Source organism: Solanum verrucosum, unplaced genomic scaffold (genome assembly GCF_900185275.1).
Source record: "Solanum verrucosum unplaced genomic scaffold, falcon-dt-bn FXZP01000218.1, whole genome shotgun sequence".
NCBI classification, from domain to species: Eukaryota; Viridiplantae; Streptophyta; class Magnoliopsida; order Solanales; family Solanaceae; genus Solanum; species Solanum verrucosum.
In genome coordinates, this window is record NW_026020464.1 from 1,284,079 (window position 1) to 1,419,572 (window position 135,494).

General features: G+C 33.2%; 13 protein-coding genes across 13 annotated transcripts in view; 3 read left to right on the forward strand and 10 right to left on the reverse strand.

The window, feature by feature from the left end:
* LOC125808727 (26S proteasome non-ATPase regulatory subunit 1 homolog A-like) overlaps nt 1-2,330 on the reverse strand; it is a 9,450-nt gene extending 7,120 nt beyond the window's left edge. The window contains exon 1 of the mRNA XM_049488383.1: nt 2,048-2,330. Within this exon, the coding sequence (XP_049344340.1) occupies nt 2,048-2,199 (152 nt within the window). The 5' untranslated portion in view covers nt 2,200-2,330. The remainder of the gene's footprint in view (nt 1-2,047) is intronic.
* A 2,317-nt stretch (nt 2,331-4,647) lies between these two features.
* Nucleotides 4,648-7,267, forward strand: LOC125808775 (60S ribosomal protein L13a-4-like). The gene is made up of 4 exons (XM_049488438.1): nt 4,648-5,006; nt 6,543-6,659; nt 6,743-6,830; nt 7,011-7,267. The coding sequence occupies exons 1-4, from the start codon at nt 4,735-4,737 to the stop codon at nt 7,152-7,154; spliced, it is 621 nt and encodes a 206-aa protein (XP_049344395.1). The 5' UTR covers nt 4,648-4,734; the 3' UTR covers nt 7,155-7,267.
* Nucleotides 7,268-8,969: 1,702 nt separating this feature from the next.
* LOC125808791 (probable pectinesterase 55) lies at nt 8,970-12,566 on the forward strand. The gene is made up of 5 exons (XM_049488454.1): nt 8,970-9,202; nt 10,293-10,452; nt 10,538-10,750; nt 11,630-11,877; nt 12,356-12,566. The coding sequence occupies exons 1-5, from the start codon at nt 8,970-8,972 to the stop codon at nt 12,525-12,527; spliced, it is 1,026 nt and encodes a 341-aa protein (XP_049344411.1). The 3' UTR covers nt 12,528-12,566.
* A 16,748-nt stretch (nt 12,567-29,314) lies between these two features.
* Nucleotides 29,315-32,385, reverse strand: LOC125808757 (probable indole-3-pyruvate monooxygenase YUCCA10). The gene is made up of 4 exons (XM_049488416.1): nt 31,759-32,385; nt 30,181-30,414; nt 29,673-29,795; nt 29,315-29,476 (listed from the first exon to the last, which is right to left on the reverse strand). The coding sequence occupies exons 1-4, from the start codon at nt 32,383-32,385 to the stop codon at nt 29,315-29,317; spliced, it is 1,146 nt and encodes a 381-aa protein (XP_049344373.1).
* Nucleotides 32,386-39,576: 7,191 nt separating this feature from the next.
* LOC125808699 (probable indole-3-pyruvate monooxygenase YUCCA10) lies at nt 39,577-47,187 on the reverse strand. The gene is made up of 2 exons (XM_049488356.1): nt 46,504-47,187; nt 39,577-39,651 (listed from the first exon to the last, which is right to left on the reverse strand). The coding sequence occupies exons 1-2, from the start codon at nt 47,185-47,187 to the stop codon at nt 39,577-39,579; spliced, it is 759 nt and encodes a 252-aa protein (XP_049344313.1).
* A 10,773-nt stretch (nt 47,188-57,960) lies between these two features.
* LOC125808701 (F-box/kelch-repeat protein At3g23880-like) lies at nt 57,961-59,334 on the reverse strand. Its single transcript, XM_049488357.1, has 2 exons — nt 58,438-59,334; nt 57,961-58,005 (listed from the first exon to the last, which is right to left on the reverse strand). Exons 1-2 carry the CDS (start codon nt 59,332-59,334, stop codon nt 57,961-57,963), a joined length of 942 nt encoding a protein of 313 aa, XP_049344314.1.
* A 12,578-nt stretch (nt 59,335-71,912) lies between these two features.
* LOC125808747 (F-box/kelch-repeat protein At3g23880-like) lies at nt 71,913-73,216 on the forward strand. The gene has a single exon (XM_049488409.1). It carries the CDS (start codon nt 71,979-71,981, stop codon nt 73,185-73,187), a length of 1,209 nt encoding a protein of 402 aa, XP_049344366.1. The 5' UTR covers nt 71,913-71,978; the 3' UTR covers nt 73,188-73,216.
* Nucleotides 73,217-75,402: 2,186 nt separating this feature from the next.
* LOC125808763 (NADP-dependent alkenal double bond reductase P2-like) lies at nt 75,403-76,782 on the reverse strand. The gene has a single exon (XM_049488425.1). It carries the CDS (start codon nt 76,780-76,782, stop codon nt 75,733-75,735), a length of 1,050 nt encoding a protein of 349 aa, XP_049344382.1. The 3' UTR covers nt 75,403-75,732.
* A 6,096-nt stretch (nt 76,783-82,878) lies between these two features.
* On the reverse strand, nt 82,879-84,279 carry LOC125808752 (F-box/kelch-repeat protein At3g23880-like). Its single transcript, XM_049488413.1, has one exon. It carries the CDS (start codon nt 84,221-84,223, stop codon nt 83,057-83,059), a length of 1,167 nt encoding a protein of 388 aa, XP_049344370.1. The 5' UTR covers nt 84,224-84,279; the 3' UTR covers nt 82,879-83,056.
* A 5,619-nt stretch (nt 84,280-89,898) lies between these two features.
* On the reverse strand, nt 89,899-90,822 carry LOC125808702 (F-box/kelch-repeat protein At3g23880-like). Its single transcript, XM_049488358.1, has one exon. The coding sequence runs from the start codon at nt 90,820-90,822 to the stop codon at nt 89,899-89,901; it is 924 nt and encodes a 307-aa protein (XP_049344315.1).
* Nucleotides 90,823-97,150: 6,328 nt separating this feature from the next.
* Nucleotides 97,151-98,426, reverse strand: LOC125808703 (F-box protein At2g02240-like). The gene is made up of 3 exons (XM_049488359.1): nt 98,166-98,426; nt 97,746-97,864; nt 97,151-97,559 (listed from the first exon to the last, which is right to left on the reverse strand). The coding sequence occupies exons 1-3, from the start codon at nt 98,424-98,426 to the stop codon at nt 97,151-97,153; spliced, it is 789 nt and encodes a 262-aa protein (XP_049344316.1).
* A 1,953-nt stretch (nt 98,427-100,379) lies between these two features.
* On the reverse strand, nt 100,380-107,451 carry LOC125808789 (pleiotropic drug resistance protein 1). Its single transcript, XM_049488452.1, has 20 exons — nt 107,099-107,451; nt 106,314-106,434; nt 105,586-105,759; nt 105,347-105,506; nt 105,182-105,258; nt 105,035-105,088; nt 104,549-104,941; nt 104,172-104,453; nt 103,763-104,079; nt 103,510-103,670; nt 103,325-103,428; nt 103,089-103,245; nt 102,811-103,007; nt 102,389-102,721; nt 102,014-102,304; nt 101,839-101,922; nt 101,378-101,739; nt 101,102-101,273; nt 100,759-101,013; nt 100,380-100,660 (listed from the first exon to the last, which is right to left on the reverse strand). Exons 1-20 carry the CDS (start codon nt 107,449-107,451, stop codon nt 100,406-100,408), a joined length of 4,302 nt encoding a protein of 1,433 aa, XP_049344409.1. The 3' UTR covers nt 100,380-100,405.
* Nucleotides 107,452-113,084: 5,633 nt separating this feature from the next.
* On the reverse strand, nt 113,085-121,511 carry LOC125808721 (pleiotropic drug resistance protein 1). The gene is made up of 20 exons (XM_049488375.1): nt 121,110-121,511; nt 120,321-120,441; nt 120,043-120,216; nt 119,282-119,441; nt 119,120-119,196; nt 118,029-118,082; nt 117,439-117,831; nt 117,062-117,343; nt 116,644-116,960; nt 116,401-116,561; nt 116,213-116,316; nt 115,974-116,130; nt 115,692-115,888; nt 115,255-115,587; nt 114,856-115,146; nt 114,683-114,766; nt 114,234-114,595; nt 113,977-114,148; nt 113,628-113,882; nt 113,085-113,536 (listed from the first exon to the last, which is right to left on the reverse strand). Exons 1-20 carry the CDS (start codon nt 121,478-121,480, stop codon nt 113,282-113,284), a joined length of 4,320 nt encoding a protein of 1,439 aa, XP_049344332.1. The 5' UTR covers nt 121,481-121,511; the 3' UTR covers nt 113,085-113,281.
* Between the last annotated feature and the right edge of the window lie 13,983 nt (nt 121,512-135,494).

Consider the following 135,494-nt stretch of genomic DNA (forward strand, 5'->3'; position numbering starts at 1 on the left):
GCTACTATAGGGGTGATTATGACGAGGAGAATCTTGAGAAAAAGAAGGTGGTGTTTCCTATGTAAGAAGGTTGGTGAGGACATGGAGAGCATATTTTGTTACATTGCCAATTAGCCACGAGGTTATGGGGAGACATCTTAGGTGGTTTGGCATTTCTTGAGCAGTGCCAAAATCTGTGAAGGAGTTGGTATTCAGCTGGAGAGTGGAGCTAGGACAAGAAAGCACAGGACTTGGAATGTTATTCCTTTTGCCTTAATGTGGGTCATTTGGAAAGAGAGAAATAGGAGAGCTTTTGAAGGGGTGAAAATGAACTTAGTTCAATTGAGGAGTAGTATTCTACATTTTCTGACAAACAAATCAGCAATTTAATTCCTAGAATTCCTAATGCATCTTTTTTATACCAACAGTGTCATGACCAGTTTGCGCACACTTAGACTAATCTACCAGGCAAATTGTCCAGCACACTAGCATGGTAACTAGGATTCAAACTTTGAATCTCCATTCTTCAAGTTGTTACTCTAGTACCCCAAAAACACTAAGCCATCTCGTTGGGGCTTGGAAACGCTATTGCATTATTCCAACCACTACTCACATTCAAGTTTCATATGCCCGTCTCCATCATGTTCCCAGAAGTGCAACAGAAGGGAACATCTCCATAATTTTAAGGAGCCCATGCTTCAGTCAAATCATAGAGGAAAATGCTAGTAGTTTACAACAGGTACAAGTCTACATGAGCCACATCAGCTTAAGAGGTACCTTTGATTGGATTATTCTGATTGTTATTAATAATGGCTTCATACAGACTTGTTTTCTCTTTGCCTATTCTATGACGTTTTGACAAGCTTATGCGGCAATTAGCTCAACCTAATCCAGTTATACAAGGGACCTCACTTATAGTTGTCAAGTAGATTGTTCAAAATTTTTAAAGTGTAAAGAAAGATAATTCTACATCTACACTAGAATGACATCTTAAGAGACATAGCAGCACCATAACTACACCAATGTCAGTGTTACTCATCTCACAATGCCGACCAACAATGGGGTAAATTATGAACAGTCACATAAGCATGCTGATTTTCAGAACTCAATAAAGAAACAGAGAGAAAGTTGAAATCTCCCTTTAAAAACTAAAACAAACCATTTAAAGTCATTTATTTGGTACAGTAAGATCAACAATTACTCCAAAACATACAATCTCAAGCCAAGCTTGTGAAATTCAGGAAGTTCAACATATTTCGTCCCTAAATTGTGACTCATTCTCTCCAAAGTCGAGAAATTAATTAATAAGAACTACAAATAAAACCATAAGTACTCAAATACAGGCAATCTATCCCTGCAACCTACACTCTACCACTGTTCAGAGACAGTGGATAAAAACTATCATTGCTCAAAATTTCCAATTCACACCAGAATCCAAACATAGCAAGTCCACTAATCCTAATACTTAGAAATTCCTCCACGTTTCCCAGCTTTATGTTCTCCTCACAAAATTTCCCCTCAAATTTTCATCTTTAGGGCGAAAACCTTTTCTCTCTAAAATATCCAAATTACCATCCACTACCTACTTTCCTCAGAAACCCCACAAAGTTCAAATACTTCTAAAACTCAAAACCTGTCATACTAATGCAGTAAAAAACCAATTATGTACAAAGATGAACAAATACACAAGTACTTACCACAACAAAAACACTAATTCAAGCTGAAAAGTAACAAAATTTCTGCTCAACAGTCCCTTTTTAAGCAGACCATTAATCTACCCCCTCTTCAATCTTTCCCGTAAAGCCACAATATTTCATGAGCTCAATTCACCACCAAAAAAGACTGTTAATTTCCTCTACTACTCAAATATCAACTGTCCACACTTCAGATCACAAACAGAAAACAAAAGAATTCACCAAAATAGGAAAATAAACACAAAAGATAACGACTTTCCTCTATACACAGCTTAGAAGTTCCAATTCCACATAATCTCAATCAATCACATCAACTAACAAAAAAAGAAACTTCAATTCAAACTGAAAGTACAGAAATGAAGCAGAAGAATTACATGACAGGGACAGAGGTAGAGATCTCAGGCCAAAAGTAATCAACAAAGGTGTTGAGATTGGAGAGAGCGTGTAGCTTCAACTGCGGATGGCTCTCATTCAGCATCGCCAATAAACCACCCGCCGAACTCACCATCGTCGCCGCCGTGACCATTGCCGCCGTTAATTGTTCTATATAACTGGTGGAATTCGCGTTCGGATCTGTGAGAAGGGAGGAGATAGCTAGGGTTTTTACGATGGACAGAACAACCGGAGACCTGAGGAAGCAGGGGAGAGGAAATATAGAGATTTGAAAGGTGAGATTTCTTGTTAACGGGGAAATAAAAGGTTCTTTTGAATTAGCTCACTCTCCTAGCTTATTTTGGAGTCCTATTGTTGGGGGTGGGGGTGAATGAAATGGAGCCGAGCCTCGGGAATATTTTAAGATGAATTTTATAGAGTGATGATTAGTCCGATTCAAGTTGTCGTGTTTAAAAGATGCAAGTTGTGTAAATAAGGATGTTGAGGTCGATATATGGGTATGTCTTAAGAGATGAGACAAGATTAGGAATGAAAATATATGGGATCAAGTAGGAGTGGCTTATGTGATGGACAAGCAGGGGCGGACCCACGTGTAGAGTTTTTGGTGCTCAAGCACCCATTGACCCCAACGGGAACTTTATATATGTATATAGAAAATACTGAAAAATTTATATAAGGTTTATTTCAGCACCCATTAAACAGAGTGTTCCATGGGCGCTGTGGTTCTGAAGTCGAATTCTAGGAGCGCTGGTGCCCTTCATCGAGGGTTTGAGCCCCTGCGAATCTTTTTGTTGAAAAAAGGCCAACAGAAACCTCTTGACTTCTTTTTCAAATTTTTGCTTATATTTCTTTTTGTTTTTTCACTTTTCTATTTTTTGTATTTCATTTATTAATTAAATTATAAAAATATTAGTAGTAAACTTCTAGAAAGAATTTTTTTTTGGCTTGTTAAAAGAATTGAGCACCAACGAATCACGATCATCGAATCCTGGATCTGCCACTGTGGACAAGTTGAGGAAGGTGAGGTTGAGATAATTTGAGTATGTGAAGAAGAGATATGTGGATGTCCCAGCGAGAAGTTGCGAGAGATTTGACCCTTACCCGAAGGATATAGGACTTAGGACACAAACTAAGTGACCGAACTGGTGAATTTTTGTATAGGTGGAGTTTACCAACACATAGGTAGTTTAAGTTCTTGGGAGTATCTGACTTTCACTTAACTATTTTCTGAGTTTGTTTTCGGGTCTATCTTCAAAAGTAGAGATGTTTTAGCGGTTAATAAGAAACTCTTATAGATTCCAAAACCTGGTAAGGAAAAACGATTCTATTCCAATTACATGCATTAGTTGGATGAGAGTGATAATAGAAAGAAAGACGGGAGAAAGTTGCATATGGTGGGGATGAAGAAAGGTAAAAGTATGTGAAAAAGTATCGAAGGAGGTGATTAAATAGGACATGCTGCAATTGTAGCTCATCGAGAATATGACCTTAGATAAGAGGATGTGGAGGTCGTGGATAGGTAGACGATCAGTACATTGTTGAGTGTTGTCGTGCTTTTTAGTGGAAGTAGGTTTAGTGATAGTATGGAGTATCGTGTATGTCGTAGTATCAGTCTTATTCGTTTAGTTTCTTGTTTTTTGATATTTATTGTCATATGATGTTGTTAATATTTCTTTTATGTTTTGTATTACTTTTCTTACTAATTATCATGTTTTATTCATTGCCATATTTTGTCATTGGTAGTTATTTTGATTTCATGTACAATCAAGGATCTTCTGAAATAATCTATTTATCTCTAGGTAGATCAAATTTATGCGCACTCTACTCTCTCAAGACTTTGCACGCTCTATTCTCTCAAGATTCCACTTATGAGATTAGACGTAGACAAAATGAAAAGAGGAGACTGGTCTTTTGTCTCTCCCACGTACAAGTACGACAACACTAACACTTGATTATCTATTAATCTTCTAACATTGTCTTTAACTTACATTTTTTTTAATCTACAATCATGCCCTAAATAAGCTAAACTAACAAATGTAATTTTTACAAGCTAAACTAGTAAATGTAATTACCCTTATGTCATGGGTAACTAAGTTTCGCGATCAATTTACAATCTTAATCTGTGAGTCATCTTTTTGAGTCAAATTTTGATACGATATTTTATAAAGTACTATGAATATCAATAGGCTCATATATTCACATTATTACATCCTTGATAGATAAGAAGTCAAATTTTGACACGAATTTTATAATGTACGATGAATATCAATAGACTCGCATATTCACATAAAATACATCTTTGTGAAGACAATTTTCGTGAAAGTTCATGGCGCGTTTGCTCAACATTCGATGTAGGTTACATATTATAACCATGATCTAATTTTTTTTTCATAAAATATTAATTTATTAAAAATATTTTTTCCAAAATCATGATCTAAAAGGTCCATAAACTATAGGATAAGTGAAAAAAGGCATTTATTGGGCCAAAAAAGTTATAAACCGAAAAAACATGTACAGATCCACAGCCCATTTACATTCCTTTCTTCTTCTTCTTCATCATCATCATATAAATTGAACGGAAAAACGACTGCTGAAAAAACCCTAGCAGCAGCTCGATTCCTCAGAGCTCTAGAGAGAGAGAGAGAGAGAGAGTAGAGAGAGAGGAAAAATGGTGTCTGGTTCGGGAATCTCAGCAAAGAGGATAGTGGTGGACGCCCGCCACCATATGCTGGGAAGATTATCTTCGATCTTAGCCAAAGAATTGCTTAATGGACAGAGAGTAGTGGTTGTTAGGTGTGAGGAGATTTGCTTATCCGGTGGACTTGTTCGTCAGAAAATGAAGTACCTTAGGTTCCTTCGTAAGAGAATGAACACAAAACCTTCTCATGGTCCAATCCATTTTCGTGCTCCTTCGAAAATCCTCTGGCGTACCATTCGTGGGTATGCTTCTGTTTTTGAATATAATTGTATAGATATATATTTGAATATTGTTTATTTAGAGCAGAATTAAGAGGTAGATCTAGTATTTTGAGTTAATTGCTTTGTTGTTTATTTAATGTATATGGTAGTCTATGTTGGAGCATCCGACATGCACCCGTCGCCATTTTAAATGAGTATGAGTAACATAATGATAATTTGGTTTACATAATCCTTCTAATTGAGATAATTATGCTGTGGATTGTAATGGGAGATTCATTTTAGGATAAGATTAGGTGAGAATATGTTAGTAGTTTGATTGAAAGGGAGCCTTGGTGCAACGTTAAGTTGTTTCGAGCTGATGCTTGTGTTAGTTTAAGCTTCGTACATTACACTCATTTGGGGTGTGTCTCTTTGCCTTTTTCCTGTTCCAGTATGCACAGTGCTTCGTGTATCAAACTGTCTTTTTTATGTTAATTAAGTATGTGTGAGCTAGTTTTAAAAGTGCAGATACTCCTTGAGTTCATTATAAGATGTGCAGCTAGGTTCTAAATTTTTATTTTGCAATCGAATTATCTTGGAAGAACTTTGGATAAATAGCCAAGGCACATTCATCTTTTTACTTTAGAGCTTTGCCAACTTAGTCAACATCAAGCCAAGAATGGTCTCTGTAGTAGAAAAAAACTGAACTTGATCTTGTTTTCAGTACTTACATTCAGAAAGTGAAGAACTTTAATTTGTAGTGACAAAGCTGAAGTAGTTGACACATTACTCAGTTAGTAAACTTACAAAGTGAAGTGGAATTTTGTATTCATTTTGATGTATATTTGAAGTTATAAGTATTACAGTGGTGCAAAAAACTTTTGGCTAGTCTTTTGGGCTGTAACATCTATTTTTGACTAGAACAGATACAGAACAGTTGATGTTGTTGGAGTAAAATTTAGGGGTATCTGTGTAATGCTTGGGATCCTGTTGATAGTTTGTGCAGTACTGTATTTATCTGTAGGTAATAAATGTCTGCCTCAATGTTGATTTTGGTTTGTGTGTTAGTGGGTTCACTAATTTGTCAAGAAAGTTGTTTCTACTAGTATATATGACCTTTCCTTCTAGCATATATCAGCATGACTGTCCAAGTGATGCAACATTGTTTAATTTTATGTTGATGGCTATGGCGTTTCTCCCAAGTTTTATTTAGTTTAGTTAGAGTGTATGATGTACTATAGAAGTGTGAATTAAGATAAACTCTAGTTTTGAAAAACCATTTGCATTGGAAGGTAACTGCTTTGTATTGGAATGTTATCGAGTTGAAAAGAGAGTCGATTGTAGATGGTTTTTGATTAATTTGGGATTGAGGCATAGTTGATGTGTTTTATAGACTACAACTCAGTTTCTCAGTCTAAATATTTTGTTTTCCCTTTCCTTTAATGAATTTTTCAGTTGGGATTAGTACCTTTAGAACTACTGTATCGTGAACAATATATTTGATGATTAGGCCAGTATTGCAAGCTCCTTCTACTTCTACAATTGTGAATGATAGTGTCTGTCTTCATTTTATACTAGGATGATTCCCCACAAAACTAAGCGTGGAGCTGCTGCACTTGCCCGTTTGAAGGTTTATGAGGGTGTTCCACCCCCATATGACAAGATCAAGAGGATGGTCATTCCCGATGCACTTAAGTGAGTTGCACTGCAGCAGTCATAGCTTATTACTGTTTAGTGTTTCTTGTAGTACTGAGGTTTTTACCTTATTTTGTAACTAGGGTATTGAGGCTCCGTGCTGGACATAAATACTGTCTCTTGGGCAAGCTTTCATCAGAGGTCGGATGGAACCATTATGATACTATCAGGGTTAGTTTCTTCTCTTCTACCCTACATCGATTCTCTCAAAGTAGCAACTAGTGTTATTCCTCTTTTTTGCTTTGCCCTTGTTCATCTAAGCTACAGGCCCTGGCTAATTATGTGTTGAGCTTTCATTCTTGTAATTTGCATCGATGGTGACACTTCTCCATTGTTTATGATTTACCGCAGGATCTTGAGAACAAGAGAAAGGAGAGAGCTCAAGTAACATATGAGAGGAGAAAGCAGTTAGCAAAACTTAGGGTCAAGGCCGAGAAAGCTGCTGAGGAGAAACTTGGTCCTCAACTCGCGGTTATTGCTCCAATCAAGTACTGAAGTTGAAATATAGTTTGTTTTGAAGTACAATTTTGATGAAGATTGATGTTTTGACATTAGTTTGTTCCTTGTTAGGGGATACAGTTTGCATTTTTAGCAATATTTTCATCATTTGATCAGACTCTTCCCTGTTTTTTCGTGTATTTTTTTGCTAGAACATATGGAAAGTTTTTCTTAAATGAATCTTAACAATGAAACAACATATATAATTGGTAAATACTTATGCACAATGGATATTTATGTCGAACCATAAACTGAAAAATCATATTTATATGGTAGCTTATTCATGATTTGAAGTTTTATTTGTTGAATTTGAATCTCTACTATAACTAGTTTCAAAGCATGATTGAAAAGAGACAGTCAACACTAATTTATTTTACATTCTTTTTAATAATTTAGCCCAATTTTACATCATTTTACCCTAATTACCTATTTGGATAAATAATTTTTTATTTGATCTTGCAATTATTGGGCCTCAAAGGAAGCTTTCACAAGTATCAATAGTGGTTATTAGTTAATCATCAATTAATGCACTAACCCACGCCTTCGTTTTTTGCTTAAAACCATTAATTGCATTTAATAATATTAATTAATTCAATAGTGAAATCAACCAACAATAAACTGCCATTATTTTTTTCGATGCAAGATTTGTCCATTTTGACTAGAAAGCACTATGTAATTATCAGGTGTAATTATATAATTTGATAATTATACCGTATATTAATTATCATGACCTGTTTGTTTGTTAGAATGTAATTGCAATGTAATTTTCTTTGTCGTGTTTGATTGGACAAATATAATTACAAATTTAACAAAAAAATTAGACTAATACATAGATATGTTTTATTGTGTGACAAATATATATATATATATATATATACTAAATTAATTGTGAGGTATTTTAATTAAAATTTGATATAATAATAAATAATAAACAAAAAATTTAAAACATTGGAAGATTGCATTTGCAAATTTTGGGAAGGAGACAAGGAGAGGGAGGTATGTGGGTGATAAAATGGAAAGTTTAATCGATATGGATTGTGTTAGAATGATTGAGATATTGTCATTTTTAATTACAAATCTAAGATTTAAGTCTTTGGGAATCAGAAAAATCTAGTCTAAAGTAATGCCCCCGAGACCTGTGATGCGTGAATTCAAATTTTGGTCAAGCATGTTTTAATGTGCGAACTTAAAGTCTAACCAAGGTATTCTCAAGTCAAACAAACAAGTCAAACTGTATAATCATATTCAATTACACTCAAATTCAATTATCATGTGACTTCCAAACACACTTTTAATAATTTAAAAAACACTCTTAAAATATTTCTTCAAAAAATTACAAAATCTTTTTGAAAAATACTTGAACAAACACTTAATTATTTTTTTTGAAATACATATTTCAGGAAAAATTATATCACATCTATACAGATTACAAAATTATACCTTTTATTTTTATTTACGACTAATTACCACAAATAAAACATAATATTATGAAAGAGAGAGAAGAGTAATAAATTATTTTAACTTTATACCAAAATAATTAGTTGGGATAGTTAATTAAATTTGTAATTATTATTACTACCCCACTACTATCTACTAATTACTTATTAACTAGCAACTCTTGACTTTTCATTTGTCTGAAAAAAACATAAAAACCATTTCTCATGAATTTTAATGTGACTTTTCTTTTACCCCATTTTTCAATTTGACTTTTCATTTCATAACTTTTTTTTTTCTTCAAACTATATATATATATATATCCTAAGGTTCCTTCTTGATTTTCTTACAAAAAAATATATTTTCAAGTTTCAAGAAATGGCACTACATTTTTTTAAAAGTGTAGTGTTTTTGTTTTTGTTCTATGGTTTAGCAAGTGGAAGAGTTTTACTATGGCCATCAATTGGAATAAGTATTTTTGGATTTATTCCAACAATTTATGTTGATCAATCTGGTTTTGCTCAATTTCAGAAAATTCAAGCTGCTATTGATTCAATTCCTTCTAATAATTCTCATTGGGTTTGTATCTTCATCAGACCTGGCTTGTACAAGTAACTTCTCTATGCTCTACACTCTTCTTTTCCTATTTTATTTACGTGTGAATTCAGAATTCAGAGTCGATATCTATTCTTTTTGGTATATGTGCTATAGTTCTCTTCCTATTTTATTTATGTGTGAATTCAGAATTTAGAGTCACTATATGTTTTATTTAGTATATGTGCTATAGTTCTCTTGCACACATATAAATTGAGCTAGACATAATAAATTCTGTTGATCATTTTTTATTTTGATCGAGGGATTTGTATGATGTGCTTGGTGGAAAATGATTTATTCATGTATGTTGTAAACAAAATGAGTCTAGAGGCAAATTCAAGATTGAGAGTCATTGGATTCTGTTCTTTTTTGGTATACGTGTTAGAACTCTTACACTCAAGATTGAGCTAGATATAATTAATTCTGTCAAAAGCGTTTTTTTCGAGGGATTTGTATGAATTACGCTTGGTGGAAATCATTTTTTATAGAAAGTAATCATGAGAACTTCCATAAAAATACACGTGTCTCTAATAGCGTGAACTCGTATGGTAAATATCGAGTATATAAACAGTAATTTCAACTCAAATCTATTCTAGCTTCTAGGGATACAATTGACATAGTTTAATTCAATTGGGAAGATGATAGTAGAGTAGTTGATACATATATTACTTCTACTATTACTTTACCGAACTATACATGCGATTTTCACATCATATCTCTAATAACAGTTCAAATCTAGCGAAGAATCCAAGATTTAGAATCATTGGATTCCGTTTGATCTTTTTGTATATATATGCTAGTTATGTTCTCTTACACACACATAATTTGAGCTAAACTTCTATCCAACGTTTTTTTGTCAAGTAATAGATATGAAATGTGCTGTCAAAAATCCCAGCTTTTCAATGGATTTACGGGGATCCCCATGCCCATGGAAAAAAAAACGTGTCTCTTATAGCATAAACTTATCGAGTCTAATTTAAATATCCATCTTCAATCTATATATATACGTCATACATATATATATTTTTTCAAAATTCTTGTTTCAATATTTGGTATTAATTAAAGACTAATTTTTTTTTTTTTTTTTTTTTGCATTTAATCATGAAGGGAACAGGTGACAATTCCACTTGATAAACCTTTTATTTATTTAAAAGGTTCAGATGTGAAAAATACTATTGTGATATGGGATGGTCATGACTCACTTGTTACAAGCCCAACTTTTTCCTCTTTTGCTGAAAATATTGTTGTGGAAAAGTTAAATTTTACAGTAAGAAACCTTAAATCCTAATATTAAGTTTTTTTTTCTTTCAAAAATATAGTTTCTAATATTTTTTTTAATAAATTTTTTGTAGAATTCTTACAATTATCCACCTATGAATAAAAAAAATCCAATGAAACCAGCATTAGCAACATTGGTTTCTGGGGATAGAACATCATTTTATGATTGTGCTTTTTCTGGTTTACAAGATACTTTATTGGATGATAATGGCAAACATTATTTCAAGCAATGTACAATTGAAGGAGCCATGGATTTCATTTTTGGTAGTGGTCAATCAATTTATGAGGTAATCTTTTTTATTGTTATGTTACGTTACGATATCTGGTTGGTACGTCTTTTGAATGTTTAATAGTTTTAATGAGTATTTAGTGGTAAATACTTGTACACACATGGTATTTATATCAAATTAAGAAATTTAATTTAATTGTAGCAACTAAAACAGAAGGGGTAAACAACTTCTTAATTATTTTTTTAAGATGATAAATATTTTGAGATATATTCAATTTTTTTTAAAAAATAATTGATGCTTTAGCTAATCCCTAATTAATGTAATTTTTTTCTTTAGATATGTATGAACACATTAAGATTTTTGTCTTCTTTATTAATGGAGTTGAGGACAATTTTATAGTCAAATGATTTATAAATACAAATTAAAAAAGTAGGAAAGACAAAGTTTACTAGTTAATTATAGTCTTTACCTTTCATTGGACAATTAATGAATTAAAATCCATACATAGGCCTTGGATACCTTTAGTTATTCAGTAAGGTAATGTGAGGTTAAGAACTATGTTGATTTTTTGTTTCACTTGGTGTTTGATATCTGTGTTAGGCGTAATTAAATTTTATTTCGTGCCAATAAATCCTACATTGAGGATAAAAAACCTTCCTCTATTACTATGACTACACATAATGTTCTTGTAAATTATGGTCAATACTGAGTATATAATCGGTAATTTTAAAACATAGTTTCATTCATTTGGGATGATAGTAGAGAAGTCGATAGATAAGTTACCTTTACTATTACTTTATATGAAATTTTCACATTATATATCTAATTTGTTTAAACGACATGTATCTATAGGATTGAATACATAACCCCGTACATGAATTTTCATATCACACGTCTGATCTGATTATTCAAATGACATGTATATTGTTTTAATAGGATTGTACAATATTGGTGAATGCTGGATCAATATCACAAAATTATGGAGGATTTATAACAGCACAAGGAAGATCACATCCAAATGATGCAAGTGCATTTGTGTTCAAAAATTGTAAAGTTATTGGGACAGGCAAGGCATTCTTAGGAAGGGCATGGAGGGCTTATGCTAGAGTTCTATTTTATAAAACCTCCCTCTCCAACATCATTGATCCTATAGGTTGGGATGCTTGGAGTTACAAAGGCCATGAGTAAGTCCCTCCCCCCCCCCCCCCCCCCCCCAACATATATATATATATATTTGGAATATTCGTGGTGTTGGCATCAACTTGCAAGCACCACGAGGAAATTTTGAGGGGTATCAACTACTTCTCATCAACACAGGTACCTGGTAAATCTGTCTAAAGACTTGGACAGATATAAAGAAAATCACCTAGTGTTTGTGTCAGCTAGAAAATAAATTTGAGATTTATATATATATATATATATATATATTTTGGAATATTCGTGGTGTCTGCATCAACTTGCAAGCACCACGACTAAATTTTGAGGGGTATCGACTACCTCCACCAGCACATGTACTTGGTAAATTTGTCTAACAAGGCTTGAACAGCTATGAAGAAATCACCTAGTGTTTGTGACAACTAGATTCCCTCGACCGAATTTTTGTATTTTAAGATTTTTTTTTAAAACTCTTTTTAAAACTTTTTTTTTTTTGGTTTGTTTTAGGAAGCAATTGTCTTTCTCAGAAGCAGAGTGTGATGGATCAGGAGCAGACACATCAAAGAGAGTTAAATGGGAGAAAAAGCTAAGCACAGATATGGTGGAGTCATTGACAGATTTGTCCTTCATTAATACTGATAATTGGATTAATGATCAACCTATTATCTTATTAAATTAGAGAATTAACACTGCATAAAAAATGATCTTTAGCGGCTATTAATTAACGACAATAGCTTGATTGCCGCTAAATAAGTTGTTTTTTTGGGGCAATTATTAGTGATAAACACTCTTTGTAAAAGTTCCTAAAGCCTATAGCGACATTGAATCTAATGACAATTAGCTAATGCCGGTAAAGGCTTTAGCACTCTTTGTTAATGTGCAAGTATGTGTTTCTCTTTCTTGTTCTTTAGTTTTTCTTTCTTTGTATGAATCTTTTACTCCACAGGCTTGTGTGTGCTTATAAATCCCAATTCAATGTTAATAATTGTTGTCTTAGGTATTTACTTAGGGGTCGTTTAGTAGGGAGTATTAGGAGAAACAGTCCATGTATTATGTATTGTGTTATTTAGTACTCCCTCCATTTCATATTAATTGAATTGTTGAGTCATTTTTCATTTTCCAAATTAACTTAATTGTTCAATTTTCAAGACTACTTTTATAATGTTTTCCAATTTTACCCTTCATTAGTTAGTATTGGAATTAGTTATTAACTAATGTTTAGTTATTTTAATCATAATTTTGATAATAATTAATAAGGATAAAAATGGAAAGTTAAGCCTAATTTATGTCTTAATCTTCTTTTCTTAAAGGGTGTGAAACACCTCAACAATTCAAGTAATGTGAAATGGAGGGAGTACTATGTCTCTGTGACTGAGAAATATGACTTGGATTATCCCATGAATGGCGCCCGTGAATTTCCATGACATTAAGGTATCAAACATCTACATTGAAAGCCTAGTTTGCCCCCTTTCACAAAACGTGAAAATGAAGCACACAACAAGAATGAAGGTTTCAAGCTATATATGCCAGGTGGACGAAGATTTTATGACCATTTAAAGCTCTTAAAGTTAAAATCATGGCTTCGCCTTTTGATTGTGATTCGTTACAAAAGGTTGAACAAGATTCCGCTGAACTTCATGCATCTTCCCTTTGCTACACACACACACACACATGCACACAATGTTAATGCAACTTCCCTCTTTGTTAGAAAATTAATGAATTCATTCAACTCACATCAGCTCACCAAGAGAGCCGGTTTATATGTGAGGTGGAAGATTTTATGGCCAAACGCGCCTAGAAGCATTTGTAGACAAACATTTGGTCTAGTCAATGTCTAGATGTGTTTCGCTAACTATTGAGCGATAGTTCAGGTATGAAATTCAAAAGATTGGGATAGTTTAGATGTAATTTTTGAATATTAATAATTGGTGTAAATAACCCGATTTAGCGGCAATTATGTCCTACATGAGACTCTGAGTTGAAAAGCGCCATAAAATGCGCTAGTTTGTTTGTGTTGCTGCACAGATTCATGTTGCTTTGATTCAAAATCTTTATTTTCACCGTTCACTGTCTCTAACTCAGAAATTTGTTAATCTTTATTAACAATAAATATTTGTACGTTGTGAATTGAATTTTCAATAACTGCACGAAGCGCGGCAAAGTTCCCTAATTTATAAAATATTTAGTAGCAAAGGCATTAAATGATATCGGAACTAGAATCAGGGAAGTAATCAATGAATTCACGGAAATTTACATAAGAACCCGTTTTAAGAAATTGACACAACATAATCATATTTTTTTCAACTAAAATAGCCGCATGTGTATGTAATGTATTAATATATATAAATAATTAAGTATAACCATGCATATATGACATGTAACTATGTATCGGAGATATACATCCATATACAATGACACTGTTATATAATATTAATACATTGTAGCAATTCATCTTCGTCACGAGCTGGATTTTTTTTTTCCAATTCCAACCAATTCAAGTCTCCTATATACCGTCATAGATTTTACATATGAGCTCCTCTCGATGCTTTGATTACATATTATCCACTCGAAACAATTCACCTTTGCTGCCGGTCGAATTTCAAATTTGAGCTTCAAAGCTCTTTAATGGCGGATTTTAATAGACATCCAACTCAAATCTCTTCTAAACAATCCTAAAATTTTCACATTAGCTCCTCTCGATGTTGTGATTATATATTATCCACTCGAAAACGTTTCACGTTTGCGGCATATTGAATTTTAAATTTGAGCTTCAAAGCTCTTTAATGACGGATTGTAACGGACATCCAACTCAAATCTTGTCTAAACTTGTCCTGAAATTCCGATATGATCTCCTATCGATATTTTCAATTCTTTTGATATATTACTTACTCGAAAATTTTTAGACATTTGCGGCAAATCAAAATTTTAACATTTCAGCTTTCCAGTGTTTCCAAGTGAAGCAACAACAAGGTCAAGATTTAAGTATAGACACATACAAAATTCTACCGATTTCGTAACAATAACAGTTAAATTGTTCCCCATGATAATGAACATGTATTTTTACTCTTCTTCATTAAGTACTACTACTAGGTTCTTGGAAGTAATCAAATTTGAACTCGTGATGTGCGCCTAACCATACATCACATGTTGTACTTTTACAATAAGACCAAAACCCTCGGAGAAACTAAAGCCATCTGTTTTTCACATATTATTTTTCAAAATAGAATGAAATAAAATAAAGATAGTATCATACCTTAATCTGTCCAAGTTTAATCTTGTCAATAGCACCAACATCAATTATTGGGGATCTACCTTTTGATACTTTAAAGGAAAATGGGCCTTCTTCTGGTTGGGGTATTCCTAATTCTGCTAAATTTCCGAACTTAAATTTTGCGTACTTTGCAATTAAAGTATCAACCAAAGATATTGGTAAATATTTTAGTAATAACATTGCAGTGTACACCATCTCCCTTGTTAGAACATGAATCTGCAAAAACATTAGGAAAAAATATATTAAAACTTTTAGAATTAACAATCATATTTATCAAAAAATAATAATTGATTGTGCATGTGAAAAACTTGCATCATCTAACTATAGAAAAGTTATAGCACTTTGGGAAAACACCATGAACTATAATGTACATATTTATGAGTGTAAGTTTCATATTTTGACGATATATTAAAAAAGAAGTATAAAATCAGATCAATTATAATGTAATTGTATATACCTTGTAGTATTCAAAAACATAGATCAAAGTTGGTAACTGGAATTATCAAGGGTTCTAAAAAAAGAAATATATATGAGTAATGCATGAAAGATTAAATTAGAAGAGAAATCAAAATTTCATATACAGTTAGTGCAAATAATTTTTTGTGCTATCATTTATCAAGTCATCTAACTGATATCTATAGATATGTTTCTTCAAAATTATGAGATTCAAAATCTTAAAAAGTAAAATATGTTATCTGTGCATTAATACTATATAAATAATTAAGTATAACCATGCATATATGACATGTAACTATGTATCGGAGATATACATCCATATACAATGACACTGTTATACAATATTAATACATTGTAGCAATTCATCTTCGTTACGAGCTGAATTTTTTTTTTTCCAATTCCAACCAATTCAATTCTCCTATATACCGTCATAGATTTTACATATGAGCTCCTCTCGATGCTTTGATTACATATTATCCACTCGAAACAATTCACCTTTGCTGCCGGTCGAATTTCAAATTTGAGCTTCAAAGCTCTTTAATGGCGGATTTTAATAGACATCCAACTCAAATCTCTTCTAAACAATCCTAAAATTTTCACATTAGCTCCTCTCGATGTTGTGATTATATATTATCCACTCGAAAACGTTTCACGTTTGCGGCATATTGAATTTTAAATTTGAGCTTCAAAGCTCTTTAATGACGGATTGTAACGGACATCCAACTCAAATCTCGTCTAAACTTGTCCTGAAATTCCGATATGAGCTCCTATCGATATTTTCAATTCTTTTGATATATTACTTACTCGAAAATTTTTAGACATTTGCGGCAAATCAAATTTTAACATTTCAGCTTTCCAGTATTTCCAAGTGAAGCAACAACAAGGTCAAGATTTAAGTATAGACACATACATGATTAGTTAATGACCAAATAGATAATTAGCTGAAACTTGGGCTATTTTTTTGGTTAGAAACAAAAACATAATTAATGTCATTTTTCCTAATTAAAAAAGAAGAAAAACAACTAGAATTCAGGGCCCAAAATATTATTGTCTCCCCTTAGGTTTGTGGAAAAATAGTTGCCTCCACAACAGAACTCCAAAATGTAGTTTGAAAAAGATGAAGTCTTCAAAGGCGAAACCATTGTTCATTCAATCCGTACTCTGCCATCAGAACTCGTCACTAAAATCCTGTTAAGGCTTCCAGTGGAATCCCTCTGGAAATTCAGGTCTGTATCGAAATCTTGGCTTTCTTTAATATCGAGCCTGAATTTATCAAGAATCATGTTAAGAAATATTGAATCTTGGCTGATAACAAAGATACACACAACATAGCCTTGTGTTGACCTATAGGCACCTCCCTATTAAGGGATATCAATACTTTCTTAAGAATTACTCCATTAGTTCGTTACTTAATGACTCTGTGATTGAGGATTGTAACTTGGATTATCTAATGGATGACGCGGGAAAACATGTTTGGGTTGTTGGTTCAATTAATGGATTGTTTGTCTTGTGATTGCGGAAGCTGAAATGTTTATGTGGAATCCGTCAATTAGGAAGTTCAAGCAGTTTCCTAATTATAGACTTCATACTAGTTAGATATATCGTTTTGGATATGACGAATTTCGTGATGATTATAATGTAGTGTCTGTTAACAAATCTGAGAGTCCACTTCAAGGTGAGGTTAACTTATACAGTCTAAAAGCTGATTCTTGGAAAAGTGTTGATGATTGCCCAGGTACGGGGATATTAAATGTTTTTGGTCAGTTTTTGAACGGGAAGCTATATTGGCCCGCTAATGTTGCTGGACTAGATACATCGGTTGATTGGTACGTAGTTTCTTTTGATTTGGCTGATGAAAAGTGGGGAAAGGTGGAGAAGCCTTGCTCTTAAGATGGGGGTAGTACTCTTCCGTCGGTGGGAGTGTTGGGAAATGATCTTTTTGTGTTTTCTTTTAGGGAAAGTCATGCATATGTGTGGGTTATGAAAGAGTTTGGGTCATTGAAAAAAATGTATGCCATCAAATATCCTGCTGATTTTGAGAAACGCTTCTTTACTTCTGGTTTTCCTCCTGTTATTTCTCCGACACTATGTATGTCAAACAAAGGTGAAATATTGATTCTGTCTAAATCAGCTTACATGATATACAATCCGAAGGATGAATCGGTCAGATATACAAAGGTTGCATATGATACTCGCACCTTTACATCTCATATGCTTGGAGATTTTGTTTGTCTTTTTCCTTTTTTCATATTTTCATGAGACAACTACTTGGTTGTAATGTTTGGTGTCTTCAACTCTCAAAAGTAAATGCCATGGACATTTTAGCTCTTTTCGAGCATTGTTTTAAGGAGAAATTGTGCCTCTAGACAGAATTAGAATATAGAGCGCGAGGTAAATGGAAATCATGACATGTAATAAACACGCCAATAACACTAAGCATATCCTTTGGTAGGATTTTATTGTTTGATAAAAGGCCTTTATTAATAATCCTCTTTAAATTAAAACTTAATTAATAAGGAAACAAGAACATTAATGTTATTCGAGTAAGGTCTAATAAAAAGATGATGGTCCAAACCAATAACAGCCTGACATCTCTAGTGGTGGCTTGGGAGTGTGCGCGGACTAGTCTTTGACAACATCAGACTAGCCGCGTATTAATATCTTATTGCTCTCACTTGGGTTACAATTAGCTCACGCTACTGAGATCAGGGATATACAATGTCTGTTGATTTCTTATTAAATGTCTGTTCGTCTTCTGCCACCGGTGTGGGACAAGACACACTAAATCCTACATTGTATGTTTTAGCATATATGCGAATTTGACTTGCTAGGCATATCATCGTAAATGCTAAAATATTTAATGTAGAATTTAGTGTGTCTTTGTCCCACACCGGTGGCAGAAGATGAATACAAACATTTAATAAGAACTCAACAGACACTGTATATCGCTGAGCTCAGTAGCATGAGCTTGTAACCCAAGTGCGAGCAATAAGATGATTGGGACAAATCAAATCTTCAAGCCTCGACATAAATAGAGGGTTCATTTGGGATTATGCGATACTGGTATAGTATGAAGTATTGTTATTCCAACACTAATAATACTTTGACATAGCAGTGTGAGTAGATGGGGTAACTCTCCCATCATTGGCTGGCTTAACAGAGCAGAACTCTCGCATAATCACAAATCCTCGCTAGATATGCCAAGTTGTTATTAGTCTGGACCATCATCTTTTTATTTGTCAATTGTTCAGTTTAATCGGTTGTTTTTTATAATATTTTTACCAATACCAATTTTCGGTTATTTTATTTTGTATTGGCACCCATGTTAATACTTGGATCCGTACCCCTGAATCTTAAAATTTAGATCAGGATGGATCCGACTTCTAGATCTTCATCCTTATCAAACACTTGCACCCCATCACGGGCAACTTGGGTACTATTTGGTTTTGCTGGTTTTCCTTGTTGCTCACATATAAATTGTTTTTACTAGTCATCATGTGAAATATCAAGAAGGTGCTTTGTTAGCTGTTATGTACTTTTGATATTTCCGGAGGTGGAAAGCTGATGTTGAAGAGCAATTATTCCATCCTCTGCACGAATCAAGACGATGCTTCCCTATTCTCCATGTTTGCTGAATTTAGTATTACCTATGTTGTCGCTGCGATAAAAGTTGAAAAAAGCTTCTCCTTCCCTTGAATATCTGTTACGTGTAGTATCTTGAGATTGTTGTAACAAAGGATTGAACAAGTTTCTCCTTCCTTTGAATATCTGTTGTAGCTGTATCTTGAGATTATCGCGATAAATTTCTTTTATATATGTGAGTAATTCCCAGCTTAGTACATCTCAGATGGAATTTGAAGCTCTTTTCTTGCTTAAGTCCATTTAGACATATCGGTACAGTTTGGTTAATCTTTTGATATTTCTTAAAATAATAGTATATAAGAGTCGTCACTTGTAGAAGTTAGAACGCGATAAGATGAGAAGTCATATTGTACTTTGGTGAAACTCTGTAAACATCAAACTAATATTAGACCTTTCAAAATTATTCCAATCATATTGGTACTATTTGGTTAATCTTTGATCTTTATTTAAAAACGTAATGAAAGAGTACTCACATTGGACTTTGGCGAGACACTCTAGACATTTTTTGTGTTACATGTTAAAAAATATTATTATCTTATTGTAGTCATGTTTTGATATTCAAAATAGATTCCATCTGGCTCAACTTTCCATTTTCATTGGGTAGTATATTTTGGAACAAAATCAATTGCTTCGTCAATACAATAGATTGGATTGGATTGTTAAATACATCAAGTACACTTTCTTTATCATCTCACCAAAAGTGACAAAAGAATGAAGTCTTAACACACACTTTAAATTGCTAATCGAAATGCTTTCCCACTTCAGGGAAACGATATCCAAGATCATCGTCTCCAGATGCACAATAAACTTCTAGCTGAGTAGAAGGTTCAGGAGGACAAATGTCACGCCCCGAGCCTACACCCTGGGCGGGACCGGCACCCGGAGACCATTTCTGGCCCCAAGCGAACCCTTGGCCTGGCTTTCTTAACTCAGCGGAAACCTCAACAGAAAACTCAATGCAATGCAACATTTCAAAACAACTTAACTTATAAAATATGGCCATAAAGGCAACTCGAATCTCAAAATAGAATATTTACATATATATATAGATGAGAGACTCAAAACTAACTGACTGACGGTCTATCTATGAAGCCTCTAAAAATAATATTGAGATGGATGTTAGGACAGACCCCGCAACATCCCAATAAAAACAAAGAACACCAAAATAATCGAGTCCTCCGGAATGCAAGGAGGCTCACCACTGACTCTGGAGTGCTCAGCTGGATCAACGACGTGCAAGATGCTGATCTGGGGTACCTGAATCTGCATCATCAAACGATGCAGGCCAACTGGCATCAGTACATGGAATGTACGAGTATGCGAGCTGGAAAACTAAGCAACAAAGGCTAGAAGGAAAATCTGGAAGAAACTGAATAGCTTACCTGGCTCAACTCAATTCAACCTGACTGACTTCTTTCAATATAAGGCAATTTTAAAACAGGTGCGATATAAAGAAAGACTGTTTAAAACATGCTATAAACTCTGTATGTATACAAAGATACAATAAGCCTGAAATGTATATAGAAATACAATGAACTGATGTATATAAAAATACAATAATCTCTGCATATGAAAATATAATAGCTGCTGTGGGGGCCTCTCTAACTGACAACCATCACATAAGAGCTATAGTGATGATACAGCGATCAACCTCACGCTGCCAGAGCATCTCATACCCGGCCAAAAGTATAAGACCTAAACTGCCTAATAGATCCACTAGTCTAATATGAAAAGGATTCATCTAAAAAGTATGATCCTTTTCTTCCCATAGTGGCTAACATGGTTCTATGGGGGCTGTGGGTTCTTTGAACGCTCCCCCAATTCGGTGCTCGATACTACTCCCAAAAATGTACTGGCTCTTATGTTTTTAAAACATATTTATTCCTGCTGATATGAGATACTTACTCAAAACTAGCCCGAAGGCCCCTTTGGAAATCTCAGTTTCCAACCTTATTCAAATGTAAAGACATTTCTTTAAAACTTCTTTGGGAATACATAGTTCCCTAATAACTTTGAGAAATGAACTCAACTTCAAACTCCTAACATAACTTGAAACTGAGACTCTTACTCGACTTGAAACTCTATACTCTTTTTCTTGACTTCTAACTTCACTTGACTTGGAGCTATCTTTCCTTGAATCGGAATTATGAACTCAAGGTGTTCGATCACATGTTATGGAGGGATTCTTGAACGCTTATGCGTACCTTGGAGTGTCGGAAACAACTGTAAAACATAGGTATAATACTTTGAAACATGCATGAGAAAGTGAGAAAAGAAATGGGAAAATTTGACTGAGACTTCAGATTTCTGGTGACACAGATGGCACCTACGGACGCCATCGACGGACCGTGGATGGACTTACGGTCCGTCCTGCAGGTCCGTAGATCGCGTCAGAAACTTCCCCAGAATTCATTTAAAAAAAAAATGACTAAGTGTTGACCTACGGTCCGGACTTACGGTCCGTAGGTCAGGTTACGGACCGTAGGTCGTGCCCGTAGATCGATGCCCAAGAACCCATCTTCTGTCCCGATTGACGGTTGACCAGTACGGACCGTCAATCGATCTACGGTCCGTAGGTCACGTCCGTAGATCGGGATCGACAGCCAAAACTTTCTGGGAATTGATGGTGATTCAACTTCAAAAGGGTCACAACTCTTAGAATCATAATTCCCTCAATCATACAATAGGTTTCAACTTAAATGCACAACCTAATCTTGTCTCACAACGAACAATAACTTCAACAACACCACCAACAACATCAACGACAACTAACAACTTCAACACTTCTACAACAATTCCAATCTTTTCTCAAATCATAGAATAAACTTAGTGTGTGGGAGGGAAAGGATCAACCCACACGAAAACTCACATACCTTGATAGGGATCACCCCCGACGAAAACCCACAATGATCTTGTTGATCTCCTCTTTCTTCTCTTCTTCTCCTTCTTCTCTTCTTCAATCTCAAGAACCCTAACTCTTTTTCTTTCAAAATGGGGCAAAATGGTCCAAAGGTCAGCCTAATACAACATTATGAGCTCAAAAGAAATGATTTGTGAAAAGACCAAAATGCCCTTAATTTTCCGGACGGATTTCCCTTCCAACTGCCCAACTTCTAAAGGGCATAACTCCCTCATACGAACTCGGAATCGAGAAACTCGGTGGCGTTGGAAATATCGTTCCACGAGCTTCGCAACCATAACTGGAACTACTCCTAACTCATCCTGAGCTAGGAGTTACGACTACTCAAAGTTGGCCAAAACTCACTGATTTCCACACTTAGCCAAATTTCCAGATTATATATATATTTTTTTTTCAAATTTTTCCAAAAAAAAAATGACTATTTCCAAATTTCAAGCTCCTTCAAAGCCACTTAAATTGTCGGATGTTACAACAAAGAAGGTTGTATATTCACACCTTGTGCTTCTCTCCATAGACCGGCCCACGTGACGCCCTCACAATTCAGGAAAGACATTTATCTTTTCCCACCTCCGATTGCGATTTGTTTCCTTCACTTCCTCTGTTTACTCTGCTATTTTTCCCTTTGCTTCCTTTGTTTACTTTGCCACTTGCTTGTTTGGTATAAGCATCGAAAGACAAACTCTATCTTTTTCTAACCCTTTTCATTCCCTTTAATTTCTCATAAACGTAGCTAAAAAAATTGTAATTACTTGGACAAATATCCAGAAACTGATGTCAACAAAGTTTCATTGGTATACAAAATCAAAAAGGTAAATGCATATTATCGCATAATCTTTAATCATTAACCACAAATAATTGTACGTGGTGAATTGAATTTACAAAACCGCACAAAGCGCAGGTAACTTACCTAATTTATAAAATATCAAGAATCATCTTAGTGTATCTGCTGATAGAAAAGATTACACACACCACATCCTTGTGTTGTCCCAATTCAGGTACCTACCTGCTAATGGATATTGATTCGTTTCACAAACTGTTCTGTTACTTCCTTACTTAGTGACTCTGTTGTGATTGAGGAATATAACTTGGATTATAACCCCTGCGAAAATGTTTTTGTTCTGGATTTAGTTAATGGATTGATTTGATTTACCCTTGGGTTCACTGACATGTTTATATGGAATCCATCGATTAGGAAGATAAAGAAATTTTCTAATCCTAGACCTACATCAACAAGGCCTGAGTATCGGCACATTGATGGTTTTGGATATGATGAATTTCAGGATGATTATAAGGTAGTCTGTATTTTCAAAACTATAAATTCAGATCAAGTTGAGGCCAGCTTATAGAGTTTAAACACGGATTCTTGGAAAAGCATTGATGGTTGCCCGAGGGAGGGGCTATCAAATGTTTCAGGTAAGCTTGTGAACGGGAAACTCTATTGGGCTGCTACTACTGCTGGTCTTAATGCATATGAGGGTGGGTACATCATTACTTTTGATTTGGCTAATGAGAAATGGGGAAAGGTGGAGAAGCCCAGCTGTGCAGAAGGAGGTAGGATTCCGTCGATGGGAGTGTTGGGAAATGATCATATTGCTTGCTAGGCATATCTTCTCATATGCTAAAACATTCGATATAGAATTTAGTTTGTCTTGTCCCACACCAGTGGCAGAAGACGAATACAAACATTTAATAAGAGCTCAACTGACACTGTATATCGCTAAGCCCAGTAGCACGAGTTTGGAACCCAAGTTGTGGCGGCAAGATGATTGGGACAAGCCAAATCTTCAGCTTTGACACAAATAGTGCTGAGGATTTGACTTTTTCCAATCATCTTGTTGCTCCAACTTGGGTCACAATCTTACACTACTGAGCTCTGTGATATACAGTGTCTGTTGAGTTCTTATAAAATATATGTATTCGTCATCTGCCACCGGTGTGGGACAAGACACACACTAAATTCTACATTGAATATTTTAGAAATTATCACTCAGGTGCTTGTTAACTGTTATGTACTTTTGATATTTCAGGAGGTGGAAAGCTGATGTTGAAGAGCAATTATTCCATCTCTGCCGATCTGCACGAATCAAGACGATGCTTCCCTATTCTTCATGTTTGCTGAATTTAGTATTACCTATGTTGTCGCTGCGATAAAAATTGAAAATGCTTCTCCTTCCCTTGAATATCTGTTATATGTAGTATCTTGAGATTGTTGTATCAAAGGGTTGAACAAGTTTCTCCTTCCTTTGAATATCTGTTGTATGCTGTATCTTGAGATTATTGTGATAAATTTCTTTTATATCTATGACAATGTTAGTGCTTGATTTGTTCAGCTTGTAATGAATTTCCAGAGTACAAGCTTTAAAGGGACAAGTTTTTGATGTCAATTGTGTAGGTGTGCTTCTTCTTTCCAATGTAAATTTTTGATTCCATGTACACTCAAACATCTCTGCAACGACATCATTTGCTTAATTCTTCTTCCTTCCGTATCTCAATAGAAAATCCTCTCAATGTGACCTGATTGTTTTCCTTACAGAGAATCCATAAGAGTTAGATGGAGACTTTGTTATCCACTGATTCAGAATCCCAAACTTGGTTTCTATGACTTTTCTCCGTAGAGCTTGATCCTCCCTTGTGAATATCGATCTCCATAACCATTTACGAAGGAGACTGTCATTTTGAACTTTTAAGTTTGTTACTTCGAAACCACCAGCTTTTTGCCTGAGGTACCCCTCCAAAGTATACTGAACTTTTCCGTTTGTTAGCCTTTAATCAAGAAGTCATATAATACATGTTAAAACAGTGTTGGATATGAGTAGCAGAAGGCGAATTACCTCTTGCAAACCTGAGGTGAGTAATTCCCAGCTTAGTACATCTCGGATGGAATTTGAAGCTCTTTTTTCTTGCTTAAGTCCATTTAGACACCTACTTAGGTACTCCATGACAATAGAAAACAGGTAAGGATACATGAGATCTCCTCGTCTATCTCTCTTAGCAGCTGGAAAGGGAGGAGCTTGTGCTTCACAGATGATGCTGGAAATCACCTTCGGTAATCTGGCTGCAGGGATCTGAGATATGATTTTGTAGAGCATAGAGCAACAAGCTATAGGCCTAAAATCCTTTGCAGTACAGTTTATAAGACTACATTCAATTACATCCTTTTTTATCAGGCATCAAGATTGACGGTGGCCAGTGGCGTTATTCAATTGAATATCTGTTGTATGTTGTATCTTGAGATTGTTGAGACAAAAGGTTGAACAAGCTTCTCCTATGCGTAATTTCTTCATACCTATGACATTGTTAGTATTGGTAATGAATTTCCAAATGATACATGCTTTAAAGGGAAGAAACTTGAAAAATGATTATTCAGTAGTATACTTGTGGTGTTTTTTTGAGAATTTTTCTCTAAGCTGACAAAATTCCTATATATAAGGTTCTAGTTTTCGAGTTGTTTGTCCTCGTTTTACAATAACAGAGAAGTTAGAAAATTAATGTATTTATTCAACTCACTTTGGAAATGAGCATATAAGGAAAAAGCATTTGCTTGCTTGGCATATCATCGCATATGCTAAAACCTTAGTGCGTCTTGTCCCACACCGGTGACAGAAGACGTATACATATAATTTATAAGAACTCAACAGACACTGTATATCGCTGAGCTCAGTAGCATGTGCTTGTAACCCAAGTGGGAGCAATAAGATGATCGGGACAAACCAAATCTTCAGCCTTTGACACAAATAGTGCGTTGGTTTGGGTTTATAATTAATAATAAGCGGTTCTTGGTAATAGTATGAAGTATTATTATTCCGACACTAATAAATAAATAATAATAGTACTTTGACATGGCAGTAAGCTGTGGGAGTTGATGGGGTAACTCGCCCCTCATTGGCTGGCTTAACAGAGCAGCGCTCTCACTGTCTCACATTACATGACAGCTTCTGATGGCTGTCAAAGACCAGTTCACGCACACTCCCGACTCACCACTAGAAATGTCAGGCAGTTATCGGTTTGGACCATCATCTTTTTATTTGACCAAAAATTAGACTTCAAAGTCCATTCCAATCATATAGGTTTCTCATGAACCGAAACAGTTTTGGATCAGAGTCGACTCCTACGTACTTGAAAGGCAGTTCTCCACAGTAAGTTCAATAAATATTGAACTTACTGTGGAGAACTGCCTTTCAAGTATGTAGGAGTCGACTCTGATCCAAAACTGTTTCGGTTCCGCTAAGAGAAAAATTCTCAAACAAAGCACCACAAGTATACTACTGAATAATCATTTCTCAAGTTTCTTCCCTTTAAAGCATTTATCAACTGGCAACAAATCAAGCACTAACAATGTCACATATCTGAAAGAAATTCACGCATAGGAGAAGCTTGTTCAATCTTTTGTCTCAACAATCTCAAGATTCAACATACAACAGATATTCAATAGAATAACGCCACTGGCCACAGTCAATCTTGATGCGTGATCAAAAAAGATGTAATTGATTACCGAAGGTGATTTCCAGCATCATCTGTGAAGCACAAGCTCCTATCCCTTTCCAGCTGCTGAGAGACATAGACGAGGAGATCTCATGTATCCTTACCTGTTTTCTATTGTGATGGAGTACCTATGTAGGTGTCTAAATGGACTTCAAATTTCATCCTAGATGTCCTAAGCTGGGAATTACTCACCTCAGCTTTGCTAGCTGATGACTTGCTATTGATTGTAAGAGGTGATTTACCTTCTGTTACTCATATCCAACATTGTTTTAACATGTTCTATATGGCTTCTGGATTAAAGGCTAACCTAACGAAAAGTTCAGTATACTTTGCAAGGAAGTGTGTACTCCAAAATGCATTGGTGGACTTCAACTTGTGTAATATTAACTTCATCTCAATTTCCCCCCTCATGGCCTTAGCTTATTCAGAATGACTTTCAATGTTTCTGCATGCCTTATTGCATGTTTGTTTTGTATGTGTATATTTTCTTTCTAGAGGGATATTAATGTAGTTGTTTAGTTAATAATCTGTTTTTTTCTTTCATTTGGGGTCATGTGGACTTCACAGACACGAAATCCTCCAATACTGCCGCCATTTTCTTCCATATTAGAAGGTAACTATGAACCTTTACTTTTTCAGTTATCGAACGCCTTTTGGAAGGGATGTACTAATTTTAGTATCAATACAGAGTGTTGTGAAGTACTGTAGTAGAAAAGAAAAATTCCCACGAATCAGGATGCGTATGAAAAATCTTTCATTTGTGAGGCTGTAATTCTTTTTTATTATACATAACTTGGAAGTTCTGGTTTTAGCACTTGTTTCCTTGTTTGAGTTTTGGCACTTTTCTCGTTGCTTTAGTTTTTTCATGAGAGTTTTTGTTTTGAGTAGCTTGGTAATATTTCTTGGCTTGTAAATGTTCTAGATGGCACTGATCCAGATGCGGTGGCAAAGTCATTGCATAAGTTTGTGAACTATGGGAAGAGAAACAAAGAGTCAGTGGCTGAGTTGCTAGTTACACTGTTAGTCAAGGTACTGGGAATCCAGTAAATCTGGCTCATTATGGTTTCGTTTCATTGCAGTTATTGTCGGTTGAGAAGCTATGGGCCAAAGGACTATGTTCAAGTACCTACGAAGCATCTTGGCTATCTAAAACATGGGACTCCAAAGTTTGCTGCATCAGTGCAGTTATCTTTCACTTATTGATGTCCTTTGTGCTAAGTAATCTTTCAAAGTGCTGTATTAATGGATTATCGTGATCTTTACAGGTTGGGGATTTCACTGATCGGTCTCAAAATGCTGCAAGAGTTGTTGGGAAAGTAGAAGTGATATGCATATACAAGTGTATCCAGCGTACTAGCGAATACATTTTTGCTTTTATGGATGGCCTTGTCGAAATACCCACATTAAAATATCAGTTGCTTGGACGTGCTGCTCCCTTTCAAGACGGTTCTGAGACAAGGAAAATTATAGAAGATGGAAATACAACCACTCTTCCTTGTACGGATATCAAGAAGCAGGATCAAAGTAAAGAAAGCCAGAAAGGAATTCAGTAAGCTATACCTTCTGAACCTATCACGTCAAAAAGAAAATGGTCTACTGAAGGTTGAGAAGGATTAACTTTAATGAGCTGTGGACAATCAAGAGGAAATAGTCTACCGAAGGTTGGGAAGAAGTACGTTCAGCGAGTTGGGGACAGCCTAAGGAGGATGGTGGACCACCCGACTCTCCTTGGTCAAAAGGAAAATGGTCTACCAAAGGTTGGGGAAAAGCATCTTCAGCGAACTGGGGACAATCAAATGGGGACAATATACCACTAGACTCTATCTGGACAAAAAGGAAAAGATCAGGTGAAACCCGGGGAGGAACTTCTTCTTCTCAATGGTTGGGAAAATCAGACACAAAAAGTTGGCCCAAAAGAAAGCACAACAATAAGCATGCACCTAAGGCTAAGTGGTCGAAAATGCAGACAAGAGGTTTGAGAGGAAGCTAAATTAACCATTTGGTTCTGAATTAAGTAGGTTGCGTGTATCTAGTTGAATCATCTGCAACAACTTTTACATTCTTGCTAGGACGTAGGGAGTATTTCTTATGAGCTAGGTGATGTATCCGTCGTCATCCTCTTGTTTTTGTACTGGTCCGTTAGGACATTTTGTACAGATCGACCTAGCAATGACCTTAGCAAGATGGAATGTTAACTGCTCAATGCACATTTAATTTTATGTACCTTATGAACATCAAGGAATTGAAGGAAAAATAGATTCTCAAGAAGTCAATTCTCTCTCTCTCGAGATCTACTTTACTATGAAAAACAGAGGAAATAGTAGATTTCATTCATGTTGTCAATAAATGTCTCAAATAAAAATTACCCAATTTGATGCGTAGAGTTATTCGATACTCGTACTGGCAAGAGATAGCAAGTGTTCGATATAATAGTTGAAATGTGTGCGATATGAACCCCACACCATCATTATAAAAATAAAAAAATCAACAAAGAAAGACAATCAATCAGAAAAGTTTCATCAAATTTCTATTACAGTAGAAACTTGATTCCAATAAAAAACACACTAAAAGAAACAAAGTTTTTAAGTTCTAGCTGAACTTAACAAGTTAAGCCCGATGCAGAAAGCATCCCGCATTCACGCAGGGTTTAGAAAATTTATTTAACAACATAGTCTAATATAATAATAATAAAAATCTAAATTTTGTTGCCTCTAACAGTCTTAATATCATTGGCAATAGCTATAGCATCCATTGAAATACCAGCAATCCCTCTTTTTGAAAATCCAGCACAGTAGAGCCCATTCTCTCCTTTCCAATTTATCATTGTGCCATCTTCAAGGAATATTGAGCTATAATCCTACATACAAAAGAAAAAAATTGTACATTCTTTGAGACAATGATGGTAAAATTAATAGTTAGTGAAATTAGTAATCAGGAAAACTTATCGAGAAAAATTTATCCGCACACAATATTTATAGCCATGTGGAAAATTTCAAGACTCAAATTTAGAATTAAAAAAAGAAAAGAACATAGTGATAATTTGCAAAATGTACCTTTAGCCACTTGGTAGCAATATTCTTGTATCCAGTAGCAAAAATGATTGCATCAAATTGATGTTCATCTCCATTGTCAAACACTACTGTATGTTCCTTTATGTCCGATATTCCAGGAAGTACCTAATTAACAATTCACCAAAAGTTATTTCACAAAAAAAAACCAAGTATTATTTCCTTTTTTTATGATAGATTATTAATGCATATTAAATGAACTATTTACACAAATTTACTGTATTGGCCAAAATTACTAAATTCTACCGATTTCGTAACTTTAACAGTTAAATTGTTGCCCATGATAATGAACATGTATTTTTACTCTTCTTCATTAAGTACTACTACTAGGTTCTTGGAAGTAATCAAATTTGAACTCGTGATGTGCGCTTAACCATACATCACATGTTGTACTTTTACTATAAGACCAAAACCCTCGGAGAAACTAAAGCCATCTGTTTTTCACATATTATTTTTCAAAATAGAATGAAATAAAATAAAGATAGTATCATACCTTAATCTGTCCAAGTTTAACCTTGTCAATAGCACCAACATCAATTACTGGGGATCTACCTTTTGATATTTTAACGGAAAATGGGCCTTCTTCTGGTTGTGGTATTCCTAATTCTGCTAAATTTCCAAACTTAAATTTTGCGTACTTTGCAATTACAGTATCAACCAAAGATATTGGTAAATATTTTAGTAATAACATTGCAGTGTACACCATCTCCCTTGTTAGAACATGAATCTGCAAAAACATTAGGACAAAATATATTAAAACTTTTAGAATTAACAATCATATTTATCAAAAAATAATAATTGATTGTGCATGTGAAAAACTTGCATCATCTAACTATAGAAAAGTTATAGCACTTTGGGAGAGCATCATGAACTATAATGTACATATTTACGAGTGTAAGTTTCATATTTTGACGATATATTAAAAAAGAAGTATAAAATCAGATCAATTATAACGTAATTGTATATAACTTGTAGTATTCAAAAACATAGATCAAAGTTGGTAACTGGAATTATCAAGGGTTCTAAAAAAGAAATATATATGAGTAATGCACGAAAGATTAAATTAAAAGAGAAATCAAAATTTCATATACAGTTAGTGCAAATAATTTTTTGTGCTATCATTTATCAAGTCATCTAACTGATATCTATAGATATGTTTCTTCAAAATTATGAGATTCAAAATCTTAAAAAGTAAAATATGTTATCTGTGCAACATGTAAAAATGACAATGTATAAAAGTGTTAATAAGACAAACTTAGCAAAAATCAAGATTCTACTTATAAGAAAAAGAAACCCTAGTTCCTTTTCTTCGAATTCAGTTCCTCAAAGTAAAAAATATATGAGTTGTTTATACTTATACTAAACAACTTGTCACCTCCCCAAATCCTACTCTTCTTTTTCTCACGATATAATATATCCAATGAGACCTGCATTTAAAATTTCTAATTTTGTGTGATTTTGAAATGGAATAATGAGTTATTTCTATGTTTTTAGGATATTTAAATATCTATCCCAAATTTTTGTATTTACGATAATCCAACACCATATTCCTTAATCGCTTTCTAGTCAATCAGTATTCCCTTTTTTAAGAACAAATGATTTCATTAAATCAACTTTGAATTCAGAATCGAGGTTGTTTTTAAAATTTTGTATAGTGCTTGGAGAGTATGTTTGTGAAATTTAACACAAATGACGAATCGGTGGAAATTATTGGAGGTTAGGCTAATTCAAAAATAATTTTTTAGATAAGAAATACCACAAGGGTATATATGACTGGGTGGTCAATAAAGTAGAATGAAAATCATGAGAAATCATGTTCATATTTCGACCCTTTCACATAAGGGTATGACCTGGTGTTGATGGTCAAGAAACCCATATCCAATCTCTTGATGAATCGAGTTACAACATTACAGATGCTAGTAAAAAGTAACAGGTACCATGTAAAATAGTTGATGTACAACTAAACTAATCGAACACAACCATTTTTTTTTATAACAAACACAAACCTACTCACATGCAAACAAATAACGATAAAAGTAAAGATAAAGCATAAATAGATAGAGAGACTTACTGGACTTCTCACAACAATTGATGTGTGACTTTCATAATTTGAAAGATCAAAAGCTATTTCCATCCCAGAATTTCCTGATCCAATGACTAATACCTTTTTATCTTTATATTTTTCACCAGATCTATAATCACTTGAATGGATTATTTCTCCTTTGAAATTTTCTATTCCTACCATTTTTGGAATATAACCTTCGTTATTTTCTCCAGTAGCCAAAATCAAGAAATCACTAGCATATAATTCGATTTCTCCACTAGTCAAATTTCTTGATTTGACATTCCATTTCTTTTCCGAACTGTTGTAAAAGGCCGATTCAACACAAGTTTGGAATTTTGGCTTGATGTTGAAATGCTCAACATACTCATCTAAGTATTGAATAAATTCTTTTTTGGGCATATACTTAGGTGATGAAGTTGCATGTGGCATAAATGGCAATGAACAAAAGTCCTTTGATAGATGCAAATGAAGTCTATCATAAGTCTTGTTCTTCCACAAATAAGCACAACAATCTTGTTTTTCTAAAACAACATTGTTTATGCCCAATTTGTTTAGACAAGCTGAAACAGCCATACCGGATGGTCCAGCTCCAACCACAACAATGTCAATTTCTTCCTTTGTGAAATTAGCCATTGCAAAATTTTCAGGAAATTAAAGAGAAGATTTCTTTTTGAGAATGTTGAAAAGAAAATTGCAACAAGATTTCAAGAAAGGAATTTAGATGATGAGGTATGTATATATGGTCTTCAAATAGGATAAAGATGATATTTATTAAATATTTTTCCTTTTTTAAAGTGTAATAGAAAACAACAGTTACAAGTAAATGCAGAATTTTTATTATTGAAACAAAATATGAGTTTTTTCTCAATTCTTTTGTAGATGTGAAAACATTTAATTGAAAGTTATCATTAGCTTAAACTAAAATGTGTCATATGCATTTTTCTATAAATGAATTTTGCAGTTTCAAAAAGAGACAAGTTTTTTGACTGACTAAATACAAAGTATAATTATTTTGTCTTTTTATATGTGTCTTAGATTTTCAGATAAACACTCAACTAATTAAATTTTATTAATTAATTTATTAGCAAATTATTTTCTTTATTAAAAAAATTAGAATTAAGAAGAAAGATGGTTTTCTGATATATTAAATAGGCAAAAAGCTTAAATATGCCATCGAATTTTGATAAAAGGCTCATCTTAATATAGTTTATTTATGCATTAGCAGCTATTTGTTCCTCTTTGGAATTGATCTTAAGTTTATTCAATGATTTTGATATTATGTATGTTCATATATTCAAGGAAACAATAAAGAGGCTCTTAGAGAAATATGGTTTTTTTATTTTGGACATTTGGACGTTTAATATTGATTCGAGTTTAATTGTATAAATCTAAATACATATAGCTTAAATTCAGAATTTCGTTCTTGAGATAAAATAGTTTCATCATAAAAATGACCCGCGCACATACTAAATCCAGTCATTGCATATATACATAGCATATCAATAAATGGTTGCATGAACTGAAGATGAATGCCAAAGAGGAAAGGTTTGAGTAATAAATAGCTGCTAAAATTCATTAACAAGTGACGATCATTTTCTGAAAACGCACAATATAGAGTGGCCCAATGCAACTGCGATAAACATAGTACTTTCTAATATTATGAGACAATTGGTTTAGGTAAAGAGAGTACGATACAAAAATTAGTGAACAATTTGTTTTAAAACCATTCAAGAACAAAAGTTTTCTCGTTTCAAAAATTCGACAACATTGATTTTCTAATTATGTAGTTGCTCTAAAAAGATGAACATTGAATAACTTTAAATAACTGTTCCGAGCATTGTAATAGAAATATTCAGTTGACATAAATTTTATCTCAACCAAATCCAAAAGGTACCGACAAAATGTGATATGCAATCAACGAGCACATGCAAATCTTGTTTTAACACACAAGAAAATAACATTAGTACAGTACAACGAATAGTAAAAACAGAAAGCCATCCTACTTCATTGCAACTCGTGCCGTCAGCAAGGAGTAGATTCGTTGTTCCAAACATCAACATTCACTTCCTGAAAGTTTAGTAAAACATAGCAGTTAACAAAACACTATTTACTTTATCAAGAAACATAACTTAGTAGCTGTTGAGAAAAATGTATAGAGAACTCTTACTAATTATTTAGCACACGATTGCCGTCTTCATCTGAGCTTTTGGTGCCTGTGATGTTGTTTCATTCCTGGTACGTTTCGCAAAAGGGCCAAACAAGGCTTTCAATGTAGAGTTGTGCCTCTTGAAGGTGATCATAGTTGGACTTTCTTGGAAATCTCTTTGAGTCATCATGTGGATTGTAAATCATGAAAAATGATGTGTTCTTAAACAAAATTTCACCTTCAATTGACATGCAAAAGGACAGACCAAATAAATAATACACCCCACCGCTAATGTTAAACATCTTTGTCCAAGATTCCTTAACTCCGTACTCCTTCATAACCCATACATCTACCTGACTCATTGTAGATTAACAAATCATAGAAAGTTCATTTCCTTATACACTGAGGTACGTGTTAGAACTCTTACACTCAAGATTGAGCTAGATATAATTAATTCTGTCAAAAGCATTTTTTTCGAGGGATCTGTATGAATTAAGCTTGGTGGAAATCATTTTTTTTATAGAAAGTAATCATGAGAACTTCCATAAAAATACACGTGTCTCTAATAGCGTGAACTCGTATGGTAAATACCGAGTATATAAACAGTAATTTCAACTCAAATCTATTCTAGCTTCTAGGGATACAATTGACATAGTTTAATTCATTTGGGAAGATGATAGTAGAGTAGTTGATACATATATTACTTCTACTATTATTTTACCGAACTATACATGAGATTTTCACATCATATCTCTAATAACAGTCCAAATCTAGCGAAGAATCCAAGATTTAGAATCATTGTATTCCGTTTGATCTTTTTGTATATATATGCTAGTTATGTTCTCTTACACATACATAATTTGAGCTAAACTTCTATCCAACGTTTTTTATAGTAATAGGTATGAAATGTGTTGTCAGAAATCTCAGCTTTTCAATGGATTTATGGGGATCCCCATGCCCATGGAAAAAAAACGTGTCTCTTATAGCATAAACTTATCGAGTCTAATTTAAATATTCATCTCAATCTATATATATACATCATACATATATTATTATTTTTTTCAAAATTCTTGTTTCTGAATCAGTGGATAACAAAATCTGGAAATTCACTACAAGCTGAACAAATCAAGCACTAACATTGTCATATATATAAAAGAAATTTATCATGAGAATCTCAAGATATAGCATACAACAGATATTCAAAGGAAGGAGAAGACTGTTCAACCGTTTGTCACAACAATCTCAAGATACTACATACAACAGATATTCAAGGGAAGGAGAAGCATTTTTCAACTTTTATCACAGTAACAACATACGTAATACTACATCTAGCTAACATGGAGAATAGGGAAGCATTGTCTTGATTCGTGCAGTTGGCAGAGGTTGGATAAATTGTTCTCTAACATCAGCTTTTCACCTCCTGAAATAGCAAAAGTACATCACAGTTAATAAAGCACCTTCGTGATATTTCACATGACAACTAAAAACAGTTTATATTCAAACAACAATGAAAACCAGCAAAAACAAATAGTACCCAAGTTGCCCGCACTGGGATGCAAGTGCTTGATAAGGATGAAGATCTAGAAGTCGGATCCTTCCTGATTTTTGCAGATTGAACAACAACGGTGTGTGTTATCTTTGCTATCAAATAATGGCATGGATGAGCCTTTTCTCAAATGGAAATGGCACAGACACTACAACAAAAATGATCCTTAGTGGCAACTAATTAACGACAATAGCTTAATTGCCACTAAAGATGTATTTTTAGAGCTAATCAGCACTCTTTGTATATGTCCCTAAAGTCTTTAGCAACATTGGATTTAATGACACTAAACTAATGCCGGTAAAGACTCTTTATTAATGTGTGTATATTTATTGCCGCTAAAATTTATTTTTGTTGTAGTGAGATGAGCCAAACTTTTAACGGATTGCATAAATGAGCCTTTTCTCAAAGTTCGATGACATATTTGAGCCTTTTCTCATATATTTATTGGTTTGTATATGACAAGTTGATATTTTACCACCTTATCACTTCTTTAATTTTAAATGTTTTTCATGTTTAATTGAGAAAACAATGCATCTAATATCGTTTACTGTCAATATACATGTTAATGTGATGGGGAAGAAATCAAGTGAAAAAGAAGGCAAAAAGGAGCTAAAATGGAAGAAGTTGAAAACTGGCAAAAAATGGTCTTTGTGATCTTGAAAGTCAACCAGATCAACTCTTCTTCGCAATCGTGAAGCATCTGCCGCGATCACGGGTCATACAAAGTCAACATATCGCGATTGCAAAGCCTTTAGGACAAACAGCTCTAATACTAGCTAGTTGGCTTATATAAAGGAACTTTGCCAGCTTAGAGAAAAATTCTCAAACAAAGGCACAAGAAATTTACCAACAAGTATACTATTGAATGATCATTTTTGAAGTTTCTTCCCTTTTATGCTCGAAACTCATTACAAGCTGAAAAAATCAAACACTAACATTTTCATATATATATATATATATGAAGGGATTTTACGCGTAGGAGAAGCATGTTCAACCTTTTGTCGCGACAATTTCAAGATACTACATACAAATCTGTTTTAACATTTCTATATGGCTTCTGGATTAAAGGCTAACTTAAGGAAATATTGAGCTTACTGTGGAGAACTGCCTTTCAACTACGTAGGAGTCGACTTTGATCCAAAACTGTTTCGGTTCATGAGAAACCTTTATGATTGGAATGGCTTTCGAAGTCTGATTTTTGGTCAAATAAAAAGATGATGGTCCAAACCGATAACAGCCTGACATTTCTAGTGGTGAGTCGGGAGTGTGCGCGAACTGGTCTTTGACAGCATCAGACTAACTGTCATGTAATGTGAGACAGTGAGAGCGCTGCTCTGTTAAGCCAGCCAATGAGGGGGGCGAGTTACCCCATCAACTCCCACAGCTTACTGCCATGTCAAAGTACTATTATTATTTATTTATTAGTGTCGGAATAACAATACTTCATACTATTACCAAGAACCGCTTATTATTATAAACCCAAACCAACGCACTATTTGTGTCAAGGGCTGAAGATTTGGTTTGTCCCGATCATCTTATTGCTCCCACTTGGGTCACAAGCTCACGCCACTAAGCTCAGCGATATACAGTGTCTGTTGAGGTCTTATAAAATATATGTATACGTCTTCTGCCACCGGTGTGGGACAAGACGCAAGGTTTTAGCATATGCGATGATATGCCTAGCAAGCAAATGATTTTTCCATATATGCTCATCTCCAAAGTGAGTTGAATAAATACATTAATTTTCTAACTTTTTCTGTTATTGTAAAACGAGGACAAACAGCTCGAAAACTAGAACCTTATTGTACGACTCTTATATACTATTTTTTTAAAAGAAATATCAAAAAATTAACCAAATTGTACTGATATGTCTAAATGGACTTAAGCAAGAAAAGAGCTTCAAATTCCATCTGAGATGTACTAAGCTGGGAATTACTCACATTTATAAAAGAAATTTATCGCGATAGTCTCAAGATACAGCATACAACAGATATTCAAAGGAAGGAGAAAATTGTTCAACCCTTTGTTACAACAATCTCAAGATACTACATATAACAGATATTCAAGGGAAGGAGAAGCTTTTTTCAACTTTTATCGCAGCGACAACATAGGTAATACTACATTCAGCAAACATGGAGAATAGGGAAGCATCGTATTGATTCGTGCAGAGGATGGAATAATTTCTCTTCAACATCAACTTTCCACCTTCGGAAATATCAAAAGTACATAACAATTAACAAAGCACCTTCTTGATATTTCACATGATGACTAGTAAAAACAGTTTATATGTGAGCAACAAGGAAAACCAAAAAAACCAAATAGTACCCAAGTTGCCCGCGCTAGGGTGCGAGTGTTCGATAAGGATGAAGATCTAGAAGTCGGATCCATCCTGATCTAAATTTTAAGATTGGGGGGTATGGATCCAAGTATGAACATGGGTAACAATACAAAATAAAATAACCGAAAATTGATATTGGTATAAATATTATAAAAAATAACCGATTAAACTGAACAATTGACAAATAAAAAGGTGATGGTCCAGACTAATATCTGCTTGACATATCTAGCGAGGATTTGTGATCTTGCGAGAGAGCTGCTCAGTTAAGCCAGCCAATGATGGGAGAGTTACCCCATCTACACCTACTTAGGTACTCCATTTTGACACCTACTTAGGTACTCCATGACAATAGAAAACAGGTAAGGAGACATGAGATCTCCTCATCTATGTCTCTTAGCAGCTGGAAAGGGATAGGAGCTTGTGCTTCACAGATGATGCTGCAAATCACCTTCGGTAATCAATTACATCATTTTTTATCACGCATCAAGATTGACTGTGGCCAGTGGTGTTATTCTATTGAATATCTGTTGTATGTTGTATCTTGAGACAAAAGGTTGAACAAGCTTCTCCTATGCGTAAATTTCTTTCATATATGTGACATTGTTAGTGCTTGATATGTTTCCAGTTGATACATTCTTTAAAAGGAAGAAACTTGAAGAATGATTATTCAGTAGTATACTTGTGGTGTTTTGTTTGAGAATTTTTCTCTAAGCTGACAAAATTCCTATATATAAGGTTCTAGTTTTCGAGCTGTTTGTCCTCGTTTTACAATAACAGAGAAGTTAGAAAATTAATGTATTTATTCAACTCACTTTGGAAATGAGCATATATGGAAAAAGCATTTGCTTGCTAGGCATATCATCGCATATGCTAAAACCTTAGTGCATCTTGTCCCACACCGGTGACAGAAGACGTATACATATATTTTATAAGAATTCAACAGACACTGTATATCGCTGAGCTCAGTAACATGAGCTTGTAACCCAAGTGGGAGCAATAAGATGATCGGGACAAACCAAATCTTCAGCCTTTGACACAAATAGTGCGTTGGTTTGGGTTTATAATTAATAATAAGCGGTTCGTGGTAATAGTATGAAGTATTATTATTCCAACACTAGTAAATAAATAATAATAGTACTTTGACATGGCAGTAAGCAGTGGGAGTTGATGGGGTAACTCGCCCCTCATTGGCTGGCTTAACAGAGCAGCGCTCTAACTGTGTCACATTACATGACAGCTAGTCTGATGCTGTCAAAGACCAGTTCGCACACACTCCCGACTCACCACGAGAAATGTCAGGCAGTTATCGGTTTGGACCATCATCTTTTATTTGACCAAAAATTAGACTTCGAAATTCATTCCAATCATATAGGTTTCTCATGAACCAAAACAGTTTTGGATCAGAGTCGACTCCTACGTACTTGAAAGGCAGTTCTCCACAGTAATACCCTGTGCAAACATCTAGTTTTCCGGCTCATTATGTTCTCATTTCATTGCAGTTGTTGTCAGTTGAGAAGCTATGGGCCAAAGGATTATGTACAAGTACCTACGAAGCATCTTGGCTATCTAAAACATGGGACTCCAAAGTTTGCTGCATCAGTGTAGTTATCTTTCACTTATTGATGTCCTTTGTGCTTAGTAATCTTTCAAAGTGCTGTATTAATGGATTATCGTGATCTTTACAGGTTGAGGATTTCACTGATTGGTCTCAAAATGCTGCAAGAGCTTTTGGGAAAGCATAAGTGATACGCATATACAAGTGTATCCAGCGTAATGGCGAATACATTTCTGCTTTTATGGATGGCCTTGTCGAAATACCCACATTAAAATATCAGTTGTTTGGACGTGCTGCTCCCTTTCAAGACAGTTCTGAGACAAGGAACATTATAAAAGATGGAAATACAACCACTCTTCCTTGTACGGATATCAAGAAGCAGGATCAAAGTAAAGAAAGCCAGAAAGGATGTCACGCCCCGAGCCTACACCCTGGGCGGGACCGGCACCTGGAGACCATTGCTGGCCCCAGGCAAACCCTTGGCCTGGCTTTCTTAACTCAGCGGAAACCTAACTCAACAGAATAACTCAACGTCATACAAAGACATGAACAACTTAACTAATAAAATATGGCCCAAAGGGCAACTCGAGCCTCAAAATAGAATATTTACATATATATATATATATACATATACATGGATGAGAGACTCAAAAATAACTGACTGACTGACTGTCTGACTGTCAATTGAAGCCTCTAATATACTGAGATGGATGTGGGGACAGACCCCGCAACATCCTAATAGAACAGAGCAAAGTACACAAAATAATTGAGTCCTCCGGAACGCAAGGAGGCTCACCACAGACTCTGGAGTGCTCAGCTGGATCAACGACGTGCAGGATGCTGATCCGGGGTACCTGTATCTGCATCATAAGACGATGCAGGCCAACTGGCATCAGTACATGGAATGTACGAATATGTGAGCTGGAAAAGCGGAACCACAACTTAAGCTTGAAAGGAGAACAAGAGATCACTTACCTTGACTCTGAACGACTCATATACATAACTGGACTCAAAGTAAAGCAATAAGACACGAGCCACACATATAAAGCTTGTAAAAGAATGTAAACGACTTAGATCGTTAAGGATAAAATGACAACAAACTCCACTTTTCTTTTATAAATATAATACAGCTTTTGTGGGAGGTTCTTTAACCGACAATCACCACTACGAGCCTTAGTGATGATACAACGTTTTACCTCACGTTGCCAAAGGACCATCCTATACCTTGCCATCGATATAGGACCTTACTTTTGCTTAGTGGATCCACTAGCCTAATCTTACGTGATCATCTAAAAAGAATGATACGACAAGTCCCATGTTGGCGCATGGTTCTTATGGGGAGTTGAGTTAATATGAACTCGTGTCCCCAATTCGGTGCTCAATACTACTCCCAAAAATACTTTGGCTCATGCTTTTAAAATAACTTCTTTCTTTGATTGAGATAATTACTCAAAACTTTAGCCCAAAGGCTCCTTTGGGGAAAGAAAACATGATTCCCTTCTTATTCAAATATAATAGCATTTACAACCTCCTTTGGGAATACTTAGTTCCCTAATAGCTTTCTCTTTTTCTTTTTTTTTTAAAAAGAGAACTCAACTTTAAACTCATGACTTAGCTTGAAACTAAGACTCTTACTCGACTTGAAACTTCACTTGACTTGGAACTATCTTTCCTTGAATCGGAATTATGAATTCAAGGTGTTCGATCACATGTTATGGAAGGATTCTTGAACGCTTAGACGCACTTTGGAACGTCGAAAACAACTATAAAACATAGGTGAATTACTTTGGAACATGCATGAGAAAGTGAGAAAAGAAGAGGGGAAACTTGGCTAAGACTTCAGATTTCTGGTGACACAGATAGGACTTACGGACGCCATCGACGGACCGTAGATGGACTTACGGTCCGTACTGCAGGTCCGTAGATTGCGTCAGAGATTTTCCCCAGAATTCATTTAAGAAAAAGACTAAGTGTTGACCTACGGTCCTGACTTACGGTCCGTAGGTCAGGCCACGGACCGTAGGTCGTGACCGTAGATCGATGCCCCAAAAACCAACTTCTGTTCCGATTGACGGTTGACCAGTACGGACCGTCGATCGATCTACGGTCCGTAGGTCAGTCCCGTAGATGGGGATCGACAGCCCAGAAATTTATGCAAATCGATGGTGGATCAATCCTTTAAAGGGTCATAGCTCTTAGAATCATAATCCCCTCAACATACAATAGGTTTCAACTTAATGCACAACCCAATCAAGCCTCACAACGAACAATAACTTCAACAACCTCAACAACAATATCAACAACAACTAACAACTTCGACACTTCAACAACAATTCCCAATCTTTTCTCAAAGCATAGAATAAACTTGGTGTGTGTGAGGGAAAGGATCAACCCACACGAAAAACTCACATACCTTGGTAGGGATCACCCCCGACGAAAATCCACAATGGTCTTGACAAATCTCCTCTTTCTTCTCTTCTTCTTCTTCTCCTTCTTCTCTTCTTCAATCTCAAGAACCCTAACTCTTTCTCTTTCAAAAAAAATGGGACAAAATGATCCAAAGATCATCCTAATACAACAATATGAGCTCAAAAGAATTGGCTAGGGAAAAGACTAAAATGCCCTTAATGATTCCCGGACGGATTTCCTTGTCAACTGCCCAACTTTCAAAGGTCATAACTCCCTCATACGAACTCGAAATCGAGCAAAATCGGTGGCGTTGGAAAGGTCGTTCCACGAACTTTGCAACCATAACTGGAATTCCACCTAACTCATCCTGAGCTAGAATTTATGGCTGTTCAAAGTTGGCCAAAATTTCACATTTTCCATACTTAGCCAAAATTTCCAAAACTTTAAATTCTTTCCAAAAATGAAAATTTCCAATTCTAAGCCTCTTCAATTATTTCATATTGCTGGATGTTACAATATCTCCCCCTTGGGAACATTCGTCCTCGAATGAGGTTGCTCTTACAAAACTAAGGGTGTAACATCTAACTCAAACACTCAACAAGCAATTATGCAAACAACAACAACTACAACAACAACGACAACATGCCCATAATATTTTAAAGAGCACTAAGAAGGAAATTAATACCTTAATCCGCATTCCCTCCGGATTCAAAAAGATGCGGATATCTCTTCTTCATGTCCTCTTCGGCTTCCCAAGTGGCTTCCTCAACAAATTGGTTCCTCCAAAGGACCTTGACTGACGCCACATCTTTCGTTCTCAACCTACGAACTTGGCGATCTAAAATCTGAACCGGCACTTCCTCATAAGATAAGTTATCCTTGATCTTAACACTTTCAGTCGGTAGGATCAATGAAGGATCACCTATGCACTTTTTCAACATAGAGATGTGAAATACCGGATGAACCGCTGCTAGCTCTTGGGATAACTCCAACTCATAAGCAACATTGCCAATCCTCTTGGCTATGCGGTAAGGTCCAATATACCGGGGACTGAGTTTCCCCTTCTTACCGAACCTCATAACACCTTTCATGGGTGAAACCTTCAAATATACCCAATCGTCTACTTCAAACTCTAATGCCCTTCTCCTAACATCAGTGTAGGATTTCTGACGACTCTGTGCCATCTTCAACCTCTCTTGAATCACTTTCACCTTCTCCATAGCTTGGTGAACTAAATCTGGTCCTATCAACTGTGCTTCACCGACTTCAAACCATCCAATAGGAGATCTACATCTTCTCCCATAAAGAGCTTCATATGGAGCCATCTGGATGCTAGAGTGATAACTGTTGTTGTAGGCAAATTCAATTAGAGGTAGGTGATCATCCCAACTACCTTTGAAATCGATCACACAAGCCCTCAACATATCCTCTAAGGTCTGAATAGTGCGTTCTGCTTGCCCATCAGTCTGAGGATGAAAGGCAGTACTTAAGTTCACTTTCGAACCCAAGCCTTTCTGAAAGGATTTCCAGAACTGTGCAGTAAACTGTGCACCTCTATCTGAAATAATGGAGATTGGGACTCCATGAAGTCTCACTATCTCTTGAACGTACAACTTGGCATAGTCTTCGGCTGTATTGGTAGTCTTTACCGGTAGAAAATGAGCTGACTTTGTCATTCTGTCGACAATCACCCAAATAGAATCATGTTGTCTGCGAGATCTTGGCAACCCTGTGATGAAATCCATATTGACCATCTCCCACTTCCACTCTGGAAGTTCTATCCTCTGGGCCAAACCACCAGGCCTTTGGTGTTCAACTTTCACTTGTTGGCAATTTGGACACTTAGCAACAAACTCAGCAATGCCCTTTTTCATGCCATTCCACCAATAAACTTCACGCAAATCACGATACATCTTGGTGGAACCTGGATGAACGGAATATCTGGAGTTATGAGCTTCCTCCATAATCTTCTCTTGGAGTCCACCTACCATAGGTAAACACAATCTACCTTGATATCTCAATACACCGTCTCCCCCTTGTTCAAAAGCTAATACTCTTTGCTTCTGAACATTTGCCTTCAACTCAAGCAAAATGGGATCTTGATCTTGCTTTTCTTTCACTTCTGACATTAATGATGACTCGGCCTTGCTCGTCACCGCTATTCCTCCTTCTGCAGAATCTGTAAATCTGACTCCCAGGCATGCCAGTCTGTGCACATCTTTTGCTAACTCTCTCCTTCCTTCTTCAATATGGGTGGTGCTACCCATAGACAGCCTGCTCAAAGAATCAACAACAACATTGGCCTTACCTGGGTGGTAAAGAATACTCAGGTCATAATCCTTGAGTAACTCTAACCACCTCCTCTGTCTGAGATTAAGCTCTTTCTGAGTAAGCACATATTGAAGGCTTTTGTGATCAGTGAATATGTCGACATGCACACCATACAAGTAGTGACGCCATAACTTCAAAGCAAATACTACAGCAGCTAGCTCTAAGTCATGGGTTGGGTAGTTCTTCTCATGAACCTTCAACTGTCTGGAGGCATAAGCGATAATTTTGTCATTCTGCATTAAGACACAACCCAAACCAACTCTAGATGCATCACAATACACCATAAAACCTTGAGTACCTTCTGGTAGCGTCAAAACTGGAGCTATAATCAATCTCTTCTTCAATTCCTGAAAGCTTTTCTCACAAGCTTCAGACCATTGAAATTTCGCGGCCTTCTGAGTCAACTTTGTCAAAGGAGATGCAATAGACGAGAACCCCTCAACAAACCTTCTATAATAACCAGCTAAACCCAAGAAACTCCTAATTTCAGTTGGAGATGTGGGTCTAGGCCAATTCTGCACTGCCTCAATTTTCCGAGTATCAACTTTAATTCCATCACCGGACACAATATGACCTAGGAACGCCACAGACTTAAGCCAAAACTCACACTTAGAGAACTTGGCATACAACTCCTTGTCTTTCAAAGTCTGAAGAACTATTCTATGATGGTTAGCATGATCTTCTTCATTCCTTGAATAGATTAGTATGTCATCAATAAAGATAATAACAAACATATCTAAATAAGGTTTGAAGACTCTATTCATCAGGTCCATGAAAGCAGCCGGCGCATTGGTCAAACCAAAAGACATGACTAAAAACTCATAATGACCGTATCTGGTTCTGAAAGCTGTCTTTGGAATATCACGTTCCCTTACTCTTAACTGGTGATAACCTAATCTGAGGTCAATCTTCGAAAAACAAGTGGCACCCTGAAGCTGATCGAAAAGATCATCAATCCTCGGAAGAGGGTACTTATTCTTGATGGTAACCTTATTCAACTGGCGGTAATCTATACACATCCTAAGGGAACCATCTTTCTTTCTCACAAACAAAACCGGAGCACCCCAAGGTGAGACACTCGGTCGAATGAAACCCTTCTCTAGAAGATCTTTCAACTGCTCTTTCAACTCTTTCAACTTTGCCGGTGCCATTCTATAAGGCGGAATAGAGATAGGACGAGTATCTGGAATGAGATCTATGCCGAAATCTATTTCTCTCTCGGGAGGAATTCCGGGTAGATCATCAGGAAAAACTTCTGGAAACTCTCTTACTATAGGAACTGACTGAAAATAAGGTATCTCAACATTAGAGTCATGAACTCGGACTAAGTGATAGATACAACCCTTTGAAACTAACTTTCTTGCCTTAAGGTACGAAATAAAACGACCCTTGGGCACTGCTGAACTACTACTCCACTCTAAGATTGGCTCACTCGGAAACTGAAACTTGACCACTCGAGTTCTACAATCTATCGATGCATAACAAGCATAAAGCCAATTCATACCTAGAATGACATCAAAATCTACCATATCTAACTCAATCAAATCAACCATGGTGCTCTTGTGATTGATAGAAACAGGACAATCACGATAAATTCTTTCAGCTAGTATAAATTCCCCAACCGGTGTAGAGACACAAAAGGGTTCACAAAGTCTTTCAGGAAGAACATCAAACTTATTCGCAACATAAGGAGTTACAAAAGATAAACTTGCTCCTGGATCTAACAAAGCATATACATCAAAGTAAAAAATATTGAGTTGTTTATACTTATACTAAACAACTTTTCACTCTCCAAATCCTACTCTTCTTTTTCTCGCGATATAAAATACCCGATGAGACTGAATTTAAAATTTCTAATTTTGTGCGATTTAGAAATGGAATAATGAGATCTTTCTATGTTTTTAGGATATTTATATATCTATCCCAAATATTTGTATTTACAATAATCCAACACCATATTCCTTAATCACTTTCTAGTCAACCAATATTTCCATTTTAAAGAACAACTGATTTCATTAAATCAACTTTGAATTCAGAATCGAGGTTGCTTTTGCAATTTTGTATAGTGCTTGGAGAGTATGTTTGTGAAATTTAACACAAATGATGAATCGGTGAAAATTATTGGAGGTGAAACTAATTCAAAAATTATTTTTAGATAAGAAATACCACAAGGGTATATATGACTGGGTGGTCAATAAAGTAGAATGAAAATCATGAGAAATCATGTTCATATTTCGGCCCTTTCACATAAGGGTATGACCTGGGGTTGATCAAGAAACTCATACCCAATCTCTTGATGAATCGAGTTACAACAATACAAATGCTAGTAAAAAGTAACAGGTACAATGTAAAATAGTTGATGTACAACAAAACTGATCAAACACCACAATTTAATTTTTTTTTATAACAAACACAAACCTACTCACATGCAAACAAATAACGATAAAAGTAAAGATAAGGCATAAAGAGATAGAGAGACTTATTGGACTTCTAACAACAATTGATGTGTGACTTTCATAATTTGAAAGATTAAAAGCTATTTCCATCCCAGAATTTCCTGATCCAATGACTACTACCTTTTTATTCTTATATTTTTCACCAGATCTATAATCACTTGAATGGATTATTTCGCCTTTGAAATTTTTTATTCCTACCATTTTTGGAATATAACCTTCGTTATTTTCTCTAGTAGCCAAAATCAAGAAATCACTAGCATACAATTCAATTTCTCCGCTAGTCAAATTTCTTGATTTGACATTCCATTTCTTTTCCCCATTGTTGTAAAAGGCCGATTCAACACAAGTTTGGAATTTTGGCTTGATGTTGAAATGCTCAACATACTCATCTAAGTATTGAATAAATTCTTTTTTGGGCATATACTTAGGTGATGAAGTTGCATGTGGCATAAACGGCAATGAACAAAAGTCCTTTGATAGATGCAAATGAAGTCTATCATAAGTCTTTTTCTTCCACAAATAAGCACAACAATCTTGTTTTTCTAAAACAACAGTGTTTATACCCACTTTGTTTAAACATGCTGAAACAACTATACCGAATGGTCCAACTCCAACCACAACAATGTCAATTTCTTCCTTTGTGAAATTAGCCATTGCAAAATTTTCAGGAAATTAAAGAGAAGTTCTTTCTTTGAGAATGTTGAAAGAAAATTGCAACAAGATTTCAAGAAAGGAATTTAAACAATGAGGTATCTATATATGGTCTTCAAACAAGGATAAAGATGATATTTATTATTTTTTTTCCTTTTTTAAAATTTAATAGAAAACAACAGTTACAAGTAAATGCAGAATTTTTATTTTTGAAACAAAATCTGAGTTTTTTCTCAATTCTTTGGTATGTATGAAAACATTTAATTGAAAGTTATCTTTAGCTTAAGCTAAAAAGTATCATATGTATTTTTCTGTAAATGAATTTTGCAGTTTTAAAAAGAGACAAATTACAAAAATTAAATTGAATTTGACTGAAGTTTATTGACTAGCTAATTTCAAAGTATATTTTTTTTTGTCCTTTTATCTGTGTCTTGGATTTTCAGATAAACACTCAACTAATTAAATTTTATTAGTTAATTTATATTAGCAAATTATTTTCTTTGTTAAAAAAATTAGAATTAAGAAGAAAGATGATTTTCTGATATATTAAATAGGAAAAAAACTTAAATATTCCATCAAATTTTGAGAAAAAGGCTCATCTATGCCATTCATTTGAGCTATTTCTCAAACGAAAATGACATATATGAGCCAAACTTTTAACGGATGACACAAATGAGCATTTTCTCAAAGTTTGATGACATATTTGAGTCTTTTCCCTTTTTATTTTAAACCAAATTTTTAAGAAATAAAAAGGTACTTATTTTAACCAATTCATTGACGAACCTCGCTAATATTGGCAAATATATTTTCCATCAAGTATCTTGAGGATCAAGTCGAATATGAGAATCTCGGGCAAAAATATTTACATATTGAAACTTTTATTGTGGTTGCATCAACTTTCATGATATACAATACAAAGGGTGGTTCACTCAGATATTCAAAGGTTATTAACCCTGATATATAGCTTGTCACGCCCCAAGCTACCCCCAAGACGCGGACACGGGACCTAGGACCACAAGTGATCCCAAGCTAACCCTACTGGCATGATCATGAGCATACTAAAGATAATAAACTGATGCGGAAGCTAATTCATAAATAAATCTGAAAAGATGGGGAATACCCATATACTATAACTGAATGTAGCGAATCTGAGAGTTTAATACAAAAGATATATCAAACTCAAATACTAAGCTGAATCTAACTATGTCTGAAATAAGCCTCTAAACTGACTAGAAATGTTGGGACATGCCCCAACTAGATCTAGCAAAAACTAAAACTAAAGACTAAAAATACTGAAAAGAAACTCATGACTATTGTCCCCGAAGAATGAGGACTCACCAACTGATTCTGCTGAACTGAAGATCGGGAATCGATCTAAGCGTGATCTGGATGCTGAGAACCTGAACCTACATCACGAGAAGATGTAGCGCACGTATGCGTCAGTACTTGAAAGGTACTGAGCATGCAGGATAGAGTAAAGCTGAAATAACATATAACTGAACAAAGCAATAAAGCAATGAAATAATCTGGACATGATATAGATACTGAATGCTGAGCTAACTGAATGCAATGACCAATTTATAACATGCTGAAACTGAATACTGAATATACTGATAAATGGTCAATGCAATAGAATCTGACTGAACTGTGGGAGCTACTAATAACCGACATAAAACCACATGAGCTAAATGTGGAGTCCGATGTATACGCCCCATCGAGAGGACCCAATATACCCTGCCAGAGGTATAGAGGCATGCTGGCGTGATCACTAAACTGATGTTGCCCACAGAGGGGACTTACACCTACGTGGCTCGTAGTTCTGGGACTATATGGGTACGCTGAAACCCTAGTCCAACTCGGTATTATGCTACTCCCAATAGATTAAATGGTTAACACATTATGACTGAGTTTTCTGTAAATACTGGATAGCTCGAACTGAACATGCAAACTGAGAATGCAACCATTAATCTGATAATGATGCATTCATAAACTGAGGCATGTAAAACTGAATACTGAAATATCTGACCTAGCATGTGTAATTCAAGAACTAAAGAAATACATAGCTAGGGTTCTGAAATTAATGCGATAAACTGAGCACTAACATGACAATCTGATTTGGAACATTTAAATAATTAATTCATGATGATCTGTTCAAATTCTAGAAACCCTAGGTCTGTTCATAATCATGGAATCAAGAATCTGACTGAATTCTAGGGACCTAATGGGCGAAAGGAACCCACTAGTGAAATCCCACATACCTGGTGACGAATTCCACGGAGAAATCTTTCGATTTTGGGGCTGGAACTGAAGAAACCTCGCTGCGTTCTTGAACTAGGGTTCTTGACCTTTTTCTCCTCTCTTGCTTCTAATTCTTCTAAGTTTGATTAATGATTTGACTTAGGTAAGTTCTAGTTATGTTTCTAGGCTTAAACTAATTAAAATCTCATGATTTAGGGTCTAAACGACGTATCTTAGGGGTTAAACGAAATAGGAAAAGACCAAAAGACCCCTGAATTAACTGCTGTCGGAGTGACCGACGGTTTGGACCTACGGGCCGTAGGTCAATCTACGGTCCGTAGATTGGGTCCGTAGTTCGAGTCTGCCCGACAGGGCTTCACTAAAATGGGCATAAATTTTTACTCGGAGGTCGGAATTTAGCAAACTCGGTGGCGTTGGAAAGATAATTCAATTATCTATCTAACCATAGGTCATGGGACACATAATTCATTTTGTGCTAAAAGTTATGACCATCTGAAGTTGACCCATCAGAATTTTCAGCTAACTGGCTGCTATCCTTCGATCTACGGTCAGACCTACGGACCGTGGATCGAACGACGGTCCGTGCTGGTCAACCGTAGTTCATGTTTGAGGCTGGGTAAAGGAGGTCTTGATCCACGGACACAGACCACGGACCGTGGTCTGATCTACGGACCGTGGGTCTGTCCGTGAGTCGAGACTTAACCAATTTTCTGAGCTGACTGGGGAGGGGTTGCAGTGGCGAACCACGGACCACCAGCACGGGCCGTGGTCTGACCTACGGTCCGTGGATGGTGACCGTAAGTTGTACCTGCAACTTCTCAAAATCTGCATTTTCGTCTGTTTCGAATACGGGGTGTTACATTATCTCCCCCTTGGGACCATTCGTCCTCGAATGAAGACTAATCTAGCTGAAATGTAGGGAAAGGGCTGCAATCCCTACCACTAAACACTGAGAACTGAATTTCTGACTGAACTGAGTTCCAAGAACATGCAAATACGCTGAAAATGCAAGTATAAACTGAAGAAACATGATTCTAAGACTGAATTTTCGCATGAATGACTGAAATACTGAAGAGGAACTATTACCTCAAGCTGGAATGGGATCGGAAGGAAAGAGGTGAGGATACTTGGACTTCATGGCTGCTTCTGCTTCCCAAGTAGCTCCCTCTACTGACTAGCTCCTCCACAAAACCTTGACTAAAGCGACTTCTTTATTTCTCAACCTTCTAACCTGACGATCGAGAATCTCAACTGGTACATCCTCATATGAAAGGCTATCTTTCACGGCCACACTCTCTAATGGTACTATGGATGCCGGATCACCCACACACTTCTTCAGAAGAGAAATGTGAAAGGCTGGGTGCACTGCTGCTAAGTCCGCTGGCAACTCTAACTCATAGGCCACTTTACCAATCCTTTTCAAGATTCGGTAAGGGCCTACATATCTGGGACTGAGCTTCCCTTTTTTGCCAAATCTCATCACTCCCTTCATGGGTGACACTTTCAGGAAAACCTAATCATCAACTTGGAACTCTAGTTCCCTTCTTCTCACATCTGCATAAGACTTCTGGCGACTTTGAGCAGTCTTAAGTCTATCTCTAATGAGTTGTACTTTCTCCATAGCATCAAGGACCGAATCTGGTCCTATCAAGGCTGCTTCACCTACTTCAAACCAACCAACTGGAGATCTACATCTACGCCCATATAATGGCTCATAAGGGGCCATCTGAATGCTGGAATGGTAACTATTGTTGTAGGCGAACTCAATCAGAGGAAGGTGATCATCCCAACTACCCTTGAAGTCGATCACACAAGCTCTCAACATGTCCTCTAAGGTCTGAATGGTACGCTCTGCCTGACCATCCGTCTGTGGATGAAATGCTGTGCTAAGATTAACCTGAGTACCAAGACCTTTCTGAAATGACTTCCAGAAATGAGATGTAAACTGAGGACCTCTATCTGAGATGATAGACAAAGGAACTCCATGCAACCTCACAATCTCATTTATGTAAAGCTTGGCGTAATCCTCCGCCGAATCTGTAGTCTTGACCGCCAAAAAGCGAGAAGACTTAGTAACCTTATCAACAATCACCCAAATGGAGTCATGTTGTCTGCGAGTACGAGGTAAACCTGTGATGAAGTCCATGTTGATCACTTCCCACTTCCAAGTAGGAATGTCAATCTCTTGAGTCATACCTCCTGGTTTCTGATGTTCTATCTTGACTTGCTGGCAATTGGGGCACTTAGCCACAAAATCTGCTATATCTCTTTTCATACCATTCCACCAATAGACTTCCCGTAGATCACGGTACATCTTAGTGGCGCCTGGATGAATAGAGTATCTGGAATTGTGGGCTTCTGCGAGAATATGCTGTCTCAATTCACCCACATCAGGAACACACAATCTACCTTGATAGCGAAGTACACCATCTCCCCCTTGGGAGAAAACCTCCACTCTCTGATTGTGGACTGCACCCTTAAGTTCAAGCAAGATTGGATCACTATCTTGCTTTTCCTTAACCTCTACTACCAAAGAAGATTCTGCCCCATTCTGAACCGTTACACCACTATCTGATATGCTCATAAGACGAACTCCTAGGCGAGCAAGTCTGTGAACATCCTTTGCTAGCTCTCTTCTTTCTTCCTCAACATGTGCTACACTACCCATGGATAGTCTGCTAAGGGCATCTGCTACTACATTTGCCTTACCCGGATGGTAATGCATGCTCATATCATAATCTTTGAGGAACTCAAGCCACCTTCTCTGGCGAAGATTCAACTCTTTCTGGGTGAATACATATTGAAGGCTCTTATGGTCTGTGAACACATCTACATGAACACCATGCAAGTAATGTCTCCAAATCTTAAGTGCAAACACCACTGCTGCTAGCTCGAGGTCATGAGTTGGGTAATTCTTCTCATGCACCTTAAGTTGTCTAGAAGCATAAGCTATAACCTTACCTCGCTGCATCAACACACAACCTAGGCCGACTCTGGATGCATCACAATAGATCACATAACCATCTGAACCCTCTGGTAGAGTCAAGACAGGAGCTGTAGTTAACCCAGTTTTCAGTTCTGCAAAGCTTTTCTCACAATCATCTGACCATTGGAACTTAACCTTTTTCTGAGTTAACTTAGTCAATGGAGAGGCTATAGATGAAAATCCTTCCACAAACCGTCTGTAATAGCCTGCTAGACCCAAGAAACTTCTGATATCTGTAGCAGAGGTAGGTCTGGGCCATTGTTTCACTGCTTCTATCTTCTGGGAATCTACTTGAATTCCTTCACTAGACACAATATGCCTAAGGAAGGCAACTGATTGTAACCAAAACTCACACTTACTAAATTTTGCAAATAACTGGCGATCTTTGAGAGTTTGCAGAACAACTCTCAAATGGCTCACATGTTCTTCCTCATTCCTAGAGTAAATGAGGATATCATCAATAAAGACGATAACGAACAAGTCTAAGTACTGCTTGAACACTCTGTTCATCAAATCCATGAAAGCTGCAGGAGCATTGGTTAGTCCAAATGACATAACTACAAATTCATAATGACCATACCGAGTTCTGAAGGCTGTCTTCGGAATGTCACTATCTCTGACTCTAAGCTGATGATAACCTGATCTGAGGTCTATCTTTGAGAAATGACTAGCACCCTGAAGTTGGTCAAACAAGTCATCAATCCTAGGGATGGGATACTTATTCTTGATTGTGACCTTGTTCAACTGCCTATAGTCAATGCACATTCTGAGAGAACCATCTTTCTTCTTCACGAACAACACTGGTGCACCCCATGGCGAAATACTGGGTCTGATGAAGCCCTTATCTAGAAGGTCTTTCAACTGCTCTTTCAATTCCTTAAGCTCAGCTGGAGCCATTCTATAAGGAGGGATAGAGATAGGCTGGGTATCTGGAAGGAGATCAATTCCAAAGTCTATTTCCCTTTCGGGAGGTACTCCAGGAAGATCTTCTGGGAACACTTCTGGAAACTCATTAACCACTGGAACTGACTCAAGAGTTGGGGTTTCAGAACTAGAATCCTTAACCCGAACTAGATGATAGAGATAACCCTTAGAGATCATCTTTCTGGCCTTAAGGTAAGAAATGAATCGACCCATAGGCGCTAAGCTACTACCCTTCCATTCTAAGATTGGTTCGTCTGGAAACTGAAAACGAACAATCCTAGTTCTACAATCAACTGAGGCATAACATGAATGTAACCAATCCATGCCTAGAATGACATCGAAGTCTACCATTTCTAACTCTACAAGATCTGCTGAGGTGACTTTCTGAGAGACTGTGACAGGGCAATTTCTGTATACCCGTCTAGCTATAACTGGGTCACCGACTGGAGTAGAGACTAAGAAGGGTTCTGAAAGAGTTTCTGGACTAACACTGAATTGGACTGCTATATAAGGAGTTACAAAAGACAAAGTAGCCCCTGGATCTAACAATGCATAAACATCAAGATCAAAGACTCGTAACGTACCAGTGACTACATCAGGAGAATCTTCCTGATCTTGACGAGCCTGAAGAGCATAAAGCCTGTTTTGGCGCTGTCCGCCACCAGTACCAGAAGAGTTACCCTACTGAGTCGGGCGACCTGCTGGTGCTGCTGAAGTTGTTGACTGAGCTCTACCATTATTTCCTCCTTGACCTTGTCTTGAAGGACAAGTTTGTCACGCCCCAAGCTACCCCCAAGACGCGGACACGGGACCTAGGACCACAAGTGATCCCAAGCTAACCCTACTGGCATGATCATGAGCATACTAAAGATAATAAACTGATGCGGAAGCTAATTCATAAATAAATCTGAAAAGATGGGGAATACCCATATACTATAACTGAATGTAGCGAATCTGAGAGTTTAATACAAAAGATATATCAAACTCAAATACTAAGCTGAATCTAACTATGTCTGAAATAAGCCTCTAAACTGACTAGAAATGTTGGGACATGCCCCAACTAGATCTAGCAAAAACTAAAACTAAAGACTAAAAATACTGAAAAGAAACTCATGACTATTGTCCCCGAAGAATGAGGACTCACCAACTGATTCTGCTGAACTGAAGATCGGGAATCGATCTAAGCGTGATCTGGATGCTGAGAACCTGAACCTACATCACGAGAAGATGTAGCGCACGTATGCGTCAGTACTTGAAAGGTACTGAGCATGCAGGATAGAGTAAAGCTGAAATAACATATAACTGAACAAAGCAATAAAGCAATGAAATAATCTGGACATGATATAGATACTGAATGCTGAGCTAACTGAATGCAATGACCAATTTATAACATGCTGAAACTGAATACTGAATATACTGATAAATGGTCAATGCAATAGAATCTGACTGAACTGTGGGAGCTACTAATAACCGACATAAAACCACATGAGCTAAATGTGGAGTCCGATGTATACGCCCCATCGAGAGGACCCAATATACCCTGCCAGAGGTATAGAGGCATGCTGGCGTGATCACTAAACTGATGTTGCCCACAGAGGGGACTTACACCTACGTGGCTCGTAGTTCTGGGACTATATGGGTACGCTGAAACCCTAGTCCAACTCGGTATTATGCTACTCCCAATAGATTAAATGGTTAACACATTATGACTGAGTTTTCTGTAAATACTGGATAGCTCGAACTGAACATGCAAACTGAGAATGCAACCATTAATCTGATAATGATGCATTCATAAACTGAGGCATGTAAAACTGAATACTGAAATATCTGACCTAGCATGTGTAATTCAAGAACTAAAGAAATACATAGCTAGGGTTCTGAAATTAATGCGATAAACTGAGCACTAACATGACAATCTGATTTGGAACATTTAAATAATTAATTCATGATGATCTGTTCAAATTCTAGAAACCCTAGGTCTGTTCATAATCATGGAATCAAGAATCTGACTGAATTCTAGGGACCTAATGGGCGAAAGGAACCCACTAGTGAAATCCCACATACCTGGTGACGAATTCCACGGAGAAATCTTTCGATTTTGGGGCTGGAACTGAAGAAACCTCGCTGCGTTCTTGAACTAGGGTTCTTGACCTTTTTCTCCTCTCTTGCTTCTAATTCTTCTAAGTTTGATTAATGATTTGACTTAGGTAAGTTCTAGTTATGTTTCTAGGCTTAAACTAATTAAAATCTCATGATTTAGGGTCTAAACGACGTATCTTAGGGGTTAAACGAAATAGGAAAAGACCAAAAGACCCCTGAATTAACTGCTGTCGGAGTGACCGACGGTTTGGACCTACGGGCCGTAGGTCAATCTACGGTCCGTAGATTGGGTCCGTAGTTCGAGTCTGCCCGACAGGGCTTCACTAAAATGGGCATAAATTTTTACTCGGAGGTCGGAATTTAGTAAACTCGGTGGCGTTGGAAAGATAATTCAATTATCTATCTAACCATAGGTCATGGGACACATAATTCATTTTGTGCTAAAAGTTATGACCATCTGAAGTTGACCCATCAGAATTTTCAGCTAACTGGCTGCTATCCTTCGATCTACGGTCAGACCTACGGACCGTGGATCGAACGACGGTCCGTGCTGGTCAACCGTAGTTCATGTCAGAGGCTGGGTAAAGGAGGTCTTGATCCACGGACACAGACCACGGACCGTGGTCTGATCTACGGACCGTGGGTCTGTCCGTGAGTCGAGACTTAACCAATTTTCTGAGCTGACTGGGGAGGGGTTGCAGTGGCGAACCACGGACCACCAGCACGGGCCGTGGTCTGACCTACGGTCCGTGGATGGTGACCGTAAGTTGCACCTGCAACTTCTCAAAATCTGCATTTTCGTCTATTTCGAATACGGGGTGTTACATAGCTGGGGTGAGATACAAATCTATGTCGAAAACATAGTTTGTACAGGAGGGATTGATAAATTATATTTGTTATTTGAAACATAGAACAACCAATTCATATGTAAAGTACACATTCTATAAAGGCAATTATATTGTCAGGGGATCTTGTTAGTCATTTTCCTTTATGCTCTAATTTTTCTCTTATGAGCAGTGCTTCAAGAGGATGTTATGCCTCCAGAAAATATAAAACAAAAAAGAAGCGTGAAATCTTCGCTCAGGTCCTTCTTAGACTTCTGATTAATGTTTTCCACGGAAAAAAATTAGTTGGGGAAAAAAGAGGGAACTCGGCATAAGTATTGTATGATCAAGATTTTATATAATAAAAATCACTTTCCAATATTATAAGACAATTAATGAAAGTTATTTGAATGAAAAACTGTGAACAAAAGTTTTCCAATTTAGAGCATATCAAATGACACTGATTTTCTAACTATGTAGTTGCTCTAAAAAGATGAACATTGAATAACTCTTAAGTAACTGTTTCAAGCTGAAGTTGATTTGAAATAGGAGATACATTTTCTTTTTTGAACTAGAAGTTGTGTTCAATTTGCTACTTATATTTATGATAATCTTAGTCAAACCGTTTGTCTGTCACTCCGACAAATTACCGTTGATTCATCTTTTTCATCATTGTGTTCTTAGATATCAGAGAACATTTATTGTTCAATACAGAATAAACGAATAAAACAAATGCTCGTAGTTCATTTGGTACTATTTTCCCCTTTAAAATGATCGTGTTCCCAATGTCTTATGGTTTTGACAAATTTCAGCTTCAAAATAGCATCCTTGATGTGGAACACGTACGTAACACACACAAAAACTTAATATAGTTTATTAATGCATTAGCAGTTGTTTGTTCCTCTTTGGAATTGATCTTAAGTTCATTCAACGATTTTAATATTTTGTATGTTCATTCAAGGAAACAATTAAAAGGCTCTTAGAAAATATGGTTTTTCTTATTTTGGACATTTGGACGTTTAATATTGATTCAAGTTTAATTGTATAAATCTAAAACATATAGTTTAAATTCAGATTTCGCTCTTGAGATAAAATAGTTTCATCATAAAAATGACCCGTGCACATACTAAATCCAGTCATTGCATATATAACATATCAATAAATTATTGCATGAACTGAAGATAAATGTTAAAGAGGAAAGGTTTGAGTAATAAATAGTTGATAGAATGTATTAATAAGTGACGATCATTTTCTGAAAACGCACAATATAGAGTAGCCCAATGCAAATGCGATAAATATAGTACTTTCTAATATTATGAGACAATTGGTTTAGGTAAAGAGAGTACGATACAAAAACAATGAACAATTTATTTTTATAAAACCAATCAAGAGCAAAAGTTTTCTCGTTTCAAAAATCAGATAGCATTGATTTTCTAACTATGTAGTTGCTCTAAAAAGATGAACATTGAATAGCTCTTAAATAACTATTCCGAGCCTTGTAATAGAAATATTCAGTTGACATAAATTTTATCTCGACCAAATTAAAAGGTACCGACAAAATGTGATATGCAATCAACGAGCATATGTAAATCTTGTTTTAACTCACAAGGAAATAACATTAGTACATTACAACGAATAGTAAAAACAGAGAAAGCCCATCCTTCTTCATTGCAACCCGTGTAGTCAACAAGGAGTAGATTCGTTGTTCCAAATATCAGCATTCACTTCCTGAAAGTTTTGTAGAACATAACAGTTAACAAAACACTATTTTCGTTATTAAGAAACAAAATTTAGTAGTTGTTGAGAAAAATGTATAGAGAACTCTTACTAATTATTTAGCACACGATTGTCGTCTTCATCTGAACTTTTGCTGCGTATGATGTTGTTGCATTCCTGGTACGTTTCGCAAAAGGGCCAAACAAGGCTATCAATGTAGAGTTGTGCCTCTTGAAGGTGGTCATAGTTGGACTTTCTTGGAAATCTCTTTGAGTCATCATGTGGATTGTAAATCATGAAAAATGATGTGTTCTTACACAAAAATTCACCTTCACTTGACATGCAAAAGGACGGACCAAATAAATAATACACCCCAATGCTAATGTTAAACATTTTTGTCCAAGATTCCTTAACTCCCTACTCATTCATAACCCATACATCTACCTGATTCATGGTATATTGACAAATCATAGAAAGTTCATTTTCTAATACACCGAGGTACGGAATAGAATAAAACGGTCCTTCTCCATAGCGTGGGTTCTCTATTTCTTTCCATCTCCCATCAACCAAGTCAACAACAAGGATGACCCAATCATAATAATTAATAGAAAGCTTATTAGTAATTGCCCAATGAAGCTTCCCATTCACAAGCATACCTGATTTATAAATTTGAATCGCACTTCGTATATCATCCAAACGTTTCCAAGAATTACTATTTAGACTATATATTTTGCCCACATTATAGCCTGAATTGTCATCATCCACAATTCTGGTGGTTACCATTACCTTATGATCATCATGAAGCTCATCGTATCCAAAACCATACATGTAAAATGAATCGGTTCCAGAACTAAGCAATTTCTTGAGCTTCCTAATTGACGGATTCCAGAGAAACACATCTTTTTCCTCAATGACAACACAAATCAACCCATTGACAGAACCCACAAACTTAATAGATTCATAGAATATTTTTGGAAGATAATCAACGTCAATTGTCTTAGTAACATAGTCATAAAATAAAGAATTAACGAAACAGTCCTTAAGATTTTTTTTAGGTGAATCAAACGTCAACATAAGCCTATGGCAGGTCTTGTCATTAGCAGATCTACGGAGATGGATCTTGACAAATTCAGGGCTACAAATTAAACCAAGCCAGAATTTTGAAACACACTTGAATTTTAAGAGGTGTTTCACCTGAAGCCTTAAGAGAATTTCAGTGATGAGCTCTCCTGGCAAAACACCAGATTCAAAATTTGAATCTTGAACTGAAGAAGACGGAAGTGGAGTATGGGTGGTGTGTTTTCTCCTCTTTTGGTGTAGATTGGAGGCTTCAAATTCCATTTGAGAAGACAACAAGGTTTTTGATGTTTTTCTCTGTGCTCTGAAAATATTTGCTTATTGTACCATCTTCAAAAGATATTTTATATAATTCATTTCCCAAAAAATGGTCATTCTGTTTTTGGTAATAGATTTAAACTTGTTCATTAAGTATCACTTGATTAAATTTTCTTCCTTTTAAATTTGCCAAAAATGAGTCTGCATTTATATTGTTGCTTGAAATTTTGCTCAAAAGAATCTCTTAAATTTCTCATTCCAAAAAATCAGTCAAAAAAAATCTTTATTGTACTATTTCCAAAAGATATTTTATATAATTCTTTTTCCAAAAAATGGTCATTTTTTTGGTAATAGATTTAAAAAAATTTCATTAAGTATAACTTGATCATTTATTTTCCTTTTAAATTCGCCAAATATGAGCGTGCATTTAAGTTGTTGCTTGAACTTCACACTCAAAAGAATCTCATAAATTTCATATTCCTAAATATCAGTAAAAAAAATATAGTGTTGGATTAAGATGATTCACGATTATTGAATTTTGTAATTGTTTAAATATTAAGATCTCAGATAAAAAATATTTCTCTAGAATTATATTTAGAATCTTTGAGTATGAGAATAAAAAGATTAGAAATTGAGAACTTATTGTATACAAATAGTTATAATCACAATTAATAATTGGGCGCAGTAAATTAAATTTATTGTGAACATTAAAAATAAAGAAGCCTGTTTCTCACTTATTAGTTGTAATAACATGAACAATATTATGGTATTCAACGCGATTAAATGTCTTCACAATATACTATCTATGTCTATCTATGTTAAATTAAAAGGACGAAGATGAAGAGTCTTAGCGAAAGTGGTTTTTTTTTTTTTGCGAAAGTAGTTTGTTTTTTACTCTTTAAAATTTTATTTCACACTAGACAAAATTTTATTTCACACTAACAAAGTATGTATGCATTTTCATCATTTGTTGGTTCATAAATTATATTATCTATTTCATCACCCAATCGAACAACATTTTTCTCATTAGCGCTTAAATCTTGATCATTAGTGCCTCCATATATTGTTCATTAGCACCTCGATCATGTCATTAGCACCTACACCTTGTTCATTGACTCCCAAATCTTGATCAACATTGTTCATTTGTGCCTCCAACTTGTTCCTTGTAATGTTGAAGCAACGTTACATCATTCCAGTAAATTGGCATATATCCTTGCAACACTATACTCATTTAATCAACACCTTACAAGTCATACAAGTCTCAATTTACAAATTCGTAAATTAGTACCTTACAATTTCATAAAAAATTAATCGTCCTACTTTATATTGTTTGTTCTGTCTGAGGGCTGTAATCTGGAGAAATCACAGACTCTGTATTTTAAAAAAAAACAGAACAAAAATTGTCTTGTTCATAAAAGAATCAAATATTATTTTCTTACAATTTTCATCCCCAGCAGCACTCCACATAAGCATTGACTAGGATACGGTCACCTACAACTTGATGATATATTTCGTCATGTGGTGCATGAACATTAAACCTACATACGTAAAATCACAAGAAATCATCTATAAAACTCAATTTCTAAACGTATATGAACTTACGCGTCAATAAAAAGAGGGATAAGGCATAAGTACCCCCTAGACTATGACCGAAATCCAAAGACACACCTAAACTTAACTAAGGTCCTATTACCCCCTGAACTCATTTTTTTCGTATTTTTGTGCACCTTTTGTGTTGATGTAGCACCTTCAACCACCTAAGTTGGTTGTGTTTGTACACACTCGTCCGCTACGTGTGTAAATATTTTTTTAATAAAAAGTTAATTTTTAAAAAAAATTAAATTTTATTTTTTAAAAAAAGAATATCCTTATTTTCTTTAGCTTGTATTTAAATTAAGTTAATACACATTCATTGTTTTTTCTCTTTTATTTTTCTATTGATTTTATTTTCTTTGTCTTTCATTTTGATTTGATTTCAAATTTAATTCCAAATGTCTTGTATTTAAAATAAGTTAATTTTGAATGGATATCAAAATAAGTGAAGAAAATCAAATAAAACATAAAAAAAATTAAAACGTTAAAATTAAAGGACACTTTCAAATTTATTTTTTTTTTAAAAATACGCATAATTTTTTTTAAATAATTAAAAGTGAAAAGATAATAAATTAATTAAAAAAATTTTAAAGTGAAAAGAAACTAAAATAAATATTTTACAAAAAAAATAAAAAATAATATATATATATATATATATATATATAAGTTTTAATATCAATAAAAATATGTACTAACTAATTATAAAGTTACCAAATCAAAAAATGACATGTGTCTAATTGTACACAGTGCACTCATGACTTTCCTTCAAGAGAGTGTGCACACTCTCTATGCCATGTCAGCGTTTGTGGGGTATTTATTTCATATTAAATTAGTTTAGGGGGTAATAGGACCCTAATTAAGTTTAGGTGTGTCTCTTAGATTTCGGTCATATTCTAGGGGTACTTGTGTCTTATCCAATAAAAAGACCTTCCTGAATGTTTGGCTCATGCAAGATGTACAAGACATAAAAATTAAGTATACAGATTTCGGAATATAACTAGTTTTCTGAAAAATATAAGCAGAGGGTGAGAATCCATACAAGGCTAATATAATCCTCGACGAATGCAACTCGAGTTTTGTAGACACAACAACGGATCAATAGTGAACAGGGAGGTCACTGTATTCAGTTTAAAAGGATTTTTCATTGTACCAACTTTGTTGATTGAATCAAGAAGCTGTTGTTCGGTTTGAAAAAGGCCGGTGTGAATGAAAAATGATGTGACTTTTTTGAAAGATCGTGATTTTTTGGATGAGTTGTGACCGTTTGGACTTTATCCAAGGTAATGACCGAAGGGTTGTGATTTTACCACATTACCCCTAGTAACTATAGTAAGTATGTTCTTTAATTATCATTTTTATTTTAGTTTATTGAATTTAGAAAAGAAGAAGAAGAAGATGTAGTCTATTAGAGAAAAGAAAACAAAGTAACTAGTAAATAAATAGAATATATTAAAATATAAATTACAGAGAAATAAATAAATGAATATTAGGGTTTTTCAATATTGTAAGGAACTCTCAAAATAAATATAAAAAAAAACACTTTTGTTACGTTTTCAAGTAACTCTTCTCAATAAATATTTGTAACCCACAATATCAAATAAGCAGTCGCCTCTCTCATGCAAAAATGATACTAAAAAAAAAAATTGCAAACTCAAATTCCCAAAATATTCTCAATTTGTATCAAATTCAATGAAAGAATCAATGTTGACGATTCCTATTCTGCCAGCAGAACACGTCATTAAAATCCTCTTAAGGCTTTCGGTGAAATTTCTCTTGAATAATACTTTATAGGGTGTATAACTAATCCATTGATTACATATTCATAGGCTCAAATTCCTATCAAACATAGTACTAAATAATATTATAATACCATACATAATACATGAACTATTTTAGAATTATCAATATCTACATGGACTTTAAAATTTGATGGGCTTATTCGGACCGAACTAAAAACCCAAAGAGTATTCTATTGATAATAGGTACTAGGTTATAAAGAGAGACCTTTATAATACCAAAGTCGTCGCAGTCATATATTCTCCCCATGCAGAAGTGAAACTCTAAAAATATAATATTGCAACCCAAATGGAATCTGAACCCTCCCTTCAACGCACCAAACTCACAAAACATTCTCAACTTCCATCAACTTCAATGCAAGACTCGAGTTCGACCTGAAATCTTCTTAAGGATTCCGGTGAAATCGCTCTTGCAATACAGGTCGGTTTCAAAATATTGGCTTGATTTAATATCTAGCCCTAGATTTATCAAGTCTCATCTCAGTTTATCGACTAGTAACAAGGAAAACACTCACCATAAGTGGCTTATGGTGATGTTTAATAAGAACCCGTACACTCGTATTTGTTCTCTTAGATCTTTATTTAATGATTCTGTTACAGAAACATCTTACTTGAATATTCCCATGAAGGAACCTTATGAATCTTATCATATTTTGAGTTCTGTGAATGGATTGATTTGTCTAAGTTGTCGTGCTGGTGAGAAAGAAGACTTAATTCTATGGAATCCATCGATTAGAAAGTGCAGGAAATTGCCTAGTTTTGAATCTGAACTAATAAATGTTAACTGTTATTATCATTGTGGTTTAATATATGATGAGTTTCATGATGATTATAAGGTAGTAGTCATTCTCTTTGAACATAACAGATCAAATCGAGTTGAGGTCAAAATATATAGTCTAAGGAGTAATTCTTGGAGAAGTGTTGATCATAGTTGTCCTCCAAGTGGTTATTTTTTAAATGATTGTGGCAAGTTTGTGAATGGGAAACTTCATTGGACTACTCTTACTTCTGGTCATATAATACCAAGGAAATCAGTCGGAACATTGTTTCTTTTGATTTGACTGATGAGAAATGGGGAAAGGCAGAGAAGCCCTCCTTTGGGGAAGGAGATATTGATTCACGGCTAGAAGTGTTGGGTAGTAATCTTTCTGTCTTTTGTTATAACAAGCGAAGGTATGTATCTGTTTGGGTTATGAAAGAGTAGGGGGTTAAAGAATCTTGGAAAAAGATGTTTACCATCAATTATTTTGATATGCCATTTGTGCATGAACAACCCTATTTCATGTCAAATAAAGGTGAAGTTTTGGTTGGGTTTTCACGAAGTTTCAAGATCTACAATCCAAAAGATAACTCGTTCAGTCCAAAAATTATTAACTATGATCGAGAAGCTGCGGAAATCTACATTGAAAGCCTAGTTTCTCCTTTTCCATCGGAGGACCAGACTAGTGATGCAACAAAAATAGAGGCGAAGAAAAGCTCAGATCAAGTAAGAGTTTCACTATGTCCATTTTCCTCAAATTGTTTTAATTATATTTGTTATCTCAACTACATAAACTCCCGTGTTTTAATATAGTGGTAAGAGTTCGTCTTGTGATGTGTTGATGGTTAGGCACATGTCATATATATGTTTAAACCCGCCTGCTGACAAATCTTTGGTATTATACACTGAGTTTCAAACAATGTGCAATTGGCCCTCGAATTAATCGTTTCACACTAATAGTAGATGGATTTTAGGATTTACATCTTCTACTTCAATTACAATGTTCTTCAAGCTGAATTACTTGCTCTCTTACTTGGATTGACTATAGCTTTTCCGCATAATTTGTAGCCCCTGGAAGTTAATATTGATGCACAACTCTTCAATTTTGGATGATTGCAGATGCTTCCTCCGGAGGCTGAGTATTCCAAAGGCGATCCATATCGCTGATAGCTTAGCAGCACTGAATGAAGCTCCTCTCTAAGGCTTTTTTGGGGATAGTCCTGCATCCTTGGAAGATATTTTGGGTGTTGACAGAAATCGAGTTATGTTTGTTAGGACGGTTAATGCTCTGACATTCTGCCCATATTCGCAGAATTGGAAGCGCAGCCACGAATGGGTAACTCATTACCCATTTTTGGCAGCATAATATGTTGGACGTGGATTAGTACGATTATGCTACTACTGCTCATATATATATTCTGTTCTATATTTCGAATAGGATGTGTTTCACCGAGGGAAAGATGAAAAACATTGTTTAATGCCATTTTAATTGTCACTCTATAATCATAATGCTATCTTTTGTGATATTCTGAAAATTTGACATAAGTGATGGCTTGTGTGCATCCACCATGGGACCAAGTCGGTGACTGAGAACTACTAAGAACAATACACGATATTTATGTGGAAACATCCTTGCTTAAGGGAGTAAATTGTAATCCTTAACTATCAACCACTGTACTGAACAGTGAAACGGAAAAAAAAAAAAGTAGCTGATACACTTTGTATGAAGAAGAAACTCACTTAGAGGCTCAAAATGCGAAATCCAAAATAATCATACTGATTAATCTGAAATCGAACTTTAATAAAATCAATCCAGTCCGAACAAATCCAAAATTTAAACAGAAGTTCTCAAATCTAATCTGAATATGAACAATGTGTATATTTAATTGACCATTTTCATAATTTTATCTAGAGCTGTCAATATCCACACGAACTTTGAAATTTGATGGGCCAGCGGGCTTATTTGGGCCAAATTAACTACTAGGTTTTCTAATATAAAAGTTAAGACTTTTATAATACCACAGTTGCAGTCATATTCTTCTCATGAAAAAGTGGAACTTCTAAAAAAATTCACATTCCACGCACCAAACTCACAAATTATTCTCAGTTTTCATCAACTTCAATGCAAGACTCGAATTCGACATTCGCTAACCTTCCATCAGAACTCATCACTGAAATCTTCTTAAGGCTTCCTGTGAAATCTCTCTTGCAATACAAGTCGGTTTCAAAATACTGGTTTGATTTAATATCTAGCCCTAAATTTATCAAATCTCATTTCAGTTTATCGAATACTAACAAGGAAAACACCCATCATAGGCTTATGGTGAGAATTTTTGGGCCCCGGAACAATCATCTTATGGATTGTTCTTTTAGATCTTTACTCTATGATTTTGTTATAGAGACATCTGACTTGAATATTCCCATTAAAGAACCTTATGAATTTTATCATATTTTGGGTTCGGTGAATGGATTGATTTTTTTGACTTATCTTGTCGACGACATTAAAAGAGACTTGTTTCTATGGAATCCATCGATTAGAAAGTACATGAAATTGCCTAGTTATGAAACTGGAGTAAAAGATGTTATCCATTATCAGTATGGTTTTATATATGACGAGTTTCATGATGATTATAAGGTACTAGTAATTCTCTTTAATGTCGGTTTAATTCTAGTTGAGGTCAAAATATATAGTCTAATGAGTAATTCTTGGACAAGTGTTGATAATAGTTGTCCTCCAAGTGGGTTATCTTCCAATATTTGTGGTAAGTTTGTGAACGGGAAATTTCATTGGGCTACTACTCCTTTTGGTTTTGAATATAACCCCATGAATCGCGATCGGAACATCATTTCTTTTGATTTGGCTGATGAGAAATGGGGAAAGGTAGAGAATCCCTCCTACGGGGAAGGAGATATGGTTCCACGGCTACAAATGTTGGGTAGTAATCTTTCTATCTTTTGTTATAACAAGGAAAAGTATGTATCTATTTGGGTTATGAAAGAATACGGGGTTAAAGAATCTTGGACAAAGATGTTTATCATCAATTGTGTTGATAATCCATATGTGTGTAATCTACCCTATTTCACGTCAAATAAAGGTGAAATTTTGGTTGCGTTTGCACAAAGATTCAAGATATACAATTCAAAGGATGTCTCGTTCAGTCCAAAAGTTATTAACTTTGATCATATCCTAGAGAATGTGGAAATCTATGTTGAGAATGTGGAAATGTATGTTGAAAGCCTAGTTTCTCCTTTTCCATCGGAGGAGGGCCGGACTAGTGATGCAACAAAAATATAGGCGAAAAAAGCTCAGATCAAGACGATCAAATAACAAATAGTAACTAGAAAGAGTTTCACTATGTCCATTTTCCTCGAGGTGATTTACTTATATTTGTTATTTCAACTACAAGCATTGCATATGTAAACGACTTTTTTAGATCATATTACTTTGGATTTTGTTAGTCATTTTCCCTTATATGTACTGGATTCATAAGCCATTGTTATATGCAAAATGTTTAGAAAATCGCGAATCTAACCTCATTAGCTCATATGAGAAATAGGTTTCTGTAACCTTGAAAACAGAGATGGCTGCCCAACAGCAGGGATTTTGTTTAAACAGAGGGGCAGATGTAACATTGCAGAGTACCGGGATGATTTGAACTCAATACTTTTGATGTCGAGCATGAATTTATGTGTAAAAATCTTCTGTGTAATATTAGCAGAAATGTTGGCACAGGCACAAATGGGTGGGCAGCATAATATGTTGGACGTGGATCAGTACGTGCACTGCTCATTTATATTATGTTTTACATTTCAAATATTAAATGTTAAAATCTTTAGGTGCAACGATTTTGTTTCACTGAGGGAGAGATGAAAACCGTTGTTTAATGCATTTCAAGTGTTGATCTATTTGTCATGATATCAACTATTGATTGTAATATTCTGAAAAAGTGACTGTAGCCAAGAAATGGAAACACGAAAAGGTAGCTAATCTTGGATGGCAGGTCAAGATTAGCCTCGTGAAAACCTTAGCAATGTCAATAGTTTGACACTCAGCCATTGATTGATATTTGTGGTTTTACTGTTGATATGCATATAACTATAGCCTATACAATTGTGGAAGCAAGGGAAGGAAGCCAAAGGGGTGCGCGCGCTATGTTGCGTATCAGATCCTCACTCTGATACGCAACCTTGGACAATTTTTAAGTCCGAGCAACATAGAGGTGTGTTCGGGAAATTCTTGTGAGTTTATCTGTTTGAGCAAGAAAGGGTCATGGTTTCTATGTAAAACAAAATTAAAACTTAGTAAAACTTGAGCGAGTTGAGTTATGATTCCCTTTTAGTTCATTTCAGCCTAATCCATTTTGGCCTAAGTAACTCTTTGAGCGGCTCATTTTGACCTGCCTAATTTAAGCTCAACCCGTTCAATTTGACACCCCTATTCACATGTGATGTGATTCTGGGAAGTGATATGTTGCTTCTTCAGTATCAAAATGCCTCATTGTATGATACTGATTTCTCCACCTAATTCAAATAGCAAAAACACAGACCAAATAATACCCATCAGAATATATAAAAAAATAAAAAAGAAGCTTCAGATACATTATTAATTTGCATCTGAAGTGAATTCAAATCCGACCAAATGAATTCATTACAGAAAAGACTCCTAACAACATAAGCATCCTATAGCCAGCCGCTTCTTTCCTAAACAATCTCTAATAAAATCTACAAAAAATTGATACTAGAATAGTTTTGGCATGAAATTAAAATTATATTATCCTGAATTTGCTGACATAGAATAAGTGAAATCTCATGCAAGCAAGGAATCAAACATAGGTACTTTGAATTACAAAGCAAATCAATTACTCACGAATGTATATTTTTCGAGTTTCTCTCAATTTCAATCTTTGAATCCGGTTATTTAGTTCACACATTGTATATGAAATGCCTGTGTTAGCACGAGGTTGTGGCCACCCGTTGTTGACTGTTTTAGCTATACTATCTAAAAGTAATCGTGAAAACAATTTATTGAAACTCAACATGTTGGGCCCGTGCTCGAGCACGGGACATCTCCCATCTAATATATTTATGTAAAAACTATACAAAGCACATAGTATAATAAACAAATTAGTTTCTATCCCAACTCTTTCATAAATTATAAAATTCCCTTTATTTTATTGTTTTGCGGATACTTTAATATGCTGGCGGATACTTAATTTAGAAGCTGTAATTATCAGTTCAATGAGTTAAAAAAGGGATTTTATCAGTTTAGTGCGTTAAATAAGGGATTTAAAACAAAAATAAAAATTGACTGCCACAATTCATGCATACGTTTCTTTCATCTACAAATCAGTCATTCATAAAACGATTACTGAACTAAAATTTCAAATTTCAAATTTTGAAATTCGCTCTTCCTATTTTGCGAAAGCTCTGGAAGGCTAATTCAAAAAAAATTGCAGCGCATTTTTTGGTGAAGATTTGTAATGAATATTTCGATCTTGTTAAGGCATTCAGGAATATGGGAAAGTAATGTTAAATTCAAGCGATACAGAAGTGATGGCATAGTGGTTAGGGAAAATATTTCGTTCGTTAATCTTAATTCAGCAATTGCAGTAGAATTGAATGTTGATGAATCAAAAAAAAACATGGAGATCAGATACGTCGTAGAAGGTAATTCATCTCCATTGTGTATTCGGAATGATATGGGGGTGAAATTGTACATAGAAGTGAAGAAACATAAGGTAGGATTCGGTGTGTATCCACTATGCATTGATACATCGGATTAAAGTGATGAAGAGATACAAAATTTTGATGCAACAACAGGTGCAATTGTGTGTGTTGAAAGTGGAAAAAGGGACGCAAAGGCTCTAAGCATTGTTGAAACGAAAATTTGTGATTCCTACTTCATGATGCAATAAATGAAAAATGTTGTGTTTTGAATTCTGGCTACATTTTTTTATTGTTTAATTTATGATAAAGTTAGTTTGGTATGCATTGTTGTGTGTCTGATACTTAATTGTTTGTAAATTTTGTATGGGATAGAATAGATGTGATGTGTGCCAAAGTTAAAAGAGACAACATGTAAAAGAGATTTGAAGCAATTATATATCATATACATAATATCTTCTTCTAAATTCTGTATCTACTAATAATAGAGTATCGGAAGTTGTATTTTTTATCAATATTATATATCATATACATATAATTTTGATATTTGTGAACGCAATTGTGTTTCATGTACATAATAATTTTTTAGAAATTTAATATCAGCTTAAAAAAAGTTTGAGTAATTTTAGTATCAATTTTGTGTACTTGATACTTAATATCTTTGTAACGATGTTTGCCAAAGTTAAAAGAGACAACATATAAAAAAGGTATCATTTGAAGCAATGATATATCATATACATATATCTTCTTCTAAATTTTGTATCTACTAATAATAGAGTATCGAAAGTTGTATTTTTTACCAATATTATATATCATATACATACAATTTTAATATTTGTGGATGCAATTGTGTTTCATGTACATAATAATTTTCTGGAAATTTAATATCAGCTTAAAAAAAGTTATAGTAATTTTAGTACCAATTTTGTGTATTTGATACTTAATATCTTTGTAACGATGTGTGCCAAAGTTAAAAGAGACAACATGTAAAAAAGGGTATCATTTGAATCAATGATATATTATATACATAATATCTTCTTCTAAAATTTGTATCTACTAATAATAAAGTATCGGATGTAGTATTTTTTACCAATATTATATATCATATACATACAATTTTGATATTTGTGGACGCAATTGTGTTTCATGTAGATAATAATTTTCTAGAAATTTAATATCAGCTTAAAAAAAGTTAGAGTAATTTTGGTATCAATTTTGTGTATTTGATACTTAATATCTTCGTAACTTTGGCATGAAATAATAAAATCGTATCAATTTGAGATGTTTGAAGCACCTAAGTTTCATATACATAATATTATGTAAATGATAATGATTTAGTAGCATCTGTTGTGATTTGTACCAATCTTATAAGTACCATGTTATATGAAGAATAAAATTTTGTTATTTGTGAAAATAATTTTGTATCATATACTTGATAATTTTGTGATTCACTGTAGTAGAAGCTGTAGTGATATGTATAATACTTATAATATACAAAAATTTAATAAGGTATTAAAATGTATTGAAAACGAATTTAAAAGTGACATAAAAATTATGGACATAAAAACTCTTCAAAGTTAGAAGTATGAATTACTTAGCAATATAATGTTGACCTGGGGAGGAATACTCCAAAATACTTAATGTATCTTCAAAACAATAAAACTTTATATCTTGATTGTAAGTCAGTAAATAAATTAACTACTATTCTACATTTATCAGTTCATCATCTGTCAATGGAATGAAGACACTCTTTAGCCTTGTAGGATCATCATTCTCGCTAACGTACTCCGTCTTGGCTTTGTCGGTATCATATTTCCATAACAGTGTTGCATATCTTGAGCGAAGATAGTCACTTCGAAAAGGAATCGATGGGACCTTCATTTCGTCGCTCAGAAATTCAGCAAAAGCAGCTACATACGTTTTGCAGTACTCACTGCAAACAGAAAGAAGATACATTATAAATTGAATGAAATGTGTAAGTAAAGTTGGGTGGATACAATACTGACAGGTCTAAATTAAAAGCAAAAGAAATGCATATCATGGGTAGTGTTGGTCGAGAAATGGGAGGGGCAACCTTTCTACTCCTTTTCTTTTGAGTTTTTGCATCTTTGCTTTGGATGATGCCCCCACTTCCTTTTTCGATTTTCTCTTCATAGAAGCTTGATTTGCCATTAATGTCGGTGCATGCAAACTTTTAGACCTCTGTTCTTCCCAGTTGAGGTCTTCTGAATCAAAAATTTGATCATTATTAGGTGTTATTATTTGGGAAATTCCAATATTAAAAGATGAATGATCCATTTTGACAACTGATCCAAAATCGATTGAAACACAAAAATTGATTTTGAAAGAAAAATGAAGAAGATGATAATACCTATTTTGAACTTTGGACCGTTGAATAGAGATAGAATCGTTTGAAAATCAAATTGCTTTGAATTCGGTAACTGATTTGGTAGTGGGGAAAGATTAGAGGCGAGATTTTGGGGATGAGAAAGGTGGGTTTTGGGTTCTTTCAAAATAAAGTATCCGGAATAGAGGGTTTGGGGGAAAATAGGGATTTTTGAATTTTTATGAAAGAGTAGGGATTAAACGAGAATATGTAAACATATGTAGTGTAGTTTGGTAATTTTGCCTATATTATATATATAAAAGATCAGAAATAACTATTTTAAAAACAGAAAAAGAAAAAGTCAAAAATACCCTTACTTTGACAAAAATGTCCTCGGGAGACTAAACATTCCACAGTACAATTTGGGGGAAATTCACTGAACAGTACTGAGAATCTTCCATAATTGCAGAGCAAAACAATCGTTTCATTTCTCAAATTTCTGCTACCAAAAATGGAATCTGAAGAAGATGAAAGCACCCATCAAAACTCAAAACGGAGCAAACCCATTAACCAGTCTCAATTTCCATCAACTTCGATGCAAGATTCAACCTTTACAACCCCCAATTTACCCGAAGAACTCATCACTGAAATCCTCAAAAGGGTTCCAGTGAAATCCCTTTTGCAGTTCAGGTGTGTTTCGAAGTCTTGGCTTGGTATAATCTCTAGCTCAGATTTTGTTAAAACCCATCTTAGTTTGTCTGCTAATGACAAGGAATACAAACACCATAGGCTTATGTTGAGTTTTGTTCAACCTGAATACAATCTTAAGGATTGTTCTCTTGGTTCTTTGTTATATGGGTCTGTTACTGAGGCGTTTGATTTGGATTACCCTATGAAAAATCCAGTTAAATCTGTTTGGATTGTGGGTTCTGTTAATGGGTTGATTTGTGTTGCTATTGAGGAAAATGATTTGTTTATATGGAACCCGTCGATTAGGAAGTTCAAGAGATTGCCGGATTCTAGGCCGACATTGAGGTGTGGTTACTATTTTATGTATGGTTTTGGATATGACGAGGTTCATGATGATTATAAGGTAGTGGGTATTTTCTGTATTTTTGGTGCTGGTGGTTCGTATGATGTTGAGGTGAAGATATATGGTTTAAAGAGTGATTCTTGGAGAAACGTTGATGATTTTCAGGGTGGGGTGTTGTTGAATGATTCGGGTAAGTTTGTGAAGGGGAAGCTTCATTGGGCTACTACTGCTCGTCTTGGTGAGTATAATGGCTGGGATATCATTTCTATTAATTTGAAGGATGAGAAATGGGGAAAGATAGAGCAGCCCTGCTATGAAAAAGGGAATTTTGATTTTGTGTTGGGAGTGTTGGAAGATAATCTTTCTGTGCTTTGTAATTATAACAAAACTCGGGCAGACGTGTGGGTCATGAAGGATTACGGGGTTAAAGATTCTTGGGAAAAAATGTATACCATCAGTTGTCCTAATGACCCTGGGAAGTATATGTTCTCTCCACCCCTTTGCATGTCAAAAAAAGGTGAAATTTTGCTCGTGTTTGGGTCAATTTTCATGATATACAATCCCAGTGATGATTCGATCAGATATCCGGAGGTGACCAACTTTGATGCCTGTCTTGAGGCGGAAATCTACACTGAAAGCCTAATATCTCCCATTTTACAAAATGAGCCAATTCCACAACAACAATGAAGGCTGCAAAAGCTCAGATGAATGACAATCCCGACTTATGACATGTAAGAGCTCTGCATAATACATTTTTCAACTTGTGTTGTTCTATTTGTTTCTTTTGTCAACTATTGAATAAGATATTGCATATGCAACATCATTACAATTGTGGTTCATAGATATCTTGTTTGTTCTTTCTCCTTTTTGCATAGTTCCATGAAACAGCTTGTCGCAACAACAATTATTTGGTTATAGTTTTTAGTGTTTACCACTTAATAGGACTTTGTTTTTCTCTTCTTGAGAAGTTCTGTAAGGTTTTTTTTACATCTAGTCAAGACAAACTAAGCATAAAGACCATCAGCGACACAGAAATCATGGCAGAGGAATCTGTGTAAACCTTGACAGGGGTATATTTTTTTTGATCCAGGGCCTACTTTTACTAGTCTTTAGGTGAAACTTAATATGGATAAAAGAAAGTACGGGAATTATGGAATAAGAGTTAAAGTAGGATATACTATCCAGTTTTGGTGTTCCTCCCTGCTCCTCATAGCGTACTGCTAATTTTCTATTGTCTTCTCATTCTGTTACATATTTGTTCAATCAATGGCTGAATCTTCTTTTGGTTGATTTGAACAAAAGTGAGTTGGAAGGAGAAAGCAGTTGAGGAAACATATTTAGCTGTTATGATCAGTCACTAGCGTAGATTGGAGATACCAATGAACAGGAGAATGTTGAGAAATAAATTGGGATTTAAAGCTTTGTTTAAGATGGTTCTGTCTTCAAAGTTACTAATGTACAAAAACTTTTCATCTTCATTTTTTTGGATAAGAAGTTTCCCTGCTATAAAGAACTCTTTTATCTTTGTTTCTAAATAGAACGGCTGATGTATATGCAACTGGACCTTTTTCAGAATTCTTTGGTTCTATGGTTACGTATCACCAAGTGAGACATGAATAGCCTTTTTCGATGCATCATTTCAAGGGAAACTCTTATTTCGTTACGGTATCAACTATTAGTTGTGACTTTGAAATCTGACCAAAGTTAATGTAGCCAAGCATGTGGAAACAAGGAAACATATCTAATCCTTGTAGTAAAACAGTTTCAAGAATTTGAAACATGGGTTTAGTTATTGTTGTGGTTCTATTTCTTGATTTGCATCCTCTGTTAGACACTAAACAGAGGTAAGAGGGGAGAAATGAGACGTAGCCAAGGTAACTTAATTGTACATTTTAGTGGAAATAATACGAAGGAAAAAGATTAAAACTCCCACAGGTTTGCATTTGGAAATTCTTGCGAGTAAAATTTGGAGGAGCTAGGCAGGGCTATGCCTTTTGTGAAGTGCTCCAGCTCTGAATCAAATAACCTTTTGGGAAGGTCAATATGTTGCATCCACAACATGAGTATATCTTGTGACCCTTTCTTAGTTTTTATTTTCTTTTGGTATTTATAGACTACGTGTACCATTTGTGCACCGCTTTCATGCAGTCTAGACTTGAAATTACTTAACTACCTTATATTTGTTCATCTTCACTGTTTAGAACGTGAACTGAAGCACCTTTGACATTTCTTAAATTTTGGGAAATGGAGCTAGTCTTTTTTGCTCAAATAAGACCAGCAGCTCGTGTTTAGTGCATGTTAAATGTAAAATGTGCCAGAGCTAGCTCTTCATGTGTTGCTTTCTAGATCTACCTTGCTTTTTTCTTTTGTCATATGAGATGTCAATGAGGTTTTTGGTTAATTTTTCTGTATTTTGAACTTTCAGGAAGTGAAAAAGCTATGTATGGAACAACCAAACAACTAATCCACCACCTGTAACTGCGTGGAGCGCAATGAAGAAACGCGGGCTTTCCCTGTTTTTACAGTTCATTTGTGATGTACTAATGTTATTACTGTGTGCAATGTATAGAGCGAGACTTACCTACATCTACTAATTGTATCTCACATTGTTGGTAGTTTTAAGCTTCTCCTTCCGTTGAACGTCTGTTGTATGTATATTGATCTGTATTAGAAGATGATATGTAATGTTCATCTTCCTAAGATTCGTATTTTACTCCAATTTTTAGTTATCTTGCTATTTTGTGGTCTGTATTTTACTCTCTACCCCTCGAAAGGTAAGGGTATGGTTTGTGTACATCAGGTTCTACTTATGGAATTACATTGGAAATATTGTTGTTACAATGTTCATCTTTTTCTCAAAAACCACATAGTTAGAAAGCCATGCTATCAGATTATCTAATTTGAGGAACACGAATCTAAATTGATCTTCAAGACTTCAACCATACACATATTTAAGAATTAATACTAGTGAGTTTTCATCTCTGCTTTACATAGCCAACCTAACTACTACTAATTTTGCAGGTGGCTATGACTTGCCTCCAACTCTATGCCGAGTTGGCTCTACAGACTTCTCGAGCACTTGAATTACCAGAAAGCTTACACATATCGAATAAGAGCATCAAAATGGATTACAACTTGAAAGTTGAAAGAAGCACAGATAAGATATTGTTCGCTAATATAACAGAAGTAAGTTCGTTCTTGACTTATTTATTCATGAATCTTCATGTTTTTTTCACTCATCTGCAACTTTGACAATCTTTTTGCCCATATTTTCGCCATTGAACAGTCCAATGAAAGCAGAGGGAATGCTTTCAACGCCTCGTGAGATATCTTCAATGGTCTTGAGTTTTCCACCTTTGAGGTACTCAACTGTTTTCGACAGGAACTCAGCATACACATTCATGAGATCAGATGCTAGGAATCCTTTGATGGTAATCCTTTTGTAGACTATATCCAACATCTCTGGAGCAGCTCGTGTTGTAGCATTCGTGTACTCAGAAATAACCCCACAGACAGCTACCCTGCCGAATGAGTTCATGTTTGCTACTGCTGCTTCTAACATCCTGCCTCCCACGTTGTCGAAGTAGACATCAATCCCTTGAGGGAAACACCTTTTCAGAGCTGATTTAAGGTCAGTTTCTTGTTTATAATTGAATGCATCGTCGAATCCAAGCCTCTCCTTAAGAAAATTTACCTTTTCTTGACTACCAGCAGAGCCAACAACATAACATCCAAGTAATTTAGCATACTGTCCTACTAAATGCCCTATCGAACCTGAAGCAGCAGACACGAAAACTTTCTCCCCTGGCTTCGGTTTACACACTTCGAAGAATCCACCATAGGCAGTTAGTCCACTGAATCCTAAAACTCCGACATGGTAAGACAACGGAAAGCCCGTGTTAGGATCCAACTTATTCAACAACGAACCTTCCTTTACTATACTATACTCTCCCCAGGTAAGTAACCCTGCTACCAAATCACCTTTCTTGAAATCAGGTCGATGAGAGAACAAAACTCTTCCTACACCATAACTGTCAATGGAGTCACCAGGACTAATGGCAGTTGCAAAACTTATGGTTCCTTGTGACGAACTTTGGCTCTTCATTCGATTTATCTGATACGGATCAATTGACACAAACATGTTCTTGACAACAACATCCTTAAACTCAGACTCAGACTCAATGATAAGTGAGACGTTTTCGACTTTTATCTCAAAGTCTGACTCTTTTGGTGCACCATTTATGTTGGTTTTTATTGTTACATACTTGTTCTTTATTTCCATGGTAACTTTGGGATTGGCAAAATGTTAACAAAGGGGAAGAAAAAAGTTGAGAAGAATGTAATGTGAAATGCTCATATGGCTCAATAATTTTAGGTGCTTATATTTAAGTTTTTTTTAGAAAAATGACAAAGTGCATAGATGCTTTTATGCCGTCTATAACAACTAAGTTTTTCACAAGCATCAAGATTGTCAGTTTACGGCCAGAGGCGGAGCTATAACTTTTTCGTAGACCCTGTATTTGTACTAGAAAACTAATTAAATATATATGTATATTAACCTGTGAACCCCTAACAAAAATTAATTGACGGTTCAGTAAACTCCTAAACTCTTAATCATGATTCCGCCTTTGTTTACGACAAGAAACTCTTCTTCAACATACCTACTTGCCGACCAAGGGGAAAATTCGGTATTATCAAACATAATCACTGTAACTGACTGACTTGTACCAACTGCTATCATGATTATTTTATTGCTCTGATTTGCAACACATATTTATGTATTTATTCATCTGTCCTTTGTCAAAATATACTATATTACTTTGACTTATGGACCCCACTATCTGCTTTTTTACAAAGTGTGGCCCTTGAATGTGTACTACATTCGTTTTTTATGCAACTTTTTAAATTGATTCATCCAATAAATTGGGGCTATTAAAATTTTATTTGATAGATATTACTTTTTTTTTTTTTTTTTTTACCGTGGTTTCCGGGCGTCGCTTTGCGAACCCGACTAGCTATACCCACCGGGTCCCGCTGTTTCAAGGCGGGTCCACCACGGTTAGTTCCACGGGGCCCTGGAGACACGGCCGGTTTGTAATGCCTCCAGTGGCCCTGCTGGGGCTCGAACCGGCGACCTGAAGGACTTTGTCCCAGGCCTTTACCAGCTGAGCTACCCCTCAGGGTTATTTGATAGATATTACTCTAGCATATCTAAAGTATTTCAATTTTTTGAGTTTCATACTTGAATTACAAAGTATGTGAACTCAACAATCAATTATTATTTTTTTCTACCTGAATGACGGAGGTGATAATAGGAAAAGAAAACATTTGATAATTAAGATATGTTTGATGTATAGTTAGTGAATTTTCAAATGTGAAACTCAATAAAATAAGATATTTAAGTGGATTTTAATGGTTGTTTGTTTTGTTTTAAACATGTCCTTGAGATTAACGAATGGCAAAATCTAAGAGTTTTAATTGCCACGTGGCATCATCATTTAAATATTCCACTTGCAATCTTTTAATATTAATGAAACCCACTCATTTTCAATACGCTGGAATTTTTTTTACCCTTTTCAGTTGTAATTATAATTATTTTTTCAATATTTTTCGAGGAAGAGAATTAATATATGACCTCTTCGAAGCTACCACCGCTACATGGTATAATATATAGTTATTTTCATACTCAAAAAATTATTCTCTTCCGTTTGATATGATGAAAGTCAGTTTTTATGGAAAAAAATTTCCTATCATAATTATCTTCACATGCAAGAAGTTAGAAGTCCTTTTCAATGCTGAAATGACTTCCCTTGCTATATGGGTGTCATTTTCCCAATTATTAATCTTTAGCACTCCAAATTTCATCAAAACACCCTCTGATTTGATATTGTTATTATTTTTGTAATATACATATTTTTGAAAAGTATTTTTCACTCACCAACAAACACCGGAAAATGACTTTTTTCACTCACCAACAAACACCGGAAAATGACATCAATGTCCCAAAAGTATGACGGAGGGTATTTGCATACCATTTACGATAGTTCAGGGTATATTTGTCTTTTTTCCCTTTATTTAAAATATATAATAGAGTAGAGCGGGTAACGGGTTGTTTTCGGTTTTCTCGCTAATACAAAAGAGTAGAGGTATTTCTGAAATTTGGCAAGCCAAAAGTATAGCTTTTGGAATATATTCCAATGCAGCAAATATCAAAGTCAGTACGCTATGAAACTGTTTGGTATGTTTTGAATTATGAGTCTATTTTGATATACTGTAATTAATTATGACCAGCAAATAAAGTTTTTGGTGAAAAATAATAATCTTAGCAGATATATGTAAAACAATTGCAGTACTAGTGTTAAAATTTTTATCAAAAGAAGTTGAATGAAAATTCATTCTTCAAAGTAAAAAATATATAAGAAAATGGAAAATAACATAAATGGGGCGAGGCAGGTCTTAGCGGGGCGGGTTAGGGCAGGGCAAATTTTTGAAGGAAAAATTGTAGAAATCTCACATTTTAGTTTACTTATTATCATTATCTCCTATAAGTTTTACAAATCTCCAAAATTCCTCATTTTCGCGCATCAGATAGTGTATCATGTATAAAATGTACATCAGATTAGTGTATCTCGCGCATCAGATAGTGTATCATGTATAAAATGTACATCAGATTAGTGTATCATATATAAAATGTAATGTATCTTACTTAACGATTAATGTATCTCGCGCATCAAATTAATATATCAGCGCTTATATTATTGTATCCGTTTTGAGGGATTTTTGTAATTATAAACTTTTAAGGGATAGATTGTAATTTTGCCTTAAAAGTATGTGATTTCTGTAATTTGCCCTTTTTAAAATAATGTTAAACGGGGCAGGGTAGGGCGGGTCAAAATCTTGGTAGGTCAAGATCTGCCTTGCCCCAATCCGCCCTAACCCTCCCTATTTGCCATTCCTATGGCACTAGGGGTGTAGTGACGGTGTACATAGGTCGATTTGGTTAGGTTTTTCATAAAAAAAAAATCTAAACCAACTATGTCGGTTTATTAAATCTAAAAACCAAATCAAACCACATAAAGTCGGTTTTTTTGGTTTCGGCTTTAGTCGATTCTTTCGTTTTTTTATTTTTTACAACTATACGGTATTTGAAAAATAGATCAAATATTTTTTCACTTACCTGTGTGATAAGCTAAACTTAAAAAAAATGTTAAATGAATAGAAATTTTCGAAAAGATGGTAAAATTCGCATGAGTACAAAATAATTTTTTTGAAATATCAACGTTCATTATGTTAAATTAATAGGATTAAAGGCTAGAGGCAAACTGAATACAAAACAAAATATTTACAAAGTAAATTGTTAACTTCGAATTTGAAAAACTATAACAATATAATTGTAACTTCGGATCTTAATACAAAATAAAATATTTACAATTTTTACAAGCCCAAATTTGAAATAAAATATATAAACATTGAAAATTATAAACTAACTAAAAATATATTAACAAAGTAGATTATAAATAATATTTTTTATCTATAAATAAAATAAAATTATATATATATAATATTTACAAAATTTTACAAGCCCAAATTTGAAATAAAATGTATAAACGTTGAAAACCATAAACTAACTAAAAATATATCAACAAAGTAGATTATAAATAAAAATTTTTATCTATAAATAAAATAAATAAATATAAATATATATATATTATGTCGGTTTGACTTTTTTTCTTTTAATACCAAACCAAACCAAGAGTGGTCGGGTTTTTTTTTCAACCGCCAAACCAAACCACAAATTGATTTTTGTCGGTTTGATTTGATTCGTCGATTTGGTTTGACTTTACGGTTTGGCTTGTACACCCCTACCTTTCACTATCTGCTTTTTTTTACAAAGTGTGGTCCTTAAATGTTTACTACATATGCTTTTTATGCAACTTTTTAAATTGACTTATCCAATTTGTGTAGCTATAAATAATTTCATTAAGGGTAAAATGAACATTTTAAAGTTAAATTATTACTCCCTTCGTTCCATTTTATGTGAGGTAGTTTGACTCAGCACGGAGTTTAAGAAATAAAGAAAGGTTTTTAAAATTTGTGGTCCAAAATGAATGATAGAAATTTGTGTAGCTGTAAATCATTTCAGTAAGGGTAAAACAGACATTTTATACTTAAATTGTTACTTAATATAGAAATGTTTCATTTTTTTGAGTTTGACTAAAAAAGAAAATAAGTCACATAAATTGAGACGGATGGAGTACTTAATATGAAAATATGTTAGACTAAAAAAGAAAGTAAATTATATAAATTGAGAATGGAGAGGCATTGATAAAGATCCACTATTTTGACTATTACTTCTTTCAGTTCGAAATCTTCAATTTGTAACTAATCAAATCTTATGATAAATATATATATATATATATATATATATATAAATATAATAACGAATAATGACTTTAGAAACAAGTATTAGTAGGTAGCATCACACATAGTAATTTTGTGATCAAATTACTTAAATATTAAGACCAAGGAAATAAATTACGCTCATATTTATTATAATTTTTAATATTAAAGAAGATAAGTATTATATTATCACAATATTTTTTTTCATGTATTATCACTTTCCTTTTAATTTGTTATATATTTAAAAATTATATGAAAATTATTATAAATCACAACAATTAACTATTTAAAATATCAAATACATATACATCAAAATTAACTATTATGTAAAAATTATTATAAATCAAAATAACAACTTAAAATGAAAAACATTTCTATTTTATTGTCTTTCTAAATTTTATCAGTGTCATATAAATTAAGACAACAAATAATAGATATTGAGCCCGTGCTGGCACAAGTTATCATATCTAATAGTTATTGAAATGAGAAAGAAGACAATGTAAGTGGCATCCTTGCCGCTCCAAATCTAGTACTAATTTGGTTATAGATTCACGTGAATTGATACCTTTTGTTCAAATTCGTTATATATACATATCAATAAATTAAAAGATTACTAAATATATTTCTGAGTTTAAGTAATAAAATATACAACTTCAGTATAAATAATTTTTACATCATTAAGTCATTTTTATCTGCGGTAAAAAATAACATATTTTATTTTTAATATTTTGGCGAGTGAATAGTTAAAAACATCTAAAGTATCTCAATTTTGTGAGGTTCATACTTGAACTACAATCTAGTGTGAGTATCTTATATGAACTCAACAATCAAATGTTTCCTTTTCCTACCTGAATGACGGAGGTGATAATAGGAAAGGAAAACAACTGATAATTAAGGTATGTTTGATAAATAATTAGTGATTTTTTAGGTGGAAAACTTGCACACCTAATAAGTTGAAACTCAATAAAATAAGATATTTAAGTGGTTTTTAATGTTTGTTTGTTTTGTTTTAAAATGGCAAAATCTATGACTCTAATTGGCAATTGCCACGTGGCATCATTATTTAAATATGCCACTTGTAATCTTTTAATATTAATGAAACCCACTCATTTTCAATACATTGGAATTATTTTTTACCCTTTTCCGTTGTAATTATAATTCATTTTTTCTCTATATTTTTTCAGAAAGAGAATTAATATATGACCTCTTCGATGCTACCACCGATACATGGTATGATATATAGTTATTTTCATACTCAAGAAATCACTCTTATGTTTGATATGATATGATGAAAGTCATTTTATTTGAAAAAAAATTTCCTATCATAATTATCTTCACATGCAAGAAGTTAGAAGTCCTTTTCAATGCTGAAATGACTTCCCTTGCTTTATGGGTATCATTTTCCCAATTATTAATCTTTAGCACTCCAAATTTCATCAAAACACCCTCTGATTTGATATTGTTATTATTTTTGTAATATACATTTTTTCGGAAAGTATTTTTCACTCACCAACAAACACAGGAAAATGACTTTTTTCACTCACCAACAAACACCGGAAAATGACTTGCATCATATCAAACACATGGTTCTTATATCTGATCAACCAAAAACATATAGTACCTTGATTTTGAAAGAAGATTGAGACATGTAGTTTCACAAGAACCTTACATTGATAATACATGTGACAATAGTTTAACTAGACGAAGCGCGAAAGTACAACATAGAATGCAACATAACTAGTAAATCTCCAGAAAGAACAACACAAGCATAGTAAGCTAAATTACTTATCACCAACACGAGGCGTAGGTAGGGTCTCGATGTTAGTAACTACTTGCATGAGTATCTGAGGATCTGTATGAAGCGTTCCTCGTGTTGTGAAAACTTGTATCTGTACCAACCTTCACTAAACCTTCATCACCATTCTCTTGACACAAACAAAGACGAGACATAACCCATATGACCATAGGGAGACCGGAGAAGAGAGACTATTCTTCACACCGTTCTCCTTCATCACCCATATATCCTTCCTATCCGGATAATAGTTGCAACATGCAACTATTATCCAACGGAAGTTTCCATTTCCACAACTAAGCAACGCCACTATCCCATTATACATCTTAGTAACCAAACTCAAAGTCATAATCTCCTGAGCTAACTACGTATCACCAACATTAGGCGAAGCTAGACTCTCATTGTAAGTAATCGCTTGTACTTGAAGACAATAACCCAATGAATGAATGTCCAATGATTCATGTGAAGCATTCCTCGCGTTGTACAAACTTATATTAGTACCAAGCCTCACTAAAACTTCACCACCATTCTCCGACACAGACAAAGGCGAGACATAACCTAAACGACCAGGGGGAGCCGTGAGATTAGAAACCAACTTAGTCCACGACTCCTCCACACCATACTCCTTCATCACCCACATATCCGTCCTATCCGGCTCATAGTTGCAACAAGCAACTAAACATCCATTTAAAACACTCAACGACCAACTAGTACTCCCATTTCCACAACTAGGCAATGCCATTACCCCATATGTCTCCATAGCCAAATCCAAAGTCATAATCTCCGAACAAGCACCAGAACCACCACCACCACCAGAGTCGTGACAATGGTTTACCTCCCAATGAAGATATCCATTCAAACACATCCCGGTTTGTGCATTAACATAACCACTACCAAACCCCTCACCCATTTTCCAAGAATCATCCTTTAAGCTATAAATCTTAACCTTATTCTCATATTTCCCCTCATTTCGCGGAAAACTAAAGATCTTAACCATCTTATAATCATCATTAACATGATCATAACCAAACCCATATCTAATATAACAATTTACAGCACATTGAACAAATGAATCTTGAAATTCCTTGTGTTTTCCAGTAACAGGGTTCCATATCATAAGTTTAAATGACATTGGGGTTAAACAGATCAACCCATTACAAGAACCCAAAAATTTTGCAGATCTAAAAGGGGTTTTTAATGGGTAATCAATTTTATCAACATTTACAGAGGAATTTTCATAATCTAGAGAGTAAACAGAACACATTTTACCCATTAAACCAGATACTGAAGCTACTATAACAAGTCTAAGATTCACATTTTTGGATTTTTTAACAGAAAATTTGATCTGGGTATTGATGAAATATGGAGTTGAGAGTAAAGAAAGCCAAGATTTTGAAACACACCTGAATTTCAAGAGAGATTTTACTGGTAACCTCAAGAGTATTTCAATGATGATTTCATCTGGTAGACATGAAAATTGAAGCAATTCTTGAGGAATTTTTGTTTCAGCTAATTGGTTTTGAGTTTCCATTGAAGCAAAAACACTTCTAGATTGGAGATGTGGAAGAGGTGATAAGAAAGAGAGATATGGGGAAGTGTTTGGATAGTGAACTTTTTGGAGCTCAATGCAAGTTGGAAAGTTAGTTGATCTAGAAGTTGTCGTGGATGATTCGGAATCGATTTTTTTCAGAACTTTCTGAGTCGAGTTTATCATATTGGGTTTATCTGATGTAATTTTCATCCTTATATAGTTTGAAGGTTATTACATAATAAGAAGTTTACCTAATACGTATAAAATATTCATCATAGAGTGCTCATTGAAAATACTGAGGTTATAGTGGTGTGCACGTTATCCTCTCAAGTTTCCGAAAAAAAAAGTGGAATGGAAATGTAAAATCTCAGCCATAAAGTTTTTTAGTACTAGTATGAGTAGGGTTCGAAAAAAGTAACATATACATTATCTCGTTCTTACTATTTTGAAAAGAATAGTAAGACTATCTCTGATAGATTCTTAGGAAGCGTTTGATAAGATGGATTAAAAAAATAACATTATGCGTTAGCTTTGTGTAGCTATACTCTATTTTGATATTATGTTAGGTATAACTAATACATGAGAAATTATTAGTCATGCAAGAGGTTTTACTGCATATTTAGCATGGATGTAGACATAATTACCACTCAAACGTTTTCTATATCCTTTTCATTGTATTTGTGGACGGTGTTTTTTAGTAAACAAATCATTTTAAAAAAAATTATGTAATACATATTATTTTTAATATGTCTAATCAAACGATATTTATGTAGACATAATTTATCACTCAAACGTTTTCTATATCCTTTTCACTGTATTTGTGGACGGTGTTTTTTAGTAAACAAATAATTTTAAAAAAAATTATGTAATACATATTATTTTTAATATATCTAATCAAACGATAGTTGATAGCCATATTAAATTTAGATTCACTCTTTGTCAAATTCATTTTTAAAAACAATATTTAATAAGATTATTTTTTCTTAGCTCAAATTTAAAATTATTAATTAAAAATAGAGGGGTGTGGAGTAGGTGAGGAGAGAGAAATGGTGGAAGTCTTTGGATAATTGACTTTGGAATTTCCTCCAATTTTTTTGGTAAATAGTTGTAAAAGACAAGTTCTTTTTGGCCATTATAATAAAGTTTAAATTTATTTGAGTCACTCAATTTTTTTCTTCTCCTTTTAATTTAATTAATTCTTTAAAAATATTATATTTATATTCTATAATAATTTTAATTTTAATTTTTGATTATTTTACGTTTAATGAAAACGATTTTTTATATTTATAACTATATATAAATATTAAGATACTCCTAACTTTTTGTGCTATTTTTAAAAAGTAAACGTGACAGCAACCATCCAACTACCCCTTTTATTATTTAAATACTTACTTAAATAAAAGGTGCTATTTAATATACGAGTGGTTGAATTGTGTGAACGCATTTAAAATAGAGAAAATTATGCGGTTAACCAAACGTGTACTATTTAATTACTCATCATAGTTATAGTTTGCTATAATTATCACTCGCGATTAACATTATACATTAATTACGTGGGCTAACTTCGAATTTGTATAATTAACCATGGTTGTATATATATAATTCGCTAGAATATACAAATACATATGTATAATATATAATTATCAAACCGATATATATATACAATTCACTTCTCTCCCACTCTCTGCCCTCTCTCCCTCGCCTCTCTTCTCCCTCTCCCAATCTCGCTCACCTCTCTCCTCCCTCTCCCAATCTCGCTTGTCATATATACAAATGCATATGTATAATATACAATTATCTAACCGATATACATATACAATTCACATTTCTCCCACTCTCTACTCGCCTCTCTCCTCCCTCTCCCAATCTCGCTTGCCATATACACAAATACATATGTATAATATACAGTTATCTAACCGATATACATATACAATTCACCTCTCTCCCACTATTTGCCCTCTCTCGCTCGCCTCTCTCCTCTCTATAACATGTAGCTATGAATTATAATTATCAAACTATAGCCATGGAGAGTAATTAGGCTATTTTCTATAGGTGAAAGTTTCTCTTTAAAATATTAGTAAAAGTATGACATCTTTATTAAAAATATTGGCAATTTGTCATCTTATTTTAATTTTTTTGAGTTAATTAATAATCAAATATTCATATTTAAATACCTAACACTTTTTTGTGAGGTTAGTTGATAAAATATTATTATCAATTTACAACATGCGCGTGTATATTAATTTAATATCGAGGTGTGTTTTAATATAAAAAAAAAGTGATAATTTGAATAATAACGAATAATCGAGGTATGAAATTTAAATTACATAATTATAAATTATATGTCATGAATTAGATCGCTTTTTTTTTCTTCAAAGGTCCAGCATAGCCCTACATTGCACAGTTCACAATTTCTTAAATTGTTTTTTTAGCCTAACTTTCTTATTGTAGGCATAAGCTGATATTAACTAAATTAAATATACTTAAAGTCAAACTTAATTAATGAAGTTTCAACATTTGGCTAAACTTTCAAGATTTGAAATGTCAAAATAGCTAAACACTCCATCTGTTTCATATTAATTGTCCACGTTATTATAAATAGTTGTTCCAAATTACTTGTAACCCTATAATTAATAACTTTTTAAATTACTTAGAAGTGATCAAGATAATCTTTCGTCTCAGTTTATGAGATCGAAATATTAGAAATATTAGGTTTACTTTTCTTCGGACTTATAGTTAAGAAAGTGACTTCTATTCTCTAGTAATATTGTCTTTCAATTTTCATTAATTTAATATCGAGGTGTGTTTTAATATAAATAAAAAGTGATAATTTGAATAATAACGAATAATCGAGGTATGAAATTTAAATTAAATAATTATAAATCATAAATCATGAATTAGATCTCTTTTTTTTCTTCAAAGGTCCAGCATAGCCCTACATTGCACAGTTCACAATTTCTTAAATTGTTTTTTAGCCTAACTTTATTATTATAGGCATAAGCTGATATTAACTAAATTAAATATACTAAAAGTCAAACTTAATTAATGGAAGTTTCAACATTTGGCTAAACTTTCAAGATTTTAAATGTCAAAATAGCAAAACACTCCATTTGTTTCATATTAATTGTCCACATTATTATAAACAGTTGTTCCAAATTACTTGTAACCCTATAATTAATAACTTTTTAAATTACTTAGAAGTGATCAAGATAATCTTTCGTCTCAGTTTATGAGATCGAAATATTATAAATATTAGGTTTACTTTTCTTCGGCCTTATAGTTAAGATAGTGATTACTATTCTCTAGTAATATTGTCTTTCAATATCGAGGTGTGTTTTAATATAAAATAAAAGTGATAATTTGAATAATAACGAATAATCGAGGTGTGAAATTTAAATTACATAATTATAAATTATAAGTCATGAATTAGATCTCTTTTTTTTTCTTCAAAGGTCCAGTATAGCCCTACATTGCACAGTTCACAATTTCTTAAATTGTTTTTTTAGCCTAACTTTCTTATTATAGGCATAAGCTGATATTAACTAAATTAAATATACTTAAAGTCAAACTTAATTGATGAAGTTTCAACAATTGGCTAAACTTTCAAGATTTGAAATGTCAAAATAGCTAAATACTCCATCTGTGTTTCCTATTAATTGTCCACGTTATTATAAACAGTTGTTTCAAATTACTTGTAACCCTATAATTAATAACTTTTTAAATTACTTAAAAGTGATCAAGATAATCTTTCGTCTCAGTTTATGAGATCGAAATATTAGGTTTACTTTTCTTCGGCCTTATAGTTAAGATAGTGATTTCTATTCTCTAGTAATATTGTCTTTCAATTTTCATTAATTTAATATCGAGGTGTGTTTTAATATAAAAAAAAGTGATAATTTGAATAATAACGAATAATCGAGGTATGAAATTTAAATTACATAATTATAAATTATAAGTCATGAATTAGATCTCTTTTTTTTCTTCAAAGGTCCAGCATAGCCCTACATTGCACAGTTCACAATTTCTTAAATTGTTTTTTTAGCCTAACTGTCTTATTATAGGCATAAGCTGATATTAACTAAATTAAATATACTTAAAGTCAAACTGATGAAGTTTCAACATTTGACTAAACTTTAAAGATTTTAAATGTCAAAATAGCTAAACACTCCATTTGTTTCATATTAATTGTCCACGTTATTATAAACAGTTGTTCCAAATTACTTGTAACCCTATAATTAATAACTTTTTAAATTACTTAGAAGTGATCAAGATAATATTTCATCTCAGTTTATGAGATCGAAATACTGCCAAATTATCTCAATATGAATTTTATTCTTGGTAAGTTAGCAGGTAGTCAAGCATTATTTTCCTTGTATTTCAGTAGTACGTATTAGTATTAATTTCGTAGTTGCTTGCCTTTCGATTTCTGTTGATACATCTTGTTTAGTTAACACATTATTTTATTTATTTATTGGTTTTCTACTGTCCGGTACCCACATTGAAGCCTAACTAAATCTGGATTTGCGTTGGAAAATCCCACATTGGGGGTAAACTCTCCCTAACAAACTCGACCCCGTACCCAAGGGATTAACACATTATTTTGATGTTGTTACTGCTCTTCTTTTCTGAATGCTATGTAATGATTTCGTTATTATTTGATATATCTGCTTTGCGTTTGTATGTTACTTTTAAAGATTGCTTTGTTACGACTTACGAGTTACTTGAGCCAAAGATTTTTCGAAAACCTTCACCCACAATACAGAATCCTCAAGACCTTCATGGAAACTGACTTGGTCTTTTGACGATTCAACAACCCCAAACGACACATGAAGATTAAAGAGACAATCAATAGACAACTATTAAATTTTCGTCTGAAGCATGTTTTCGTCTAAACTTACATAAGATAGAGATCACACTTACTCAGAACCAATTCTCTTAACCATTTTGTTGCCAATATTTTGACAATAAGTAATGGAAAGTAAGGAACTCTAAAGACGAGATCTTTTACACTGTTCTGAAGCGCAATGTCAAACTACTTATCGATCATAGGGGAGACTTTTTGAGAATCTCCTCAGAAAAGAGAATCATCACACCCTCAAAAAGGACGGATACTTCTCAAATAACTACGCGATTATTGATTCAGTCATCAATTGAGCATAAAATTCGTGAAACTCTCATCACTCGTTCGAGCTGTACCATTACCTAACAACGAGCTGTTCGTGGAGAAAAATGGTGGAAATTGAAGAACAGGGGACTCTGTTCCTTGGGCACGAACGATTTTTTGAATTTTCAGGAGGGATAAGAATGAATGTGTAGTTTATAATTCAAAAAACTCGAGTTGAATGAAGTTACTGATGGGAAAATAGAATCAATTGTCACTTTTCATCAATCGAACATATCAATGAGGTGATCCAAATCGAATCCTACAAGACAGTCGAAATCAAAGCCAAGGAGATAACATGTAATGATAAAATCGAAGAATAAGATAGCACGAGAGATAAGTAATGATAACAATAATAAAGAGTCATGTTTTCCCTTTTAATATCGAAAATAAGCTTATATACTTTTCCAACAAATATACCCATAAAAACCACATATTATCATAAATATAAGGTATAATACAGTTTGATGGTCAAAATTTCTAGTTACAACGAAGATAAACTTTTCGTGAACTTCTAGTCCCACGGAATTCTCAAGTTAGCTAAACTTCCTGCGAACAAGATGGATGAATCAGTAGCAGGCGAAATTTGATTCAACGTAAACTCATTCACTTCTTGTTTCCATACATTGTACTCCAAAAAATCACCATTTGTTTTCCTCCACAAGATATTCTTGTTTTCCTTCAAACATATTATATCATCCAAGTACCATTCTTTGTTCTCCCCAATTCCAAAGAATGAGGGTAAAATTGGAATTTTCATGACATTAGTCCATGTCCATCGTTCTCCATCTTTCTCGAGGGAACACACCAAAAAATCCATCTCAACAAACATGGAAAGATAGAGACGATTAGCAAAATTATACAATTTCATACGATTCCCATGATATTGCAATGGGACGGACGTTACAACAAATTTCTCATCAGCCACGAACAAAGAAATAATCACAAACTTATTAAATTCACTATTTTCTTGAACTGATCTAGTCGCCATCATGTTAATCGTACCATCTAATGAAACTGGATTCTCGTCAAACAAACGATAACCAGTAGGAACAGAGTCAATCTTTTTCCAAGACTCATTATTCACAGAGTATATTCCAACAATATAATGACTATCTTTTGCATTAATCTCAAATATAGCGATTATCTTATAATCATCACAACTAGAATCATACACGAACCCATACAACGTTGATTCGTACCCATATAGCATTGATACGTAATGATCAGGCTTTTGAACAGTTTTGTATTTTCGAACAGCTGGATTCCATATAAATATCGTAAAACTATACACCATACATAACAAGCCGTTACATGAACTCACCAATGGATACGAAATATCTCGAGACATAAAATAGTTTGGTGGAATAAGAGAAACAACTTGAGAATTAACACTAAGTGATGATGCACATGTTGTACCAATATTGAACGCTAACATGTTATATTTTAAACAAGGAGACGGAGTTATTTTCGATGAAATTAAGAGGATTTTTTGACGATTAATATCGGACGATGAATCGTCTATATGCAACTTGATGAAATTGGGATCGTTGATAATTGAACACCATGATTTTTGTACAATTTTGAAACGTTGAAGAGATTCAACAGGGAGTTTTGAGAGGATGCAAGTAATTACATCATCTCCCAAATTAAGACTCATTGGACTTTATGTTTACTTAGGGTTTTAGTTTTTTTTTTTTTTTAAATATATATATAGGGCTCATGAGTCATGACGACTTATAAAATTAATTTAAATTTGGAAAATTTTAAAGTTGTAAAGTGTTCTAGTTAATATCAATAATGTTATTCTTTCCATATAGTATTTTCTATTTTTGTATAGTTTTCAAAGTATTATATTTAATTGTATTTCGAGTTGAATGACAAGGTCTTATGTGTAGTAATACAGCTTCCATGTAATACAAAGTATCCACGTTACATTGTTGAAATATTTTCAGTTAAAAATCAATCTTGGAAAACAATTCAAGATATTTTTCCCCTTCCTAGTGATTTTCCGTTGTACGTAAACGATGATCCAGTTTCATTAAACGGTGTCATTCACATGAATACTGCAGTTTCATCTAAATCTGAACAAATGGCTATATCTTTCCACCTAGCAGATGAAAAATTTATTGTAACACTCGTGCCAAGTAAATGTGGGATACTTATGAAATTATGTGTATGGGGTGATCGCGTATGTGTTATGACGATTATTAATGTTAAATTAGGTCTTAGACCTAACTCACACCCCAAAAGCTAGCTCAAAAGGAGGAGGATTGTCTAAGCCTTATAAAGAGTCCACCCATCTCATTAACCACCGATGTAGGACTTTTGTCATTCTTTTAACACCCCACCTCACGCCCAGTGCTTAGCATCTGGTGCGTAGGCAATTTTGATTTTGGGGGCTCCAACATTGGGTGAGACGGGCCCTGCTCTGATACCATGTTAAATTAGGTCTTAGACCTAACTCACACCCCAACATCTGGTGCTTAGCATCTTGTGTTAAGGAGAACGGAAACATATTATGGAGAATGGGTGATGGTCGATTTATTGAGTATAATGTGCGGAATATGAATACACTGAATTTAAAGTGAAAAAAGTTCCATTGGGGGTTGAAATAGGACCTTTATATGTTGAAAGTTTAGTTTCTTTGAAGATTCCGTGGGATTAATTAGAAATATTAGGTTTACTTTTCTTCGGCCTTTGATTTCTATTTTCTAGTATTATTAGCTTTCAATTTTCATTCATCTATTATGTAGTAGTTGTTTCCAATCTTATATTTGGATGAATATATATATATAGACGACTTTATTGATGTGTTATTGTTTAAACGTACAAGTAAGAAAATTAACAAATGTCACGTAATTACAAGTATTGAGTATGATTTGCGGAAAGTATAACAAAGTCATGAAATTTGCACTATATTAACATGTTCGAAATGAATATAGAATGTATTACATTGTTTAAGCGAATTCAATGTTTTTTGCTCAAATTGTCGGAAAATTGTTTTAGATTAAAAACACGTTCATGTATTTTTTTTTTAGAGGGATGAGATTTGGTTTGATCTATTCTTTAATATATTATGTTTCCATTAATAACAATATTGGAAAATAGAAAAGTTAGAAGTTAGCTATACAGTTTAATTGTAATTTCTTGATATTGAGTTTGGTTTTGTTGTCCAACATATATATTTTTTTATATGCTTATTTTTATTATATGTTGGTACAGTACGAAGAATTGATCATTTTTTTTTGTTATTAACTTATATGTGAGATTTCTTAAATAATTTATGTGTAAAATATTTTTTACTGTAAGAAAAAATGGTTATTTTTTTATTTAGTATATGAAAAACTTATTGTAAGACCAATACCAAGGAAATATGAAATAAGAATGGTAAATAATTCTATTTTCGATAAATAAAAAACAGAATCCTAAACTAAGTTGGTAAAATAAATGTAGAGTCCTAATAGTCTTATACTATTACATTTAATAATTATATTTTATAAAATACAAATAATTGAGAACTCTTGTGACCTAGCGCAGCATTCAATAATGCGGAATTTGCCTATTGATATTGTCAATTCCATTCTCTTATATCTTCCTGTCAAATCTCTTTTACGGTTCAAAATTACCTGCAAATCATGGTGTTGTTTCATCGATGATAGTTACTTCATCAATTCTCATTCATCTATTATGTAATAGTTGTTTCTCATCTTATATATATATACGACTTTATTGATGCTAATTAATGAATGTCATGGAAAAAGTATTGGATTCGGCTCAACTCCATTTTCCCCAAGTTCTAGTCTGGATTAATAACATATGGCATAGATTAGAATATATCCCTAACCATGGTTTAGATAATAAATATATTATTATATCAATTAAAAATAGTCCTATTATTTCTCCCATTTTCTCCTTATTCCCTCCGAATCCGATCGTTTCTTTCTTTTCTCCCTATTCCATCCAAAATTTTCTTTGCTGCCGACATAGCTCTAAAAATTACATTAAAAAGCCATGCAAATGCTTCAGCTGTTTCTTCATATAAAAAGGCAACACCAAATACAACCATCTCCCTATGATTGTTTAATCCAACAAACAATGCCAATGGACGATACTCCTTATTTGTTCTATATGTTGTGTAAAACGATACAATGATACAAGTTAGCAAAAGGAGAACTAATCAATAACTAATCGCTGATGTGACAAATTCTGTTAACAAGTCCAGAAGTTAGTTAGAACAGTTAGCACCGTTAGATGGTTAAATTCTGTTACTACTGTACCTGTGGATTTTAACTGTTTTAGCAATCTCCAGGAGCCTAAAAAGGATTGTATTAGATCATTGACATTCATTCATTCATTGATAATAATATTGTTTTCTTCTCTCTACAGTTTTCTCTCTAGCTGAATTCTCGGGTTTAATCCCTGAACTAGCTGTTCATATTCCTCGAGATTACTCCTGGAATTTGTTTCTTCTCTGTAATTCTCTGTAATTGTAGCATACAACTTCTCCATAAATCTAAAAATTCCTTATCGTTTTAGCATCAACCCAGAAAATATTTGTTATCAAATCACCGGCATCTAAATGTAAAGAAAATCGAAAAGAGAGAAACAATCGGACTTGGAAGGAATAAGGAGAAAAGGGGAGAAATAATAAGACTATTTTTAATTGATATATTACTATATTTATTATCTAAATCATGGTTAGGGATATATTTTAATTAATTGAATCTTGGCTAAGGAGAAAATGAGAGAAATAATAGGATTACTTTTAATTGATATAATAATATATTTATTATCTAAACCATGGTTAGGGATATATTTTAATTAATTAAATTTTAGCCATTAAATTTAATATATGCCATATGTCATTAATCAAGGCTAGAACTTGGGGAAAATGGAGACAAGGAAAATGGAGAAGAGCCGGATCCATCCCTAAGTATAATTTAAATGACAAATTAATATCAAGTTGCTTGACTCATGCTTCTATAATAGTAGAAAAGAAAAGAAAAAAAAGAAAGGTTCAAACAATTGATCGTCTTTTTTTTTTTTAATTTATTAACTTACATGTGAGATTTCTCAAATAATTTGTGTGTAAAATCTTTTTTTACAGAAATTTGGTTGTCTGTAAAACTAACATGATGAAACAAGAATAGTAAATAATTCTATTTTCGGTAAATCAGAAAACAGAATCCTAAACTAAGTTGGTAAAATAAATGTAGAGTCCTAATAGTCTTATACTATTACATTTAATAATTATATTTTATAAAATACAAATAATTGAGAACTCTTGTGAGTGGGTGAACCTAAACTTTCAACATATAAAGGTCCTATTTTAACCCCTAATGGAATTATTTTCATTTTAAATTCAGTGTATTCATTTTTCTGCACATTGTACTCAATAAATCGACCATCACCGAAAAATTTTATGGTTGAGACCCAACCAACAATAGTTGTATGAGGCTCTATTCAATTTTTGACACTTGAATTTATGGGCCCTATTTTAACACAACACACTCTCTCAACTTATTTTTACCCAAATTTCCCCCTTTTCCCTCCAAAACATTTTAGCTCCTTGTTCAATATTCCTCTCTTTTTCACAATTTTTTTTAAAAATTCCTTGTGCTCTTTATTAATTAGTAACTTGATTAGCTCTTTCTTTCCCATTAATCATTTATGTCCCTCAACTAAATCAATTTAAAAAATTGTCACCTCTCAACCAATTCAACTAAAATATAATTATTCCTCGTAGCCTTAGAAAAAACAATCTTTTAAATTTTTTATTTTACATCTCAAAAAATTGAATCAAATTCCTAGGATATCTTTAAAAGATAAATTTTGAATGAGAAATTCACACACACTTTATATTTGTATTAAGAAGTATTCACTGAATATCGAAAATCAAACTAAATAAAAATTTAGTCAAATTGAATATTTCTTTTACTTCAATTTATTTTCTTTTTATTTTTAAAAAATTTGACATAATCAGTTTTGGTTTCAAAGTAAAAATAAATCGAAAAATCACCAAACAGATTATAAAATTATCTCCCTCTTTAAATATATATATATATATATAGAGAGAGAGAGAGAGAGTATGTTGTGTAAAATTAAATTTTTACTCTTTTTATTTGTAATCTAGTTACCTTTTTATAAATTTAATTCTATTTTTTCACTTTCTAGTTTGATTTGTAATTTTATTATGATGATTTTAAAAATTGATTTTATGTTTAAAATCACTTGTTTTTAGTCCTTTAATTATTCATTATTAGTTAATTCAACTGTCATCAATCAAAACTAATTTTTTTAAAAAATTATACCCAAAAAAAGTTCACCAATGAGTAAGTGAGAGCATACCGATAAGTATTCTAAAATCACTCGTTTTTCAATTTTTTTTAGAAATATTTTGTACTTGGTGTTGTACTTATGATTGAAATTTAAGTTAAAAGTCTAAAAAAAAATCAACCAAAAAAATATATAAATCAAGAAAAGAAGACTATAATTCTAATGAAGTTTAATTTTTTAATCATATTAGCAATCACGGGAAAAAAGGCTAAAACTTGAATTGATATTAATTTACATGTTTCTATTTGACTTTTGGAAAATAAAAATTTAAGACTATTAAAAAAAAAAGAGAGAGGTAAAATACTTATTATGAGGAAAAGGGAGGAATTTGAAAAAATGAAGGTGAGAGAGTGTGTGGTGTTAAAATGGGGCCACAAATCCAAGTGTCAAAAATTGAATGGAGTCTCACACAACTATTGTTGTTGGGCCTCAACCATATTAAATTTTTTCGAAAGATATAACCATTTGTTCAGATTTAGATGAAACTGCAGTATTCATGTGAATGACACCGTTTAATGAAACTGGATCATCGTTTACGTACAACGAAAAATCACTAGGAAGGGGAAAAATATCGTGAATTGTTTTCCACGATTGATTTTTAACAGAATATATTTCAACATGGAAGCTGTATTACTACACATAAGACCTTGTAATCCTCCGCCACAAAATCATAAGCAAAACCATATATGGGCTTCATGAAATAAGTCATAGATTGCAACATATAAGGCATTGGAATCCGTTTGTATTTTCGAATGACAGGATTCTATAATATTATACCAATGTAAGAATGATTAATAAAGAACAAATCACTGCATGAACACACTTTTAATTAATAAATGTTTCTACAAAATATGGGGATATTCGGCTGCTACATCAACACAACTTCGGAATCAGCACTAATTGATCCTTCCATTCCATCGTTGGGATCGCTTGAATTTACTTATTTTTGGTGATCGTGTTTGTATTATCGGAGACATATTATGTAGAATAGATGGTGGTCGATTTTATTGAGTACAATGTGTCGAAAAATGAGTATACTAAATTTGAAGTGAAAGAATTTCCAAGTTCAGTCAAAATAGGACCTTTGTATGTTGAGAGTATAGTTTCTTTGAAGATTCCGTGGGATTAATTAGAAATTTCAAGCTGACTTTTCTTCGGCCTTATAGTTAAGATAGTGATTTCTAGTATTATTGCCTTTCAATTTTCATTCATCTATTATGTAATAGTTGTTTATCATCTTTATTGATGCTAATGAATGTCATGGAAAAAGTATTGAGTATGATTTGCAGAAAGTATAACAGAGTCATGAAATTTGCACTATACTAACATGTTCGTGAGCATAATGTGACGACAAACTCAATTACTATTGTACTATTGACTTGTGAGTTTGTGGTAGAACTGATAAACTCTAAATCCTGAATCCTTTATCATATTGGACGAAACTCAATGCCTTCGATTATAAGACCAACTTTAGCATGAAAAGGCCTAGTATCCAACAATCTTGCTTCAACATCACCATTATCATCACCATTGTAAAACTTTCCAATTTCTACTTCAAGCCATCCATTAGTTCTTTTTTCTGGTAACCTTCCTTTTAAATTCCTTGGTGTTCTTGCTGCTAGTATAACAATAGTACCTCGTTCTTCAGCCTCGTCCTCGTTCTCTTGATTAACGAATCTAACCATTGCATTTGTCGATTCAAGGCCATGGTACCTCTCCGATACTTTGAACACAAAATAAGCTGCATAATTTGTTCCTGGTGATAACTCTCGAGTTCCAATCATACCTCGGATATCTAGTAAATCAACGTTATTGAGTAATGCTACCTCTGGAAATCTATAGGCAAATACAAAAAAAATCACCTCAAAAAAACTCCGGATTTTTGTATACTATACTCCCTTCATTTCAACCTATGTGATGGTGTTTAATTGACAACATAAAAGTGTACGACATAATTCATCTTAATACAAAACTCATTTTGATTTGCCCAAATTTATCGTAACAAAACAGAGTAATTAATACCTTGAATCTGCATCAAATGTGTGTTCCCAAAATAACTCAGTGTCTGAAAAAGAAATTGTCAATTGCCTTGAAGAGAGTAGATAACATTTCTTCCCATTTGTTTTGTCAAGCCAAAAACTCTGATAGTTAAAAAAATAAGTAGAAGTCAAATGGATATTTTCCGTCGTGTCTAGGTAAACACCGTCAAATAAATTGAGAAAGAGGGAGTAAGCATCTTATGATATACTTCAATTTTGCGATTTAGAGCTGATATACCTCTTGTTACAATAGTGGCTCACATGCCCCCCTACTGTTATAACGAGAGGTATATTAGTTCTAAATTACAAAACTGAGGGTATATCAGGTCTTTTTCCGTTATTTCTATACAAAGAAGTATGATATTCTCATTGTAAGAAGTAAAAAATTCAACTAGAAAATTACCATTTTACCCTCATCGAGAAGGATAGGAGACTCAGAGAGTCTAAAGTAAAGGTCCTTTTTGTTGTCAAAAAGTATTGGAGAAACTGATCTGGAAACTATATTTTGATAATCGGGCGGTAGAAATTTATCCCATACGACATCAGATTCTGCTGCAGCTTTGAATCCTCTCGATATAACCGATGATCTAATGGTGTCTACGGGAGTGGTGAATGAAATTATCTCCGATATGCAGCCCTCCGGCAAGATTGTAAAAGGATTCATTGCCTATATTGCGTTGTTAAAGAAGATGAAGATGAAGATGAAGATGAAGACGAAGACGAAGAAATAATAATGTGAGGCTGATAAGTGATGAATTCTGGTTAGGATAAGTGAGTTGATAAGTGATCACTCTAACATGGTCCACTTTTAGTCAATAACATTATTTAGACTCTTTTTTTCCCTCTTCTGGTCAGGTATTTTGTAACAAATTCAATTCCAACCGAAGCACTCTTATATATATTAATTACTGAATACAAGTTACAAGGTAGGATACGCACAACAAAGTAATAACACACTAATTACGAATAGCTTAACATAGACGAAGGTAACTAGAAGGGGATGAGATACTAGACCATAGAAAGGAGATGAGGGGATCAGAAAGCCAAAGCTTTACATAATTTTCCATCCCCTTCTTCTAACTTCTAGTCCTTTTTAATAGAGACACTAATTGGGCCTGGATCCCCAAATAAAAGTATCTAATAGCCCATAGGCCCTTACCAAGTCACGTCGGGTTCACAACATATTTGATATCAGTATTGAGGCTCGACTAGTTCAAATTCACATTACGTAAGGCCTATTAAAGAAGAAAGTTGTACTCTCGTTTGGAATTTTTAGCCAATCTCACAAAGTGATAATCATGAGCCTTTTTTTCTCCGAGTTTAAATTATATACACTATTAATTAGTGTTTGGCCATAGGTTAATCCAAATATTCTTCATTTTGTTTGAATTCGTAGATATAGAGTTGTATTTGGTTATAGTTCTTGCAAAGAATATTTAGAATAATATTCATGTTTGAATGTACTTTTTCTTTAAAAAAAAACAAAATATTCTCTAATAGACTTATAATATCACATAATGGATAGTCGCATATTGTCATAGATTAGATTACATATACGAGTTACTACATAGTCTTACGCTTGTCAATTTTTATAGGAAAAATTGTATAAAATAGCAAATTATTAATTCAAATTAAATGTTATAACCACAGTTTGATTTAATTGTAACCCGTAGCAAACAATTGTCATTCGCCTCTCTTCCTAGGTTTCTCGCTTGCCAGTCTCTCCCTTGCCTCTCTCGCTTTTATACAAACACAAATGTATAAAATGCATTTGTGTTTGTATAAAGCGAGAGAAAACTGTATATACAAATACGGATACATATATTTTCGTCTTTTGCCTTTCTCTCTTTCTCGCTTTATACAAACACAGATTAAACAAATTACAATGTATAATTTGTGTTGTATAAAGCGAGAGAGAGAGATTTGATATACAAATGTTTTATTTCGATTCAATTGTATACAAATTCAAATTTTATGCAGATATACAAACACATAAAATTGAATTGAGAGGCTGCCACCGATTTATACAAACGAGAGGCTGCCACCGATTTATACAAATGGTCTGCCAGCGAAATTATACAAATTTGAAACTCTTGCCAACGAGTTATACAATCTGATGATCCATAGCAAACATTATGTTTGCTATGGAGCGCAATTATACAAACTATGGCTATAACATACAAATATGATTTTTATGATTGTTATATGTGAAAGTTGCTCTTTTTTAAATACTATTACAAAGATATATTACTACAAAAAAATCAACAACACTAATACTGGTCGTTCTTTACGAGAAGATGAAGCAGCATTGTTAATCCCCTTGTTGGTTGGTAGCTAATATAACCAACCGTCAAAAGTGAATTGAAAAACAGGTTATAAGTTGTTTACTAAAATTTGAAGTACAACTTCAAGTTAAATTTGAAATTTTCAAATAAAGTGCTCCCAACATAGACAATACTTTGAAGCAACCATTAAATAAAATTGTATATATATTTCCACAAAAAAATTATGAATATAACAATTACAACATCTTATACAACAAAACTGGGAATTCAGAAAGATTAATACGACAACATATTCAGTAATCTAAAAGTTCATAACCTTATTCAAGTATATTAACACAAACTATATAAACACACTTTTCTATCTTTTCTGGAAATTGAATGCCTTGATACCCAAAGCAAATGTGAAGGCGAAAACAACAGCAAATGCAACGATCACACCAGCAACAACTCCGAGAAAATCATGTTTAATTCCGTAGTCATTTCTCAAGTATTCTTCCACAGTTTGACCATTAACAGTATCTTGGAGGTCTGCAAATTGCGATGCAACCAAACCATACAACGTCCATGCAACAGGGCAAGCCCAGTAGTACCATCTCCACCATATCGGAATACGCTGTTTTTAGTCCAAAAGAAAGGGGCAAATGATCAATTTTATTTATTGAATGTTTTTTGTACTTGAAGAAAAAAGTTGAAATATGTTTAAGAACTTACAGGTCGTGGAACGATGAATCCTGAGAAGAGATTCCATACTGTATAGAAGAATCCAGCAACAATTGAAGCAACGTTTTGATTCGGGGTAATAGCCACGGTCATCATGCCAAAGAAGGTGAAGTATAGGAAAGTGAAGAACATGAAGAAGAAGTACCAAAAGAATTTTGCTACGGTCCATTCAAATCCAATCATAGAATAGACAATGAGACCATAGACAACAGCTTGGACAAATACATATGGAATTTCAATAAAAACCTGCACGAAACACATCAAAAGTTTCGTAAATAATGTGAATGATTTGAACTTTTAAGACGAAAAATTGCCACTGTGTCTAGCTACTTACTTGTGCAAAGGCATATGGTATGGCAGAGTACATCCCGGCAGCTTTTTCTCTGTAGAATACAGTACGTTCAACCGATACAACAGGCTGAACTGATGATGCATTTTGTACACCGAGGAAGAGAACAGCAGCGTACATAGATCCCATCGCGTTGGTTAGATCTTGAGGCCTACTCCTGTAATCGAAACAAAAAAACAAAATGAGACATTTTAGCATTTGTTAAAGTTACAAGTTGGAAGTTTGTCTTCTTATTTCATTTTTTCGTGTTATAGTACTTACACTTTGGTACCGAGATCCCAGAACATTGACCCGAATATGAGTGCTATAAAGGTAGTGAAGAGAAATCTGACTGCAGTGTAAGCCGGATTACGCCAATATGACCAGTGTTGCTTCCACAAACAAGCCATACATTGGACCCAAAATGGCTGTGAGAATTGGTTTTCAAAATGCAGGTCACTTGTACCAGGTCGTGGCACACTTAGTTCCGTAATCAAGGCTTTGTTCCTCCTGCAGAGGTCTGAGTTCTTGTATAAGTCAGTGAAATCGACCCCTAATGACATTTCTTGAGATGAGGATGTGACTTCTAACATCCAAGTTGCTGGATTGTAACCTTCCTCTATTTTTCCAACACCGGGCATGGACTGAATTCACGGTGAAAATAAGCTCGATCAGTACTTGATTATATAAAATGATCAGTAAAAGGAACATACTTTTCCAATTTCCAAAGAAAACTAACTTACCTCGAAATATTTTATCAAATGACATGATTCGCGACCTAATGGACCAACGTATATCTCTTGTCCTCCTCGTTTCATAAGAAACAACTGTAATGACATGTTTGTATTAGTATGTTTAGATCTAAAGGGAAGGCATAAGACGAATTAGAAATAGACGTAAAAAGGTGTTATATTTTACCTCATCAAAAGCCTCGAAAATGTCAATGCTAGGCTGATGAATGGTACAAACAACGGTTCTTCCTGTATCGACAGTGTTCCTAACAGCTCTCATCACAATTGCAGCAGCTCTTGCATCCAACCCTGAAGTTGGTTCATCCATAAAAATGATCGAGGGGTTTGCTACTAGTTCAACAGCAATCGTCAACCTTTTACGTTGCTCAGTTGACAGACCATTGACTCCTGGCAACCCGACTAAGGCTGATCTTAGTGGTGTAAGCTCAACAAGATCCATAACTTCCTCAACAAACATCTGAAATGGGATAACCGGTATAAGATGATCAGTAGGATAAATTCTCATTATGGAAGGAAACGGAATGATGTAAGGGGAACTTACCATTCTTTTGTGTTCATCGACGTCTTGAGGTAAACGCAGCCAAGCCGAGTAAACCAAAGACTCGTAAACTGTAACATAAGGTGAATGGATGTCATTCTGTTCACAGTATCCAGAAATACGTGCAAAGGTTTCTTGCTTCTTGGGATATCCAGAAATCTTGATGCTCCCGTCAATGTAACCTCCGGTTTTCCTTCCAGCCAATACATCCATCAACGTTGTTTTACCGGCCCCACTAACTCCCATCAAAGCTGTGAGAACACCTGGCCTGAAAGCTCCACTCACACCCTTCAAAAGTACTAATCTATTGTCACTGCTACCTTGCTCTCTCATTTCCTGCAAATTGTCAAAAAATCAAGTCACATTTCGATTAAAGGAAAGTTGCAGCACCGGTTTTTAATGACTATAAATTCTTTGTTGCTCACCGGAGGCATGTCAACGGAGTATACAACTTCATCAAAGGTGATGGACTGGGGTTCAAATGGAAGAACCATGCCCTTCTTCTTATTCTGATTCTCACTGACAGAATCTCCTTCTGTTGTGCTAGTTATCTGGGGCGATGATCCACTACTTTGGTTGTTCTCACCCTCTTCTGAAATCGTAGCTTGTGGCTTTCCGAATGCTGCAGATATACTCATTCCATGTTAGTACATGTCATCTTTTTATTTATGGATATATCGACGAAGAAACTCAAGATACTCACGGTTAAGATAAGCGAGAGCAAGACTGTAGGCGATGTTAAACAGAATTGTGAATCCAGCAAGTGCCCCTATACCAATCCAGTACCAATATGCATCGGGAAAGAACCCTCGAGATCTCACCACCAAAGGTCCAAGTGGCTCAGTTCCACTTGGGGCAGTCTGTTTAAGTGAGAGTTCATTTCAGCATTCGTAGGTGAATCAAAAAACATTACAGGCCGCGTTATGTACACAAACTTACATGTTTCCACTTTTCTCCATCAAATTCATTCACAAGAATTGCATTCACCGAGAACATGAGTGGTGACGTCCAGTATCCCCAAATCCACCAGTCCTTCACGTCAGCTACACCGTTCGGAGAAAAGAGAAAAGTAAGCATTTGGACAACACATGAGCTACCATAAACACTTAAAGCACGAAACTTACTTCGTGCAAGGGAGAAACCACCCAATGCAAATTGTAAAAGCAGAGCACATGCTCCAAATGTGCTAGCAACTCCCATGGTCCTTCCAACTGCTGCAATAAATCGGAACAATCCTGATGCCATCTGGTTTACTAGTACGAGTAGCAAAAATTGTTTGAAAAATCTGCACAAATAATAGCAGATCAATAACCATGGGAGAAATGATATTTGTGACGATATGACAACGATTACACCATCTAGTCTTTCTCCCTGTACCTTCCAACATTAGGATCAAATCCGATGACATAATAGGTGAGGACCGTCCACATCCCAACTTCAAGAAGAGTTACTGGGATTTTTAGGATCCATGAAGGAATTGCATAAGCCCATGAAGGATAGAAGAGAAAGTCCCTTTGCTTATAGAAGACCGGAAGCTTGTAGAGTGTCAAAGGGAGCTCAGACAAACCATTAAACATAAGCATAACAACCGTAAAAAAGAGAGCACCAGTATATATTCCTCCATCTGTCTCAGTATCCCGAGGCATCTCAGTTCGAAAAAATATGGTCATTGTCATAAGTGCAATGACCATGAGCTGAAAAAAAACAAAGAGAGGATTAGTAATTTCACATGGATATGACAAGACTATGACATATATCGATATAACGAATAGACCAAGTAGTTCACCTGAAAGAATTTGAAGATGTAAACAAACGAGTTCCGCTGCATTAGCAGGAATTCTCTTTCAGTGCAAACCTTCAAAAGCTGTTTCTTTCCGATACCGTACTTTTCAGTAGTCAAAGCAGCAGGGTGGCTTTTGCTCTTGTCAAATGCAGTTGAAAGCTCATTGCTTACTTTTCTCCCAACATGGAAAGACTGATAAGCCTCAGCAAATTCTTTCGATGTGATAAATCTGTAAGGCTCATCCCTCCTTACCCAATATTGCTGTTGATCCTTCTTAGATGTCACCTGCAAGAAATTCGAAACATTCCACGTTAGAACTTAGAACCGACACTGCATCAACGCTTCAAAAACTTTACATCCTTGTTTCTTATAAAACATACTTCTTGCAAGAAATCAGCCACGCCTTTTCTGTCAGGGCATTTGAATCCCATGGATTCAAAGAACTCGAGCACGTCCTCTCGTGGACCCTGATAAACAATGTAGCCATCTGATAGCAGAATGATATCATCAAACAAGTTGTAAGTCTCGGGAGCAGGCTGCAAGAGAGAAATCAGAGCTGTTCCTTTCAAGATTTTAACAGATTGCTTTAGGGAATTCACAATGGAGTAAGTTGTGGAACTGTCAAGTCCAGTTGAAATTTCATCCATGAAAAGGGCTTTAGACGGTCCGACAATCATTTCACCAGTAGTGACACGCTTCTTCTGTCCTCCCGAAATACCCCTTATCATTTGATCTCCCACCATAGTATCCGCGCAAATATCAAGTCCCAGAATCTGAAAAATGGAATTTACAGACAAATGAATAACTTATCTATCGACCTTTGAATAGCTCGAACATATGAAAAATGATTGGGAAATAAAAGTTGCCTTAAGAACATAATCTGTAATCACTTTGGATTCTTGTCCTTCTGTTGATACAGCCTACATTTCCATTCAACAATAGTAATATTAATTATTCGATTATAGCTCAAACATATATCAGTTAAAAGAAATCGAATTCGTTTCCAGTCTTACCTTCATGAACATGTCAATATCAACATCCGGTTTGATATTAGCTGCTTTCTCTCTTCTCGATAGTTCAGCCAACATTTCTAAAACATAATTCAAGAAAAATAGTCAATAATTGATCAATAACGCGAACAAAAACTAATTAAACAAAACTAGAAAAATGGAACTAACCATAACGCGAACCAACTCCTTGACATCTTGCGGAGAACTCCAACGTTTCTCTGACAGTCATTTCTCCAATATGCAAATCATGCTGGCTAATATAGGCTGCTGTTCTTTCTGGCACAAATTCATTTAATTCATATCCGTTATACGTCACCTTTCCAGTAACCTGATTTCATCATAACATTATAAACTTTAGTCTTACATATATTCAAATCTAAAATTATAAGTTGTTTCAAAATTCTTACCCTTAGATCAGAATCAAGTTTTCCAGCCAAAGCAAGTAACAAAGTTGTTTTTCCAGAACCAGGAGGTCCTAAAAGCAGAGTCATTCGACAGGGCTTGACGTAGCCACTAACATCCTTGAGAATTGTAACTGAACGTTTTTTCGATGGAAAGATGTGAATTGAATCCAATAAGCTCTTTATAAGCCAACAAAGAACAAAAAAAAATGTTAGCTTTTCAGAGCACCTTATAAATCACACTATAATCACTGTTATCATTTCCCTTTTCAACTAATGGAAACGATTAGCACCACAAATCGCCTGATTTTAATCGAAAAAAGGATACAAATGACCTATTCACATTGTTCTTGAGGTATATTTGAACTTATATTTCACCTTCATCAATAATTCTACCATACTAAGAAATCATCAGGTGAAAGTAGACAACTTTAAAGATTGTAAGAGTAACCAACAATTCAGGCTGATTTCTCAGATGGTCACTCAACTAATAGTTATTAACTCAGAAAGTCACCTAAGTTATTTTATGAAACATCTATAAGTTGAGTGAGTATCTGAGAAATCAACTCCATCAAATCAAGAATCATACAATTCTTGAATCAAACTATCATTTTTTTCATTTGAGCAAACACTAAAACATGAGTACTTATTCTATAGGTGATAATATATAGTTATACCATACTTTTTTAGTCATAAACACACAATATAAATCAAATATTTTTGGGAATTGTTACCTCAATGAAGTTAGAAATGAAGTTTGTAAATGTAGGCAAAGCTCTGCTTCCAACATATGCATCTGCCTCAATATTCAAATGCTCAAATCTCACTTCTATTGATGGAAAATCAATTCCAACCCTGTTTTTTTTTATCAAAATAAATAAAAAAATTAGAAAACTTAGCACCAAACTAGATAAGCAAGAAAAACCAACTCAGCTATATAAGTTTTTGTATCGACAGTATAAAGAATCTTTTACATTATTTGTGTATTTTAACATGTTAAATACTCTTTGTGTCTCAATTTATACGACGACCTTTAACTGAATACGTAGTTAAGAAAGAAAATTAAAAAAAATAATTCTGAAATTTGTAAGTTAAATTAAATCATAAATATATGTGTGACTATAAACTATCACATAACTTTTTCTAAAATATTAAAAAAAAATATCATTGTTTCTTAAACATATTAAAAAGAAAATATATCACATTAATTAAAATTTAAAAAAATACTACTTTCATTTCATTTTACTTGTACAATATATTTTCCCTTTATACTTGTCCATTTTAGCAAACCACTATAATCAAATTTCAATTTTTAAACCATAGTTAATTAAGTGCAATTTAGCAAAAAGAAACTCTTAACTAATCAATACTTTCTTAATCAGAATACAAAATGCAAACTGGACAAGTAAAACCAAACATCAAGTATCTATAACTATTTTTTACCTAATCTGATCGTGTAAAAATTCTTTATACTGTCAGCGTATATAAAAGTTTTAAATTCAAATTGAAAAACAAATACCTGTCAATCCTATTCTTGAGTTTCAACAAGAATTTTTCATTATCTTCATCAGCAACTTTAACAAGTCTTTCAAGTAAATTCTTTCTTTGTTGAACACCAAGATCATCAACATCAACTTCAGCAGCAACACCTTGTGATCCAAATAATATACCTTTTCTTAATCTATCATAAGTTGGTAATTTTTCAAGTGCTGCCCATTTTAATGCCTCTTCATCGTCTTCGTCTCGATTTGATCTTGAAAATACTTCAACTCCATTATTTCTCCATATTGAATTACTATTTTCTCTCATACTACCTCTCATGCTTCCTCTTATACTGCGACCGCGTAAATTACTTAAATCTGATGGCTCCATATTGGAACAAAATTAAAAAAGATTGAAATTACACCAATTGATATAGTTGTTATGTATGTTATAAAATGGAGTTTTTTTTTTTCTTTAAAAGAATGAGAATAAAAAATGAATTGAGTTTGGAGTTTTGATGTTAAATGTAAAGGTGTTATATAGAAGCAAGAAAAAAGGAAGATGAGGATTTTAATGTTGATTTTTTTAGGTACATGTATTGGTCCATTGTATTTTTTTGGATTTATTGACTACTTGAGAATTATTTGATGAAATTATTATTTGACGTAAATAGTACTATACTTCTAGAGGAATTTTTAAGATTTACTGTTTATTTGCAGCCGTAACATGTTTATAGATTTTTGGAGGAATTTTATGTTATCTTCCTAGAACCTAGGCTATCATGTGAGAGCAAAGGGTGTGTCCGGTACGGAGAAAAATATTTTTGAATTTTTTATTTATGTCTGGTTGATAATTTTGGAATTTTTTTTAAGAAAAATTAGGTTTTTTAATAAATGAGGAAAATTACTTTTTTAATTGTAGGGAAAATAATTAAGTTCCATAAATAAACTATGTGATGATCATAAAATAGTTAGTTCTCTCTAGTTTTTATTTTATGCATGTTGATTAATTAGTAGAGGTTTGTTACTTGTTAGGATTGATAAGGTAAATGTCTAGCTCTCTTGCTTGTATTTATTTCGATTGAAATCTTTATTATTGTTATTAATAAAATATCGCTAAACTGTCTAATGATATAAATTCAATTAAAAATAAAATGTTGATTATGTTCTCTCCAAACTCCAACACACCTTATCTTCACTTTATCACCATAGCCCGCATCCCCTCCCCCTCACGACCACACCATTTATTCAAATTATATAAAAATGTTTTAAGATAATGTTTTTAATTTATATTTAATTACGTATTAAACACAAAAAAGAATCTACTTATTATTCTAAATTCTAAAATATTTTCTGCAACCCAAAATCAGAAAATATTTTGCATTTAAGCTTGGTGGCAAAGTTAACGTGGAGAATAATATAATTAAAATAGAAGCTTATAATTTGTGAGTCAAAAGCAGCCAAAAAAGGCCACCAGCGTCTAGAAGCACACGAGAGTCAACAACATATAGTCATTCCTTCCTCAACTAATCATGTATGGGCTTATTTGAGATATCGTTTGTTCGGATATTTTTTGAATGATGCATCAAATGTTATTATAGAAATATATAATATGATATAATATAAGATATTAAATATTGAAAATCTATTTGAAGCATTTGATCTTTTGAATTTTCTATCTGAACTATTAGATATGTGAATTTATTCCTACCTAAATTATTAGCAAATGTTTATCGCAACGCACTTCGATTATCAGTTGTTTGGTTTTTGTACCGAAAATATCACCACCAAATCAGGTAGGCAAAGTGAGCAACTAATAGTTGAGGTGTGTATCAATAAACATTTGATAATAGTTCAGGTCGAAAACGCATACACTTGATATATATATATATATATATATATATATATATATAATATATATACACGCACGCATGTAGTAGTTCGGGTAAACTCGAAAAATCAGAATATGTTAGGTGTTTTTGACTTTTCATCAGTATATATACATCTAGACACTTCAACTTGATCTTAACTAACAACTAAGCATTTCAATTCGGCTCAGATGTGTCTCGTGAGCATTCAATATTGACATGCATGAAAGATACATTTCAGAGGTATCTAGATATGTAAGTGCTTATTTGTCAGCTAAAGTCAACTTTGCATGTTCTTTTTATGTGTTATGCTTATTTTTTACCTTGTGCTTATGGAGAGCTACTTTTATTTTCTTAAGAATTTTTCATATTCTTCATTAAATTAGGAAAATTTAACTTTTCCTTTATTTTTTTGGCAATAAATATTTGTTAGGTTTTACTGGAAAGTTTACATGTAATAAAATACTTGAAGTCATATGGAAAACTTTCTTCCTTTTTTTCTTCATTTTTTATTGCATGTGGACTATTGTGGAGACGATGAAAATTGAAAGTGTACACATAGAAAAATATAAATTTTAAATTTCTCTAAGTCATAGTCCTTTTTTTAGTCTTTAGTGATGAAAATTCAAAATTACCAAATCCAAATAGCTCTCAAACTTGACTGTTCTCAAATATCTAGAAATTCAGATTTTCTTTCTTGCTTAGAAGTTGCCAAATATATTAAATGACAAATATAAATATAAATATTTATCTATACTGGGTTTTTACATCAAATTGATGCAACTTTGAGTTTACGAATTTTAGAATTTTTAAAAAATAAAAATTTTAAATTCTTGATAAATTATTTATACCTATAAAGTGATTTTTTAAAAAATAAATATAAAATCTACGCCAAAGCTACTTCATTTTGCGAAACTTATAGACTGAACGTTAGCTCCGCACCTAGATATACTCTTTATAATTTCAGATATCAAACACTTACCCCTTTATATTATAGAGACATAAATATAATGATACAATGTAATTATACATATACCCCTCTATTTTTTAAATTAAACTTTTACACCTCCTATACAATATAAATGCAACACAAATATAATAACTTACATTACAATAAAAACAACTTTTAGCAGCAATAAATAGACACATTAATAAATTTTACCGGCATTAGTTAAGTGTCATTAGATCCAATGTTGCTAAAAGTTTTAGGGAAATATAAAGAGTGCTAATTGCCGCTAAAAATACATATTTAGCGGCAATTGAGCTATTGCCACTAAAGATCACTTTTGATATAGTGTTAGTTACAAATAACAAAAAAAAAGGTTGTGGTGGAGTGGTAACTATTCTTTCATCATTAATCAAGAGGTTTTGGATTCGAGTCTCCTTGAGTACAGAGTTGTCTTTATTAGGGAGTGTTTTACCCCCAAATATGGGATTTCCCGTGCAAATCTAAATTTAATCGGACTCCAATGTAAATACCAAACACAAGATGGAAAAAAAAAACTCAGTTACAACTACACACGATATATACCAAAGAGTAAATTGAACAATTTTGAATAGTAGATATGCAAATTATAAATCTGGACCTTTTGAAAAAAAAAATTCAAAACGTTTTCCACTTGATGCCAAATTAAAAAGGTGATTAACATAGACAAAAGTAATTAACAGACTTTGATTGACAATTAAGAGACCTTCTGGAATGGCCTACTAATCCATTTTCCATTTGGCCACAAGTTTGACAAATTTCTCTTGCAACAACTCACAAATCTAGAATTTCAACAAATACTATTTGGGATGATATAACCACAAAAAAATCAAATCAATCTTGTAATTAACACTCAATTCCCCATGAGTTTAATCCTATCAAGATTATGTGGTTGTTTTATATTTTACCTGCATTAGTGAAGTTCGACTAAATTCAGATTCACATATTGTAAGGTCCATTTCTGAGGCCGGCGCCCCCAATAGAATTGTTTTCACTTTCGAAGGCTTGAATTCCTGAGAGCTCTGATTAAAGATGGAGGAATAATATTATAAGTGGTTGCTAATAAGTTTAGCCATCTTTGAAAAAATAGTTTAGTGATCAAAGTTACATTTGTGCAATATATTTTGAAAATGAAAAAACATACAATGTTACATGCATTAAATCAAACAATTAAACCATAAAAGCCACAAATTAAAGTTAGAATACAAATTTAATCATGGCTAAATGGTACCATAAAAAAAAACAGTTTTGAGCAGCAATATAGATATTTAGAGAGTGTTAAAGTTTTTACTGGTATTAGTAATTGTTATTGGATCCAATGTCACTATGTCACTATACATTTTAGATACATTTACAAAGAGTGTTAATTGTTTCTAAAGAAATATATTTAACAGCGCTAAATATAATTTGGTATAGTATAAAAATATGTATAGATTCAATATACACATATTTTACATACATTTATTAGTTTGATTTAAACACCTGACATGAATAAAAAATTTTTATATATACGTGTTCAAATCGACTTAAGTTCTTAGTATTTTAATAGCCATAATGTGAAAATATGCCTTAAAGTTGAGTTTTCAAAGTTTTGAACAACATTCATGTATGTGTGTCTATTATATAAACCCTTAAATTGATGCAGTTTTGTTACGTTGTTACACCCTACACATTTATTTTTCTTCTAGAGATGTATGTGAAATTTTATTTTATATTATCCAAATTTAATTTAGTCTTCTTTTTCATGCCCTTAACTAGTCTCATAAACTTTATTATTAGAAACTACCATTTTTTTCATGTCTCATTATTTTAATATATGGATCAAAAAATTCTCATCTTCCTTTCTTCTTCCTAAAGGAATTTTTTTCATATATATAATATGAATGTTAGTTTGATACATAAGAAGATTTTGAAGGATTACAACAAAGTGCAAAAGGTGAACATCTTCTTTATTACCATCTCCAAATTTATATGTTTAGGTGAAACTATGATATATGTCTTTTTAGTAACAATGCTAATTAGGTAGGTGATAGTCAGATGTGGATTCAGAATATAAAGTTAGTAAGTAAAAATGAGTATGATTTTATAATATTCTCTCATTTCTTTATCTTTTCTTTTGTGTTCGATTTCAGATATTTATCCAACTCCTCAAACTTGAGATTCAAGAAGCAACCAATTCTTGATGGAACCACTTTATACAACATGTTTGAAGTGTAAGCTTCACTAAATTAACGCGCATGGCTTCATCTACGAAGCAATAACCCCTCCCTTGGCTTTCAATATCGCGTGTTTTTTTTTTAAATATCAGGATTGCTTTAGTGATCTTATGATTGAAATGGCTCTGCCTTTGTTCCCTTATATGATGTGTTATATGGTTGCTCACTTGTTTAAAAAAAATTATTGTATCTTTTTTGGTTACTTCAATGTGTATACACTTGTTCTACTATCTAGCATATTGAGCCATATTATATCAATATTCTCATCAATGTAAATTTCCACATGTTGCTTCCCTTTGTGTTAGTATCTTACTTTAACAAAGCCTTGATATAATATATATTATCAATATAGGTTGTATCCGTGTCGAATCCTCTAAAAATACATTACTTTTAGTTTTGGAGAATCCACCTCACATCTGCGAAAATTTTTGAAGAGTCGAAACAAGTTACTTTTAGGTAATTATAGATAGGGTAAGTGTTCAATTAAGTAGGGCTTTTTTGTTTCCCATCCGGTGTGGTGTCTTTGAGACTTGCTTTGGATCTGACTAATCTAGATTTACGCTTGGGAAATCCACTTTGGAGGGTAAAGTGTTCCTTACCAAAGACGATTTTATTCCTAAGACTCGAACCCACGACCTTAATGCAATTATTTAACTTATTTTGATGTATTGATTCATCAACAATGACTTTTCTTATATCTATAATCATTCCTAATTAGTTTCTTTCTTTCTTTCTTTTTTCCAGGTTTTTAAGAAGAATTAAAGCCATGAAATTTCAACCTGTCCCTACTATCTATGCTCATATATTATTTTGTTTCGTAAAATCCCACAAGTGGAGTCTAAGAGGGTAACATGTACGCACACCTTACCCCCTAGGGAGGGTAGCTCAATCATAGCGTACCGAAAAAATAAAAATTATTTGGAAGGGAATGGTAAAACTAAAATGAAGACAAACCTTGGAACAGAACTCTTGTTATATTTTCATTGTACACTGACAAATAAACATAAGAGTTCAAATGAATATTACAAGAAATTATACCTAGTAATCATCAAAAAGTTGAAAATATGAACTTTCTTAAGTAGTTACCAATCCCTATATACTAATTTTGTACCCACTGTTTCTTCAAAAGTTCTTCATTTGGTTACATTTCACTTATCTCCTCTGGAAATTGAATGCCTTGATAGCAAAAGCAAATGTGAAGGCAAAAACAACTACGTATGCAACGAGCACACCAGCAACGACTGGAAGAAAATCGTGTCTGAATCCAAAGTAACGTCTCAAGAATTTCTCCACGGTTTCATTACCTAGTGGAGTTTGGATGTCTCCGAATTGTGATGCAACCAAACCATACAAGGTCCAGGCAACAGGGCAACACCAGTAGTACCATCTCCACCATATAGGCATGCGCTGTAAGAAAAGAAAATGTCATTTTTCCGAGCTATAGATCATTTGAAGATGTGTATCTTGGGACAAGAATATAAAAGGTATAGGATCTTACAGGTCGTGGAACGATGAATCCTGAGAAGAGGTTCCATATAGCATAGAAGAAGGCAGCAACGATAGAAGCAACGTTTTGATTTGGTGTGACAGCCACACTCATCATACCGTAGAATGTAAAGTACAAGAGAGTGGTATACATGATGAACAAGTACCAAAAGAACTTGCCAACTTCCCATTCGAATCCAATCATAGCATAGACGATGATACCATATACTATAGCTTGTACGAATACATAAGGGATTTCAATGAAAACCTGCAATATATAGGAAAGTTTCCATGAATACTATGAACTTCTATTTTGACATTAAAGTTGTTATTGCTACCAGAAATCGAACTTGTCTATTCACCTGTCCAAAGGCATAAGGTATGGCAGAGTACATTCCAGCAGCTCTTTCTCTGTAAAACACTGTACGCTCAACGTCTACGACTGGTTGCACTGATGATGCATTTTGTACACCAAGGAAGAGAACAGCAGCATACATCGATCCCATAGCGTTGAAAAGATCTTGGCTCTGGCTCCTGTAACAAATAAAGAGCAAGTTAAGTAATGTATGAAGGCTTTTAATAAGTATACTTTTGCAAGCTTTCATGTTTCGGTACTTACACTTTGGTACCGATATCCCAGAACATTGTTCCAAAGACTAGTGCTATGAACATTGTGAAGATGAATCTGACTGCAGTGTAAGCAGGATTACGCCAGTACGACCAGTTTTGCTTCCACAGGCAAGCCATACACTGTATCCATAATGACTGTGAGTATTGAGTTTCGAAATACAGGTCTTTTGAACCAGGGCGAGGGACGCTTAATTCAGTAATCAAGGCTTTGTTCCTTCTGTACAGGTCAGAATTCTTGTATAAGTCGGTGAAATCAACGCCTAACATCATTTCTTGAGCCGAGGCAGTGACTTCCAACATCCAGGTAGCTGGATTGTAACCCTCCTTGATTTTAGCTACCCCAGGAATCGACTGCATTCAACGCAAAACAGAGGTCGGTATTTTCTCGTATAATATTGGAAATGGAAAAGTTGTCATTTTCTCTTTAGTACAACTTACCTCAAAGTATTTGATCAAATGGCAAGAATGGCGACCCAATGGACCAACGTATATCTCTTGTCCTCCTCGTTTCATTAGAAATAGCTGCAAAGCCATTTTGATTTTAGTACTCAATGTTATAAGAAGATGAAATAAATACTAGCTAGATTTTGCTTAAAAGATAATAAATCCACCTCATCAAAGGCTTCAAAAATGTCGATGCTTGGCTGATGGATAGTACAAACAACGGTTCTTCCTGTATCGACAGTGTTCCTAACAGTTCTCATAACAATAGCAGCAGCTCTTGCATCCAGCCCTGAAGTTGGTTCATCCATGAATATAATAGAGGGGTTCGCGACCAGTTCTACCGCTATGGTCAACCTTTTGCGTTGCTCAGTTGAAAGACCATTAACTCCTGGCAACCCGACTAAGGCTGATCTTAAGGGTTCAAGCTCAACAAGTTCCATAACTTCATCAACAAACATCTGTAAAAGAAATAAGCAATAGAAAATGTTATGAGGCTGCTACTTTTTCTTTGAGGTTTGCAAGAGATAAGTCTTATTAATGGATGACGAAACTTCAGCAGAACAGACCTTTCTAGTTTTTTCGTCAACATCCTTGGGTAAACGCAGCCATGCTGAGTAAACCAGGGACTCATACACTGTAACGTAAGGTGAATGGATGTCATTCTGCTCGCAGTATCCAGAAATACGAGCAAACGTCTCTTGCTTCTTGGGATAGCCAGAAATCTTGATGTCACCATCGATATATCCTCCTGTTTTTCTGCCGGCTAAAACATCCATTAATGTTGTTTTACCAGCACCACTAACGCCCATCAAAGCTGTGAGAACACCAGGCCTGAAAGCTCCACTCACACCCTTTAGAAGTACCAATCTATCTTCACCGGCACCTTGTTCTTTCATTTCCTGCAAGTCATCCGAAATCAGTTTTAGTATTAGTCAGAGGACAAGGGTGTTGCTAACGCCTGACAGCTCCAATTTTTCGTTTACTAAAACATTTGGCATGTTACCTGAGGCATGTCAACTGAGTATACAACATCGTCGAAGGTGATAGAATGGGGTTCAAATGGAAGAACCATTCCCTTCTTCTTACTCTGACCCGCACTGACGATATCTCCTCCGTCTGTGCTAGTCATCTGGGATGCAGCTTGACCATTTTCAGCATTCTCACTGTCTTCTGGTCTCACTGTTTGTGACTTACCATATGCTGCAAATAATTATACTATGTTAGTAAATTATTTTTTTGTTTCTCCTGGTGAAACATTAAATGGAAATAATTCACGGAAACTCACGTTTGAGATACGCCAGTGCAAGACTGTAGAAGAAGTTGAAGACAATTGTAAATCCAAAAAGTGCCGCGAAACCAATCCAGTACCAGTATGCATCTGGAAAGAACCCTCGAGATTTCACTACTGCAACTCCAAGGGGCTCGGTTCCATTTGGCGTAATCTGTTTTAGTGTGAGTTGATGTCAGCATTCATGGAAGAAGAAAATAGACCATTGCAAGTGGCTTTATGTAATACTAACTTACGTGTTTCCACTTGTTCCCGTCAAATTCATTCACAAGGATTGAGTTCACGGAATACATCAACGGTGAGATCCAGTACCCCCAAATCCACCAGCCCTTCACATCCTCTGCAGCATTAGGCAAAATTACAAAATATTAGTATGTTTGAACAAAAAAAGAGTTTCTGCAAACACCTATATCATCAAACATACCTCGTGAAAGGACGAAACCACACAATGCAAACTGTAAAAGAAGAGCAAATGCTCCAAATGTACTTGCAACTCCCATGGTCCTTCCAACTGCACCCATGAATCTAAACAATCCTGATGCCATCTGGTTTACTAATACGAGCAGCAAGAATTGTTTCAGAAATCTGCAAAAACATTAGTGATTAACAATCATGGGAGAAAAATAATATCTTCGTCATTACTTTGTATAGCCTATTCTTTCCATACCTTGTAATGTTAGGATCAAATCCAATGACGTAGTACGTAAGGATCACCCAAAGACCGACTTCAACAAGTGTTACAGGGATTTTGAGGATCCATGACGGAATTGCATAAGCCCATGAAGGGAAAAAAAGAAGGTCTCTTTGCTTGTAGAAGACCGGAAGCTTGAAAATTGTCATGGCCATCTCAGACATCCCGTTAAACATAATCATAACCACCACGAAAAAGAGAGCACCAGCGTATATTCCTCCATCATCTACTGTATCTCGTGGCATCTCAGTTCGGAAAAAGAGGGTCATTGTCATAAGAGCCATTATTGTAAGCTGAAAAAGAAATGAAAACAAGGCAAGCATTATAATGTGCACGTGGATATGACAAGATCAAGACTTAAATCAACATTTCTAATATAGATCAAGTAAGTCACCTGAAAGAACTTGAACACGTAAACAAATGAGTTCCTCTTCATTAGTAGATATTCTCTTTCAGTGCAAACCTTCAAGAGCTCTTTCTTTCCTATACCGTACTTTTCGTTAGTCAAAGCAGCAGGATGGCATTTAGTCCTATCAAATGGGATTGCAAGCTCATCGCCAAGTTTCCTCCCAACATGGAAAGACTGAAACGTGTCAGAAAATTCTTTCGATGAGATAAACCTATAATGCTCATTCCTCCTTGACCAATATTGTGGTTGATCCTTCTTCGATGTCACCTGCAAAAAATTCCAACTTTCCACATTAGAACCAAAATTGCATCAGCACTTCTAAACTTTTAAGTACCATTCTTGTTTCTTATAATGAAACATACTTCTTGCAAGAAGTCGGCCACTCCTTTCCTCTCTGGGCATTTGAATCCCATGGATTCAAAGAACTCAAGCACATCATCACGAGGGCCTTGATAGACAATGTACCCATCCGATATCAGAATGATATCATCAAACAAGTTGTAGGTCTCGGGGGCAGGCTGCAACAGAGAAATCACAGCAGTTCCCTTCAAGATTTGAACAGATTGCCTTAGGGAATTCACAATGGAATATGTTGTGGAACTGTCCAATCCAGTTGATATTTCATCCATGAAAAGTGCCTTTGATGGTCCAACAAGCATTTCACCGGTCGTCACACGCTTCTTTTGTCCACCTGAAATACCCCTTAACATTTCATCTCCCACCATAGTATCCGCACAAATGTCTAGTCCCAAAATCTGCAACACCATATTCATTATTAGAATTCAACGACAACAATATACCCAATGAAATCCCATATGTAGGGTCTAGGGAGGGTAGAATGTACGCAGACCTTATCACTACCTCGTGGAGGTAGAGAGGCTGTTTCCGAAAACCCCTCAACTTATTTGGTCATAATTCAAATATAAGACTAATTGTATATTCTAAACGTTACCTTAAGAACATAATCTGTAACAACATTGGCTTCTTGTCCTTCTGTGGCTGAAGCCTAAATTCCACAAAAAAAAAGTAAAAGTTATGATTACTTTCCAATAAAGGAACCAAAAAAAAAATTACTTTGCTCAATTATCACTGAAAATGGATTGACAAACATGTACTCTCTCCGTTTCATGTTACTTGACCTCTGTTGACTTGGCACATTCCTTTAGAAAACTTTAATTAGAGGTGTATTTTACTGAAGTAACCTTATTAACGATGTTTTGTAACTTCAACAACTACTATATGTAGTAATTTAATTCAAAGGGTAATATCGGAAAAAGTAATAAAATTCTCTAGATTTGTTAAGACGGACAAGTAAAATGTATTTTAAAATTTTTACTTAAACTATAAAATGTATTTTAATATACAAACATATGGAACTACAAATTATTTCCACAATATGAAAGGATTTAATTTTTATTTTTATTTTACTGAATAATTTAAGCTATATGCACATTAATGTAATTTTTTTATAAACTATCAGTGTAGTTTAATCTATTAATAATAGGTTAGTTACCATACTATCAAGTATCAATAACCTTTTTCACATGTGCGAATCCATATTAATCGGGCTCACCAAGCGATACCAAACATCAAGTGAGAAATTAAGAAAAAAATGCTGCATACATTTAAAAGCAATCGAAAAAGAGTAAACTATAAGTATCAACTTTGAATTTTCTAATAATTTTTTTTACTTTTCAATTCTTTTTTGTTTTTTCTTGATTTCTTTGTCTCCTATCTAGGATTTTTTTAGAGTGGGGGGGTCAAAATATACCACCATTAATTAATTAATTAGCCCACCCTTTTAGACCACAAAAGAATACTTTTTAATATTTTTTCCAAAAGATCTGCCCAATAATTTCTAATAATAAAATCAGTTATTTCTGTGGGGTTCTATTAATTGATCAATAGTTTTCAACTTTCTTTCATTTTTATTTTATTAACATATTTAATGAATATATTAACACATCGATCGAACTAGCATGTGGGCTATTAACTCCGCCCCTGATGTTCACACATGTAAACATAGTATAGGTCCAGTCTAACCTTCATATAAATGTCAATATCAGGATCTGGTTTTATATTAGCTGCTTTCTCTCTTCTTGATAGTTCAGCTAACATTTCTGCAGAAAATTTTCAACAAAAAAAATAATTAATATATTTGTAGAAAATTATATTTTTTTTAAAAAATGATAAATTGGTACTAACCGTAACGAGAGCCAACTCCTTGACATCTTGCAGAGAATTCCAAAGTTTCTCTTACAGTCATTTCTCCAATGTGTAAATCATGTTGGCTAATATAAGCTGCTGTTCTTTGTGGTACAAATTCATGTAGTTCATGTCCATTATATGACACTTTCCCAGTTACCTGATTTTTTCCAAGAAAAAAATTAGTTTTTTTCCTCGGGATATTAGCATTTTTAGTCCCTCAAATATCAACAAATAGTAGTTTTGATTTCTCGCGATTTCTGGTTAAGAACATGTGATCCTTCAAATTGTGAACCTTCACAAATTTAAGGGGGGAGGGGGGGATAGTTTTCTTTTGGTGTGTGTGGGGAGGGGGAGGGGGAATATTAGCATTTTTAGACCCTCAAATATCAATAAATAGTAGTTTTGGTTCCTCGTGATTTCTAATTAAGATTCATTTATTTGATATATATGCAGTTTTGATTCTTCAAACGATGAATCTTCAAAAATTTAATGATTTGTTATGGTCAATTTATGGGTGATATATTCTAAAACTCACATATTTCTTATATAAATGTACCAAAAACACATGTTTTAGTCATCTAAAGGTTAAATATACTTAACTAAATAGGTCAAGGACCAAACTAGAATTAATCAATAATCAAGGGACCAAAATGCAATAATTACTTTTGGAGAAAAAAATAAAAAACACCACCCTTTTTAATCGAAATTCATATTAGTCAGACCAGTAAATTTCGAATACGTTAGAAAAAAAATTATACCTTAAGAGAAGAATCAAGCTTTCCAGCCAAAGCTAACAACAAAGTTGTTTTCCCAGAACTTGGAGGTCCCAAAAGCAAAGTCATTCTGCAGGGTTTAATTATTCCGCTAATATCCTTAAGAATAGTGATTTGCCTCTTACTGCTTGGGAGAATATGCAGAGTATTCAACAATGTCTTCATAACAAAAAATAAAATAAAAAAAATTGTTAGATTCGACGATTCTTTTAGTCAAAAATTGTAAAAGTGAATAATTAAAAATCGATTTTTTTTAATAATACCTCAAGAAAATTAGTCATGAAGTTGAGAAATGTGGGTAATCCTCTGCTTCCCACATATGCATCTGCTTCAATATTCAAATTTTCATATCTTACTTCTATTGTTGGCAAATCAATCCCAACTCTGCAAATAAAGATCAAAAATCAATTTTTAACCACTTATAATTAACAAGTGTTGTAGCGGGATTGTTAGGATCTCTCGAGTTATAGTTCTGAATATGAAAAATCCTAGTATGAAGACCTTCCCACCCATCTCACCACCAAGTGTTGTGGTAGGATTTGTTAGGATGTTTCTATTGTTAATCAGAAGTCTCGAATTATAGCTCTGGATATGAAAACATTACGAAGACCTTTCCACCCATCTCACCACCACCAAGTGTTGTAGTGGGATTGTTAGGATGTCTCTGTTCTTAATCAAAGGTCTCGAATATGAAAAAAATCCTAGTATGAAGACTTTTCCACCCATCTCACCACCAAGTGTTGTAGTAGGATTGTTAGTATGTCTCTGTTCTTAATTAGAGGTCTCAAATTCCAGTTTCGTATATGAAAAAATCCTAATCTAAAGACCTTTCCGTCTTATACTATGTGAATCCAAATAAGTCGGACTCAATATGAATAGTAGACAACATATATGGAAAACATTAAAAAAAAAAATCTCACTTCCCACCCAACAACAACAACTGAACTTCAGTGTACTTTCACAAAGTGGGGTCGGGAGAAAATAGTACACAGACTTTATATCCAGGACTCAAACACGAGATTTGATTAAAACAAAGATGAACATATACATACCTATCAATCCTGTTTTTGAGTTTCAACAAGAACTTTTCATTATCTTCCTCAGCAACTTTAACAAGTCTTTCAAGTAAATTCTTTCTTTCTTGATAACCAATATCATTAATATCAATTTCAGCAGCAGCACCTTGTGATCCAAACAATAAACCTTTTCTCAATCTATCAAAAGTTGGTAATTTTTCAAGTGCTGCCCATTTTAATGCTTCTTCATCATCTTCATCTCTAGCTGATCTTGAAAATATTTCAACACCAGTATTTCTCCATATGGAATTACTATTTGCTCTTAAACTTGCACTTCCTCTTCTACTTCCACTTATACTTCCTCTTAAACTACTCCCTCTCAAATTACCCAAATTTGCAGGCTCCATTTCTGAAACCCCCAAATTTAAAAAAAAAAAAAAAAAAAAAAAACAATGTTCACTATTTTTTTTCACAAATTAAGTAGGAAAAAACTTCAAATCATCACAAATTAGAAAATGGGGTTGTCAAAAAAAAAAAAGGTATGAAAAATGGTGTGAAAATGAAGAAGAAAATGAAGAAGAGTTGTTAAAGCTATTTAGAGAAGAGGGGATTTATATAGTTAGCTATTTCAGAAAAGGCGGCTCTAGAAATTTGATATATTCAAAAGACTACCAAAAGGAAATGGAAATTTGTGTTTTGAGTCCTGCAAAATTGAAAAACTCTACTTTTGGTTCTTGTAATTTTTTATTAAGCATCTTTCGAGCCAAAACAAACCTCTCTATCAACAAGAATCGTGGTGGAGTGATAAGTATTTGTTCATCATTAACTAAAAGTTTTGAGGTTGAATTTTTCTGGGTACGAAGTCGTCTTTATTAGGAAGTATTTTATGTCTTATGTGAAATTTTTCAGCGTGAATTTGAATTTAATCGAATCCTAATATATTTTATCATTTTTGAATCCCACTTATGGGTTCGTATTGGGTATGTTATTATTGTTTAATTTAAATATCAAATGTTCCTTGTACAAAAAAAAGGACCAAATATACATATTTTTGGTAATTCAAGATAAATGTTTTTACTTAGATATTATGATGGTCGATGTTAAAATTTATTAATAATCGAGAGACCTAAAGTGCAACCATCTTAAACATATGTATGTATAATATATATATTCATTGAACTTCAAGTACTTGTAGTTAAATAGTAATATCTTTAGGCACACATGTGGGAGAATAATGATATCAAATTTGGAAACCCCATATGTAACTTTCTATGAATCTTCATAAGAAAATACCACTTGTTTGCTTAGAAAAAGAAGTTGCCTAAATAAAATTAAAAAAATAAAAATAAAAAAGTTAAATAAGTGTGTAATATAAATAGAAAATGAAATATTTTGTATGGGGCATATAGGATCAATGCTGACCATATGTATGGCCACAACTTCAAACCGTATGATACTACTAACCTAACTTTGTCTTTTAAGTGATAATTAAATTCGTCAGTAAATTTTATCTCAAAAAATAATGTATATAGTAATTTATTTCAAATTTTGAAAAAAAGAATGTACATATTGTCAAATAGCTATTACGTAGCTTAGAGCCCGTTTGGATTGACTTAAAAAAAGTAACTTTTAAAAAGTAATTTTTTAAAGTGCTGGAACTTATTTTTAAAATAAGTAGTTATGTGTTTGGATAAAAGTGCTGCAGTTGAAAAAAAAGTTGTTGATGTGTTTGGCAAATAAGTGCTGGTAAACACTTTTTTTTATCAAAATGTCTGAAATACCCTTTAAGTTGTTAACATGATAAAAAGTTGATTAATTTAAGGTTTTTATACTTAAAAAAAAAATTAAAACAAAACTAATTTATGTTTTACATCCATAAGTAATAATATTTTTCTATCATTCACATATTTCTTTACCACCTTATAAGAGGAATATAAATTCATATTTCAGAAATAATAATAATAATAATAATAATAATAATAATAATAATAATAAAATAATAATAATAATATAATAATAAAATAATAATAATAATAATAATAATAAAATAATAAAATAATAATAGTAATAGTAATAATAATAATAATATTTATTATTATTATAATTATAATTATTATTATAATAATAATAAAATAATAATAATAATAATAATAATAATAGTAATAGTAATAGTAATAATTATTATTATAATAATAATACACATAATAATAATTATTATTATAATTATAATAATTATTATTATTATAATAATAATAATAGTAATAGTAATAGTAATAATAATAATAATAATAATAATAATAGTAATAGTAATAGTAATAATAATAATTATAATAATAATACACATAATAATAATAATATAATAATAATTATTATTATAATTATTATTATTATAATAATAATAAACATAATAATAATAATAATAATAATAATTTAATAATAATAAAATAATAATAGTAATAATAATAATAATAATAATAATAATAATAATAATAATAATAATAGTAATAGTAATAGTAATAGTAAAATAATAATAATAATAATAATAATAATAATAGTAATAGTAATAATAATAATAATAAGAATATAATAATAATAATAATAATAATAATAATAATAATAATAATAATAATAATAATTCAATATGGGCAATTTGGAAATTGTATAAAAGAATTAAGGGCAAAAAGGTAATATACTTGGTCAACATAAAAGTGCTTTTAAGTTAAAAAAAAAAAAAGCTCCCCCCCCCCCCCCCAGCTTTTAGCTTTTGGCTTAAAATAAGTCATTTTTGACTTAAAATAAGTCATTTTGATAATTGCCAAACACTCTAATAAGTCAAAAACTGGCTTTTAAACCAGTTTGACCAGCTTAAAAGCCCATCCAAACAGGCTCTTAGTTAACTATTATAAATATGTTGAGTGTGTTCAATACGTACGCAAAAAGAATTAATCTAAATATTTGTATATAATCTAGACAATATGATATAAGGTGATGATGACTGAGGAGGTGGGGATGAGAGTTACGTGATTTAGGGTGAAGATGAAGTGTGTTAGAGGATGGGAAGATTACAATCAATGTGAAATGCCACTTGTTGAACTTGTTTTCTCTATTTCCACTAAGAAAAATATTTTTATCATTAAAAAACTTGTTTTTCAAAACTTTAGACCAATCAAACATGAAAAAATTGAAAGTCATCACACTCATCGTCTCCTTTGTTATAACAACAACATCAATTGAAACAAGTCTGGAATTTTATTACTTATTGAGGGTAATGCACGTAATAAAAGTAAATGACACATTTTATATAACTAATTTATTTACGTAATAAGCATTTGAGGGCACACACAAAAAAAATAAAGAAAAAAATATGTAGTAGAAATATTTTCTCATGTATTCAAACGCTTAATTGAAATAACTTAAATATTTAAATTAAAAAAATTGACAAGTTCATATACTATCCACGTATAAGTCCTACATTTATTAATGTGACTTTTATTTTTATTTTCTTCTATTTTGAAATGCCTTTTGTTGGTTGATTTTGCCTATCATTCTAGAAGTATCTTGACTGACTTATTTCCATATATATATTCATGTGAATGCATTAAAAGTTTTGCTAAAAGAAATATCGTCACCTACAACGTTAACATATTAAAATTCTTTTTATATCACTTTAATTATTATTTTTTGATTTTCCGTCCGACGTCATATTTATTATACCTCTCATCTTGAATATTTGCCGTTTTGCTAACTTATTTTTCTAAAACAATATTGACTTTTTTAAATAAAAGAAGAAATTATTTCTCTATTTGTATGAATGGAGAAATAAGGAGAGATAATGGATAATAATTTAAATAAATATTTCCATAATTTAGGCTATTAAATAAATATACTATATCGTGTGCGGCTGCAGCTCTTTCATTTTTTGTACCAGACTTCAAGAATAATCATATTGTATAAAATAGTTTATTATTTTTAGAATAATATACGATAGCAACATATTCCAATGCAGTAGCAAAATCGAAATTTATATTAAAGGGTTCAACATATGAGAAATAAATACACAGAAATTAAAGAGGGCTCAACATCTATTTAATAAACATTAAAAAAAATATTTTTAACTATTTAAAAAGTATAATTTTTTCATTGAAGGACCCGCGAACCTAGCTAGCTTCACCATAGTTTCAGCGTAATCTCATATGTAAATATGAGGAGGATAGAGTGTTCAGTGTATACAGACTTTATTCCTACCCTGTTGAGGTAGAGAGTTTTTTTTTTTTTAAATTAAAATCTCAACTTAAATAACACCTATCAATATAATTTGAGAAGGAAAATACAAAAGCAAAGAATATATATATATATCAAATGATAAAGAAAAACAGTATACATCATTTAGAAAATAAAAAATATTAACAACAGCCAAAATACGATTATAGTATATATGTACACTAGTTTACTTTTTAAAAAAAAATATGAATGGTCCCCAAAGTCTAAAATACATGCCACACCAATAGTATGTTATTACTTGTATGTACCATAATATATAATGATAATGATAATACTAAAGGATAATGATCTGAAAAATACCTCAATTATGATCGGATTTGTTGTTGCGATACTAAATTTTCATGAGGACCTATTATCTCCCTAGACTATTTAATATCATATTTTAAACATATATATTTGCCCACGTGGACATAAAAAATAATGCAAAATTATAAATAGTAATGTGTCCACGTGAGCATATATATACCTTTAAAATACACTATTAAATAGTTTAGGGGGTAAAAAATACGGTATTAAATAGTCTAGGGAGATAATAAGTCCTTATGAAAGTTTAGTATCGCAACAGCAAATCCAACCAAAGTTAGGATATTTTTCAAACCCTTGTCCCTAATACTAATTATACGGATTATAAGATTTAGTCAATAATTCCAACTAAACTTTCCCAACTTTTTATGCAAAATCAAAATTCTATTTCACGTGCAATTTTTTTATTTAAAATAAAGAAGTACTGATCCTGTGTCAAAGGCTACATTAACTAAAGTTACTTACAAACGATGTGAGTTGTGATGCAGTGATAAGATTATTTTATTTTTAATCAAATATCTTAAATTTGAGCTGAGGCAAATCTTATTAAAAACACTATTTCAAATAAACTTTATAGTGCGCGATTTAAATTTAATCGGAGCTTTAATGTGACTCCAAACCCAAATGGAAAACTAAAAAAAAAACTAAAGTTACTTACTAGGAGTATTTTGATACTATTTTCTTCTCTCTTTTTTTCAACCTAGAGGTGGCATTCAATAAGAGAGTTAGGCAACCAAGATTTGTAGCTGTATAAACAAATATTGATGATGCAAATGGTTTCAAATTTAATAATGAATATCCTCATAATTTAACCAAAAAATTAACTAATGTCTGCATCATGATTTATTATCGCAAATAAATTAAAGGCATACAATAACAATAAGTATGCTTCAGTCGCAAATAAAATGAAATCGATTATTCATTTCGTTATTTATATTTGTATCTATCTTATTATCATAATAAATAAAACAAATGTGAAAAATATATTTAAAAAATATATAAATAATATTAGTAATAAGAAATTTGGTTTCAAAAAACTTGTGAGATTTTTCTTTCTAAAAGTTAAACTAAATAAACATTTAATCAATATTTTAAGACTTTTATTATTATATTGATATGTGAGAAGAATTATAACTTATATTACTTTTATATGACTTCAAAATTTCTAAATCATAATTTTAAGATACTAATCTAATCTAATTCAATATAATATTTTTTTAGTTAAACTGACTCTCGAGTAACGAAACTTTTACGGAACAGAGTGAGTATTTGTCACGGGAATGAAGAGGGTCAGATTTGAGATATAAGACTTTGAAATTTCAACTAATAGTGTTGAAATCTTGATTACTATGTTTCAACTTTCAACAACAAACGCCATAAATAAATTTGTTAATTAATTACTCCTTTACTATCTTTTATAAATTTTCATGTTTTTTTAAGAAATAGTAATAATTTGGTCATGGAAAAATCCTTTTGATCAAAAAAAACTTTGGCTAAAATGATAAAAAGACTTATTTACACTATAAATTAGTTTCTTTTTGGACTGAGGGAGTAATATTTGCTCTAGAATCCTTTTTGCCTTCAATTAAAAAATTTTAATCATGCGAAAATTTAAAACAGTATAAGTAGTAAAAAAAAATTGAAAATAAAACGTACGGAATTTTAATTAAAACATTGCTTCTATATTCAAATTAAATTGTAATGGATCATCTAAAAATGAATTATTCTATAGTATTTCATTCTCTCTCCCTCTTGTTCTTGCTTCTTCTTCTTCTTTTTTTAAGAAAAAAATAGTATTCAGTGTTTGACATCTATATTAAAGTCCAACTAATCTAAATTAACGTAGGATAGAGTCTCATTCGAAAGGTAATTACACTATCCTTCAATCTTGCTTTTATTTATGTCTTATTCGAAATAACTTCTAATTAAGTTAATTGGAAATTGAAAAGAGGAAAATAAGTTGACATCAGACAAATAATTTCAAGTTTTAATTATCGTGAAATACGTCATCAAAATGTGTTATTAGTATGCGGTCAACCAACTCATACTTACCTTCACAACTAAATATTGAATATTCATAAGAAAAAAGACAATGCCTTTCATAGACTTCTAATGGCTTGACCTTTGACCAAACATTAATATTTGGAATCTTGTCATAGCCTTTAATGTTTTAAAAAAATTTTAGGTCTCGATCTATGATTAGAGACTAGCTACGTGAGTTCGTATTAGCACAGGCCCAATATATATTATTTTTTAAAATTTATATGACATATATAAATCATGACGTTTTAAAATACACATAATTATATAAACATTTCAAGATCTTTTAATATTTCATATTTGCGTGCTTATTTAATTCCAATAAAGGACAAATAAGACTAATTAGTTTTACAAGACATTAAAAGAAATATTCACAAGGTATGCCAACATCTATTTTCTAATCTTTTGATGAGTTGTGTTCACTACCAAAAAAATAAAAAATATTACAAAATTAGTGAGACAATTTTTGTTGCTAAACGGCAAAAGAAATGGGATTAACTAATTATTAAATTTCATGTTACATAAAGTTAATCAATTATAATAATCTCTTGATGAGAAATATAAATACACTATCCATGTGCTTAATCCAAGTTGAGGCTCTAAGATAATCATACTATATACAATACTTTTCATTTTTTTAATACATGTTGTCTACAATAATTTACTAAGAAACAAATATACCCCCATCTAAATACATGGCACAACATTAGTATATTAACCGGTACGGATGGTTGTGATGGTGCAGTAGGTTGTATTTTAATTGAGTTATTCGTCACATTTAATTTGTCGAGTACGATTTATATTTCTTATGTGATTTGCAAGTCATTACACAGAAACAGACTTACTCAATGTGCATCCAAAGATAGCAACTCTGAATTACCTAGAGATTAAAAAGAAACATTAATATATTAATAGCATAAATCTTAAGTGAATTTAAATTATATTCCCTCTAGTTCAACAAATGTAAGCATCGATATATATATTATTATTTTTTCTTGTGGTCAGATTTAATATCTTCATATTTTTTATATCAATGATCTGGCAAATTAGGTTGAGATGATTCTTTCATTCTATTTTTTCCTTATTACATGTGCTTACTTCTAATTGGTAACTTTTTTTTCTATCTATAGAATGATTCAATCGTCACGTAAAACCAAAATAAAACAATACTCATTATTATAGTTTGTTCAAGTTACATAGTTGTCACATGAATGAACCATCAAGAATTAAAAGGATTAGACTTTAGCAATTGAAATTTCGATTACTTCACAACTCACAACTATAATATAAACCATAATGTGTCACATCACTTTAATTATGATTGAGTGATAAATTTATAAATGAAAACACATAGTTTATATTCATTAATGATGGAGTGATTTTGTTAAATTTTTATTGTGTATATTCATAAATGATGGAGTGGTTTTCTAATTTAGTCAAATTGTTTATGCATATGGCCGAAATAAATCGAGATTGATTATTTAGTTCGTCATATTTAAAGTAGATTTTTAATATTTTTTTGTTGTGTCTACGTTGATGACATGATATTGTCATTACAGGTAGTGAAAGAACAAAAACTATCGACTCCTAGTGATTTTTAATGAGGTCAATCAAAAAGGAGTTTTGTCATGGATTGAGTGAAGACTCCACAATTTAGTCTTTTTTTCGATCATATTGAGTGATAAACTATTGGATAAAAATCTATATTTTATATTCATTGATTGGATGTAAATATTCGATGTAAATAAGTTTTCATTAATAAATACTTTCGTTTATTAGTTAGTATGAAAAAATACTAAGAAAAGAAAATTGGTGATGAATAATTTCTGTTGTTAAACCATACGGATTTTATGTTAATTCTATTTAATAACGAATTATCAAAATGTATTGTTAATAAAGGTCTATTTAGTTATTATTATTAGTAATAAATAAACAACAAATTATATACTTCCTCCGTTCCTTTTTCGTTGTTCATATTTCCTTTTTTAGTTGTCCCTATTTAGTTGTTCATTTTGACAAATCAAGAAAGAACAATAATTTTTTTCCTATTATACACTTATTTAAATAAAGTAAATAAACTTATGAACTTCTCAACATTGATTAGTTATCGTGAGTGAATTTATTTTGGAATTGTAAATTGTACTATAAGGGTAAAATTGTAACTTCACTATGCTAATCATTGTTGCTTTAATCTGTGTGTCATTTCTAAAGTGAACAACTAAATAGGGACGGAGGGAGTATTTCGTTCTTATCTCTCCCATTTTTTTAGTAAATGTTTGGTCTAGAATCCTTCTTCCCTCCTATATTAGAAAAAATATTATGTTCAAAATTTATCCTACAATTGATCCTTAAATAAAATTTATATATTAGTTTATTCTTTTAAATTGTAATCAATTCATAAAATTAATTGTAGGAGACAAGACATTCAAAACTAAGTTGACTATTCACAACAATTCTTTTCAAGTCATGTTTTTCCCATAACTATTTCCGTTTCATATTATTTGGTTCATATTTAGTTTGACACATTTTTTCTTTAAAAAATATTTAAAATATATTTTATTAAAATTTTTCTTGTTATTTGCTATATTCTCTTCATTGCCTCCTTTTTATATCTATTTTTTGGCATTAGAGATGAGGGTTTTTCGAAAACAGTTTCTCTATCTCCATGAAATAGTTGGAAGGTCTGCATACACTTCACTTTTCACTGAGTATGTTTTTATTATTATAGTATTTTACTCAATTGTAAAATTTTAGAAATCTAAATACAATTATTATTTTATATAATTATTTAATACTAAACAAAAACTTTCTTGATTTTAAATAAATTAAATCAGTAAAATGAACTACTTATTTTTTATATAAAGATCAAATAATATAAAATGGAGGGAGGAGTATTTGGAATCTTCAACCTTGTTACAGCCTTTTAATTTCTTCTTTTATTTTTATTGGTCTTTTTGTATTTTTATAGAAGCTTCTTTTGGTCAATTTCACCAATACAAGTAACCAATAAAAGTCAACAGCAACAATAATATATTCATTCTAATTTTATAAATAAATTTAAAATATATAATTGTATACCATTGTTTACGAAATAATATGAGTCTAAATATTACATGCCACATCATTAATTTATTATTAATATTATAATACGAATTATAAGAACGTTATGTAGAAATTTTTTGCTAAGAATTCTCAAAGTTATAATTATTCATGTCAATAACGTTAACTAAACTCTTATACAAAGTCAAAATTTTACTATTTTGAATTTTCTCGTTTATTTGACCTAATTATTTCTTCTAGTTAAAAATTCAAGTACGTTAGAATTTCAATCCCCTTTATTTAAAAAAAAAAAAACAATAATGAAGAAAAAATGAAAGAAGAATAGTATACCTAATGGTGGAGGTATATTTTTCGATTCTATCAAAGACTTTATCTTATAAAAATATTGGGCCAAGAGAACCAATAAATAGTTAATTAATAAAGCTAAAATATTTTTTAAAATGTCAAGACAATGATTAACAAAATGATAGAACTTAAATTTTATATTTGTTATTTTCAAATTTTTATGTGTAAAATAAAAACCTAGTATATAAAATTAAAAATAAATATATAAAAGACTACGAGGTCAATTGATCGACAATGATACTCATTCAAAGGGATATATGGTTGTGGATAATCTTAATTACTTTTTCTTTTTAATAATAGTCGTCCACTATTAACTTTGCACACTTCAAATAGAAGTGTAATTTCACTATATTACCTTTTAAATATAATAAATACAATGTCTTGAAAAATATAATAGAGAAATGACATAATTAATGATAAGGATAAATTAGGAACTAAGTATAAAATTATATATTAATTTTGTAAAGTAAACAAATATTATTAGACATTCTAAAATAGTACAATGGACAACTATTATTGAACGAACGGAAGAAAAAAATAATTTTGCAAAGAATTTATTGATTTATAGGTTCATTAAATTAAAGGGTCCCATGATGAATTTTTCAACCTTAGTGTGCTGTTCTTTTTTTCTTCAATTATCATTTATCAAGAAGACTATTCTCAACTAAAATACTCCCACCTTTTCCTATTTTATATGTCACCACTTACGAAATGATGTTATTTTATCCTTTTATTCTTATTTAATGTTTTTTTAAATTAATTTTATAATAAATGATGAGTACATTTTCAAGATTAATTAACTATTCTATCAAGGATATAATAGACAAAATATGATAATTTATACATAAATTTTATAAAATAATATGTATTATGGTTCAGTTATTTATAGAAAGGGATGACGTATAAAATGGGACGGAGAAAGTGATGTGATTGGACATGAAAAATAGGATGTTCTTTTGAGGTGACTCAACTATCCCAATGAATGAACATTTATTACATAATTTAATAAGTATATTTTTGTGTGAGAACTCAAAAGTATTTTCGAAGAGAGCAATATTTATTTGATTACTTAAATTAAAAAATATTTTTACCAATATTAAATTCATAATTTGTGTTTGATAAGAGTTCAATAAAACACCCATAAAAAAATCATCTCAACTTATGAAGACATCTTCTACTACTACACAAAAAATTTAAACTTTTTACATAATTTTTTTTAATTTTATAATCTTAGCAAAATATTTAACTTTCTAATATAAATATATTTTTTTATAAATAAAATTAGAAGTTTCATTTCTCAAAAGCTTGATTAGGCAGACTATAAGTCTAGAAAGTAATTTTGTACTTACGTGACACGCATTCTACATGTTCATAATTATTATTAGAAGAAGATATTTATCGCTCAGATGGAAAGATATGCTTTTTTTAATCTTATTATTGATTACGACACAAGTAATATGAACATATTGTATACCGTTATAAATGTTTAATTTATATATATAATAAACTTTCTCGACTATAAAAAATATTCAACTTGTCATTTTTTTATCCCTATCACACGGTACATTATTGTCTTTTACTATTGTCAACATCGAAAATTATTTTGCGGAATGTGCGTTTCTAGAATATGATTATCAATTCTATAACATTAAATAAAATAACATAGGCTAGATTATACTTTTTTCACTCTCTATAATTTAGAACTAGAAATTTGAGTGGATACAAAATAGTACTCTACCCACTATATATTAATCTTATTATATGATATGCTTTTTGCGTGAATGAATCATTAAATTTATTAGGTGCAATTTAGTGGATTCATCTTATTAGCATTACTGTTAAGACTTGAGAGCAATTCAATTAAAATAATTTCTAGTTTGGCATGATTGGTTGACTTTCTTAACAATATTAAACGATGAGATTTTTGATTAATTTGATCATATTACATAATATTTTCTTGTTTTAATTTGTTTGTTTTACTTTATTTTTTATTTTTTAAAAAATAAAATATTTCCCCCTTTTTGGCAACTCTTTAATTCTATTTTTTCATCTAATATGTTTAAGATCATAAGATTATAGAAATTTTGGTAGATTTTACGTATATTTAATTTAAGACCAGAAGATTCAATAATATTCTTTAAACACTGTATCAAGTTAAAATCAGATAAATAAAATGTAGTTAGTAGTGTTTAAGATTAAACTTCTTCTCTCTTCTTTCACCACCAATTTTTCTCTAAAATAACAATAATATACCCAGTAAAATCTCATAAATATAATCTAAAAATAATAAAATATACACAAATCTTATCTCTGCCGGATGAAATTCCCCCCTAATGTAGATTTCTTGAAGTTCAAACAAATTCTAGATTAAAGAAGATGTAGCATTTGTAATGGGCCTACTTTTGAATAGCTGAATGAGTCTAATGGGCTAAGCTAGGTGAAGACTGGACTTATTACCCAATTATACTCAAAATGTGAAAAATTTCGCAAATAGTCATTATCATAAACTTAATTAGGCTCTTTAGCTATAGTTTATCTATTTACGGATCATAGTTATAGTTTACTTATTTGTATAATTCACGGGTACATTTGTATAATTCGCGCGCATTTGCATAATTGAGTTATTTTCGTCCGTAAAACTCTGAATAACGAATTTATACAAATACAAACATCTGAACTTTAAACAATTATACAAATTATACTAGGGAAAATGCATAAGTCCCCCCCCCCCCCCAGCCTATACCCAAAACCCTGAGACACACCTAACATTTACTAAGGTCCTATTACCCCCCCCCCGAACTTATTTTATATATAATTTTCTACTCCATTTTGGCCTACGTGGCACTATCCTTGAAAAAATTGTCAACACACGCTAGGCCCACAAGATAGTGCCACGTAGGCCGAAAAGGGATAGAAAATTATATATAAAATAAGATCCGGGGGGGGGGGAGGGGGGCAATAGGACCTTAGTAAAGGTTAAGTGTGACTCAGGGATTTTGGGCATAGGCTGGGCGGGGGGGGGGGGGGGTACTTATGCATTTTCCCATTATATTATACAAATTACATTATACAAAAGTTATACAAATTTCGAAAACTACACGTTTATTCAAAAAAAGTTACATACAAAAAAGATTGTTTGTATCTGGTGATAAAACTAAAAAATCAAAGGAAATCACCATCATAAACAAATACAACCCGTCACATACAAATACAAATCAAACGAAAAAAATATTAATGACGAATTATACAAACTTGAAGTGCAACCCATGTAATTAACGCTAAATGTTAGTAGCGAATTGTAAATTAGCTAAACTATAGATATGCTAACTAATTAACTAGTATATATGTGCTTATATTCACGTAATTTTCTATATTCAAAAACTTTTGAGGAAATTAAATGACAACTAAATAGGAACGGATAAAGCTAATTTGTACAAAATAAATAGTTTATTTCTTTTTTCATCAACATTTATAGGGTATTTCTACGAAAATTCTACAGTTAATTACTTAAATTTATATATGTATCTTGCCTATAAATACGTTCAGATATTTATATCTCGAATATATAGACTCAAAATTAGGTATATTATGTTACACTCTATCAAATTCTTGAAAGAGGTTTAAGCTTAGTCGCCCGCTAATGGAGTTATCAAAGCACAAAGCAATAACATCAATGGCGGTCGATTCAGTTCCAGTTCTTCCTCCTGAGTTAATATCCGAAATACTCACAAGGCTACCTGTGAAAACCTTGCTGAAAATGAGGTGTGTTTCAAAATCTATGCGTTCTCTAATCTCTAATCCCCAATTCATCAAAACCCATCTAAAATTTTCAATCAATAATCAACAATTTACTTACCATAAGCTTCTTTTCGAAATTTCGACGATGAAAATAGCTTGAGTTACTACACTTTCTCATTGGACCCCATACATCAACGTGTATCAAGTCAAAACAAGCATTACTTTTAATACTACTTGAAGGAAAAGGTAATCTTGTCTGCTTAGCACAAAGACAAACTGTGCATTTAGAAACCTTACACATATTGTCTTTATTCATATCAAACATTCTAGCAAGTACTACAAAAGACACATGTCCTAATCTTTGATGCCACAATTCTATACTGGAGAGCACTCTAGGAACAACCCACACAGACGTCTTCACTTCACTTTCAGTTCCATGTGTCAACTGGCTTAACAGCAAATACAATCCTCCTTCCTCTTTACCAACCTCCTTCACCTTTCCAGTGTAAAGTTCCGGGAAAACACAAAAATGAGGAAAGAAGGTAACTGAGCAACCTAATTCCTTTGTGATTTTACTTACAGACAACAAATTATGTTGAAAGTTTGGCAGGTGAAACACATTTGTAATGACACTGTTAGCTGACACATCACAAG

Coding starts and splice junctions, on each gene's coding strand:
- LOC125808703 (XM_049488359.1), bottom strand. CDS start 98,426: ATGAATCCTTTTACAATCTTGCCGGAGGGCTGCATATCGGAGATAATT. Junction 97,865..98,165: donor TTCTCGATGAGGGTAAAATG/GTAATTTTCTAG, acceptor TTTAACTATCAG/AGTTTTTGGCTTGACAAAAC. Junction 97,560..97,745: donor ACATTTGATGCAGATTCAAG/GTATTAATTACT, acceptor ATTTGCCTATAG/ATTTCCAGAGGTAGCATTAC.
- LOC125808757 (XM_049488416.1), bottom strand. CDS start 32,385: ATGGCTAATTTCACAAAGGAAGAAATTGACATTGTTGTGGTTGGAGCT. Junction 30,415..31,758: donor CAATTGTTGTGAGAAGTCCA/GTAAGTCTCTCT, acceptor ATGTTTTTGCAG/ATTCATGTTCTAACAAGGGA. Junction 29,796..30,180: donor TTAAACTTGGACAGATTAAG/GTATGATACTAT, acceptor ATTGTTAATTAG/GTACTTCCTGGAATATCGGA.
- LOC125808775 (XM_049488438.1), top strand. CDS start 4,735: ATGGTGTCTGGTTCGGGAATCTCAGCAAAGAGGATAGTGGTGGACGCC. Junction 5,007..6,542: donor CTCTGGCGTACCATTCGTGG/GTATGCTTCTGT, acceptor ATTTTATACTAG/GATGATTCCCCACAAAACTA. Junction 6,660..6,742: donor GTCATTCCCGATGCACTTAA/GTGAGTTGCACT, acceptor TTTTGTAACTAG/GGTATTGAGGCTCCGTGCTG.
- LOC125808752 (XM_049488413.1), bottom strand. CDS start 84,223: ATGGAAACTCAAAACCAATTAGCTGAAACAAAAATTCCTCAAGAATTG.
- LOC125808747 (XM_049488409.1), top strand. CDS start 71,979: ATGGAATCTGAAGAAGATGAAAGCACCCATCAAAACTCAAAACGGAGC.
- LOC125808721 (XM_049488375.1), bottom strand. CDS start 121,480: ATGGAGCCTGCAAATTTGGGTAATTTGAGAGGGAGTAGTTTAAGAGGA. Junction 120,442..121,109: donor CTCAAAAACAGGATTGATAG/GTATGTATATGT, acceptor CTTTATTTGCAG/AGTTGGGATTGATTTGCCAA. Junction 119,442..120,042: donor AGCTTGATTCTTCTCTTAAG/GTATAATTTTTT, acceptor GGAAAAAATCAG/GTAACTGGGAAAGTGTCATA.
- LOC125808789 (XM_049488452.1), bottom strand. CDS start 107,451: ATGGAGCCATCAGATTTAAGTAATTTACGCGGTCGCAGTATAAGAGGA. Junction 105,760..106,313: donor TCATTTCTAACTTCATTGAG/GTAACAATTCCC, acceptor TGGCTTATAAAG/AGCTTATTGGATTCAATTCA. Junction 101,014..101,101: donor TACCATATGCCTTTGCACAA/GTAAGTAGCTAG, acceptor TGTTTCGTGCAG/GTTTTTATTGAAATTCCATA.
- LOC125808791 (XM_049488454.1), top strand. CDS start 8,970: ATGGCACTACATTTTTTTAAAAGTGTAGTGTTTTTGTTTTTGTTCTAT. Junction 9,203..10,292: donor ATCAGACCTGGCTTGTACAA/GTAACTTCTCTA, acceptor TTAATCATGAAG/GGAACAGGTGACAATTCCAC. Junction 10,751..11,629: donor GTGGTCAATCAATTTATGAG/GTAATCTTTTTT, acceptor TTGTTTTAATAG/GATTGTACAATATTGGTGAA.
- LOC125808702 (XM_049488358.1), bottom strand. CDS start 90,822: ATGTTAGCGTTCAATATTGGTACAACATGTGCATCATCACTTAGTGTT.
- LOC125808701 (XM_049488357.1), bottom strand. CDS start 59,334: ATGGAATTTGAAGCCTCCAATCTACACCAAAAGAGGAGAAAACACACC. Junction 58,006..58,437: donor GTCAATATACCATGAATCAG/GTAGATGTATGG, acceptor CAAAACTTTCAG/GAAGTGAATGCTGATATTTG.
- LOC125808699 (XM_049488356.1), bottom strand. CDS start 47,187: ATGGCTAATTTCACAAAGGAAGAAATTGACATTGTTGTGGTTGGAGTT. Junction 39,652..46,503: donor TTATCGTTATTTGTTTGCAT/GTGAGTAGGTTT, acceptor TCCTTGTCTCAG/AACTGTCTTGAAAGGGAGCA.
- LOC125808763 (XM_049488425.1), bottom strand. CDS start 76,782: ATGGAAATAAAGAACAAGTATGTAACAATAAAAACCAACATAAATGGT.